Raw genomic sequence first — 144179 nt, 5'->3', positions numbered from 1 at the left:
TGTTCTTCTCATGGAATTGGCAGAGCACGTGGTTTTTAACAGATCGTATAGGTCGTCAAAGTTGTTCATTTTTTCAAGGTTGGCTTGGCTAGTCTTCACCTTGTGTCTGCTAGTATAAACTTAGGAATCAGCTTTTTAATGTCCAAAAATCTCCTGCTTGGGTTTATTTAAATTTTATTGACTCTATATATTAGTATTGAGATATTCAGTAGATGAACATAGTATATTTTTCCTCTTATGTCTTCATTAATTTCTGTAAGTACTACTTAGTAGTTTTAGAATATTGAATAATTATTTAATATTTCTAATTATTTTATATTTATATTATTTAATACTTATATTAAATTATACTATATTTATATTATATTATAGTTATATTATTTAATATTTCTAATATTTTGTTAATTGTATATAAAAATGATTTCTCTATTTTGGAACAAACTAATTTTTAGAGTATGCATCTACTTGCAAACAACTATATCATCTTCTAATAATTACCCTTTAATTTCTTTCTCTCCATTTATTTTATCTTTTATTTTTCCCTCTTGCTGTTTTACATTGGTTAAGACCTCTGCTGTAATGATTAATAGAAGTATAAATGGCAGGTTCCATTCTCTTGTTTCAAGTCTCTAGGGGAAAAGATTCAATTAATCAAAATTAAGTATAATGTTTCTGGTAGATTTTTTGGAAATGTTTTATTGTAACCAAATGTAAATATAAGATACACATGGTAGAGCATACAAAGATTAGGTATACATTATAAATTTTTACAAAGCGAACACATTTGTATAGCAACCTAATAATTCAAGGTATAGAATATTTCTAGATTCCCTAAAACTTCCTTCATGCTACTTTTTCTATCTTTACACCTCCCTAAATGGAAGAAATTTTTTGAGTTTTATCATGAAGTATTTATTTTGTGTTATACTGGCATGTATATACACAGAATCATCCGCTAAATATTCTTTTATTTTGGCTGGTTTTCTTAATATTATATCTGTCTAATCGCTTCTCAGCCTTTTGGCTAAGATCAAGTATAATATTATATCTGAGTCACCCATGTTGATGCATAACTCACATTTTATCCTCTTCCATCTTAGTATAGTTTTCCATAATATGAATAGATCATATTTTATCCATTCCACTGTTAATTTTAATAGTCATTTAGGTTATTTTCAATTTGACGCTAGAACAAGAACAAAATAAAATGCTGCTATAGGATTTCCAATTCTGGACAGATGAAGAAGACATACTTTTCCCTATGTTTCCTAGTAAGTACAACTAAAATCCCTGGACATTATATATGAGACAAATATAAGAAGACTCTGAACTCTGAAAGGTGAAGAGAGGAAGACAGGTTAATGATCTCATGATCCAAGGAACAATAAGTTCTGAGTTCCCTGGTATTTCTTTCTGTCTAGTATATCCCAGAGTTGAAAATGAAGAAAATGGCAACCTAGAAACACTTACTGCAGGCAAAGAAGCCCCAACAAATGTGTGCTCTCTAGCTAAAGATGAAGAAAGGGGTAGCCTAATAGGACAGAACATTTAAAGATTTAAAGGTTAAAGTTGCTCTATGTCATCATAATATTAAACATTTAGAACAGCAATAACCCAATTGTTTAAATTTTAATGAATCATTAGTGACTATGCTTGTTTGTAGTATACGATGATCATGTACATTATCAAATACAAATTGTGATCTCTCTGTGCACATCAGTGATCATATATTGTCATAAAAATGAAAAAAAATTTAATGATATTAAAAATACTGTTTTCACTGGGTACAGATTGATGATATCCTCAGTGTCTAGCAGGAGTACACTCTGAAATCTATGAAAAGCTAAGCCTCAGGGAAAAGATGGAGAAGATGATAATAACAGTGCAAAATATATTTAAATGGCATGAACAGCAAAGAGATGCCTACTGAGAGAAAAGCTGATATGTAACCGCAGTGCATTCTACATGCTCTTTTTGTGGACTTAAGCAAACGTTTCCCTCCTAGCATGCATGCAGGTTGATTACAGCAGTTTTTTATTCAGACATTGAGTTTTAGAAAAAATTATAGAAACTATTTTGATATTGAGAATTTCAATAGCAAGAAGTATATGTATTTTGGGAGAGTGATTTTATGATTATAATTTATTTCACCATCTTTGCCCAGAAGTATTAGTCATTCTTACATCCTAATTATGAACAACTGAAAAACGGTTACTTAAAAAGTTGATATAATTAAATACTCTTGTATTTCTGAGTCCCTAAGCCCTGGTTTGAATTCTCTGAATTAATGTTTGACCACATAACTCAAACCAATCATTTATAAGTGGATGCCCTAATGAATGCAATATGCTTATGGTATATAATTGAAAGAATTCTGAATCTAGAGTCAGAAAAATGGAATTCATTTTGTGACACAAGACTTCCAAATTTGCAAAAGTCTTTTAACATCTTGGAGCTTCTGTTTCTTTAATATTGACAAAGTCATTCCTGAAACTTACAGAATTTTCATGACAATGAAATGAAGTAGAAGTATATTAGAAAATTAGAAAACATTAGAAAATTAGATAAGTGTAGCATATTAATTAGAATAAAGATGATGTACTTCCAGTCATACATGAAGTGTGAACTTAATGTTTTTCTATGTTACTGACACAGCCACTTTTTGACTTGAGCCATAATGCATACCAGAGATGGAGACTGAATTTTAACTAATTTAGAAAAAAAATCATGCATTACCTATCAGGGGTCTTGTTGGATGACATAAGAGGTAGTGCATGTATTTTGCATGTGTTTATGAATTTGAACTCCAAAAGAGTCAAATATTGGAAAGTTAACATCTTAGCACTGTGTTAGGCAGAGTTGCATACAAAAAAGTATAATTTGAAAAATCAGAAGATTTTCTATTTTTATTTTTATATTAACCTCAATAATTCTGAATCACAAGATGTTCTCTGACTGAAATAAATACGGACAATGTTTAAATTAAAATCTAATCCCCTACCCACATACATATAAATCTTTTTAGAAGAGATAGAATACTCCTCATAATATTTTATTTTAGTTATGCTTTAGTTATTGAGGTTATCTTTTTAATGTTTTTCTTAAAGGGACAATAAAATTGTACTTGTATTATCTCATACACATGCTCAAAAAATGAAAATTATGGAAACTTCAGTCAGTCAACTATACCAGATATGACTTGTCATAGCCCTGAAATCTCTCATAAAATTTATCCTGAGCTAGCAACATGGAGATCATGTTTCAGTACCTGCAACTGATTTTAGAAGCCCATTCTCCTCTGGCTTTCAGCCTGATGACAGATATATAGAATCACATTTTTCAGGTATGGCTTTCAGAATGGAGCAAAAGACTCAAATCCATCTTCCTAACAGTTTCACTCTTAAATGAAAATGCCTCTACATTGAGATTCAGAAGTTTCATTATTACTCCTGGGTCAACAGAAGCACTAATGCATTGTACTAGAATTTTCTCTATTTCTTTTATCCAAAACAATCTCATCGTGCATTATGGTCCAGCACCATGCCTCTGTAGTTTAAAACCAACTTACAGTCTTATATATGAGAAACAAGCACACAAGTATTTTAATAACTGCTATCTACTGTAATGGTTGTTATTTAGATTGTTAGAGATCAAGTTATAATGGCTGTAGTTTTCATTTCAAGTAATGCTGATTTTGGCATTAATGAAATTTTTATATTTTATTATTTTTTTAAATATTGGGTGACATTTAGATTTTGATAACAATGCATTTATCATATTTAACTCATTTTGGAAAGAAAGTGGCAGGAGTCAAGAATAAATAGTTATGTTGCTAATCATAAATATTGTTTTCCAGGTATTTTTATTATCTCCTTACTCTCAGGCCTAGTGTAGAATTGTTTCATCAGCTCCCTTGTATTTGGATGTAGTTAAAAGATTTGTTTTGGCCCATGGTTTGTGAGCACAGAGTGGCACATGTAATTTTCAGGCTGGATACTGTAATTGTCAGTGTGAGACAGTCCAAAACTTTTTTTTCTTTTTGCCACTATACTTTCTCTATTAAGGAAGTGTGTATCAGAGTACCCAGAAGACACAAAACGACATGTAATATAACCAAGAAAGCAAACTCTGCTTTACAACAATAAGATTTTGGTATTGTTTATTATCTCAACATAACCTAGCCTATCTCAGCTGATTAATAGTAGAATTGTTGCACTGCCATAACAAACACACTCTACAATATATAGCATTGGCTTAGAGGTTGACAATGAGCAGTAAAGGATATTTTGGTTGGAAAACAGAAAGATAATTATCTGCGTTACGCAGTTATAAAAAATATTGGGTCAAAATGCCAAATTACACATGATAACATGGAAGCCATTTAATACAACCAGTGAACTTCTACCTTCAAGGGCAGAGATTGGAAAACAGAAAGTTAATTTTATGTATTGATTCCTATAGACTGCACCTGAAAAAAAATTGCAAGCTTTAGATGAGTTCTCCAGAACTCAATGAAGAAAAGAAGTTTCAATTTAAGAAGTGTAGAGGAAATAGAAGAAATCTAGACATTATGGGACGTTTCAAATTGGGAAGACAGAACAGCTTCCAACTTGTAAAACCTTTGACAGACATCAAACAGGGGAGATAACAGTCACTTATATTGTTGAAATCTCAGCATATACTAAGGGGGACTATGCATGAACAAATATGACCAAGATGGCCTTAATAGTCTCTTCAGCTTGACTAACCTATAGACAGGTTTATTCTTTTTTTTAAAGAGCTCTTACTTTAGAAAACTTGCAATTAAAAATTAATTCTTTGCTTCTTTGAGATGTATATCTTTTCTCAGCATCTTCCCAGTTTTAAAACCCAGGAATGTCTTTCTTAAAGAACCTGGAGCCATCCCTTTGAAATGTATTCATCCTCTTAAGTGATATACAATTTTGATTAGTTAATTATACCTCAAAGTTGGCAAAAAAGAAAGAACTATATGGCCCCATCTCCCGTATTTGTGGGACAAGAGGAGCCTCACTTTGGTAAGGACCAATTAGCAAACACAGAAGGCCTAATCACATGGACAAATTTCCCCACTAACATCCTCCAGAACTTTTTCACTAGCTCAAGACAGTGCTTAAAATCTCTCCTGGCTTTTGTTTCATCAGAGTTGAGTTTAATCTCTCTCCCCTACTGCAATCATCTTGAATAAAGTCTTCTTTGACTGTTTAAGTTGTCTGGCATATTTTTTCTTTGACAACTATACAGAATAACTGAAGAAAAGAATCTGAGAACTATGAGATGGAAGATAAAATTTAAATAATGAAAAAGATGTCAAGGAACACTTCAGAACTTATGCAGAAGAATTAATGGGCACTGAATCTATTTAACTTGACTTGTAGCATCAATCTTAAGAGAAAAGTGATGATACAGAAACTATTAAGAGTAACCAATCAACTCTTTGGATAGCTCTGGCTTAACCAAAATTATGGTTGGTGCATAGTCAATTACACCAATAATTATCAAATGCATCTGCACCATGATAAAAAGCTTTCTTTTGGAAATAGACATATTTCTTATAGTCCCATAAAATTTACAAATTTAAACAACAGGAAAGTAAACAAACTTCATTCTGCAATTTCTTCATTTGTTCTAAAAAAGAATTTTTCAAGGAGAGTTCTTCTGAATGTTAGGTTTCTAGGAGATATCCTTAGCTGTCATAGGTGATTCTGATGTGAAAAAAAACTGATATCTGGACTTCATGTGCTACATGATGCTAGTATAGTAACCATGCAGCCCTGCTTACAATTTTATTATGTTTCATCCTCATATGGTAGCGCACAGTAAGACCATGTTCTTGTATTTGAATCTGTTTTCATCTTTGACATGAAAAAGGGGAGACCACAAATAATGGGTGAGTGCTGAATTGCACAAAGGGGAAAATGGTAGGCTGATGACATAGATTCTCCCTCATAAATTGCCTCTTTCACCAGCCTCTTACACCCTCCTGAGAGACATACTCCAGCAAGCAATCTCTACTAGTGTAATAGAAAACTGGAGGAAACTTTTATTATAAAGAAGGAATATTTATGCATTTCAACTCAGCTCCTCCACTGTAACAGTGCTTTTTTACAGATGTGGCAAACCCTGGATTGGATAGGTTAGAAGTTATATTGTAATGTTGTTATGTTTTTTGTAATTTTTTCATTAACTTATTTTTCATTTCTATTATATATTATATGATATTGAAGTTTGTGTTTTATAAAGTATCCAACAATTCAATATGAAAATTTCTGAAGCAAATTTATGAGATGGAAGAGGAGAATTCTAATCCTAGAATTTGGACAATTCTAGTGAGGAGAATGATAGGTACATAATGAAGAATTAAAACTTACTAGTGTGTAAAATTAGGAAGAGTGAAATAGTAGAAAAAGTACAGTAAGATAAAAGGTTTCCTTTTTGAAACAATAAAATGAATCAATGTGTGAATAATATGTCACATATGCTGAAGAGGTTTTGTATATTAAACTGGAAAATAATAGGTCCTTTATCTGGGCTGATTAGTCAACAAATTTCACCAATATATTTTATGCTGTAACATTAATGGAATCTGTAAATGATTGTGAAATTAAAGAAAGTGTTTTCTGTTATAAAGAGCTGACTGAAATAAGCAAAGACCAAGATATATTTAAAGTTTTCTCTTTATATCAGAAAAGAAGTGTTCTAAGAGGAACTATGTTGACATTTATAGTGATGTTGCCCATCAATGGTTGTTTCCATGACAGATGTTGCCTCTATTGTAAAAAAAAAAAAAAAAAATTAGGAAATTCTGATGCATTCAGAACAAACTGTTTTCTTCACAGAGAAGTGTTGCTGCATAAATTCTTAGAGATAAAAAGAAAACATTCTGGAAGATGCTACAAAAATGATCATCTTCATTAAACCAAGATCTGTTTATTTGAAAGTGTTTAAAATTCTGTGTAAAAACCAAGAAAAAAAACCAATAAATTTCTTAGTACATAGAGAAATCCAGTGGCTTAACAGGAAAATCTCTCAAAAGGGTATATTTTAACAAAATAAGTGATTATGGGAGAACTTTTAGGGAAATGGTAGGCAAAAATGGAAAGGTAGAATAGATGAGAAATGAACCCTTTCTAGTCTAAGCTAGGGAGTTTGGAAGGTTGTTCATTACAACAGCATAATTTAGCTCACATGGATCTAAACATGATATAACAAGAAAAAAATTAGCAAATATGGCCAGATTATGTTTCTTTTTTTAATATTTTATTCTTTTTGCCAGATTATGTTTCTAGCAGAGTAGCCCAATGGAACATTCTTTCAAACACAGGATAATATATTATTTTAAATGACAAAAATGTTTGAATAAAACCAGGGTCTTTACAACTAGTGACACCTATAGTTATCAAGTTTATTCTTAAGAAATGTAACAACAAAAAGGAAAGGAGATTCTCATCAATGACCTTAAAATTACTTTGAAATTTCTCATATCATTCCATTTTTTTAATGTTTTGCTTTCGAGGTAAGGAAAATGCAATGAATTACAGAATGTATGTCATATTTTGAGCTACAGAAACAGTTTCAAATAAACATATATTTAGAACCAAAAGTCAGAGTGCTATCACCTAGCACAACTACTGTTTTAGAAATTTTTCCCCCAAGTTAAAAGCTACACATCTCTTTATTGAAATTCATAGGCATGCATGAAGGAAATATTGAGCCATAGATCATAACAGAAAAAGTAGAATTACAGAGAAGAAGGTGTGGTTACATTCAAACCCATCTGCATGGTTAGATATGTTACTTTCAAAAATCAAGTATTACCTCGCTGCGATTAGTTTCACAAAGCCATCATGCTTAGTAAAGCTTCGTAAGTTCTAAAATACAGCACACCATTAAAAAAAAAAAGGTGTGTTTTTCATTTCTCCCTACTTACCCAATAAAATTATACCCTCCTATATTCTTGGAGGGTATAATTTTAATTAAAAAATTAAATTGCATGTGTATGTAAGAGAATTCTGGGGTATTAAAGACTAACTATAGCCTTCATAGGAAGTGCTACATGTAAAGAGATTTAAAGGTATTCCCAACTACCCTGGTAACCTGAATAGAGACACTGCTGAGAAGATATGTCTCCAGTGCAATATATTGATAGACTGGTAATATAATGGTCACTTATTAATTTTTCTCATTGCTGCCTGTATCCAAATTTCTTTCTTTGTTTTGGGGAATGCTCCATTTCATTAAAAATGAATATTAAAAATCGTATACCTTGGAAAATTGAAGAAAAGTAGGCAAGGTATGGATCTTTTCACTGCAACTTCTGTGGGTGTTGGAGCATGGGAACATTATTTAGACTTGGCTAAGTGGATCCCCAACTGGGATTCTGTTAAGCAAGTGAAGCAAACTGATTTTTAAAACATGGTGGTGATGGTGATATTAGATTCTCATTGATGGTATTATCACCAAATAATAATGGTGAGGTCCTGTCCAAACTTTTTTTGCTACATATCCTCCTTTGGTTCCTTCTCAGCAGTGGGACCCAGTCCAGTTAACCAATCACTCCTTTTGCTAACAACTAAGAGATTCAAACAATACAGTATATATTTAAAACACCCTAAGAAAAACTAATGTTAGAGCTGTGTAAAACAAAAAGTAATTCAGAAAGACATAAAAGAGTAGATCTGAACGTTCACACAAGCAGAATTCCTTAACCTCACCAAATGGCTCTACAAAAATCTCTGATAACTAGTCTATAAAAGTGTAGTAAAAGTCTATAGTTTACTATATCACAGCTGTAATTATACACTAAGTCACATCCAGTTTTTTATACACCAGAGACCTACTGTTTAACTCCCACACAAAGACTGAAAAATCTTTAACTCCTTTCAGGATGCTAGCACATAATTCAGTTGGACTCTAGCTTGATTTTTTTATTTTTAGTTATTTGTTATATCAGGTAGTAAATTTTAAGTTACATGTAAATTACATGTTAAGATAATGCTAGTTGTTGTAACAAACAAACTCAAAAATCTAATATGACTCAAATATGATAGAGGTTTTCACACATATAAATTCTAAAATGTATGTTCCTGAAACACTCCAAAGAATGATTCAGGGAGCCAGACTCTTTCTTTCTTGGAGCTCTCTCTTTTTTGACACTAAGCCAGGAGAAGGAAAAAAGAATTATAAATTACTACATGTGAAAAGCTTTTATACTCAGTCCTGGAAATAGCATAGACTCATAGTCTACTGGCCAGATTTCAGTCATATGAAAATATCTAACTGCAAACAAGCTGGGAAGTATAGTTCAACTGTGTTCCCAGAAAGAAGGGAAAATTGGTTTGATGAATAGCCTGCCAGTGTACATCACATGATAATTCTATTTCAATCAATTATTCACCCTACAGTCAGAATGAGCATTGTAAAAATGCAAATCCGCACATGTAACTCTCTAAATTTAGAATCTTTACTGTCATTTCATTGTCTTCCACATAAAGTCTAAACTCAATAACATTATATAGGAATCCCTTTAAGGTCAAGAATCTTCTAAGTTCTTTAACCTCATTTCCTCTGCACACCAAACTCCAGGCATACTAAACTGATTGATTAATCCACAAATTTGCAGTCTACATCCTCAAATCTGGCCTCTTGCATATACTATTAGTTCTGTCTGAAGTGCCTTTACCCTTTATCTCGACTAACTAAAACTCCTATTTGTTCTTCATATAATAATTTAGAATCATTTAATATATCAAAAATGCAAAAATATAGCAAAAATGCTATATTTAATATAAATTAAATTTAATATAAATTAACTTTAATATAGCAAAAATGCCCTTCCTATGTGCTCCCATACAGTTGATGTTTACACTGTATCACACAACTTCCTGTGTAATGAGACAGAAGTAATTACTTTTAGAGTGTACCCCAGCTCTCTCTTCCTCCTGTCCACTAAAGAAGATTCTGGGTTTATGTCTTCACTTACTTTCCCTTTCTCTTCTTTACACCAACCAAGAATGGGTCTACAGACTTCTGAGAATAAAATCAGAAATTGAAAGTGTGCCAGTTAGGCAGATTCTCTCAAGAGTATCAGAGAGAAAGAAACATAATTTCATTACCCAAATACTGGTAGATGATAGGTAAAAGATGTGCCATGTAATGGTAACAACAAATGTGGAAAGGTAGCGAGGCTATAGTGGAGAGATGGCAATTGTGAACCAAATGAATGAGGCATGAGAAGCCCTAAAGAGATTCCGGTGTTAGAAAAGAAGAGATTGTTGTTACCCGTGTTCTTGGAGGTTTCTTCAAAGGTAGGAAGGGAAGTAAATATCAGAATTTATGTTAATATTATGCTCCTTTGGAAGGGAAACCCCTCTGCAACTTATCTACACGGGTCATGACTTCATTTGAGTTGGACTGGTTAACTTGTCTTTCCCATTAGACTCCTGGGTAGTTGAATTTGAGTGCGGTGCCTACTTGAAACTCATAAAGCTTCACTCAGATTCAAAATAACAGCCTTCTAAGGAAAGCTAATGTCATAGATAAAAGAAGAATTCAAATATAAACACAGTAGATTTAAAGCTAGGTAGAGATAGAACTACACATACAAAGAAAAATATACACATGGCTTATGTGGGAAGCTTATATTCCCTTCTCCCCATTTTCACAGAGGAGAGGGGTATTGATTGCACCCTTCCTCCAGAAGGCAGTATTGGAAGAATAGTGTAGTATTCTACTGGAATACTACTGGAAGAATAGAATAGTATTGGAAGAATGCCTCCAGTCTGGCCCTCTCTGCTCATGGCTTGCTCTTTGCCACAGAAGATTGCCACGTAACTGTCAAAGCTGACACAAGGTTCAGCTTGCTTAGCTCAACCATGTTTCAATACTCTTGAGAAATCTCTCTGCAAGTGATATGGTTTTCTTTCTGCCCTTATTCTCCATGAAGTAAGCACTGGAAAAGTTTCAGGAAGAAATTCTAAAATACCCTGCTGCTTATCCTGGGGGCATTAAGAAAAAAGAATAGAAAACTTATTTTTCTTTGGATTCAAGCAATCTTCTCTGATCTAGCTTTAAGTGTAATATAGCTAATTTGAGAGTATGTTTTTTCATTTTGATTAGAAATGGTGAGGTGCCATTTGTGATTAATTATCATCCTCAAACTTCCCTGCCCCCCCCCCACAATATTATAAATACAAAGCCAGAGTTTTAAATTATTAATTTATAATTGGGGAGGGACTTTCTACTTTGATCTGATTCTAAAGTTCTCCCCATTTCCAAATGATATTGAGTTAATTTTATAATACATTTCTAGTTGCTTAACATCTTTCATCTAAGAAACTCAAAATTTGTATGTAGAAAAAGTCTCTGCTTAATGCTGGGCTGATACATTGGACATGGCCTACTAGACTGAGGGAACAATGTGGCTGAATTGTAATTCTCATTCTTGCGGGTAAAGCTCCTCTCCATATTAATAGAATCTCTAGTAACAACTATTATTTGCAATGTTTTGTTGTAATAGATTATAACATAGATTATACTATGTTAATTATTATATGATTAATCTATGTAATAGATTATACTGTGTTAATTCTAGTCCCTAGCAATTTTGTGCATATGATAGTGAAGAATAAATGTTTTAAAAAATAATTAGCGTGACAGATTCAGTTTATAAAAGAAGGTAGCTCTTTTCCCTTCTTTCCTTGGAGACAACCACACCCCAAATCTAAAGAAGTTAAAGCATTAAAAATAGATCTTTCATCTCATGTATCATATAGAATGAGAAATTTGTTCAGCAACTCCTCACTTCTTTCCAATTTCTGATTTTTCTATCTAAGAATTGGAACAATATCTAGAGTGTGAATTGAAATAAAATTGAAAAAGAAACAAGTGCTTTCTCTTCCTATACTGAGGCTCACTTTTTTATATATATAATATAATCTATGTGATTTGCCCTAAACCCAAATTCAATATTCAAAAACTCAAGATTTATTGAGACAACTTATTAAATAGTTATGTTGATTAGCTAAAAAAGAAATGAGAGATATAACAACAATTATTAATGTTAACTACTGACTTGTCTAAAAAGCATTATGAGAAAATTACTACTTTGGCTTTAATCATATTATCAGAGCTTAATCTGAGACTATAATGATGAAATTATTTGATACTATTAGCTAATAAAAACAGAATTTCATATGTCTTTTTTTGTCAATAACCTCTCCAACATGAGATATTTGCAAATATTCCAAAATTGCTTATATTCCTAATACCCTCTAATATGGGTATGTTATATATGTGTCATACAATTATATAATATAATATAATATAAATTTTCTATTACATATATGTCTGGTAAAAGTTACATAGTGCCTCAATCTAGCTGTTTCCCCTCATTATAATAAAATTTAAGAAAGCATATGTTGGAGTAACTACCTTTTTTAACTGGCTGTAGTCTAACTTGTTTAATTTGTTAAATAAATTATTTCTGTATATATTATTATAGTATGCAACATTACCATAAATTTACCTAAAAGGATCATGGTATTTGAAATGTATTTTGTAGAGAATTTAATAATATATGCCATCCTACCCAAGTGCAGTCCGCTTTTAAAAAGGAGAACTACAAATTTTTAATCAATATCAAAGGGAAAACAACACCAGTGGTATTAGAATAGTGAAATATTCAATAAAATCCAAAGGTTAATTTTAAAAGAAAGATAAAATGAAAGTACCCTCTATTATTTAACTGTGATAACACTGCTAATGTAGAATGAAGCTGTTAACACAAATTTGAACACACCCTAGACTGATATTTGTTAGGAAATGAATAATGTACAAAATGAGAAAGTTTAAAGCTGCTTAATATTTTTAATATAATCTCCCATATATAAGAGCTACACCCAATATTTGAGAGGAAAGGTAATATTTTGGATTATGTCCAGGCTTTGGACACAGACAAGCCTGAGATTGAATGCTGGCTGTGCCATGTCACTTAGTTTTCAATTAACTCAACAAATATTTCCCAACCACCTGCTATAGATCATAAACCTATAATAGGTGTCAGTGAAATAATTGTGACCAAACCCAAGGAAAGTTTGTTATTTATACTCTCTAAATATCATTTCCTCATAAAAATAGTAATTAAAATAAAATATTATAATATTGAATACTTTAGGGGAAAATAATATAATAAAAATAGCTATAGCTTTCCATGACTACTATATTGACATGTACAAAATTTTGCAAGTAAAAATAATGCTTCAGAAGAGGATTTCACACATCCTAGATATCAAACACTTGCACAGAGTCAAAGGTAGATCATAAGTACACTGTGACAGCATCAGTTAACACGCTGTTAAAAATGACCAGTTAAAAGGGGATTGTGGTAAAAAAAATTAATTTGATTTGACAGTGATTTGACAGGTAGCAGAAAAAGTACTGGCTTACAATGTGTGTGAATGCACACACATATATATATATATATATATATATATATATATATATATATACACACACATATATATATTGTATGTATGTGTATCTGTGTATACACACATGTATACACATTGTATATAGATATAGAACAATTTTACTCCGTTTCTGTTGTTTGGCATGTGCATATTTGTTATGCATGCAAAGTCAGTAGATAATACCATCCTAAATCTCAGAGAAGTTAAGAAGTTTGACCAAGACTATCCAATACACATCTGGTAAATTGCAGATCCAGTAGTTGAACCTAAATCTAATCTGACTCAAAGGTCTTTGACATTTTCTACTATGCCACTCAAAACACTAATGAGAATTTTGGCATTGTTTGACTTTCAAACACTTGCTATCACATGGATACCACATTTTGGGATGGGCTCAAATGGCTGTAAATAAAGTAAGCAACTGGGAATTAGGAGGAGGATATAAGCAAAAGAGCAAATTGGAAAGAGGGTGTTGTGAATAATTTTATTTAAACTCTTTTCTTCTACTGCCAAACACTCCTATCACCAAGGAACTGTGCCACTAGAAGGCTGCCAAAGTTTTCTCCATCTTACCTTTTGCATATATCTCTGAGGTGCTTGTTACATCATATTTGCCTTTTCAAGATACTCTTTCAAATTCATGTTAAGCAGATATCAACTGTGTGAGTTGTTTTTGAGGAGGGAAACTGGTAAAAGACATTTTAATTCATTCAACAGATAAGAATCTAGTATGTACAAAGCACTGCAGTGCAACAGAGAACCATAGTCCAGAATTTAAAGTGTGTGGGATGTTAGATACTAAACAAGAAATTAAAAGTGAAGAACAATGCTATCTTATTATGGAGGAGCCAATTACCTCATTTCTTGGTCCTCAACCCACATCTCTGAGGCCATCAGCCCACACATTCTGATCAAAAACATTTTCAGAAACCATTTTTTTTTTTACAAAGAGAAGGCAAGAAAGAAACAGTACAAAATGTTAAACCCGGTTGCTATTAAATGTCAAAAATATGGATATAGTTCCACTAACTTTCTATATTTCCAAATATTGTTTTATAAGTATTATTTTTGCAATGGAAAAAAATAGTAAACCTGTCATTATGTTTTGCATTAACTGGTAATGAAAAAAAAATTCAGAGGCAAGAAATTGTTCTGTTGTACTCTACTAGCATCTATAAATTTCTGCTACTTTTGCAAGAAAATTGCTGCATATTCTAGTCTTGTCTATTAATAAACAATATGTGCCATGAACAGAGAGATTTAATCTAGACTAGGTGGAAAGGATTCCCAGAATAAAGAGAAAAGGTAACTAATAAGGGAGGACCATGGTGGAGGAAAGGAAGTCTTCAGACAAAAAAAAAAAAGTGTGTTCAAAGGCCCCATGCAAGGAGGAAGCATGGCTCTATTAAGGATCAATTCTCTGAGCCAGAAACACTGAGAATGAACATAAGTGTATGCACTTGCGGGAAAAGAAATAAGCTAGATTGTTCAGGGCCTTGAAGCCATGGTAAAGATTTGCTCTTAGAAGCAAAGGAAGTGAATTTAAGGGATTAAGATCGTATTAATATACTTTTGTTTTTAAAACACTACTCTGGCAAATAGTTTGGAGAAATTCATGGTGGACGTGATGGGATGGGATGCTTCTTAACTCTTTAGAGGTAAAATCATTTTGTGAGGTTTGAATTAAAGCAGTGAACATGGAAAAGGCTATGTGTATTTAAAATACGTATAGAAGGTATTATTGATAGGACAAGTTCATGGATTATGTAGAAAACAAGAAGGCAGTGTTGAGGGTGAGTCTTAGGTTTCTGCCTAAGATAACAGAATGATAAGGCCATGATCTGATATGGGAGTATGTTTAAAGTATCATGGGTTTGTATTTAGACATATCTGAGACCTCTGAGACAGAGTTTCAAATTTAGTTCCAGGGAGCAAACAATGAGATGGTGATTAGCATATAGATTTATGCCTGGGATGCACTTGGAATCATAACCTTTAGAAAGGTAGAAGGCAGGATTAGATACAAAGGAAAATTGGCCCATGGCAGTGCAATCTTAATGAAGGCCTCAGAACACACGATAGGGAACTTGAAGCTTGGATAAATCTTCAGAGTTTCCCTGTGATGTGGGGCAGTGAAAGGCCTTTATATCATTTCCACAGTCTTCCATGGCACTCTGTCATTTTACCTCAGTTACAGTTGGCCATTTTTTCCTCTGTTTCTACAGGCCATCTTGAACGTGTAGCACGTTTGCACCACCTCCCAAGATTCTTGCCATCGCATTAAATCTTTTTTTTTTTTTTTAAGGGAACGCTATTTATTTGTTTATTTATTTTGGCTGTGTTGGGTCTTCGTTTCTGTGCGAGGGCTTTCTCCAGTTGCAGTGAGTGGGGGCCACTCTTCATCGCGGTGCGCGGGCCTCTCACTGTCGCGGCCTCTCTTGTTTCAGAGCACAAGCTCCAGACGCGCAGGCTCAGTAGTTGTGGCTCACGGGCCCAGTTGCTCCGCGGCACGTGGGATCTTCCCAGACCAGGGCTCGAACCCGTGTCCCCTGCATTGGCAGGCAGATTCTCAACCAGTGCGCCACCAGGGAAGCCCCACATTAAATCTTGAATCCTAGGGAGTGCTCCCACATTAATAAATCTTTCCCTAACAACCTTCTCTCCTGTTCTCATTTGATCTCACATCCTCAGACTCTAGTCCCACGGGTACTCACTGGGCCCTTCCTGGTACATGTTGTTTAGGTACTATAACTCTTTTGGTATATAGTCCTCTTTCTTCTCTTTTGGGTTTAGTATGCCCTTGGATGGTTTATGACACCCACATGGTCTTAGTTATTGGAAGTCACTGCATCATATTCAAGCAAGGGGTGGGTGTACTGCTAGTCTTTAAGAGGGAAGAGGGGACATCTTCCTCTGGATCAGAGGGTTCAGGGGAATTTGGGAATTCAGGATTTTCAGATGCATCAACCTAGATATTCTCATCCCATATGTCAGGGTCACAGTTTTTCCATTCTAGGGCCCTAATTATGGCATAGCAACCTAGCATTAGTTACAAGTTTAACTTTCGTTGAATTTCTCTGTATTTTTGGTTATGATTAAGTCCCAAACTTTGTTTTCAGCTTTCTTTACCTTCAGGCTGCAAGAGATGATAGCCTCTTCACAAGCTACCAAGGAGGCCTCTGCTTTCACACTTGGTTTTTAATTGCTGATTAATCACTCTCACCCTTTATCTTTTTCCAAAGCCTCAGATATCAGTCAAACTAAGTAACAAACACCAAATTCTTCTCCCTCTTAAGTATTATTGCTTTGATATTTTGCAAACACTTGCTACATCAAGCAGCTAGTGGCTTCTCCTCCAACAGAACATCATCCTAGTTCATCAGTAGGGAATGTTTTAGAAATTGCTCACATTTTGTGCCAGAGACTAAGCTTGCCCAAGCCAGTAACTGTATCTTCACTGCCAGCTGGGTAAGGTGGGATGTAGCTTCAGCATCTGATCTTAGTATCTGTTTTGTTGGGCCACACCTGGTACCAATTGCCACAGATCGTGCTTCACTGGAAGCAAGCTCTGTGATGTAGGACCATCACTGGAAGATAAACAAAAGAAGCAGAATTGGGCAGAGAGAAAAGTTGCCTTGGGATGTAGTCTCAGCAGAAAATCTCAGCCAACTCCTCTGATGCTGGATAGACTTTCACAGTTATCCCCATATAGGGTGAGAGTGCTGGGCCTTTATGCCCTCATTCAACAAGTTATTTCATGTGAGCTACCCTGGGTGGAGGGAATGGTCTTGGGAGTGATGACTCATTTCAGCTGAATCTAATTCTTGAAAGGACTGACAGCTGAGGGTTGTTTGCCGCTAGGCTTCCTGGGAGCTAGATAAATAAGTCTCTCCTTCCTGACGAGGTATCTGGCAGAAGATTAGCGTGCCGTTTCCAACAGGTACGCCGAGTGGGACACGACAACTGGCTATTTGTATTTGGAATATCAGGAGGAGGATCTGTGCTGGAGGTCAGTGTAAATGAATTATCTGTGTACATATGATCAGTAAAGCTATGACCTGGTTACAGCTATTTCGGGAAGGAGTATACTCTGAGAAAGAAAGGGTCTCACACTAGGACTCAGGGAATCCCAACAAATCAAGGAGGACATTTTGCAAAGGAGAGCAAGAGGGAGATTCGAAGAGAGAAGTTTAAAATTATTCTACTTGAATTCAGATTTTTCTTTTGAATATTAGATCTCCATTTCCTTGATACTATTTTTGTTCTTGAATTATGTGGGTGGGAACTTTAATTTGGGGTTCATGGAACTTTAGGAACAGAAAAATAAAGAAATGCTATATTTACCTCAGAGGGGAGTAAGGTTTCATTTGAAAGAACATAAGTTTAAAAGGTAGAATGATCACATAAATAGAGGATTAGTGTAGTGCCTTTCAGTGACGGGTCTAGAATGAGTCCAGAAGATCTTAATATGAATAGGTAAGAAAAGCAACAACAACAAAAAAAGAGGATTAATATTAATATGAAATGGTTTATATTGTTGCTTGAAATAAACATTCTTAAAATTATGTATGACTACAACCCTGACAAACTCATTTTGAATCTTTTCCCAGTATCTTTAGAACAAATGGATTCAGGTCTTAGGGAATTCAGAGAGAACTAGAATCACTGTTGTTTCTTCTTCAAATTTCAGTGAAAATATGAATGAATTACATTTTAAAGCAAATGAATGTATTCTTATTTCAAAACCTAATGTAGCTAGTTTTAGAATTATGGGAGGGATATGTTTACCAGATGGATGGGATAAAATTTTGATGGTCAATGTAGAGGATTTTTTGCATTATTTGCTGTCTATGTCATATCTTACATACAGTATCTTAGATAAAGAAATTTTTAACTTTAATTTTGGTACATATCTTTTATATATAAATATGACTTTTATCTTTTTATTTAGAGATAATTATAGTTTAACATGTAGTTTTATAAAATAGAGCTGCTATACTTTTTACACAGTTTTTCTCAATTGTAATCTATTACATAGCTATAGTACAATAGCACAATTAGGAAATTGACATCAATACAACCCACTCACCTTATTCAGATTTCACCAGTATCACTTGCACGTGTGTGTGTCCGTGTGTGCGTGCATATGCTTGTGCATGCATGTGCTTGTGCATGCATGCATGCATTTCGTTCTATGCAATTTTATAATGTGTTTTTTAACATGAAACTGTATTTATACAAGTATGTATAAATGGAATTTGTATCTTGACCTTTGAAGTTCAGTTGAATATATTTATTTTTGAAGAAAAAAAACTCTGTAAATTTGATGTAATCCTATGATTATAAAAAGTAATTTATAGAGGACATATCTAGGAAAAAGGGAAAATATCAATTTATGCTATGTAGAGATATTGTTCCAGGATGACTCTCTTCAACTTTTTATGAGACATCTATGCAAAATAATTAATGCCTATATTTTAGTATCATTTTAACTTTTATTATTTTAGTAATTGCTAGTAGGGAAAGATGCCCTGATATTTTAGCTTTCCAAGTCTTATATTGCTGTTTAGATGAGGAGAATGTATAAATCCATTCTAGATGGTTTAGATAGGAATCTTACTTATTTTGTTTTCTCAGGACACAGTTCTCACTACAAATTCTGAAGGACAGAAATAAACTACCTACTTATGTGTGTATATGTATACATGTAAGTATATACAACACATACGTATATACATTCATATGCACGTGTACATACATGCACACAATTGTTAATTAACAATTGTTAGTTAATAAATAACTATTTGTTAATTAATAAAACAATAAATTGTTTCTTCTATTTCAAATGAAAGTCACTGTATATATGTGAGTACAGTGCATAATTTTCTGCTGAGAGTGCAAAATATATATGTGAGGACATAGATCTCCTCAAGAATTAATGTTCTAATGTGATAATAATAGGACACATGCTGAGGCTCATTACTTAGATTCTAATTAACTACATTCAAGTTACCAAAATATTTCACATGTATTTCACAATACATTCTCCTTTCTTTTTTCATATATAACCAGTACTTTTCTTGTACTTAATTCCTTGGACAAAGAAGTTTCTTAGACCAAAGTGAGTCTTGTATATTTTAAATCAACAAAAATATGGAACTTCAATTATTGAGAGCTTAGTCTGTATTTAGAGACTTACATCAAAACATTTCACCATCTTACTGTTTTCTAAACCATAAGTAAAAACCAAATACACTTTTGTGCATATCTTGCCTACCATCTAAAATTATAAGGCAAGAAGTAGAGAACCATAATACTGTTTCTAGTGAGTGTGTTCAGGACTTAAAAACTAAATAAACTATAGAGTGACAATAAATTAATAATACTAGTCTAAATTCTTCTGAATTCATAAGTAGATTAAAGTTAAAATTTTTAAAAAATAAAACCCTTAACTGCATTTGATCTAAAATTCTCTTTATTTGATACATTTGGAAAATATTTATAGTATTTTGTGTTCAATATTTCTAATAGTGTTGTATAATTTTGACATGGTAAACAGTTTATTGTATCTTTGAGATGAGAAGGAAAAGGAAAACATTCAGGAGGTTATTATTTTACCTTTCTTTTTGAACTGGTGTAGATAAACATTATTGTCATCAGAAATCCAAAAACATTTCTTGTATTGAGAATTTTCATATAGTATCTGGATATCACCATAAGGAGATTGTGCATAACTTTAAATTATTTCCCATCTTATATAACTTTGCACATTGCTTAAAATATCCAATAGGATATTTTTAATGTAGTCCATAAAATTCTTTAATAAATAGATGAATGGTTAGATTGATAAACATTTGTATCAATCTAATGGCTACCATTCATGTTTACGCAATCTCCTTTCCCATATATTTGGGCTCTGTTTTATGTCAGTGAAGAAAAATCGTATGCAGAACTACAGCTTCATAACAACTAAATATATTGATGTGTTTTTCTGCATTATTGACATTATACTTGTTTATACGTTGTTAGTAATTATGTGTTGCTTACAGAGGAGATTATATAGGATATAAATATAGATTTCATTCAAAATTCATAGGGAAAAGCCATATGATTCAAGAGGAAAAGCAATCTAGACATTACCACTGAGTTATGAAAATGCTTTACAAATAAGATTCTAAAAAATACCACAAAAATATAATATAAGCCAGAAGAACAATCTTATTTACTATTACTTAAATTGTTTTTCATAATGCTGATAAAATGTTTGCTGAGTTTTAATTAACTTACTGGAGTAAAAATGTTCTCTTAAAAAACAAAAACATGTAACAGGACTGAGTCTCTTGTCCTACTGATTTTTGCGAAGGAGTGAATGCTTTTGCTATTGCTGGGCTGAAGCTAAAAGTAGATCTGAAAATGGTGTAAAATTCCACTGTTCATTTGAATGAAGTCTGAGTTTTCATTTTAGTAACTGCAAGTTGAGCAAAAGGAATACTATTAAGAAAATCATGATATTATTAGTTTTTTGTTTAATTTATATGTTCTCATACTCTTGCTGATTAACTGAAGAGTAATAGCTGTCAGGAAAAAAGTGTAAAACTGAGCACAAACTAAATGTGTTTAACTGTTTGAATTCTGGTGAATTCATATTAGCATATTTTATTTTGACATATAGAAATGCTTCCATAAACAGTATAGCATTGCTTATAATTTAATTCTTATGAGAACTGCATGAATATATAATACTGGAAACTATATTTTTCCTTTTCACTATTAATTGTACCAGCCAATTCTCTTTCACTGTAGGTTTCTTTTTTTTTTTTTTTTTTTGGAGGCGGGAGGTTGAAGGGGGAAGATTCCCAGTACTCAAGCAACTTAATTAAAATTATTTAAATTTAATAGAGTCTTAAATGGAAATATATTTCCTAGATGAAGCAAGCAAGGATGAAAACAGCCTGAGACCTTGGGCTTCTTGAGGGCTGGAAACATAAATATCTTACATAGTTACATGGTAACTTATATCAGTCATGGTACCTGAGATACAGTCGATGTTTAATAAATATTTATATAATTGAATTTTAAGAGTTCAGGGAACAGAAGTGTGAAATTAACATTTGTGTATACCATAATATGACCTGAACAAAAACATTGTCACCAAAAGATAATGAATCTACAATCTTGGTAGTATATTTTCTGCCTAATTCGAAAATTCTTTAGTGCTCTGACTGATACAACCATCAGTAACAACAGACTGTCTTTTGTAATCTATGAAGATAGATAAGATCTATCATAATCAGTATACTTATACGACTTTAAAGAAATTAAAGAATTGCTGAAAATTTAAAGACAGTGTTGAAAAAATGTAAAAAAAATTCCTAATAACTTGCCTAGTCTCTCAGTGCAACAATGAGTTGTCCTAAAATGGTGATAGCAAAGAAATGAACACACAAGTCAACAAAAACACTTCAGAGATACTTCAAGAAAATAATATGTTGTTGTTAAACATATTCTGTAAACTCAAAGAAATTTTATTTAAAACTATGAGAGATAAGATGGAGAATCTAAATGTTAATGCTAGAAAATTAGATGACATCTCAGTAATAACAAGGTTATTTTGGGGCAAGACTAGAAAGACAAAATCTTGGACCAAGAAAGAAAATGTGGCAATATTTTATGATTAACTATTATTAATCTGATAATGTGCTAGCTGTTTCAACATACATTACCTCATCCCCATACCTAATAATGTCAGAACAGTATTGACACGCTAATTCTAGATGGAAAAATAAGATTTGAGAGTTAATACTTGCTGAAGATCACGTGGCTAGTGAGTGGTAGAGCCATGATTTTCATTCAGGTTTTTCTTTCAGACTCCAAATTTATAACCTTGTACCATGAAGATAACTTAAACTTCAGATAGGCCAAAGAAGAGAGGTAGAGAAAATGTGAATATGTTCCAGGAATGTAAGTTTCATGAGTTACACACATACTTATCATTTCTGGTGCTCTGCATTCCTTGTGTAGATTGAGCTTTTTAATCTGGTGTTATAGTACTTATACCTGAAGGAATTCCTTTAAAATTTCTTGTTTTTTAGAATTTCTGAAGTTCTGCTGGTGATAAATTCTAGCTTGTGTATGTCTGAAAACATCTTTATTTCACCTTTTTCTTTTTTGGTGGTTTGTTCTAGCTGCAGATTGCAGTCAGCTGTGGGGTTCTAGATAAGCATCTTATACTCAAAGGTGCAGAGGTCTGGGATGGCTGCCTCTGTGGGTCCTGGTTTCCAGCAAGGGAGATGGGGAGGGAGAAGGGAGGGACTCAGGTGGCTGGCAAAAGTAAACGCAAATACCTGTGGGGTGAAAAATGGTGAAATCTGCAGGGAGTCTGGGATGCCAGTGCTGGCTGTTGGTGTCTTCAGTGCCAGAAGCTGCTGGAGTTGTCTGCAGAGTAGATGCCTGAGAACTGTGGTCATTCCTGCTGCTTGGCTGATACTGGTAGCCCCCACTTTTCTTCCTTACTCCTAGCCGTCTCTGTATGTCTCAGTTTTGCTGGTCTGTGGGTAGGGTAAAATTCAAGTAAGGTGAGGGGAGCTTTTCCTAGCTAGTCTCCTTTTGGCTCTGAGTAATGCTGGCATGGGTGACGGGATGATGCAGGCAAATTAAAGGTATTCTTCACTTTTTTAGGTGGTTATTCTCAAGTTGTTTTGTTCCACAGCGTTGCTGAAGTTTGCTAAGTAGATTCCAGAGCTATCAAAGAACTGTTTTATGTTCATGGTTGGCTGTCAATTGTTGATCTCTGTGTGGGGATGGAGGCTGGGGTCTACTACTCCACTGTCTTAGTAATGTCAATCTTTGTTTCCTTTATAAGCACCTTCCTTCCCACCTTCCTTCCATCCCCAATCCTTCAAAAATCTTGACAACCGCTAATCTGTTCTCAAGCTCTATAATTTTGTCACTTCAAGAATGTCACAAATGAAATCATAAATATGTAATATTTTGAGGTTTTTTTCATTCAGCATAATTCCTTTGAAATTCATCTAAGTTGTTGAGTACATCAATAGTTTGTTCCTTTCTATTGCTGAGTAATACAGATTACTACAATTTGTTTAACCATCCCTTATTGAATGATGTATATGGTGTTTGTGGCTATTCTGAGTAAAGCTTCTACAAACATTTGTGCACAGGTTTTTGTGTGAACATGAGTTTTCATTTCTCTGAGGTATATGGCCAAAACGGAATTGCTGGGCTGTATGTTAATTGTGTGCTTGGTTTTATGAGAAGCTGCCTGTCTTCCAGAGTGTCTGTGACATTTTTACCTTTCCACCAGCAATGTTTGAGTGATTCAGTTTCTTCATATACTTGCCAGCATTTGGTATTGTCACTATTTTTTATTTTAGCCATTCTGATAGGTGTAAACTGATGGATGCCTCATTGTGCTTTTATTTTTCATATCTCTAATGGCTAATTATATTGAACTTTTTTTTCATGTGTTTATTTGCCATGTGTATACACTTGCAGGAAATATTGGTAAATGACCTTTGCTTATTTTCTCAATTATTTTATTATTCATTTTCTATTTGTTTCCTGTGTTTCTCATTCTTCTGGTTCTCTTTCTTATGAATTACACAAGCATGTTTTAGGATTCATGATGATTGATTTGTGGTATTTTAAAATTATGATATTGCTCTGTAGAGTTTTCCTAGTGGGGATACACACACACACACACACACACACACTTATGACAGTCTACTGCTATAAGTTTACCACTTCCAGTGAATTGTAAAAATCTTATTTTGGTCCCTTTATATTTGTCACCTTTTAAAGATCATTGCTTTGAGTGTCAGTTATTATTTTAATTTTAATTTGTATTATTAAGTATTTAGATACTTGATGGAAATATAGTCTATTACATTTACTCATATTTATGCTCTTTCCATTATTCATTCTTTCTGATCCTTTAAGAGTTCATCTTTTTTTTTTTTTTAAAAGAGAAGTCAATGCCTGGCTTCAAATCTTCAAAGGACAGGCTGACTCTCTTTTTTTTTTTTTTTAATGAGGATCTTGAATCAGATGTGTATGTTTTGATTGATTGATTGATTGATTGATTTTGGCTGTGTTGGGTCTTCGTTTCTGTGCGAGGGCTTTCTCCAGTTGTGGCAAGCGGGGGCCACCCTTCATCGCGATGCGCGGGCCTCTCACCGTCGCGGCCTCTCTCATTGCGGAGCACAGGCTCCAGACGCGCAGGCTCAGCAGTTGTGGCTCACGGGCCCAGCCGCTCCGCGGCATGTGGGATCTTCCCAGGCCAGGGCTCGAACCCGTGTCCCCTGCATTAGCAGGCGGACTCTCAACCACTGCGCCACCAGGGAAGCCCCAAGAGTTCATCTTTTATCATTTTGTTTCTGTTTGAAGAACTTCTTTAGCCATTCTTCAACAGTAGGTTTTTTAGCTTCCTTCATCTGAGAATGAATTTATTATTTTTTTTAGAGATTGAATATCCAAACAACAGTCACACCATATTTTAAAATAGTACCCTACCTGCAACCTGCAGTAACGAGTCCAGGAAGCCAAACCACAACCTCTGTAGCAGATAGCCCCAGTCAGGACTTGATCAGTAACTGACAGCTTATTTTTTTGTCCCTGCTTCCAATGTAGGATCAAGTAGTGAAAGCCAAATATGTTCCTCTAACTAATCCCTTAGGATACCCTGTTACTAGTTAGCTTGCTTCCAGTTTCTCCATGTCAACATCTTCCAATCAGGGCATACCTGAAGGCTTCCCTTTTTATCATTATGAAGTTTTTCATTTCCTCTGCTTGTCTTGGAGTCTCTGCCAAAGGTAACTGATGGTGTCTGACTTGCTTGCTGCAGCAAGCTCTGAACAAACAGCTTTGCTCATTCTCATTTGGATGGTCTTCATTTATTTAAACATCTCCATTCCTGAAAGACACAATTGGCAGTTCTCTTTTTTATTTCAGTAATTGAAAAATATTGTGCTACTTACTCCATGATTTCAGATAAGAAATTTTTTTGTAATTTGAACTAGGGATTCTCCTATAGGTAATGTCTTATTTTTCTGGCTGCTTTCAAGATTATTTTTAGTTTTCAGAAGTTTAATTTTGCTGTATCTCAGTATGGATTTATTTGGATTTATGCTATTTCTGGTATTTCTCAGTTTCTGGAATCTGTAGATTTATATATTTCACCAACTGTGAGAAGTTCAGCCATTATTTCAGCAGCTCTGTATTTCCTTTCCGAGATGCTGATGGTATGAATGTTGATTTTTACTGTCCTATAAGTTCTAGAGGATGTAGTTTTATAAATTCTACATTCTCTCTGATGTTTCATTTGGGTATATTCTATTTATCCATCCTAACTATATTATGTCATCTCTGTACTACTATTGAGCAAACCCAGTGAGGGTTTTTTTTTTTTTTTTCAGTTACAGTGTATTTCAGTTTTATAATTTCCTTTTTATTTTTGTTACTTCTGTGTCTTTGCTGAGATTTAAAATTTTTCTTTATTTGTTTCAAGAAATTGGCAATTTCTTGTTGAAATTTTGTTATCGTTGCTGCTTTAAAGCCCTTGTTGGATAATTCCACCATCTGATTATTCTTAATGTTGATATCAACTGTCTTTTCTCATTCCAGTTGTGATTTTTCTGTCTCTTGGAATGACAGGTATTTAAAAAAAATTTTCCTGTGTATTTTATCAGTTATGTTAGGAGACTCTGGATCTTATTTAAGTCTTCTGTTTCAACAGTCAAGTCAGCCTGTTTAGGTTTAGCATACAGGTCCTGGCATATTTTTACAAGGTATTTTCTGGTTTTAGTTTTGTATTTGTTTGCTTTTATTTAAATTGAAGTATAGTTGATTTACAGTGTTATATTAGTTTAAGATATACAACATAGTGATTCAATATTTTATATATTACACTCCATTTAAAGTTACTATAAAATATTGGTTATATTCCTTGTGATGTACATTATATCCTTGAATCTTAGTTATTTTATTCCTAGATTACCTTTCTCAATCTTGCTCCTCCCTTGATCCCTCTCCCCTCTGGCAACTACTAGTTTGTTCACTGTATATATCTGTGAGTCTGATTCTGTTTTGTTATAGTCATTTTTTCTTTTTTTAGAGTGCACATCTAAGTGAAAACATATAGTATTTGACTTTCTCTGTTTGACTTTCTTCATTAAGCATAATACCCTCCAGGTCCATCTATGTTGTTGGAAATGGCAGAATTTTGTGTGTGTGTGGTGTTTTCTACTTTTATGGATGAGTAATAGTCCACTTTGTGTGTGTGTGCGTCCACATTTCTTAAAGGTGCTGTCTTTTCCCCATTGTATATTCTTACCTCCTTTGTCATATATTAATTGGCCATATAAATGTGAGTTCATTTTTTGGGCTCCCTCTTCTGTTGCATTGATCTATGTGTCTGTTTTGTGCCAGTACCATACTGTTTTGATTACTGTAGCTTTGTATTATATTTTGAAATCAGGGAGCATTATACCTCCAGCTTTGTTTTTTTTCTCAGGATTGTTTTGGCAATTTGGCATCTTTCATGTTCCACGTAAACTTTAGAATTATTAGTTCTAGTTCTGTGAAGAATACCATTGTTATTTTGATAAGGATTGCATTGAATCTGTAGATTGCCATAGGTAGTATTGTCATTTTAACAATATAAATTCTTCCAATCCATGAACACATTATATCTTTCCATCTGTTTGTGTCTTTTTCAATTTCTTGCATCAGTGTCTTACAGTTTCCTAAGTACAGGTCTTTTAGCTCCTTAGATTTATTCCTAGATATTTTATTCCTTTTGATGCAATTGTAAATGGGATTGTTTTCTCAGTTTCTCTTTCTGCTAGTTTGTTGTTAGTGTGTAGAAATGCAACAGATTTCTGTGAATTAATTAATTTTTCCATCTTGCAACTTTACTGAATTCATCTATGAGGTCTAGTCATTTTTTTTGGTGGCAACTTTAGGATTTTCCACATATAGTATCATGTCATCTATAAATGCTGACAGTTTTACTTCTTCCTTTCAAATTTGGATTCCTTTTATTTCTTTTTCTTCTGCTTGCTGTGGCTAGGACTTCAATACTATGTTGAATATAGGTGGTGAAAGAGGCAGTCTTGACTTGTTCCTGATCTTAGAGGAAATGCTTTCAGCTTTTCACTGTTGAGTATGACATTAGCTGTGGGTTTGTCATGTATGGCATTTATTACATTAAAGTATGTCCTTCTATATAAGTTTTGATAGTTTTTATCATAAATGGATGTTGAATTTTATCAGTCTTTTTTTTTGCATCTATTGAGACAAACATATGCTATTTATTTTTCAATTTGTTGATGTAGCATATCACACTGAATTTGCAGATATTGAAAAATCCTTGAAGCCTTGGGATAAATCCCACTTGATTATGGTGTATGATCCTTTTAATGTATTGTTGAATTTGGTTTGCTAATATTTCATTGAGGGCTTTTGCATCTATGTTCATCTGTGATATTGGCCTGTAATTTTTTCTTGTGGTGGCTTTGGCTTTGGTATCAGGGTGATGCTGGCCTTATAGAATGAGCTCAGATTTCCTTCCTTTGCAATATTTTGGAATAGTTTGAGAAGGATACATGTTAATTCTTATCTAAATGATTGGTAGAATTAACGTGTGAAACCATCTGTTCCTGAACATTTTTCTTTGGGAGATTTTTTATTACCAATTCAATTTCGTTGTTGGTCATTGCTATTCATATTTTCTATTTTACCTTGGTTCAGTCTTGGGAGATTGTACATTCTATGAATTTGTCTCTTTCTTCTAACTTATCCACTTTATTGGCATATTATTTTTCATAGTAATCACTTATGATCCTGTGTATTTCTATGGTGTCAGTTGTAACTTCTCCTTTTATTGATTTTGTCTCTTTGTCTTGATTTTGGCTAAAGGTTTATCAATTTTGTTTGTCTTTTCAAAGAATCAACTCTTAGTTGGATTGATTTTTTTTTTTCTATGACTTTTAAAGTCTCTATTTCATTTATTTCTGCTCTGATCTTTATGATTCTTTTAAACTTTGCATGTTATTGTTGCTGTTCTTTTTCTAGTTCCTTTAGGTGTAAGGTTAAGTTGTTTATTTGAGGGGTTGTTTTTTCTTCTTGAGGTAGACATATCACTATAAGCTTCCCTCTTAGAACTGCTTTTGCTGTGTCCCATAGATTTTTGGATCAGTTTGTTTTCATTTTATTTGTCTCCAGGCTTTATAAATTTCTTCTTAGATTTCTTCGTGTTAAGTAGCATATTACTTAGCCTCTACATGTTTGTGTTTTTGCAGTTTTTTTTTTTTTAATTGTAGTTGATTTCTAGTCTCATTGTTTTGTGGTCAGAAAAGATGTTTGATGTGATTTCAATTTTGTTAAATATACTGAGATTTGTTTTGTGGCCCAACATGTGATCTATCCTGGAGAATATTTGATGTGCACTTGAAAAGAATATGTCTTTCGATGGAATGTCCTATATATATTTATTAGTTCTATTTGGTCTAAGGTGTCATGTAAGGCCAGTGTTTCCTTATTGATTTTTTTCTGGATGACCTATCCACTGATGTAAGTGGGGTGCTAAATTCTCCTAATGTTGGGTTACTGCCAATTTTCCCCTTAGCGTCTATTAGTTGTTTTACGTATTTAGTTGCTCCTATATTGGGTGCATATATATTTAGAATGGCTATACTTCTTGGATTGATTCCTTCATCATTATGTAATGTGCTTCATTGTATCTTGTTACAGTCTTTGTTTTAAAGTCTTTTTTGTCCAATACAACTATTGCTACCTTGACTTTATTTTCATTTCCTTTTTTCATCCTCTCACTATCATCAGTCTCTGTGTGTCTTTAGATCTGAAGTTAGTATCTTGTAGGAAATATACATGTGGGTCTTGTTTTTGTATCCATTCAGCCACTGTATGTCTTTTGATTGGAGCACTTTGTCCATTTACTTTTAATGTAATTATTGATAGGTATGTACTTATTGCCATTTTGTTAATTGTTTTGGGGTTGTTTTTGTAGTTGCTTTTGCTCCTTTGTTTTCTTTTGCTCTTTTCCCTTATCTGATGACTATCTTTGGTGTTATGTTCAGATTCCTTTCTCTCTTGTGTGTGTAACTATTATGAATTTTGGTTTGTGGTTACCATGAGGTTTATATATAACAATATATATATATATATATGATTATTTTAGAATGTTGACCTCTTACTTTCAAACACTTTTTATCAACCCTGCCATTTTTACCCCCCCCCCATGTTACTGTTTTTACATCGTATTTTACATCTTTTTGTTGTGTGTATCCGTAACTACTGATTTTGGATATAGATGATTTTACATTTTTGTCTTAACCTTTCTTCTAGCTTCACCAGTTTGCTATACCTGACCACAGTTCAGCTGGGAACTTGGAAACCAGTAAATTATATTTAAAAGCCATGCAGTACTTACTCCCACCTCCCTGGACAGCATATATAACTCATAATGGTGGTGTTCCTATCTCAGATCACACTCCTACATATGCTACCAAATAAATTCTACTTTAAACTTAAAATCTGCAGTAGAGTTTCCAGCAAAATTTTATCATCCAATAAAATCTTTAAACGTTAACATTAAAACCTATATGATCGTATCCAGCAATTGCATTGGAGAAAAAACCCCACAAAAATACTGCTTTTGGAAATTAATTCTTCGGCTTGTTGCCTAAGCCTTTGTTTTCTAATGAAATACCCCTATTTAAATAACACTATTCTTCTATGACATATTCATCTTTAAATTATGTTTTTATTGAGAGCTTTCAGTACCACGTTTTTGAGCTGTTGTCACACTTCATTTAAAATCATGCTCTCAGTAGCCTTAGGGAAGCACCATTTCCCACCATTCTAATTGACAAGGTTTTCTGAGAGTATATTTATGCATTAAACTGAACATCCCATTACACAGTTTAAATATGTTATTAAGAAATGTATATCCTTAATAAATGAAGTATAATATCTATGGAGAGGGTGGTAAAGAAGAAAGAAAACATTTCAAAAATTATTTGATATTTCCAAATCTTGCTGCTTCTATGTTTCTTAATGTTTTTAGTGGAAATATGACTAGAATATAGTAATAATATAGCTGTTGAGGGAGTCAAAAAGGGGGGAGGGAGAAGAAGAGAAGAAACATTTACCAAGGACTCATGTAATGGTAACAAAAACATAAAGGATGTTTTCATTCAATAGCCAGAGAATTTGCTCTGCCTGTGAAATTTATGTCAGTATATTATCTTTGTGATACAATTCTCTAAAATGCAAAGATAAGCGTAATCTATTTACTTTTGAAAATTTGAAGGAATTTAAGAATATAATGTCATTTGGAGATTTTGGAATTATTTAAAAGATTTGTTTACAATTAGTCTGCAATCGAAAGTGTCATATTGTGATGGGGTAAAGTAAAATAAAAAGCTGTCCATCTTAATGCCATTTACTATAGGAATCAATTGTTGACATCTAAAAATATCTCCCCCATGTCGCATTACTATGACGTCAGTTGGTATTACTGGAAAATGCTGATGCTGAGGTTTTAAGTGTGTTAGTAAGATGTAGCTTGTATTTACTCCCTTTTAAATATTCTTTCATGATATCTAAGTACTTTACAAAAAATGAAAATAGCAAGGTTCACTTCTTAAAGAGGAGCATTCAGGAATCTAAAACAAGTTGGAGCAGTGGTGTATAAAATGAATCAAAAGACATTTCTGGCCTCATAATTTACCAGAATCATTTACTTCTTGAATCCACTTAATGTTTCAGCCTAACCTATTGAATTACAAAGCCTTTAGAGGTTTCACAAGTTTTCTTGTTACTGCTGCTAAGTTCATAGTTCTTCAAAACTGGAAAAATATTGGAAAAGTTTTAAAACTATAAAAGCAAAATAATGTTTAGTGTATAAAAGTGTTTTCCGTTTGTTTCATGTCTCAAGCTTATATTTTAAAATTAATTTGGATACGTGTGGAAACAAATCTTTATGATCTGCACCTTAGGTATCTTTAGTTGAAGAACACATCTATACTTTTATGCAAATCTTAAGGAACTAAAGAAGTAAAAAAATCATTTATTTATAATTAATATATGTACCCAACATCAGATCACCCAAATATATAAAGCACATATTAACAAATCTAAAAGAATAAATTGACAGCAATACAATAATAGTAGAAAACTAAATACCCTACTTTCAAAAATGAATGGAACATCCAGACAGAAAATCCATAGAGAAACAGCAGACTTGAATAGCACTAAATAGACCTAACAAGCACAAACAGAACTTTCTACCTAACAACAGAATAACAGCCATTCTTTTAGATCATTCATGGAACATTCTCCAGGCTAGATCACATGTTAGGTCACAAAAAATGTCTTAACAAATTTATTAGAACATAAACTGATTGACATTTATCCACTTTAACACTCCGAGCCTAAAATTTACTTGTCCCAATTACCAACTTATTTTTGGAAGCATCAATTCAAAAATTTCAAAATTTATCAAATAAGGATGAAGAAATTAAACATAATTTGTATAATTTAGTGATTTTTAAATGAATGTTTCATAGAATACAGTAATACAACATCATATACAAGTACATACAAAAAATACAACGTTGAATACAAATACATGCAAAACATGCTAATGAATTTTTTGTCAGCATTAGGCATCCTGTGAAAATGCTATGCATTTCTACAAAATTGTTATTATTGCACTCATTATTTAGTACTTATATTTCACAGCAGGAAATAGATGTGCTCAGTATATGTCCAAATGATTATTGAATGTTATACCAAAAATTTGAATGCATTCTATTCTTACACATCTATATTTGGGGAATCCTATTCTTTCCTATCTGTATAACTAAGTGATGTCACTGTTATCACTGTAGATACCACTCTACAACTATTAGGGAAAGTTGTATGAGAATATATAATAGCTATAGCCAGGACTGAATCTGTCTTATAGGACATTTGTTGCAAATCCACAGAGAGACTAGTGACATAGCTCAGAATGTCACCAACAAAACTGCTAAATATTATAAATAAAAATTAAAAGGAGAGATAGAAAGGGGATGTAGTTCAAGGTACTAGTTCAACCAGCCAACTTTTTGTCTTAAAACTAGATAGGTTGCTCCTAAAGGAAGGAAAATACTGTATGAGAGCCACTGTACATAATATTTCATCTATCAGTTTGGTAATAATTATAAGTTTGTTGAGATTATAATCCTTTAAAGTTTGGGAAAATATGGAATAGTTTTCAAAGTAGAAAAGCAACATGTGGTATATTTTTTAAAAAATGGTTTCTGTTTTAATATCTGAATCCCAGATTTCAAAGTTAAATGGGATGCTCATAGAAACAAATATTTTATGCATCTGTGCCTTTAGATGATCTGACATCTCTGTTATTTAGGTTTCCTGAGAAAACTTAACATGATATAATGAGCCAGAACTAATTCCATAAACAAGATAAATTCTCTTGCTTAACCTGTATTATATATAACCACCAAAATTAATGTCATGACCTCATGCACTTCACAACTGTAATTTTTTCTTAAAAATAAATTTACGATATTTTAAGTAGATAGTGTAATATATCCAACATATCTAATAAAATATTATTTTAATGTGAACAGTCAATGGGTAATAAATATGATAGTCTTGTAAATACTTTAACTTCACTACCTTCCATCTATATGTAATAAAACATGAATTCCTAACAGCATCCAAAAATGTAAGCATATTTTGATAACTAGAGATTCTTAAGGTGGGTTCTTAAAATTCACAAGTATTTATATATAATTGATCCTTTTACATTTAACTCTATTACGGTATATTGTGTTATGGATACAGATGTTCAAACTGTTTTTAAAATTGTTCAAACACCATGGTAACCTAAAATATTTACCAATAAATGACTGTAAAGGCAAATTAGTCAAATCACTACACTTTAAATGTCAGTGAGCTGAAACCCAGAGAAGTTATGGGCCTTCCTCTGTAACACAGCTAGACAGTGGAATTCTAATACTGGAATACGGGTTTCCTGATGAGTAGGCCAGATCCTTTTAAATTATATGGTGCTCACAAATAGGGTTGCATGAAAGGTAATCTTTATTGACGAAATCCCCTATGTTGTGCATTTTAAAGTTACTTTTCTTTATATTTAGTAAGTTTTACTAAATCATGCTGATAGATGGATTTAAAAAATCCTTTCTCTTAATGGTGAAATTGTGCCTATTAATACAAAAATAAGGTGTGAAAAATCTCTTGATATGCTTTTACGAAGTAGGTATAATAACTGGAGATTTTTTGGAGGAAATTAAAAATTTCAAATACGACTTTAGCTGATCCAGGACTACTTAAATATTTTATTTCTTCTTTATTTCTGATGTGTTTTATTTTTCAAGTATTTTTAAAATCTAAGTGGCCAAATTCATGGCCATAAAGCTTTAATGTCTTTTAATGTCTGAAATATCTTAAATATCACCTTTTATTTTTCTTTATTAGTTTTGTTGTGTTTTTTAGCAATTTCATTTATTGATATCTACCAAAAAATTTATTTTAAAAAATCTTTCCCCATCTTTAATATAGTTAAAACTCTTAACTATGTTTATGTACTACTAGTTTATAAAGTCTTTGGCCAGTGGTGATAGTATTAAATGTATTCAATAGAAAAAAAAAATCTTTCCCCATATGACTTTATTTGTGAATGTTTTCATTTCTGGAAAAAAAAAATGTTTCATATAAAAGTGTTTGCGTGTTTTAAAATTTTAGAACTTAAAATGTGATTGCGCTTTTTTCTAATTTCTATTTTTTTTTTAAATTTTGTCAATTTAATCACTTTATTACTCCCCAAGCAAAATTTTAGGACCTGCAGAATTGCATCTTGAACTTTTCTGGTCTTTTTGGTTTCTATATTTTTGTTGAAAACTCAACCATCAGTTTTATTATTGCTTATATGAAAAGCATATGTCTCCCCCCCGCCATATTCCCTGATAACTTAGAAGATTTTTTAGGACACTTTTAGTGTATAATTATAATACAATGCCATCATGTTAGTACTATAAACACTGGAGCACATGCTATTTAATTATGCCAAGCATTAATGTGTATTTCTCTATATGCATAAAATATATTACCTTCTATAAATAATTACTTCAGATATATAATACTTCACATTATATTATGCTAACATTGTATATTAATTAATTTCTCTAATGCTTTTGCCATTTTCCACACTTTAATTGTTGGGTGTGTGTGTGTGATTAATTTGCTCAGAGTGCACTCTGTGGGTTTCTGTCTTCTATAAATTTTATAAAATTCTCAGGTACTCTTTTTAAAACAAATGTTTTTCCTCATTCTGTATATTTTTTCTTTCCAGCACACAAATTATGCACATTACAAACTTTGACAATATGCCACATGCCTTTCAATCTTTGCTGAGTTTTTCAGTCTTAACTCTTTGTGCTTAAATTTCAATTATTATGTATTAATCTGTTTTAATCCTATTTTTGCAATATCTAAGATTTAATTAAAACCACTCAATAAAATGGTAATTTTAGATACTGTTTTGCAATTCAAGAATACCAACTTTAGTTTTTATTCTAATTCTTTACTAAAATTCTTCATTTTTAACAATTTATTTTTCCTATATTTTATAGTTATTTTTAAATTTTCTTCCTATTTCTCAAACATGAAACAGTTAACATTCTACTTCTCTTAATTGTTGTTTCCCTTAGTTTGTTTGATTCTGATATTTAGCATGCCTAAGTCATTTTAACTGGATTTCTGACATTGTGAATGCATAAATTTAGGTGCTCTGGTAGATCTTAATTTTCTCCTAAGAGATTTTCTTTTTCATGGCTGGCTAATAAAGTAAAACTAGGTTTCTTTCTCCTTTTTGAGGGTTTTTTTTTTAATCGGTTATTAATTATGGATTTCCCCCTTTATTTTTAGGGTGTAGGAAAACCTTACTTTTTAATTACACTAAGTATCTGGAACCTGAATTAGAATACTATCTCTCTAGGACCAGACAGCTCTTTAAATATATGCATGGCATTTTAGCTGCCCACCTCCTTTTCTACAGGAGGCTCCTTGGCATTGCCCTCTGAACACCTGTAGGAGTTTGGACATTTTCGGACATTTTCAGATGTATTAAATGACTTATGCATACTTTGAGGCTCCCACAAAGCGGCTCCTCATTCAAAGCCTCACCCTCCACATTTTACATCAACTTTCTCCTCTTATTCCTCATTCCAGTGGGTCTGTGTTTTCTGTTTGAGCTTTGTTCTCTGATGTTCCTATGAACTGACTCAATCATGCCTCCAAAAAAAGGGTGTCTATTCTTTCAAAAATCTTATATCCTTCAGTTGCTGCCTATTTTTTTGCTCCCTAGTGCCTTCATATACTTTTCTGTTTTTTTAATTTTTAGCTTTTATTTTTGCTTTTGGTAGAAAGCTTAATTCAAAATATAAGCTACCCCATGACCAGAACTGGAATTCCCCAGCAAACCTCACAGTTTATTGTATTAGTGTCCCACCCAAATAGGCAAAAACAATTGATACTCCCTAAATATGATGGAATGTAAAGAATTTTAGAAGACAGCTGTAAAATTTGTGAGGAACGGGACATGTTTGTATGACCAGAAACATCATTTCATGACAAGGCAAAAATAAAATTTTGAATTAAACTTTAACAATAATGCAATTAAATAAGCATCATTCCAGGGAGGAAAAACACTGAAATTCCTTAGATTATGTCCATCCTTTTTTTATTCAATAACAAAGGATATGTTGGGGGAGTTCATTGAAATGAATCTGACCTTGGAAGTTGATTTGTCCACATTTGTAGTTATCCAACTATAAGCATTTTAACCACTAGTTGATAATATCATAGAAAACCATCAAGTGTTAGCAGGTTTTATACGGTGTTCTTTAAGTAGAAATTCAAACATTTGCTGATTTTGCAACTAAAAGGAATATAATAGATTATACTTGTGTTTTTAGTACCTGGAAATCTTGAACATCACTTTGGATTAGAGATAATAGTAAGAATAAGGTAGACAGACTTCTAATCCAAACCTAGTAAAAGAATTATCAGAAGTAAATAGTAGGTCTTCTAAGAATAAATTAGTTTAAAACTAATCTCAGAATTCTCACATTTCCTTTTCTTATAATGTTATGTAAAAGGAAGGGGAAATGAAGGATGCTTTTATTTTGGGGCAAGTAAATTAGGTGATTAGGAAAGATGAAGTGTCGTTCTTAAAATATCAAATATTAAAAATTAGTTTTTTTATGATCTTACAAAATGTGTATGCAAAAGTTTTGATAAATGACAGAGTGAATTAGTTTTCATCTAATTTCACAGAACTTCTACAAGCAATAGTGTCTCATCTTGTTAAATATAACCAACAATATCCCTGCAATTGGGAAAGACTTAAATGATGCATGCAGTTGTGCATGAGGTTTGTCTTGACCCAAAATCTTTCTTTCTTGTACTTTAGCACTAGACTTCCTGCTATAAGATCTTCATGCAATTACAAAAGAAAAACAAAAAGGCTAATTTGTCTTCTGGTCCATAGTAAATGATTAATTAATTCTAATAAGATAACTGAATGTGTTATCAAATCCATGCCAACCCACACCAACATCAAAAGAAGAACCCACACTATAACCCATAAATGAAAGTGTTGCAAGGTTTTACTTTGTTTTAAAGTTAAAATTGTTTCAGTATTACTAAACTGCTCTCACTTCTCCTGTGTTCCCAAACTGAGAAAATGTGTCTTGTCATGCAGACCACTACTATCCACTCAGTAAAAGTAGGGAAGTAAAGATAAGAGTGTTTATCTCAAAAAAATTTTTCTTGTGTTTGATGTGGTAGGATTTTGATTTAGATGTAAGTCTATCTGAATCTAATACTTGGTTTCTTCTTAGGCTATTTAATAACCTGAGACTAAAGAAAAAATGACTATTAGAGAAAATATTATCTCAGTGTGTTCAGTATATTATGCTGTCTTTAGATAGCAGTGTGTATCTCTTCATAAGTGTGTGGGGGCAGGGAAAGTACAATTAACAGCATTAGCCATCTCTGTCAACTGAAATAAAAAGTCCTAAGTCACAAGGACTGTTTTCATTGATATCCACAATTGGTTAGAAGTATTACCCCAGTGCTCTGTATATTTTTAGTTTTCCTTTTCTTCTTTTCCTCTATTTAAACCAAGCATCGACAATTTTATGGGTAAAGGCAGAACATTATTACATTGAATTACATTATTTTAAAAATTCCATGTAATTGCAGATTGTACAATTTGCTAAAAAAGTATATAGCCCTTATTTAAAAAGTAGTTTTGATGTGTGCAACTATGATATAATATTTAATATAAAAGGAAAGTATCATTTTATACTTAAAATATTGTCCAGCTCTATGAATATGTAAATTATTTATCAACTAGCAAAAACACCTGTCTTACTTTCTTATGTACCACATATATCATTACAGACTGATTAATTTAAATATAACTTTGAATCTCAGGCTGTTTGGAATTTACTATATTTGTGTGAACAGGAGTTTGGGTGTGTCTGTATCTGTACTTACTTTTCTACCTATATGTGTCAACACATATAGTGCCTGTGAGGAGATAAATATACATACACATGCCATTAGGTTTTATAAAAATTTGCAAATGTATGATAGGAGATGCATGGGGCAAAACATAGATTTTTGGAATTAGATTACTTAAATTTAAATTGAAAAGTCATAATTCCATAATTTACCACTAATAAATTACTAGCAACTTATAATACTTAATACACCACTAAGTCATATCTTTAGAGTATTGCTTTGAAGATCAAATGAAATATTATATGCAAATTGCATTATGTATAAAATAAGATACTTTTATATCAAAGTTTCTGATGCTGGAAAATATTTATAACATTTAGTTTTGTTTTCCTCTCATTATGCTCTTTAACCCATTTCCTGACTTTGCAATTTTTCAGGGTAGAAGGCCAGCACAGCTATTTATTCTACATATATATATAGCAAAGTTATTCTCTAGCCAGCAGGCAAAAGGAGTTAGTGGCAGTTGGTGTCCAGGGAGTTTGTTATACCAGTGTTTTAAATGAGAAGGATTTCAGCTAGAAAGAATTGACATGCAATAAGAGTAAACATTTTCTTATATCCTTGCTGGCATGATGACAGAATGTTTCTAAAATTTTATTATGAGGGCTTATCTTATAAATCATTGCTGATATCTGAAGAAATAGCAAGTTAATGGTTTGAGTGGAAGCCATTGATTGAGGTAGGTAAATAGATAGATGATAGGTAGGTGGGTAGATACATACATACATAGAAAGAAAGTTTTATTAATATTTTCACTCCCGTTATCATAGTTTTTCCTTGCAGGCTGTTTGTAAGTAAACTATTTGCAAGAACAATTCTCATTTTCCAGATGGGAAAATAAAGGCATTTAGAATTGTACGTGACATTCCCAGAACTTCATTACAATGAAGTTGCAACAAATTTTCTTAATCAGGTAAAATAGTATTTCTGTTCAAAATAAAGCAAAAGGTTTTTTGTTTTTTATAACCCAGAATGAAGCATTTCACAGTTTCCCAAAAGGCAGTCTAAAGAATGAAAGTTTTATATTAAGATATCATGCCAGTAAATACAAAAGATCCAGCCTCTCGCTCCTATTCTTTGCCCCTCAGAACATACCAAGCAGCCTCTGGCACAGTAGGTGAGTCGCTGTTACAGGTAAGTCAAACCAGACTCCAATTTACAGTCTCATCTAAAGAGTGGGCATCTGGATCAAAACCAAACACTAAGAAGAGAAAATCCAATAGGAAAATGCCTTCATTCAACAATGCTAAAAAGACTACTTTATCTAAGGTTTCTGATAATAGCTTTTCTGAAATGTTGGCTAAGCTTAACTAAGTCATGTCATAACAAAGGCAGCTGATGTAATTGTTGAAGTCAGAATAAATAAACAAAATATTATCAAATCATGTTTTTATTAGGAAAATAAAGTTACGCTTCCCTAATCACCTCACTTTCTGCCCATTCGTATGTGCTCCTTTTACGATTGGTGCAACCATTTAAAAGTTAATGGGTGCAGTGTTAGCTACCTGCTGCTTCCACGTATTCCTGAGCTAACATAGACAATTTACACTCCTAAATAACATAAGATTCAGGGCCTGGAAGGTCCATGTTCAAATCACAGGAGCAGGAAAAATGTAGTGTATTAATATTTTTAAAAGTGCTTTAAGTCATACTATGATTAGTTAACAGAGGCAGTTACTGTGTAATGAAGGGGGAAATTACTTGTATGGAATTAGTTGATATTTTTTCTAATTATAGCACTGCAGGTGTTTACGTCTACAGATTGCATTGGTAAAGTAATTAGATCCAGCAAGTGTGTGAATTACATTCAGTTAAATTAGTTTACCACAAGATAGGAATTTAATGAAGTGGAAATGTATCTTTCCAGATTATGCACTAGTCATCAGAGGTTGCAGTGACCATTTACTATGATGTTAGGAAATAACAAGTTCAAATTAGGTAGCAGAATTGCCTTAGGACAAACTTCATTCTTGAAGAGGATTTTATTTTTCTTTTGGGAAATATAAGTCAAATGATGGATGGTGCAAATTCTAATTTTCCTCTACCACCCAGTCACTTAATCTGATGATCTTTTTCTCAACACCTGTTGAGTGTATTCAGACACATGTTGACCCTCTATGTGTTCAAGTAAAATACTCAAAACCATTATTTTCTTGATCCAGTTACTTTAGCCACAAAGGAAATTTAGTCAGTTGCCCTAGAAGTGAAAACAAGATACAAAATGACTTCAGTAAGACTGGCCCACAACACGGACTTCTTTAACAATCAGTCCACTCTAATTATATGAAGTAAAAGCAGGTTATATTTTTCCCTTCTGTAGTGTAAATGTAGCACATATATCCATCATGCTTCCATTTTTCCCCGCCTATCAGGAAAACCAGATCTAAATTTCATACTTACTTAAAGTTCCCTTATCATCATTTCTCCAACAAATATAGATCATACATCAAGATCCACGCATTAAGAAAAGCTAAAATTAACACAAAAATGAACATGTAGACACTGCATTCAAAGTCTAAATTTGTGAGTAGACATAGTATTCTGCTTCCTACCATCCCCAAACCCCAATTTTTTTAATTTAGATTTTGCCTTTTACTCCTTATTCAATGGTTTTAGGATATGAGTCTGTGCATTTTATTACTCACCTCCTTATAGTCTAAGCATGTGGATTATAACTAATTTTTTTACCTCTGTGTGCATGTGTGTTTTGTAAAACATCCAAATCCTAATCCAATAAGGGAAAAATAGAACATAAGTAAATCATATTTGTTGTTTGATATGAGATGCTTTTACAAAATTTTTTTTCTTAATTGAAATGGCTATATTATCTTGAATGTCCTCATGCAAAGATCGATAATATAGGAAAGCTACCAATTAAATGATGCTAAACAAAGCTGCGGGTTACACGTTGTCAGACATTTCATTAACCTTAAAGGAGTGTTAAGTCTCCAGTAAAATCAGAACGGAAACGTAGAAGAAATATGCTCATTAGGACTGCATAATGCTCACACTTGAAAAGCCTACATGAGGTGAATTTTCTCATATTTATAAGATGCTTAAAGGGACCACTGAGAAAGGGATTTCTCCTAAATAGTAAGATCAATTAGAAATGGCTTGGTTCAAGGCTAAAACTCATTAGAGCATGAGCTATTTCTATTTTTTGCTGGTGTTTTCTAGAGGATTTTTTGCTACCTCACTAACACTATGAACTTGAATAAGACCAATTATGGATGTAAAGCTACCATAAAAATAACTTATTAACAATATGCATGGGATCATGCATCTGTATATGTTATTTACTTTAAAAAGTGCTTTGACAATCATTCTCATTCTGTCTACTCAGCAACTCTTGGAGGTAACTGGGGTTATATTTTAATATTAGAAATAAAGAAGAAAAAAAAAAGAAAAAAGAAATAAAGAAAATTGCAAAGTGATTGAATGACATATCTAAGGTAATGAGATATTGGAGGTTGAACTGCAATAAAATCTCATTTGTTTTCAGTTCTAAATCAATGAATTTCTTGGCAAAGAATACATACATTCTAACAAGACAAAAAAATTCTGTTTTCAAAGTTTTTAAAAATGTCTGTTTCTCTCTATGCAAATGTTAAAAATAAAAAAAAAACATACAAAACAAAAAACTGGGAATTGAGAATCTAAGAAAAATTCTAATTCTTATTTCTGCAACTGTTATTAATCATAGTCTGATAAATTTCTTTTACAATTTCTCCATTTTTATTGCCTCATTTTTATTTATTAAGTAGACTTGAAAGGAAAGCATGTAACAATATTACCTTATAGTATTATACTGCTTTAAGCATGGGAAAAGTGATCATTCCCCTATGTACATAATTCTTTGAATGTAGACCATCTTTACCTTTAAAAAAAATAAAGTTCTCATTTATGGTTTCTCACAATTACAATGCCTTCTTATTGGTAAGGCTGATAGCAGTCAACTAACATCTACATGTACACTAAATAAACAAATATGAATTAAGCAATCCCCATAATATTCCTTGCTCCATGTCATTTTTAAACTAAACTTACCCATAGATACCTCCCATTCTTGAGGTCAGGGACTGAGTAGGGCAATAGAGAGAGAAGCCAGACACAATGCTCTGAAAAAAATCATGATAGTTACAATAAAATTAGGATGATAGATTGAGTATATATCAGAAATAATTCTAGGACATTTTCATAATTCATCTCTATCACAGTCGTGCTTCAACTAATTTATAGTTAATGAAATACTTGCAAACTAGTTAATGAAATACTTTCTGTTTTAAAAGAAATTCTGAGAAAAATAAGACATTTTTCAAACACTGTTAAATGAGACATGCATTTCTAAATGTAATAGATGGGCAATAAATCCTGGTGTTTGTCTTCTGCATAGATTGACAATCATGAGAGAAGATTCAAGCAAAAAAATTTTTTTATAGTTCTTGAGACAGAATTCTGCATGTTATTGCTACTCTAGTACCTTCAATTGCACAAAATTGCCTATTCATATATGCAAACAATCACCATAAACTTTTTTTTTAAAAAGGACTATTTTTTAGAGCTTTTTTAGGTTCACAGCAAAATTGACTGGCAGGTAGCTTTCCCATATACCCTCTGCCTCCACACATGCATAACCTCCACCATTATCAACATCCCTTATCAGTGGTATATTTGTCGATATTGAAACTACATTGCACATCATTATCACCCAGAGCCTTGGTTGACATTAGGATTCATTCTTGGTGTTATATATTCCATGGGTTTGGACAAACGTATAATGACATATATCCACCATTACAATACCTTACAGAGAGTTTAACTGACCTAAAAATTATCTGTATTAGCTTATTCATCCTTCCCTACTTCCAAACCCTAGGAACCACTGATCTTTTTATTATCTTCATAGTTTTGCCTTTTCCAGAATGGCATATAGTTGGAATCATATGGTATATAGCCATTTCAGACTGGTTTCTTTCACTACCTAATATGCATTTAAGGTTCTTCCATGTCTTTTCATGGCTTGATAGAATATTATTCAGTGGTTAAAATGATAAGCTGTTTATTACCTACCGAAAGACATCTTGGTGACTTCCAAGTTTTGGCAATTTTGTATAAAGCTGCAATAGACATTCATGTGCAGGTTTTTGTATGGACATATACTTTCAACCCCTTGGTGTAAATACAAAGGAGTGCAATTGTGGGATCTCAAGAGAATGTTTTGTTTTTTTAAAAAGCTGCCAAACTCTCTTCCAAAGTGACTGTAGCATTCTGCATGCCCACGAGTAGTGAGTTAGAGTTTTCATTGCTCCATATCCTTGTCAGCATTTGATGGTGTTAGTATTCTGGATTTTGGCCATTGTCATAGTTGTGTAGAGTGGTATCTCGTTGTTTTAATTTGCCTTTCCCTGATGACATACGCTGTGGAACATCTTTTCATATGCTTGTTTGCCATCTGTATGTCTTTGGTGAGGTGTCTGTTCAGGTGTTTGGCTCATCCTTTAATTGGGGTGTTTGTTTTCTAATCACTGAGCTTTAAACATTATTTTGGTATACTTTGAATAACAGATGTTTATCAGATGTGTATCTTGCTAATATTTTCCCCAAGTCTGTGACTTGTCTTTTGATTCTTTGGACAGTGTTTTATGCAGAGCAGAAATTTTTATTTTAATGAATCCCAACTTTCAGTTCTTTCATGGAATGGACTCAATTCATTTTTGTTAACACTTGGGAAAGGTATAAACTCTGTGTCTAGAATCATTCTTTACTTTGTGGTTGTCCAGTTTTTCTAGCACCATTTGTTGAAAAGACTATATTTGCTCCATTTTATTGCTTTTGTTTCTTTGTCACAGATTAGTTGACTACCATTATGTTGTACGCCTTAAACTTACACAGTGTTATATGTCAATTATATCGCAATAAAACTGGAAGGAAAAAAACCCTTAAAAAATGAGTAGACAGTACTTAGGTGGATCTATTCCTGCTCTTTATTCCGCTTCATTCATTTCTTTGTTCTTTCAACAATAGCAAACTGTCTTGATCACTGCAGTTTTATAGTAAGTTTTGAAATTGAGCAGTCTCAGTCCTCCAATTTTATTCTCCTGTTTCAGTATTGTGTTGATTATTAAGACTTTTTAACCTCTCCATATAAATGTTAGACTCAGTTTGTTGCTTTCCATGAAGTAACTTGCTGGGAATTTGGTTGGATTGAATCCATTGATAAAGCTGGGAGGAACCGATATCTTGATAATAACGAGTCTTCCTATCCATGAACATAGAATATGTCTCTATTTATTTAGCTCTTATTTATTTCAACAGATTTTGTAGTTCTTCTCATATAGATCTTGTACATATTGATTTATGCCTAAGTACTTTTTTTGTAGGGGGTGCCAATTTAAATGACATTGCATTTTTAATTTCAAATTCCAGTTGATCATTGATAGTATGAAGAAAAGTGAATGAATTATGTGTATTAAGTTTGTATCCTTCAAACGTGCTATAATCATGTATTAGTCCCAGTAGTTTCTTTGTTGATTCTTACAGATATTCTACATAAGTGAACATGTTATCTGTCAACAAAAAGCGTTTTATTTCTTCCTTCACAATATCTGTATCTTTCATTTCTTATTATTACATTATCTAAGACTCCAGTATGATGATGAAAAGCAGTTTCCTTGCCTTGTTCCCAAAGTTAGTAGGAAATTTTGAGCTTATCACCATTAACTATGATGTTAGCTGAAGGATTTTTGTAAATATTCTAAATATGCAAGTTTAGAAAGTTCTCCTCTGTTCCTAGTTTATTGAGAATTTGTATTATGCACGAGTGTTGGATTTTGTCAAATGCTTTTTCTGTATCTATAGATATCATCATGTGCTTTTCCTTCTTTAGCCTATTGCTTCATTGATTTTTCTCGATTGATTTTTTATTTTCAATTTCATTGATTTCTGCTCTAATCTTATAATTTATTTCTTGTTCTTACTTTGGATTTAATTTGCTCTTCTTTTTCTAAGATGAAGCTTAGATGATCGATTTTTAGATCATTCCTCTTATCTCATATACACATTCAATGTTGTAAATAGCCCTCTAAGCACTGCTTTTACTGTATTCTACAAATTGTGATAAGTTGTGTTTTCATTTTTATTTAGTTCAAAAAATTTTAATTTCTCTTGATATTTCTTCTTCAACCCATGTGTTATTTAGAAGTGTGTTGTGTAATCTTCAAGTATTTTCAGATTTTCAATGTATCTTTTTGTTACTGATCTAGTTTACTTTCATGGTTGTCTAAGAGCAGACATTGTATGATTTCTTTTAGATGTGTTAAGGTGTGTTTTATGGCTCATAATTTCTCTGTCTTGGCTAATGTTCCGTGTGAACTTGAGAAGAATGCGTATTCTACTGTTGGATAAAGTAGTCTGTTGATGTCCATTATATCCAGTTGATTGATGGTGTTATTTATTTCAACTATGTCCTTACTGATATTCTGCCTGCTGGATGTGTCCATTTCTAATAGAGTGGTGTTAAGTGTCCACTGTAATAGTAGGTTCATCTATTTATCCCCTAAGTTCTATACGCCAAGTTTTTGCCTCACATATTTTGACACACTGTTGTTTGGAGCATATAAAAAAATGGGTGCCCCATTTTTTCCCTGGTAAATTTCCTTTCTTAGAAATTGGCTCTATCTGAGATTAATATAGCTACTCCCACTTTCTTTTGATTAGTGTTAAAACAGTCTATCTTTCTCTTTCCACGTATTTTAATCTTTGTCTTTATAATGTTTTTTTGTGTGTGTGTGTGTGGACAACATGTATTTGTGTCTTGTATTTAGATCCACTCTAACAATCTTTTAACTCGTGCATATAGATCATTGATGTTCAAAGTAATTATTGATTTAATTGGATTAATATCTACAATATTTGTTAGTTTCTTTATTTGTTGCCTTTGATCTTTGTTCCTATATTTGTTTTCCAATTTTCTTCTGCTTTTGTTGTTATAATTGAGCATTTAGTATGATTCCATTATCTCTCATTTCATTTTTTTCATTTCTTAGCATATATGTTTATATATACATGTATACATATATATACATATATATATATTTACTTTTTTAGTGGTTGCCCTGGAGTTAGCAGCATACATTTACAACTTTTTTGACTCCAATTTCATATAGCTCTATACCATTTCACTAGTAGTACAAGTACCTTATAGTATCAGAATAATCCAAATTCTTCATCTCATCCCTTGTGTCATTGGTATAACTAATTTCACTTATTCATACTTATTCATAAGCACACACAAACACATTATGCATAATCATACATAATTGAATATATTATCACTATTATTTTGAGTAAACTATTGTCTGTTAGATAAGTTAAGAATAAAAATAAAAGTTTTTATTTTACTTTCAGTTATTCATTTTTTTTCATGCTCTTCCTTTCTTTATGTATATTCTGTCTGACCTTTATTGTTCTTCTTCTTTCTGAACAACTTTTAACATTTCTTACAAGGCTTTATTTCTCCTTTACTATTTTTTTTTTTTTAATTTTTATTTTTGGCTGCGCTGGGTCTTTGTTGCTGCACGCAGGCTTTCTCTAGTTGCAGTGAGCAGAGGCTACTCTTTGTTGTGGTGCACGGGCTTCTCATTGTGGTGGCTTCTCTTGTTGCAGAGCATGGCCTCTAGGCTTGTGGGCTTCAGTAGTTGTAGCATGCGGCCTCAGTAGTTATGGCTCACAGGCTCTAGAGCACAGGCGCTCAGTAGTTGTGGCACACGGGCTTAGTTGCTCCGCGGCATGTGGGATCTTCCCGGACCAGGGCTTGAACCCGCGTCCCCTGCAATGGCAGGCAGATTCTTAAAGAGTACGCCACCAGCAAAGTCCCTCTCCTTCATTTTTGAAGGATAATTTTGTAGGGTACAGAATTCTACACTTTTTTTTTTTTTTTTCTCTCTCAGTTCTTTAAATATTTTGTTCAATTCTCTTATTGCTTGCATGGTTTCTGAGGAGAAGTCAGATATAATTCTTACCTTCCTGACTTTATAAGGTTTCCCTCCACCCCTGGCATCTCTTCAGGGTTTTTTCTTTATATTAGATTTTCTATACTTTGAAAATTATATGACTAGATGTAGGGTTTAGGGTTTTTTTTATTTGTCTGTTTGTTTTGCATGTCTCTTGCTTGACGTTCTCTGAACTTCCTGTGTCTGCATTTGGTGTCTGACATTAATTTTGGGAAGTTTAAGTGATTATAGTTTCAGATATTTCTATTTGTTTGTTTTGTTTTTTGTTTGTTTGTTTGTTTGGCTGCACCATGCGGCTTGCAGTATCTTAGTTCCCCGACCAGGGATCGAGCCAGCAGTGAAAGCACTGAGTCCTGACCACCAGACAGCCAGGAAGTCCCTTAAGTATTTCTTTTTTTGTTCTTTCTCTCTTCTCCTAGGATTCCTTTTATTTGTATGTTACACCATTTGTAGTGTCCCATTTTTCTTGGATATGCTGTTCTCCTTTTTCAATAGCTTTTGTTTTTTCAGTTTTTAAGGTTTCAATTGAGTTATGCTCAAGGTCAGAGATACTTACATCAGCTGTGTCCAGTCTAATAATAAGCCCAGCAAAGACATTTGTCATTTTTGTTACAGGGTTACAGTGTTTTTAATCTCTAGCATTTCATTTTGGTTCTTTCTTAGGATTACCATCTCTCTCATTAGAGGCCTTTGCTATTAATTATATCCCCACAATGTCTGGGACCTAATGCTTGCTCAGTCTCCTCAAATTGTGGTTTTGCCTTTTGGTATGGCTTGTAATTATTTCTTGATAGCTAGACATGACGTATCACATAAAAGTAACTACTGTAATGTGGTGATGAGCTGTCAGAGTGGGAAATACTCTATTATCCTGTGATTAGGTCTCAGTCTTTTAGTGAATCTGTGCTATGGACTGTAAGCTTCACATGTGCTTATGAGGTCTTTCCTTCAGTAGGACAGGATGGTTAGAGGGGGCTGAAGTTGAGTATTTCCTTTTTTCTATGTGGAAGGTTACCTATCTGTAGTTGGATATCTCCCTTCCCCTGGATTAGTTAGGATCTGATAATACCTCAGTGGGTTAGGCACCAGTTAATTAGTTTCTCCTGAAGGCTGAATTTATTAAGAACAGAATGCTCTGGAGTATTTCAAACTGTTCCCTTTCCCCTCTGTACACTGGAAGCATGAGATGATTTTTCTCATATATTGACTGTGGGAACCTGGTTAGAGCTATCTAAAGTAAAACTCACCAAAGTGTGGAGAGTGCCCAGTGACTTGGTTCTGCTGAATTTTTTAACTCTTAGAGCAGTCCACTCTGAGCCTCCAGCAATTTGTCAATTGCAGTTCTGGTTTCCCTACCCCACACTGATTATGGCATGTTTCTTCTCTGGTAAGTTGTGATTCTCTGTATTTACCTGTCTCTCCAATTTTGTGGGTAGTTGTTTGCCCTGTGACCTCACATCTCTTATGAATCTAAGAACAATTGTTGATGTTCTCTTTGTTCAGCTTCTTATTTGTTGTTAGGGTAGCTTGGCAACTTCTAAGCCTCTTACAGGCCTGGTTAATAAACTTTTTAAATTATTAAATTTTATTAAAATATGCATATAAATAACAATGGGGGCCAAAGAGGACCAAAGCTCAGAATTCTGATTTCTCTCCTTATTCAGCATTTTGAATATGTTTGAGAAATGCATATAATTTGAGAGGTAGGAAATAATTTCAAAGTAGTACAGGACCATAGTCATACGTTTTATTTCCCTTCATGTTTCAGCTGTAACATACTAGTATCCAAAATAGAGAGTTTAAGAATTTCTGGGAAATACTTATATATTAAAATGAGCCTCTTACACACATACACGTAAGAAAAGGCAAATTTTGTAGAAATGTAAACACTGTCAAAATCTTAGTAAAAAGTAGAAAGCCTTTTGTGAAGTTTAAGTTCCCATTTTACCTTATTAAAAGTAACTGATACTCTTAAAGACCAATGGAGATTACCAGAGTAGCAACAGAGGAGAATTGAACCACTGAAATGGGAACTTTGAATAAATGCTTTCCTCTTCTAAAACCAACTAAGATTTTTATGCAAATAGGCTAATAGGAAAAAGATACTAGAAGAATGTGTTCAGAGTTGGAAGGACTACTGATATTTCTCCATATTCAAGCTTAAACAACAAGAGAGGAAATTTTCTATTAAGACTCCATCTTCTTAACACATCCAAAGGAGAAGGGTGTGTAACCTCAACCTGATTGATCTTTAGTAAAATGTGATCATCTTTTACTAATTAGTTTCAAAGAAGGATCCAGGACATCTTTTTTCCACCTCCTTAACTCAAGTATAATATTCTCTCTATCTTGCTCTCTGCTCCTGGACTAGAAATAAATTTCCTCTGTCTTTATTAATCAATATTTCAGAGGCAAGGGGTGGCAAATTTGATAATTCAAAGGCAAGATTTATGTTGAGGATTTAGGCAAAGTAAAAGGCTTAATCTGCCTCATCCAGCTGAGCTTTCAGCAGCGCCTCTTCATTTGAGGTTGCATGGTTTTTAAATTAATTAATAAAGTTGTTAATTGTATCCAGACTAATTATACATGTTTCATTAGCAAAAATTTTGAGTGGTCCAGAGGTGACTTTTCAGAACACCTGATATTTATAGTTGGGAGGACTCTAAGAAAATGATACATCAAATTTGCTTTAATCTTTTAAGAAAATAGTCAAATATATATTTATTGCAGTTGTTAGTTGTAATTAGATTTTTATCTAAATATAATATGGAGGATATGGCATATCATTCCATGTGTTTTTCAATGCAAAGTTGATATTTATGGCTTAAATAGAACAATTTTAGCAATTTAATTAAAAAATTAGACTTAAGTTTGAGTTTTATATTTCTTCCTCCTTTATGCTTACAAGTTTCTTGGTATTTCTAGTGGAATTTTAATTTTACACACCTGTTAATCAGTATTTGTCTTAATACACACTATGTCTCCACTTTATTCTGATTGCCTTTAAATAGGATGCATATAAGAAATGTCAAATATGCCTTCAGATATATCTCCAGATATTTCGTGTTCTTTTAAATTCCTGAAGTGATATTTCCCTTTTATGTCACAGTTCAAATGGTTTCAGAGCACAGTTGAAGAACAGAGATGCTTTTAGTCTTAAAGTCACCATTACAGTCCCACAAAAAATCATGTAAACTATTTCTCATTCTAAATATTCATGATAGTATGTCACTGACATGAAAATTATTATTCACAAGTTTCTTTATACCTGATGAATTTTATTGTTAAAAATGATGAACACAATAGACTTTATCAAACTAAAATAACTTAAGATGAGGAAATTCAAAAAATAGTCCACACATAGTCGTATAATACCCAAGAAATTTTTTAAAGTTTTCAAGTTACAGGAAAGATGAAATATGAGAGAAGGAGGTAGAAAATGAATATATCATGTCTATTAGAGTTAATTAAGAACAAGTGCTACATCAAAGGTGTGGTATAACTGTTCCTATGTTTTCTTCCCCCCAAAATTAATGAGTATTTTTCACTGAGCCAGAGAGGCCTGAGCTAACAATATTGTCTTGAGTTTTGTTGTAAATTACTTAAAATGCCATTAAGAAATATTCACACAAAAATAGAGAAAATGCATAGGCACAATTAAATTCACAGAGAATAAAACCACTGAAATAAAGCCAGGCATGAGTTTTTTGTTTTTTTTTTTTTTTTTAATATTGTATCTTAAATTGAAAAAACCTTGAGATTTGTGCTTAAATGATGAAAGCTGAATCAATGCTGATAGCCAACTGAGAAAAATAAGTGGCGATAACTTACTGATGATTCTATAAGGCAGGAGGAAACTCCCATATTTTAAAAAGTGTTGAAGTTTTTGCTTTCTGAGTGTTAACCTGCAAAAGAGATGCAAAGCCACCTTAGAAGAAGGGGAAACTTTTAAATAGTCCCAAATTGATCATAATCACTGAAACAAAGAGAAACAAAATTTATCAGAGAAAGAACTTGGGAGAAACAGAACATCAGACCCTAGTTCTGCAGGATCTATAGCTCCATTGCACAGATTTTCCCTACTTGAGAAGAGTAGACTTCATATATGGGGCAGATTATCTGTATTATGTAATGGCCTTGTCTGCTGTCTTGACTGGCTTCTATTAAAAATACAGTTAACCCTTGAACAATGTGGGGGTTAAGGGCACTGACCCTCCACAAAGTTGAAAATCTGTATATAATTTATAGTTGGCCCTTTGACTGCATAGTTCTTCCGCATTTGAGGTTCTGCATCCTAAACTCAACCAACCACAGATTGTGTAATAATGTAGTATTCAATAGTGAAAAAAAAATCTGCTTATACGTGGACCCGTGCAGTTTAAACTTGTGTTGTTCAAGGGTCAACTGTGTAATTCACCAAATTTCTTTTTTAGCTAACAAAAGCAAGTCTCCCATGATCTGATCAGCATCAGTGTACATACAAGAACAACTGCTGACATTTTTTTTCCAGTCTAATGACTTTTTTCTTTCCCAAGCTTTACTGAGATATAATTGACATACAACATTGTGTAAGTTTAACATATACAACTTGATGATTTGACAGACATGCATGTTGCAAAATTATTACCACATTAAGGTTAGTTAACACTTCCATCACTTCACATAATTATCATTTTTCCTTTCCCATGTTAGGGAAGTTTTCGATTATAATCTCTTCAAATATTTTCTCTGGTCCTTTCTCTCTCTCTTCTCCTTCTGGGACCCCTATAATGCGAATGTTGTTGCGTTTAATGTTGTCCCAGAGGTCTCTTAGGCTGTCTTCATTTCTTTTTATTCTTTTTTCTTTAGTCTGTTCCGCAGCAGTGAATTCCACCATTCTGTCTTCCAGGTCACTTATCCGTTCTTCTGCCTCAGTTATTCTGCTATTGATTCCTTCTAGTGTAGTTTTCATTTCAGTTATTGTATTGGTCATCTCTGTTTGTTTGTTCTTTAATTCTTCTAGGTCTTTGTTAATCATTTCTTGCATCTTCTCAATCTTTGCCTCCATTCTTATTCCGAGGTCCTGGATCATCTTCACTATCATTATTCTGAATTCTTTTTCTGGAAGGTTGCCTATCTCCACTTCATTTAGTTGTTTTTCTGGGGTTTTTTCTTGTTCCTTCATCTGGTACATAGCCCTCTGCCTTTTCATCTTCTCTGTCTTTCTGTAACTGTGGTTTTTGGTCCACAGGCTGCAGGATTGTAGTTTTTCTTGCTTCTGTTGTCTGCCCTCTGGTGGTTGAGGCTATCTAAGAGGCTTGATGGGAGGCTCTGGTGGTGGGTAGAGATGACTGTTGCTGTGGCGGTCAGAGCTCAGTAAAACCTTAATCCACTTGACTGTTGATGGGTGGGGCTGGGTTCCCTCCCTGTTGCTGTGGCGATCAGAGCCCAGTAAAACCTTAATCCACTTGACTGTTGATGGGTGGGGCTGGGTTCCCTCCCTGTTGGTTGTTTTGCCTGAGGCAACCCAACACTGGAGCCTACCCGTGCTCTTTGGTGGGGTTAATGGCAGACTCTGGGAGGGCTCACGCCAAGGAGAACTTCCCAGGACCTCTGCTGCCAGTGTCCTTATCCCCACGGTGAAACAGAGCCACCACTCGCCTCTGCAGGAGACCCCCCCAACACCAGCAGGTACGTCTGGTTCAGTCTCCCCCAGGGTCACTGCTCCTTCCCCTGGGTCCCGATGCACACATTACTTTGTGTGTGCCCTCCAAGAGTGGGGTCTCTGTTTCCCCCAGTCCTGTCACAGTCCTGCAATCAATTCCCACTAGACTTCAAAGTCTGATTCTCTAGGAATTCCTCCTCCCTTTGCCGGACCCCCAGGTTGGGAAGCCTGACGTGGGGCTCAGAACCTTCACTCCAGTGGGTGGACTTCTGTGGTATAAGTGTTCGCCAGTCTGTGAGTCACCCACCCAGCAGTTATGGGATTTGATTTTACTCTGATTGCGCCCCTCCTACCGTCTCACTGTGGCTTCTCCTCTGTCCTTGGACGTGGGGTGTCCTCCTTGGTGAAGTCCAGGGTCTTCCTGTCAATGATTGTCCAGCAGCCAGTTGTGATTCTGGTGCTCTCGCAAGAGGGAGTGAGAGCACGTCCTTCTACTCCGCCATCTTGGTTAATCTCAATTATCATTTTTTGATAGCAAATATTTAAGATCTACTTTCTTAGCAACTTTCAAATATATAATACAGCATTGTTAACTATCTTGACCATAAAAAAAAAAGGGGAAGCATACAAACTTGTGAAAAAATCAAACAACTTAGGATATCCATGGAGGTAAGCTGAGGTAACAGAAGATGAGATCTTCACAAGTTATGGTGTCTTGTTTATAATTGTAATGAGGAAATATTGATAATGTTTGACTATCACAAAGCAACAAAGATGTACATCTCATAATTGATGTAGATTTATGTTTCCTCACATTACTTCAATTTAACTTTTATTGTGCCAAAATTATAGAGACATGTTAAGTTTTACCATTGCTCTTGCTTCCCTCCTATATACACCTATATCCCAAAGGTTGACTTTTAACCACTTCTTTTGGTATATATCTCTTTATCACTAGATAACATGTTTATAACTTTACTACTCTATATTTTAGATTTAGGCATTATCTAGGCACTTGCCACTGCTAAAGATGAAAATAAAACTCTCTTTATTAACTAAAACTCAACATATATATACAACTGCCATCCTGTTAAAATAATTATGAATGAAACCATAATATGCACAACTGAACCATATGGTATACTTCTTTGCACAGATAAAGGAATATCTGTGAATCAGCTATACATATACATATATCCCCAAATCTCTACCCTTTTGCATCTCCCTCCCACCCTCCCTATCCCACTCTCTAGGTTGACGCAAAGCACCAGGCTGATCTTCCTGTGCCATGCTGCTTCTTCCCACTAGCAATCTATTTTACATTTGGTAGTGTATATATTGTCAATGCTACTCTCACTTCACCCCAGCTTCCCCTGTGTCTTCAAGTCCATTCTCTATGTCTGTGTCTTTATTCCTGCCCTGCCACTAGGTTCATCAGTACCATTTTTTTGTATTCCATATATATGCGTTAGCATATGATATTTGTTTTTCTCTTTCTGACTTACTTCACTCTGTATGACAGACCCTAGGTCCATCCACTTCACTACAAATAACTCAATTTCATTTCTTTTTATGGCTGAGTAATATTCCATTGTATATACGTGCCACATCTTCTTATCCATTCATCTGTTGATGGACATTTAGGTTGCTTCCATGTCCCAGCTATTGTAAATAGTGCTGCAAAGAACATTGTGGTACATGTCTCTTTAACTTTGTTAAATCATACAAGAGTAATACTTTTATTAATTCAAATCATACTAGAGCAATAATTTTATCTAGTTAGCACAAATATAAAATTTATGTATTTTTGATACAATATATTTTTGACCAAAGCTTGATAAAATAACTGATGAGACTTTTCCATCAAATGTTATAAATTTAAACGCTACTAAATTTTACATCTGTCACTCTTTGTGACCTATGAAATTATCTGAAAAAAATTTTAACTGATTTTGAAACAGCAAAACCCAAAAGTTCTTATTCTTCATAAGTAAAAACTTATGTATTTGTAGGAGAATTTGTCTCCTTCTCAAGACAATTATCTGTTCTTAGTCTCTGATACAGTAGTTCTCTTTCTCATTTCCTTTTTCAGAGTTTTTCCAAAGACTTTTCTAAAATATACATATATATATATATTTTTCCCCCTTGTTTTGTTATTGAGCATAATAGTTTTCCCCATTTTAAAAAATGTTTTTGGTATTACTTTTTCAACATTTTGCTTCTGCAGCATAAACTCAACATATAGTATTTAATGTAAGCATAATCTTATTAATGGTGATAGGAAGGTTACTTGCATAGTTATTTTTCAGTTTTCAACAAGACAAGAGTTATAGGTACAATTTGTAATTTAATTTAGTTAAGTAACTTGGTTACATTCTTGTTCATTTACAGTGGGTTTGACTGTCTTAAGATAATTTTGTTGGTTCTATAATGAGATTATAAAAGTTAATAGTTCTTCCTAGCTGTCCAATCATTATAGCTGTAGAAAGTAGAGTCCTCTATATATTGCTTTATTCCTATTGTTTTTATGGTTATTTTTATGGTGACTTACACTTACATTTTATTCTATTTTGTCTGACATTAAATTTGCTACATTAGCCTTATTTTGTATTTAGCTACTTAACTGATTTTCATCTATTTTCAATTTCTATATTTTTCAGATTTTAAAGCTATTGTTTATTTAATAGCAGTCTTCAATGTGCCATGTTTAAAAACAGAGTTAAGATGTGTATATATATTTATTCCACCAAACAGCTGAAATAAGTTTATAATCATTTATTGAAGTAAATACGTAAAGAAACTGCATATATCATAACTGTAAACTTGATGAATTGTCACTAACCAAACACACTCGTGCAACCAGCACCCAGGTTAAGACATCAGATATTATCAGCTACAGAAACGTAACTCATGTTCCTTCTAGTCAAGACCAGCCCTTCCTCAAGGGCAACCACTACCTCAACTTGTAATAGCATAGATTTCTCTTGCCATATTTAGTATTTTTAATCAATAGAATCGTATAGTGTATACTCTTATCTTGGCTTCTGTTAATAAATATGAACTTTGTGAGATGCATCCATGTTATGGACTGTATGTATATCCCGAAAGTCATATGTTGAAACCTTAAATCACAATGTGACTGTATTTGGAATTAGGTCCTTTAGGAGATAATTAAGGTTTATCCGATCGTAAAGGAGGGGCTCTTACCTGATAGGATTACTGTTCTTATAAAAAGAGAAACCATTGTGCTTGCTCTGTCTCTGAGACCTAAGGACACAGCAAGAAGGCAGCCCTCTGTAAGTGAAGTAGCGCACTCTGACTAGAAACTGAACCCTGCCAAGAACTTTGGTCTTGGACTTGCCAGGCACCAGAATTATAAGTAATTTTTGTTGTTTAAGAAATGACACTGTCTGAGGTGTTTTGTTTGTTTGTTTTTTAATGGCAGCCTGAGCAGATGAAAACAATCCACGTTGTTATGTAGATTTAAAGATTGTTATTCCTGTAGATTATTCCACTGTGAATATGCCACAACTTATCCATTCGCTTGTTGAAGAGCATATCCGTAGTTTCCAGATTTTGGTAATTATGAAGCATGATTCTATGAACATTCTTGTACATATGTATTAGTGAAATACTACTCCATTGTCTCATAGCATTTACTTTCCCAGTGTAAAATAAATTTGATTGTGGCTCCAATTATGCAATTACTGACACTGATGCATAGAAAGCATCTATAAACTCCCAAGAAACTTTTGAAGGAAATAAAGTGCAATCCATAATTGCCACACTGAAAATTCTAATCCTGTTGTGTCAATTTCATATTTCACTGAGATAGGTTACTTCAAGATTTATTTTTAGATATGGTCAGGATTTTTATTTGTATTGTTTTAAATAAAATTAAGGGGTTTGTAGTTTTTACCATCATGTTTGCATTCCTAAAAAGGCTGTTATTTAATATTTACAATATTATGAAGTTTACATACAAAGGATACTATCGTATAATTTGAGTTCCTTTTTCTTATATTTTTAGATGCATTCATACTGATACTCATTTCATTTTATTTTGATTTTGATAGCTTAGAATGTATCTAACAATTATGCCTCCTTTCTACCCTTAATAACTATTAGGTTTTTTCCGTTTCTTGTTATTACAAAAAATCCCATTAGAAATAAGGGAGGCTTAGGATATGAATAGGATAAACTATTATCCTATCCCAAGCAGTTTTCCAGAGCAGTTGGCCCTAAAATTATCACTGGATGAACTTTGATTGCCCTCCAATCTTGCCAAATGTTAATATATATTGAAATTTACATACCTATAAGAAATTAAATATTTAACCTTGTGTTTTTAGTTTGCATTTTCCTGACTTGCTAATAACTTTGGTAAATTTTTGTTTTTTGAATACTCCTGTTTCCAAAGCCTTTCATGAATTTAGCCTTTTTTTTTCTAATGTAATATTTGTCATCTTAATGTTTTGTTGGAGTTCACTGTATTTTCTGGACACTAATTTTTTGCTAGTTAAATGTGTAGGAAAATCATCCCAATATGTAGCTTATGTTTTTTCCCTCTTTTTAAAATTTTAAATGAACATACATAAATCTATTATCTTTTCTTCAAAGTCACAAATATAATTCCTTATATTCTCTTCCAACAATTAAAGGACTAATTTCATCTTTCAACTTTTTATCTACTTGAAATACATAAATGCACATGCTTCTGTTTTGCCTGTTTTGATTTATATATCTTAGATATATATCATAGCATATTAATTGCCATAGCTTTGAATATGTCATTACATCTGGACAGGTAGATTTACTCTCCGCATATTCTATAAGACCAAGAAAAAGTTGAAACTTATATTGAAATTTAATTGAATCTATAGATATTTTACTAGTAGATAATATTTTATAGTGTTAACTTTTTAATCCAAGAACATTATTTTTATATTCCATTTATTTTTATAGTCTTTAGAATATTTTCATTCTTTTATGACTTCTCCATGAAAAGTTTATATAATATTTATTGCTAACTTTCTGTACATTTTCTTTATTTTCTTATTCTCTGGCTTAATATATTAATGCTGATAATTTGTCAATTTCTCCTTATATTTCTATAAATTTTTCATTGTATTTCAGGTTCTAATGGCATACTATTTTGAAATAGTCAAATCTTTTTTTTTTTTAACATCTTTATTGGGGTATACTGGCTTTACAATGGTGTGTTAGTCTCTGCTTTATAAAAAATTGAATCAGCCATACATACACATATACCCCCATATCTCCTCCCTCTTGCGATACCCTCCCACACTCCCTATCCCACCAGTCTAGGTGGTCACAGAGCACCGAGCTGATCTCCCTGTGCTATGTGGCTGCTTCCCACTAGCTATCTATTTTACATTTGGTAGTGTATATATGTCCATGCCACTCTCTCACTTTGTCCCAGCTTATCCTTCCTGCTCCCCGTGTCCACAAGTCCATTCTCTATGTCTGCATCTTTATTCCTGTCCTGCCCTTAGGTTCTTCATAACCAATTTTTTTTTTTTTTAGATTCCATATATATGTGTTAGCATATGGTATTTGTCCTTCTCTTTCCGACTTACTTCATTCTGTATGACAGACTCTAGGTCCATCCACCTCACTATGAATAACTCAGTTTCTTTTCTTTTTATGGCTGAGTAATATTCCATTGTATATATGTGCCACACCTTTTTTATCCATTCATCTGTCGATGGACACTTAGGTTGCTTCCATGTCCTGGCTATTGTAAACAGTGCTGCAGTGAACATTGTGGTACATGACTCTTTTTGAATTATGGTTTTCTCAGGGTATATACCCAGTAGTGGGATTGCTGGGTCATATGGTAGTTCTATTTTTACTTTTTTAAGGAACTTCCATACTGTTCTCCATAGTGGCTGTATCAATTTACATTCCCACCAACAGTGCAAGAGGATTCCCTTTTCTCCACACCCTCTCCAGCATTTATTGTTTGTAGATTTTTTGATGATGGGCATTCTGACTGGTGTGTGGTGATGCCTCATTGTAGTTTTGATTTGCATTCCTCTAATGATTAGTGATGTTGAGCATCCTTTCATGTGTTTGTTGGCAATCTGTATATTTTCTTTGGAGAAATTTTGGATTGGGTTGTTTCCTTTTTTGCTATTGAACTGCATGAGCTGCTTGTAAATATTGAAGATAAATCCTTTGTCAGTTGCTTCATTTGCAAATATTTTCTCCCATTCTGAGGGTTTTCTTTTCATCTTATTTATGGTTTCCTTTGCTGTGCAAAAGCTTTTAAGTTTCATTAGGTCCCATTTGTTTATGTTTGTTTTTATTTCCATTTCTCTAGGAGGTGGGTCAAAAAGGATCTTGCTGTGATTTATGTCATAGAATGTTCTGCCTATGTTTTCCTCTAAGAGTTTTATAGTGTCTGGCCTTACATTTATGTCTTTAATCCATTTTGAGTTTATTTTTGTATATGGTGTTAGGGACTGTTCTAATTTCATTCTTTTACATATAGCTGTCCAGTTTTCCCAGCACCACTTATTGAAGAGGCTGTCTTTTCTCCATTGAATATTTTGGCCTCCTTTATCAAAGGTAAGGTGACCATATGTGCGTGGGTTTATCTCTGGGCTTTCTATCCTGTTCCATTGATCTATATTTCTATTTTTGTGACAATACCATACTGTCTTGATTACTGTAGCTTTGTTGTATAGCCTGAAGTCAGGGAGCCTGATTCCTCTAGCTCCGTTTTTCTTTCTCAATTGTACATCAAGTTGATTGTGGAGATTTAATCTGCTGCTCCTGCGGCTGCTGGGAGAGTTTTCCCTTTCTCTTCTTTGTTCGCACAGCTCCTGGGGTTCAGCTTTGGTTTTGGCCCCACCTCTGCCTGTAGGTCGCCTGAGGGCGTCTTGTTCTTTGCTCAGACAGGACGGGTTAAAGGAGCAGCTGATTAGGGGGCTCTGGGTCACTCAGGCAGGGGGGAGGGAGGGGTACAGAATGTCAGGTGAGCCTGTGGTGGCAGAGGCTGGCGTGACGTTGCAACAGTCTGAGGTGTGCCATGTGTTCTCCCAGGGAAGTTATCCCTGGATCACAGGACCCTGGAAGTGGCGGGCTGCACAGGTTCCTGAGAGGGGAGGTGTGGATGGTGACCTATGCTTGCACACAGGCTTCTTGATGGCTGCAGCAGCAGCCTTAGCATTTCATGCCCGTCTCTGTTGTCTGCACTGATAGCTGCAGCTCGCGCCCATCTCTGGAGCTTGTTTAGGTGGTTCTCTGAATCCCCTCTCCTCATGCACCCCGAAACAATGGTCTCTTTCCTCTTAGACAGGTCCAGACTTTATCCAGAACTCCCTCCTGGCTAGCTGTGGCTCACTAGCCCCCTTCAGGCTGTGTTCATGTAGCCAACCCCAGTCCTCTCCCTGGGATCTGACCTCCGAAGCCCAAGTCTCAGCTCCTAGCCCCCACCTGGCTCAGTGTGTGTGAGTGCTTTGCCCTTTGCACCCCTGTTGCTGCGTTCTCCTCTGTGGCTCCGAAGCTTCCCCATCTCTGCCAGTGAAGGGGCTTCCTAGTGTGTGGAAACTTTTCCTCCTTCACAGCTCCCTCCCAGTGGTGCAGGTTCCATCCCTATTCTTTTATCTCTGTTTTTCCTTTTTTCTTTTGCCCTACCCAGGTACGTGGGGAGTTTCTTGCCTTTCGGGAAGTCTGAGGTCTTCTGCCAGTGTTTAATAGGTGTTCTTTAGGAGTTGTTCCACCAGTAGATGTATTTCTGATGTATTTGTGGGGAGGAAGGTGATCTCCACGTCTTACTCTTCCGCCATCTTGAAGGTCTCCGAAATGGTCAAATCTTCTGATTTCACAGAAACTTTTTTATTACATGGTAATCATCTTTTTCAAAGTTTTGTTTTTGTTTTTGTTTTTGCCTTAAAGCATATTTGACTGATAGTAATATAATTGTATCTGATTTGTATTAGTTGCTTTTTGGGATGGTATGTCTTTATACACCATTTATCTTTTAATTTTTTTAGGTTTTTTATGTTTAGGTGTATTTCTTGTATATATAATTTTTATAGTTAAATTTAGGGCTTATATCTCTTACAGTTTTATCTCTTATGTTTTAGATGTAGCTCATGTTCAAAAAGCAAAATTTAAGTGAGTAAATTTGAAGAGCTAATTTGCTTTATTAGGCAATTCATGAATCCAGCAGTATCCCATCTAGCATCTAGAAGGGTGCTCTGAGGGGCTTTACTAAATAAAAGATTTTTATAGCAAGGAGGTGGGGCAAGAAGTTATTAGCAAAAAAAAATAAAGGGTTATTTTGTGTCAGGACAACTTCTTCTGAGGGAGAAAGGAACTGGCATGGGTTTTATCAGGCAGATTACCTTACTAGTCCAACTCAGGAAATTTCAGATTGTTTAAAGATCACATTCCTGACAAGTGAAGTGAATCAGAGAGAGACAAATAATATATCGTTTATATGTGGAATCTAAAAAACTGGTACAAATGAACCTATTTACAAAACAGAAATAGAGTCACAGATGTACAAAACAAACTTATGGTTAGCAAGGGGGAAAGTGGGGGGTGGGATAAATTGGGAGATTGGGACTGACATATACACACTACTATATATATAATAGGTAACTAATAAGAACTTACTGTACAGCACAGGGAACTCTACTCAATACTCTGTAGTGACCTATATGGGAATAGAATCTAAAAAAGAGTGGATATATGTATATGTATAACTGATTCATTGTGCTGTACAGCAGAAACTAACACAACATTGTAAATCAACTACAATAAAAGTTACTTAAAAAAAAACACAAAGATCACATTCCTGAGAGGGGCTGAAAACTGCAATTAAGTTTGTGTTTGCTGCTCTGGTGGCCAATTTGGATCTGTTATTTCTTTTCTTAACACTCACATCAAGCAAAATTATCTGATATATTAACCAGCTTTTTTGAAACTTTATTTTATAGAACAGTTTTAGGTTTACCATAAAACAAAGGGAACATACAGAGATTTCCCATATACTCTCTACCTCCACATTGGCAGAGACACTCCAGTTATCAAAATCACTCACCAGAATGACACATTTTTCACCAAGGATGAACTGATATTAACACATCACAATCACCCTAAGTCCATAGTTTACCTAAAAGTGTACTGTTGTGGTACATTCAATGAGTTTGGACAAAAGTGCAATGGCATATATCCATCATTATATATCATATAGAGGATTTTTACTACTCTAATCTTCTCTGCTTTGCCAAATCATTTATTCCTCTTCCCCCATCCCTGGTAACCACTGGTCATTTTATAGTTTTGCCTTTTCCAGAATGTTATGTAGTTGAAATCATATAACATGTAACCTTTTAAGATTTGTTTCTTTCACTTATTAATAAGCATTTACGGTTCCTCCATGTCTTTTCACGGCTCGATAGCCCCTTACTTTTTAGCACTGAATAAGATTCCATTGTATAGATATACCGCAGTTTATCCATACACCTAGAGAAGCACATCTTGGCTGCTTCACAGTTTTGGCAATTATCAAAAAAGCTGTTTATAAACATCCTTGTGCAGGCATGGACATAACTCCTTTGTGTAAATACCAAAGGGAACCACTGCTATATCATATGGTAAATGTATGTTTACTTACACGTTTTTTGTGGTTTTGTGGGAAACCACCAAACTATCTTGCAAAGTGGCTGTACCATTTTGCATTCCCATCAGCGATGAATGAATGTTCCAATTATTTCACATCCTCACCAGCCTTTGGTGTTGCCATTGTTCCAGATTTTGGTCATTCTAATTGTTATATAATGGTGTCTCATGGTTGTCTTAATTTATATTTCCAGATGTCATAGGTGCAGCATCTTATCCTATTTTATTTGACAAGTGCATATATTCTTGGGTGAGTAGTTTGTTAGGTCTTTGGCCCATTTTTTAGTCAGGTTGCTTTCTTTCTTTTTTTTTTTTTTTAAAGGAATTCCTTTATTTTTATTATTTATTTATTTATTTATTTATTTTTGGCTGTGTTGGGTCTTCGTTTCTGTGCAAGGGCTTTCTCTAGTTGTGGCGAGCGGGGGCCACTCTTCATCGTGGTGCGTGGGCCTCTCACTATCGCGGCCTCTCCCGTTGCAGAGCACAGGCTCCAGACGCGCAGGCTCAGTAGCTGTGGCTCACGGGCCTAGTTGCTCCGTGGCATGTGGGATCTTCCCAGACCAGGGCTCGAACCCGTGTCCCCTGCATTGGCAGGCAGATTCTCAACCACTGTGCCACCAGGGAAGCCCCAGGTTGCTTTCTTATTATTGAGAGCTTTAAGAGTTCTTTGTATATTTTGGATAATAGTCCTTTATCAGATATGTCTTTGCAAATATTTTCTCCCATTCTGTGTCTTGTCTTCTCATTCTTTTGTCTTTTGCAGAGAAGAAGCCTTTAATTATAATGAAGTCGAGCTTATCAGTATTTCCTCCATGGATTATGTCTTTGGTGGTATATCTAAAACGCTGTCCTCATACTCAGTCATATAATTTTCTCTTATGTTATCATCTAGAAGTCTGTAGTTTCTAGTTTTAAATTTATGTTCTATTATGAGTTAATTTTTGAAAGGTGGAAGGTCTATGTCTAAATTCTTCTTCATTTCTTTTCACATGTGGATATTCAGTTGTTCCATTTGTTGAAGAGACTATCTTTTCTGCTATGGATTGCCTTTACTCACTTGTCAAAGATCACCTGACTATATTTTTGTGAGTCTATTTGCAGGCTATCTATTCCATTTATTGATCTATTTGTCTATTCATTTGTCAATACTGTACAGTCTTGATTAACTTTTTACTAAGTCTTAACATTGGGTAGTGTCATTCTTCCAATTTTGTTCTATTCCTTCAATATTGTGTTAGCTATTCTGGGTCTTTTGCCTCTCCATATAAACTTTAGAAACAGTTTGTTGATGTCCATGTAGTAACATGCAGTAATTTTGATTGGGATTGCAATGATCTATACATCAGTTTGGAAAGAATTGACATCTTGACAATATTGGGTCTTCGTATTTATAAACATAGAATATCTCTCCATCAATTTGTTCTTTGATTTCATTCATCACAGTTTTACAGTTTCCTTCATATAGAACTTGTACATATTTTGTTAGTTTTATCCCTAAGTATGTTATTTTTGGTTGTTGATGTAAAAAGATTTGTTTGTTTGCAGTTTCAAATTCTACTTGTTCACTGTTGGTTTATAGGAAAGCAATTGACTTTTGTATATTAAGCTTCTACTCTGCAACCTTGTTATAGTCACTCATTAATTCTGAGAGTTTCTTTATCAGTTCTTTCATGCTTTTTATATAGACAATCAAGTCACCTACGAACAAGACAGTTTTATGTCTTCCTTCTCAATCTATGTACCTTTTTGTTCTTCTTTTCTTGCCATATTGTATTGTAAAGGACTTCCAGTATGATGTTGAAAAGGAGTGATGAGAGAAGGGATCCTTGTCTTGTAACTGATCTTAGTGGATAAGCTTTGGGTTTCTCACCATTAAGTAATGTTAGCTATAGGTTTTTTGAGGACAGTCTTTATCAAGTTGTGAATATTCCATGCTATTTTTATTTCTCTGATAGTTTTTATTATGAATTTTATTATTTGATTTTTGTCAAATGCTTTTTCTACATTTACTAATTTAATCATGTGATTTTTCTATTCTGTTGTGTGATGGATTACATTAATTTATTTTCAAATGTTGAACCAGCCTTGCATACCTGGGATAAATCCCAGTTGGTTTTGGTGTATAATACTTTTTATCTTTTTTTAGATTTGAACTGCTAATATTTTGTTGCCATCTATGTTCATGAGAGATAATGGTCTATAGTTACATTTTCTGTAATGTGTGTGTGTGTGTGTGTGTGTGTGTGTGTGTGTGTGTATTAGAATAATCCTGGCCTCATTGAATGAAATAGGAAGTATTCTACTTGCTTCTATCTTCTGAAAGAGATTGTAGAGAATTTGTATAATTTCTTCCTTAAAATTTTGTTAGAATTCACCAGTGAACCCATCTGGGCCTGGTGCTTTCTGTTTTGGAAAGTTGTTTTTGATTCAATTTCTTCAGTAGATAGTAGACTGCAGTTCAGATTGCCTATTCTGTGAGTTTTAGCAGATTGTGTTTTTCAAGGACTTGGTCCATTTCATTTAGGTTATCAAATTGGTGAGCATAGAGTTGTTCATAGATTATCATTTTATTCATTATGGTACCTATAATCATTTCCCCTTTTTCATTTCTCATTTTAGTACAATAATTTGAATCTTTTATTTTTTATTTTTTAGTTATTCTGTCTATAGGGTTATTCATTTAACTTATCTCTTTAAAGAACAAGCATTTGCTTCATTGATATTTCTCTTTTGATTCCCCATTTTCAATTTTATTGCTTTCTGTTCTACTTCTATTATGAATTTTCTTGTGCTTACTTTGGATTTAATTTATTTTTCTCTTTCTAGTTCTAAGGTGAAAATTTTGATTACTAATGTTGTATCTTTCTTTTTTTCTGATATATTCACTCAGTGCTATAAATTTTCCTGTAAGCACTGTTTTTGCTGTATTCTATAAATTTTGATAAACTGTATATTTATTTTCTTTTAGTTCAATATATTTTAAAATTTCTCTTGAGATTTCTTCTTTGACACATGTTATTTAGAAGTGTGTTGTTTACTCTCCATGTATTTGGGGATTTTCCAGTTATCTTTCTGTTATTGCTTTCTACTTTAATTCCATGGTTGTCTGAGAGCAGGCAATGTATTATTTCTATTCTTTCAAATGTGTTAAGGTGTGTTTCATGGTGCAACCAATGTATTATTTCTATTCATCCAAATGTGTTAAGGTGTGTCTATGTTGATTAATGCTGCATGTGACTTGAGGAATGTGTATTCTACTGTTGTTGGAGGAAGCAGTCTATAGATATTCATTATATCTAGTTGATTGATGGTGGTGCTGTTCAACAATATCCTTATTGATTTTCTGCCTGCTGGATCTGACCATTTATGAGAGAGGGCTTTTAAATTCTCCAACTACTAGAGTTGATTTGCCTATTTCTCCTTGTAATTCTATCAGTTTTTGCCTCACATAGATTTTTGCTGTTCTTATGCACATACACATTAAGGGTTGCCATTTCTTGGAGAATTGACTCCTTTTTCATTATGTAATGCCCCTCTTTGCCTCTGAAAATTATATATCTACTACTGCTGTTTTTTTTAATTAGTAGGGTATATTTTCTCCATCCTTTTACTTTAATCTTTTACTGTTGTTATATTTAAAGTGAGTTTCTTTTAGACAACATATAGTTGGGTCATTTTTTGATGTACTCTGACAATCTTAGTCTTTAAATTGGTGCACTTAGACAATTGACATTCAAAGAATATTGATATAGTTGGAGTAATATTTACCCTATTTGTTATTTGGGGTTTTTTTTGTTTGTTTGTTAACACTTGTTACTTGTTTCTATTTTTGTCTTCCACTATTTTTCCATATTTTGTTTTTTTAAAATTAGTATTATATATGATTCCATTTTCTCTCCTTTCTTAGCATACCAATTATACTTCTTTATATACTTTTCTTAGTGGTTGCCCTAAGTTTGCAATATACATTTATAACTAAACCAAGACCACTTCAAAATAGCACTGTACCCTCAAAGGTAGTGTGAGCAACTTATAATAACGAACTTTCCTAATTCCTTCCTTTTTTCCCTTGTGTCATTGCTCTTATTCATTTATCTTATTATAAGTATACATAAATATATATATAATATATACATAAGCATACGTAAGCATATGCATTATTTCTGTTATTGAACAAGCTATTATCTGTGAGATCAATTAAGAATAAGAAAAATTAAAGTTTTTAAAATTTTTTACATATTCCTTCTTCAATATTCTTCCTTTTTTATGTAGATCCAAATTTTTAACCTCTAATATAGTCCTTCTCTTTAAAGAATATTTTTTTAACATCCCTTGCAAGGCAGGTCAACTAGCAACACAGTCCCTCAATTTTTGTTTGAGAAAGTATTTATTTCTCCTTCACTTTTGAAGGATAATTTCACAGTGTACAGAATTCTACATTATGGTCTTTAAATATTGTTGTTGCTCATGTCTTTCCTAAGCCATCTTTTTCTTCTTGAGTCCATTTTCTTGCCAAATAGAATCCACCTGAATAGCATTACTTGCCACCCATTTCTTTATGAGACCTAAGTCTTTCCATAATCTCACTCCTAAGCCTTCAAGCTTGTATCATCTCCAGAGTGGTCACCTGTTCATGGATGTTTCACACAAATACACAAAATAATATTTATCATCTACCTATAGCTCTGTCACCTGTGTCTACACTATTGTGCTCTGACCCCATGAATGACACCAAAATCCAGTCATCTATGCCATCCTTTATAGTTACATCACTTGTGCTGTCACTGGCACTAACTTAGTTCCTGTCACATTAACTCTTTCTAATTACCATACCAGCCTTAATAGTGGTCTTTCTTCCCCTGTTTTGACCAATGCAAAAATTCCTGAAACAGGAGTTAAAGTGAACTTTTAAAATGCCAATCTAATAAAGTGGATATTAGAATAGTAGTGATATTTTAAAAAGAAACAACAATTATTTGTGCTCTTTGTATAATACAGGTGATAAGGTGTTTTATATTAAAAATAATTTTAGGGAGTGCTACTATAAAGAATATATAAAATGTCAATAGAACAGAAATGGGGGGATAGGAAAATATACCACATTTAAGTTATACTTCTTTATAGACTATTTTGAAAAAGCACCATGATTTATATTTTTTTGCATTTCAGAGCAGAGTTTGGTTAAAGGGCATGGATTTTGGAACCATACTACCTGTATTTGTTATGATTGTAACTTATGTTACCATAGAAATCACTTTAACTACTTAGAACTTAATTTCTTTCTTTTTTTTTTTATTGATTGATTGATTGATTGCTATGTTGGGTCTTCGTTTCTGTGCTAGGGCTTTCTCTAGTTGCGGCAAGAGGGGGCCACTCTTCATCGCGGTGCGCGGGCCTCTCACTATCGTGGCCTGTCTTGTTGTGGAGCACACGCTCCAGACGCGCAGGCTCAGTAGTTGTGGCTCACGGGCCTAGTTGCTCCGTGGCATGTGGGATCTTCCCAGACCAGGGCTCGAACCCGTGTCCTTTGCATTAGCAGGCAGATTCTCAACCACTGTGCCACCAGGGAAGCCCAGAACTTAATTTCTTTATCTGCTATAAAAAGTAAAAATATATAAGAAAACTAATCTCAAGAGGGTCGATGATAAAAAATGCTATCTAACTCCTAGACTCACCTTGAGTTTTTGAAAGTTTAATGGATTAATCGACTCACAACGCTTAGAATAGATGTTGGCATATTGAAGTACTTAGTGTTAGATGACATTATTATTATTGTTGTTATTAAATTATTGAATTAAAGAAAATTGTATTTTATTTTTATTCTCTCAATTTACCCTGAATTAGTAAAAAATTAATGTGAGGGAAAGTCAGTTTATAAACATATTACCTCACACACCAATATGCTCCACCAATTTGAGCATTTAACATAAGTTTTTATAAAAAATAATAGTAAAGCATCAATTTGAATGTAGGATTTTGACCATATTATGTCATAGTACCTGAAATTCTACAATTAAAGATTTTATTTTAGATTTTGAAAAGTTTTGCTTTCAACATTATATTTAAAAATAAATGTCACTAGTAAAATCAATACCCTAATTTAAATAACCTTTACATTAAAATTCTTATATGATAATAGCTTTAGTCATTTTCTAATACAATTTTTTATATAAAAGATATCCTTCCATTTCCTGTATGTAGAGGAAACTATGAAGAGGGCAAAAAACCTACAATCCACTAAGACATTATTGTTTTGTTTGCTATATCTACAAAAGATTTTACAGTAAATGATTCATTATTATATTTTTTTTCTAGAAACAGGCTTCCTCATTAAAACAAACAAAGACTTTAGTAAACTGAAATAACATTGCTAGTGGCAGTGTTAAGTTTAAAATTTTAGTTTTTCCATGATATGATAAAATAAAAAGAGGTGTGAGATCACATTTTTGAATTTATAATTTACTATATATTATAGGGCATGTATTGATATTTAAATTCAGAAAATTTGAAAGGTAAAACTAAAAATTTCTGGTATCCCAATGCTCAGATGTAATCTTTTGATTTTCTTAATATACAAAGTAATATATACACATCTTTTAAAATTCAAAGCAGAAGAGACATGCTTAGAATGAAAAAAAAAAATCTTCTTCCCTCCAACATCCTCTCCTCATATATAAGCCTGTTAAGTTTCCTGTATTAATTCTTTAAAAATATTTTAGTGCTTATGTCAATATTTTAATGCTTATGTCAATATTGTCACTTACTGATATTATTTTCTATATCAAAATAATTATATTTACCTCATGCTTTTAAAAAACCACTTTATTATGTTGTATGAACGCATCATAACCTTTTAAACCAGTGCACTATAAAATCAAGTCATCTCCATTACAAGTTTATATTTAACATTTTGATGACATATTTTCAACAAAAGGAAACCTTCCACAGTAAGAATGATATTGTAATTTTCTTATGCTTATTATTTTGAGATTATTTCATAATAGACTAAACATAATTGGATTAATTGGATTATAATTTAGAGAAACAGTTAGCAAATCATATAACCTCTGTTGTACAAGTATGAAACAATATTTTTTTAGCCTTTTCTACCCTGAGATTTATAATTTAGAAATCCGATGGATTATGAGCACAAGTGTGTGAACATTTCTCACTCCATGTTTTACTAACACAATATGAATGAAAAACAAAATGGGCACCACTTTTAACAGATTCTCCACTTTCACATCTAAGTTCTTGATCTCCTGTCACTAAGAGGAGCCAAGGTCAAAGAGATCAACAGTGGTTCACCTTGGATACAAACCTGACCATCAAAATGCAAGCTGTTATACAATGCTGGACATTTGTCACAGGCTGGTGAACATGTGTCCCACATTCACATTTGTGCATGCAAAGCATATTAGAATTGGAGAAATTTAATAAATTGATATGCTGAAGAGCAAAATTATGGTAATTAGTGTAAGTGGGAGAGTTACTCATTTAGCAAAGAATTTGAGATATCAGTGATCCAGATGATAGAGATGGGATATCAGCACACTCATTTTCAGAATTATAATTTTAATAAAATGAATTAATAAATGCCTCAGCTTATTCTCAAGCAACATTTTAAGATCGTTCTTTTTTTCTGCAACTGAGGGTAAAATTGCCAAATAGAAAAAAAAAAAAAAAATTAAAGCCTCATCAGGAAATTGTTTGATTCAGTAATGTATAGTTCCCTGTGATGGGGAAAATGGTAATGCAGTCATTCTGAGTGTTGAAGTAGATGAACTGGAAAGGGAGTACTAAAATTTGTATCAGTATAATTGGTATTGACTTTAACATATGAAAGAAGTAAACTCAGAAATCAGAGCATAAGCACAGAACATTCTGGGAGCCTTTTATTTTCCAAGTATCTGTAATGTAAATAATGTCTTTTCATTTTCTTAACTGGCAAAAGGTGCTTTTTTGCAAAACTCTTTTGCAAATAAAATTGTCTATGCTTTCACCTGAATATTAATGAACAAAACAATTTTTAAAAGTGGGAAAAAAATCAATGAATATATAGTATAAATAATGTTAAAGTTTAGAGTTGATAATTAGGAAAAAATGTGGTTTTCATTTATCTTCATATAAAACAAATATTTTCAAGCATTGGTTATTATTGTATTTTGATATATATTACTTTTGTTTCTCAAATTTTACTAACCATTTAATGTAATTGTTTCATCTTATAATATGGAATGTATTTTAGGAACAGCAAAGTTCTTATTAATATATAACTGGATCAGCTAGTAGTAAGCATTGGAAAGGCAGCAGCTGCTCTCATTTTTACAAACAACTTCTTATTTAAGATTTAGTTTAAAGTGAACTAATACATATTTTTAGGAAAATGGGAAATTTGGAAGAGAGTTCAAATTACCTGTTTTTTAAAATCTCATCAAATCGGGCTTCCCTGGTGGCGCAGTGGTTGAGAATCTGCCTGTCAATGCAGGGGACACGGGTTCGAGCCCTGGTCTGGGAAGATCCCACATGCCGCGGAGCAACTGGGCCCGTGAGCCACAACTACTGAGCCTGCGCGTCTGGAGCCTGTGCTCCGCAACAAGAGAGGCCGCGATAGTGAGAGGCCCGCGCACCGCGATGAAGAGTGGCCCCCGCTTGCCGCAACCAGAGAAAGCTAGAGAAACGAAGACCCAACACAGCCAAAAATAAAAATAAATAAATAAATTTAAAAAAACAAAAACAAACAAACAAAAAAACTCCTTTAAAGAAGAAGAGGGGGCATTTAGACATTAAAAAAAAAAAATCTCATCAAATCCTTGAGAATGTATTCAGTATCTTCTTGTATAAGAAATTCTCATTTAAAAGTTACTTGACTTGGAGTCCAAAGAGTTGTGTTTGTTGTACAATATATTTTACAGGCTGATGGTATTTTGCCATCAGGGTGAACATCCCTAATTCTAAATATTCCTGATACTAAATTTTAAGAAAACCTAAGCAACTGGTTATATTCATATTATTACAGATTTTCTCTTATTCATGTTTTAATTATGTCCTGTACATGTAAGTTTTAAGTCAAATTGAAAAACAGCTATATAATACAAGAACTGGGAACAGAAGCTTCATCAACTAATTGAGAAAAAACTTAGAGCTTCATATGCTCAGCTATGTTTAAGTAAGCCAATTACAGCCAAATTGAAAGCATTTTAAATGTATGCTATAACGTCAAAAGACCATGTGCAGAAGTAATGTTTATATTAAAATCTGAGATTTGTTCAGTGTTTAAATTTAATGAACTGCAGAACTACAAGGTGGAAGCAAATCTGTGCTTTCAGCAAATTTTATGTCAAATTGATCTTCTTGTCTCATACTTTGCTTTTGTCAATATAACTAGAGCATTTACTGTAAACTCATTCTAAACTTCTGCAGCTGAAGAAGAGAAATATGTTAAAAAGATTTATTGTTTTTTCCTGTCCATTTGGTGCTTAACTCTAGATTGTTTACAAGTTTAATTCTTGCTTCTCTCACTACAAATGGGTCATCTTTTCCACCCAGTTGCAACTACATTGACTAATAATGATCCTGTTCAATCTATTAAATAGAGTTTTTCTCTTACCAAAGCTTCAGTACACAGGATTAAATCTTACAAATCTCTATTTGCAATGGACCTTTCTCAGAAACAAAGAGTAATTTTAATATGAGTAAATATTGCAGTGTTTGAAGCTGGCTAAGAGTTAATAGTTTCTCCAGTGCTCAGTATTTATTTTTCTATGTTTAACTCTGGTGAAATCACTTACCCTTCAAAACATAAGAAGCTTTCTCTGGTATCATATCAAAATTCCTCAGTGTTACTTCCAAGAATCAACTTTTAATCTCTCCACATACTATGTTTCTCATGATATCCAAAATTATTTTTGTATAGACTATGGTCCTTAGAGATGCATCAATTACCCAGTATTGTTATCTTTACAAATAAACTTTCTCCCTTTCCACTGTGCAGCTTTTGAAATATCCTTGTCACTTCTTTCTTCCTTTTTAAACTCCACTCAACTTTCTTCCTCTAGTGGCTCTTTCACACCTCAGGTCTTTCCTGACACCCATAATTATCTTTTTCTCAATTTAAATTTAACTTCTGTATAATATATTATTCCATGATATGCTAATACTTCCCAACCACCTAAATTAGACCCTTTGTCTCCTATAATTTTTTCATGTTTTGAAACCTTGGAGGTACTCCATAAATGTATTTGTGGAATAGAGATATGAATTAATTAATTTGAAATTCTTCCTTAATTTATTTGAGACAAAGAGTATCTCTGTGGTACTTACTTTTAGAAATCAAAGAATGGTAAATCTCGTATTTTTAGGACCTCTCAACTATGAGGTTCAGTCTCTTTTCATAGCAAATAGAACTTATTCTTACATGTTAGTTAACATTCATTTAAAAAGTGTTTATTTTGCCAACAGTTCCAGGTTTGGGGAATATAAAGAATAATAAAATATTCCCTGAGAAGAAGATTATAGAAAATAGAATAATTTAGAAAGTAAAAAGACAAATACAAAAAAATTTATCATTTTATAATTAAGCACATTGTGCTCCCTTGGTATATAGAAATTAAAACTAACCGAAACGAGTTTTGTTGCAGACAGAGACAGGGGAATATAAGTTTCCAGGCTATAGGGAGCATAAAAAAGACATAAATAAGAGTTTCAGTGTCATCCTTTATGAAAATACATATATTCAATGCTAAGAAGCAAAGTAGATATGTATCTATCCATGCATATAAATGTACGTATGTATGCATATAAAATAGATGATATAATCAAGTTTCTAACCAAATATATGTAATACAATATCATTCATCTTAAAAAGATATCAAATATCTGAGACTTTTAAATAATTTTCAAGAGATAATGCTGGGGGATAGCTTCAAGATGATGGAGGAGTAAGAAGTGGAGATCACCTTTCTCCCAACAAATACATCAAAAATACATCTACATGTGGAACAACTCCTACAGAACACGTACTGAACGCTGGCAGAAGACCTCAGACTTCCCAAAAGGCAAGAAATTTCCCACGTACCTGGGTAGGGCAAAAGAAAAAAGAAAAAACAGAGACAAAAGAATAGGGACAGGACCTGCACCAGTGGGAGGGAGCTGCGAAGGAGGAAAGGTTTCCACACACTAGGAAGCCCCTTCACTGGTGGAGACGGGGGGGGGGGGGGGTGGCAAGCTTCGGAGCCATGGAGGAGAGCACAGCAACAGGGGTGCAGAGCACAAAGCAGAGAGAGTCCCACACAGAGGATCACTGCCGACCAGCACTCACCAGCCCGAGAGGATTGTCTGCTCACCGGCAGGGGCGGGTGGGGGCTGGGAGCTGAGGCTCAGGCTTCGGAGGTCGGATCCCAGGGAAAGGACTGGGGTTGCCTGCGTGAACACAGCCTGATGGACGCTAGTGCACCACAGCTGGCTGGGAGGGAGTCTGGGAAAAAGTCTGAAACTGCCTAAGAGGCAAGAGACCAATGCTTCAGGGTGTGTGAGGAGACGGGATTCAGAGCACCACCTAAACGAGCTCCAGCGATGGGTGTGAGCCACGGCTATCAGCACAGACACCAGAAACGGGCATGAAATGGTATGGCTGTTGCTGCAGCCATCAAGAAGCCTGTGTGCGAACACAGGTCACTATACACGTCTCCCCTCCCGGGAGCCTGTGCAGCCCGCCACTGCCAGGGCCCCATGATCCAGGGACAACTTACCCCGGGAGAACACACGGAGTGCCTCAGGCTGTTGCAATCTCATGCCACCGCAGGCTCACCCCGCATTCCGTACCCCTCTCTCCCCACAGACTGAGTGAGCCAGAGCCCCCTAATCAGCTGCTACTTTAACCCTGTCCTGTCTGGGCAGGAACAGACGCCCTCAGGTGACCTACATGCAGAGGTGGGGCCAAATCCAAAGCTGAACCCCAGGACTTGTGTGAACAAAGAAGAGAAAGGAAAATTTCTCCCAGCAGCCTCAGGAGCAGTGGATTAAATCTCCACAATCAATTTGATGTACCCTGCATCTGTGCAATACCTGAACAGACAACAAATCATCCCAAAATTGAGTCGGTGGACATTGGGAGCAACTGTAGACTTGGGGTTTTCTCTCTGCATCTAATTTGTTTCTGGTTTTAGGTTTATGTAAGTTTAGTATTTAGAGCTTATTATCACTGGTAGATTTGTTTATTGATTTGGTTGCTCTCTATTTTTTTTTTAACATCTTTATTGGAGTATAATTGCTTTACAATGGTGTCTTAGTTTCTGTTTTATAACAAAGTGAATCAGGTTTACGTATATATATATCCCCACAACTCCACCCTCTTGTGTCTCCCTCCCACCCTCCCTATCCCACCAATCTAGGTGGTCACAAAGCACCAAGCTGATCTCCCTGTGCTATGTGGCTGCTTCCCACTAGCTATCTATTTTACAGTTGGTAGTATATATAAGTCCATGCCACTCTCTCACTTCGTCCCAGCTTACCATTCCCCCTCCCCATGTCCCCATGTCCATTTGCAACATCTGTGTCTTTATTCCTGTCCTGACCCTATGTTCTTCAGAACCATTTTATTTTTAAGATCCATATGTATGTGTTAGTATACGATTTTTATTTTTCTCTTTCTGACTTACTTCATTCTGTATGACAGTCTCTAGGTCCATCCACCTCACTACAAATAACTCAATTTCATTTCTTTCTATGGATGACTAGTATTCCATTGTATATATGTGCCACACCTTCTTTATCCATTCATCTGTTGATGGACACTTAGGTTGCTTCCATGTCCTAGCTATTGTAAAGAGCTGCAATGAACACTGTGGTACATGACTCTTTTTGAATTATGGTTTTCTCAGGGTATATGCCCAGTAGTGGGATTGCTGGGTCATATGGTAGTTCTAGTTTTAGTTTTTTAAGGAACCTCCATACTGTTCTCCATAGTGGCTGTATCAATTTACATTCCCACCAGCAGTGCAAGAGGATTCCCTTTTCTCCACACCCTCTCCAGCATTTGTTTGTAGATTTTTTGATGATGGCCATTCTGACTGGTGTGAGGTGATACCTCATTGTAGTTTTCATTTGCATTTCTCTAATGATTAGTGATGTTGAGCATTCTTTCATATGTTTGTTAGCAATCTGTATATCTTCTTTAGAGAAATGTCTATTTAGGTCTTCTGCCCATTTTTGAATTGCATTGTTTGTTTTTTTGATATTGAGCTGCCTGAGCTGCTTGTAAATTTTGGAGATTAATCCTTTGTCAGCTGATTCATTTACAAATATTTTCTTCCATTCTGAGGGTTGTCTTTTCACCTTGTTTATGGTTTCCTTTGTCTTGCAAAAGCTTTTAAGTTTCAATAGGTCCTGTTTGTTTAATTTTATTTATATTTCCATTTCTCCAGGAGGTGGGTCAAAAAGGATCTTGCTGTGATTTATGTCCTAGAGTGTTCTGCCTATGTTTTCCTCTAAGAGTTTTATAGTGTCTGGCCCTACATTTAGGTCTTTAATCCGTTTTGAGTTTATTTTTGTGTATGGTGTTAGGGAGTGTCCTAATTTCATTCTTTTCCCTGTAGGTGTCAAGTTTTCCCAGCACCACTTATTGAAGAGGCTTTCGTTTCTCCATTGTATATTGTTGCTTCCTTTATCAAAAATAAGGTGACCATATGTGTGTGGGTTTTTCTCTGGGCTTTCTATCCTGTTCCATTGACCTATATTTCTGGTTTTGTGACAGTACCATACTGTCTTGATTACTGTAGCTTTGTAGTATAGTCTGAAGTCTGGGAAGCTGATTCCTCCAGCTCCGTTTTCCTTTCTCAAGATTGCTTTGGCTATTCGGGGTCTTTTGTGTTTCCATACAAATTGTGAATTTTTTTGTTCTAGTTCTGTGATAAATGCCTTTCATAGTTTGATAGGAATTGCATTGAATCTGTAGATTGTTTTGGGTACTATAGTCATGTTCACAATGTTGATTCTTCTAATCCAAGAACATGATATATCTCTCCATCATGTTTGTATCATCTTGAATTTCTTTCATCAGTGTCTTATAGTTTTCTGCATACAGGTCTTTTGTCTCCTTAGGAAGGTTTATTCCTAGGTATTTTATTCTTTTTGTTGCAATGTTAAATGGGAGTGTTTCCTTACTTTCTCTTTCAGATTTTTCTTAATTAGTATATAGGAATGCCAGAGATTTCAGTGCATTAATTTTGTATCCTGCTACTTTACCAAATTCATTGATTAGCTCTTGTAGTTTTCTGGTAGCAACTTTAGGATTCCCTATGTATAGTATCATGTCATCTGCAAACAGTGACAGCTTTACTTCTTCTTTTCTGATTTGGATTCCTTTTATTTCTTTTTCTTCTCTGATTGCTGTGGCTAAAACTTCCAAAACTATGTTGAATAATGGTGCTGAGAGTGGGCAACCTTGTCTTGTTCCTGATCTTAGTGGAAATGGTTTCAGCTTTTTGCCATTGAGAACGATGTTGGCTGTCAGTTTTTCATATATGGCCTTTATTATGTTGAGTTAAGTTCCCTCTATGCCTACCTTCTGGAGAGTTTTTATCATGAATGGTGTTGAATTTTGTCGAAAGCTTTTCCTGCATCTATTGAGATGATCATATGGTTTTTCTCCTTCAATTTCTTAATATGGTTTATCACATTGATTCATTTGCATATATTGAAGAATCCATGCATTCCTGGGATAAACCCCACTTGCGTTTTGTGCTTTGTGTCCACCCAGAGGTGTGGGATAGAGAGGGTGGGAGGGAGAAGCAAGAGGGAGGAGATATGGGATATATGTATATGTATGTCTGATTCACTTTGTTATACAGCAAAAACTAACACACCATTGTAAAGCAATTATACTCCAGTAAAGATGCTTAAAAACAAAAGAGATTATCCTGGGATATAAACTACTATATGTAAATATATAAGCAATAAGGATATATTTTACAAAATAGTAAATTATAGCCATTATTTTGTAGTAACTTGTAATGCAGTTCAATCTATTAAAAAAAAAAGAAAGAAAACTGAATCACAATGCTGGATGAGGGTATTAAGTAGATGTATTTTTGAATTGCTTTTAATTAGATATACTTACATTTGAGGATATTTAATTTTCTTTACTGACCCTTTTTTTTATTATAAAATTACCTTCTTTCTGTCTGTTAATACTTCTCAATTTGACTTCTAACTTGTAATTAATAAAGCCACACCAACTTTCTATACTTTTTCTTCCAATGTTTTACTTTCAATGTGCTAGTGTCTTTATACTTAAAATTCATTTCTTTTAAAGAGCTTACAGTTTCACCTTGCTCTTTTAATCCTGCTAGGTTATCTTTGCTTGTAATTGGAGGTTTTACTTCACTTATATTTAACATAATTCTTGGTACGTTTGGTTTTATGTTTGCCATTATGTTACATACTTTCCATTTTTTCTCTCTTCTTTCTTTTCTGTCTTCTTTAAAATCAAAGAAATTTTGTTGTTATGCCATTCTCTCTCCTCTGTTGACATTTCAACTATCCTGCTTTTTGTTATTTTTAGGGATTTCTTTAGGGAAAAAAATAGGCCATCTTAATTTATCAGTCTTTAGCTTGAATTGATACTTACCACTTTATTTATAATGTATGAATCTTACAACAATCATTTAAAATAAAAAGTTCTTTTCTTGATATCAAATATTTTACAAACATACTTGTTATAAAGCCTCACAGATTCCCTTAAAATCTCATGTAGTGCAGGTCTGGCATATCTTGTTTAATTGCACTTCACAAATTGTGCTTTTTACAAGCCTGCATATAACAAGTCTATCGGTGCCATTTTTCCAGCAGCATTTGCTGACTTCATGTTTCTTTGTCATATTTTGAAAGTTCCCATAATATTTCAAACTTTTTTCATTATTACCATATTTGTTATAGTTATCTATGATCATTGATCTTTAACGTTAACTATTGAGACTTGTTGAAGGCGCAGATGATCATTAACATTTTTTAGCAATAAAGTATTTTTAAATGAAGGTTTGTATATTAATTTTTTAGACATAATGCTATTGCACATATAATAGTCTACATAATAGACTACAGTGTAGTATAAACATAACTTTTATATGCACTGGGAAACCAAAAACTTCGTGTGACTCCTTTTTTGAGATATTCACTTTAATTTGGTGTTGTCTGGAACCGAACCTGCAATATCTCCAAGGTTTATGTGTACTAGAGACAAATTATCTCTGCTTACATGTGAAAAACCTATACTTCAACTTTACTGTTGAGAACTTTTACTACAAAATTAAATTTGCAGAAATAATGTGGAGAGTAGAAGCAGATTCCATAAACTCTGCACCCAGTTTCCCTTATATTTAAAATCGTAACATTTGTATGATACACTTGTTAGAATTAAAAACCAGTATTGATTATTAAGTAAAGTCTATGTATTATTCAGATTTTCTTAACATGCACTTAATGTCCTTTCTCAGTTCCGGGATCTCATCCAAAATAGCATACTGAATTTAATCATCATGTATCCTTAGGCAACTCCAGGCTGTAACAGTTGCCCAGACATTTCTTGTTTTCAGTGAACTTGAAAGTCTCAGAATACTGGTCAAATATTTTGTAGAAAGTCTCTCAATTATAACTGAATATTTTTCTCATTTTTAGACTGGTGTTATACAAGAAAGACCACTGAGGTAAAAGTGTCATTTTCAACACATCATATCAAGAGAACACACCACCAAGGTAAGTAATGACTGCTGATGTTGATTGTAATCACCTGCCTGAGTTAGTGTTTGTCAGCTTCCTCTACTTTAAAGTTGTTCTTTATCACCATTTTTCAGTACTGTACTATCTGAAAGGAGTTCACTATCTACAGTCCATACCTAAACAGTGGGGAGTTAGGCTTTACCTCTGTGGTACTGGATTATCTACATAAATTATTTGGAATCTTTATTCATGGGACATAAGTCTCTTACCCCTGCCCCATTTATTAATTTAATCATCTAATTGTATCAGTATGGATTCATGGATACTTATTTTATACTTTGGTTAGTATCCAGTACTATTTTATTGATTTTATGGTTCAAAATATTCCATTTTTTTGCCATTGGAAACTCTTTCAGTTGGCTTCTGTAATCCTATTTACTTACCCCTTCCCATTATTGTGTGTGTTTTGGGAGGAGTTGTTTTGTTTTTTAGCACTCTCTTACTTTCTGGTGCTACAGGATGATTCAGGAACATCTGGTAGACTTCCTATTCAGGCCTAGAATCAGCCACTTCTCCAGGAGCTCAGTTTCATTTTATTGGAGGATGATATTTGGAACCAAGATCTGGGTGCTAGATGTGCTTGTCATTTCTGTAGTATCATTGTTTCTAGGGCATCTTGGCTGATAGAGCAAAGAAATATATGTGTGTATACTAACCCATAAATATACATATATCTATAAATATTTCTCTATACTAAGCTAGAGATGATTCATAATGGTATCTCCAATTCTAATTCCCTACTGTGTGGATCATTCTAGCCTCTCCCCCTTGCTTGTGTGTGAACTCCCATTCTAAAAGTGATACAGTGGTATCAAAAATTTTAACCTATGTCCCCATAGGCAAGAAAAGTAATCAACTACAATTCAATTCTTATGAACAGTTTCTTTTGCCTTTATTCTTGCTAACCTAAGTAACTTTGAAAGTGAATGGAACATGCAATTTCTCCCCCACCCACCTCAGTGAGAGTGTTTCATACATTTATAATATAGTTAAATTGTTTTTGTAATAGCTCACATTCCTTCATGGGACCTCCCAACATCCTAAATGATTTTTGTTTGTTTCATACATAAAGTTCAGTCTTTGTGTTGTAAATTCTATGGATTTTGATGAATTCATAGTGTAATGTATCAACCATTACAGTATCATACAGAATAGTTTTACCACCCTAAAAAATGTCCTATGTTTTACATATTCAATCCTATTCATCCCACTCCCAATACACCTGGAAACTATTGATCATTTGTTGTTGCTGTAGCTGTGCCGTTTCCAGAATGTTATATAATTGGGATCATACAGTAGGTAGATTTTTTAGACTGGCTTATTTTGCTCATCAGTATGCATTTTTAACTCATCAGTGGCTTTGCATGGCTTGATATTTCCATGGCATCCCTTTTTATTGCTGAATAGTATTCCATTGGATAGATTAAAACATTGTTAGTTTATCCATTTCACCTATTGGAGGTCCTCTTAGTTGCTTCCGTTGCTTCTAGTTTTTTAGTGATTCCAAAGCTGCTGTAAACATTTGTTTGCAGGTTTTTGTATGGACATAAGTTTTCATATAAGTTGGGTAAATACCTAGGAGTGATACTGTTTTATCATATGGGAGACTATATTTACCTATTAAGAAACTGCCAAACTGTTTTCCAAAGTACCTGTACCATTTTACATTCTCAGCAGAAATGAATGAGAATTTTTGTTGCTTCTCATCCATACCAGCTGTTGGTATTATTAGTATTCTGGATTTTAGCCATTCTAATAGATGTATAGTGATATTTCACTGTTGCTTTAATTTAAAATTTCCTTATGCCATATGTTGTTGAGTATCATTTTATATGCTTTCTGGCATATGCTGTAAATGTTTTATACATTATGGTGAGATATCTGTTCTGATAATTGGTCCGTATTTTTTATTGTGCAATTATTTAAAAATTTTTATTGGAGTATAGTTGATTTACAATGTTGTGTTAGTTTTAGGTGTATAGCAAAGTGAATCAGTTATATATGTACATATAACCACTCTTATTTTTTTAGATTCTTTGTCCATATTTTAATTGGATTGTTTTTATTGTTGAGTTTTGAATTCTCTGTATAGTTGTATGTATTTTGCAAATGTTGTCTCTACATAAGTGGCTTCTCTTTCAAGTTTCTTGATACTGTTTTCACAGAGCAGAAGTTTTCAATTTTAATTAAGCTCAAATTGTCATTTTTTCTTTCATGTTTTGTAGTTTGGTGTTGAGTTAAATAATGAAATCTTAGATACAAAATCACACAGATTGTCTCCTATGTTTTCTTCCAGAATTTTTTGTTTTTGTTGTATATTAGAGTCTATGAACCATTTTGAGTAAACTTTTGTAAAAGTGTAGGGTCAGTGTCTATGTCATTTTATTTTTCCTTTTGTACCTTTGGGTTTGTGTCTGTTTTTTTTTGGTTTGTTTGTTTTATTTCGTTGCATATGCACATCCTTGTTCCAGCACCATTTATTGAAAAGTCTATCATTTCTACTTTGTATTGTCTTTGTTCCTTTGTCAAAGATCTGTTCACTGTGTTTGTGTGTCTTTTTCTGACATCTCTATTCTGTTCCATTGACCTATGGGTCTATTCTTTCACCAGTACCATAATGTTTTCATGATTTCCTACATAGATAATCATGTCATGTGCAAATGAAGACAGACTTATCTTTTTTCATATCCATATGTGCTATATTTTCTGTTCTTGTTTTATTGCACAAATAGAAAATCCAGTGTGTTATTGAATAGGATTATTCAATAGAGATAATTGCCTACTTTCTGACCTTAAGATAAAAATGTCCAGTTTCTTACCATTAAGTATACTGTTAGCTGTAGGTTTTTGGTGACATACTTTATCAAGTTGAGGAAGTTCTTTATTTCTAGTTTGCTGAGAATTTTAATGAAGAATGAGTGTTGGAATTTGTTAAATGCTTTTTATGCCTGAATTGATAGGATCATATGATTTTTCTTCCTTATCCCATAATGTGGTGAATTATACTGATTTTTAAATATTGAACCACCCTTACATACCTGGAAGAAATCTCACTTGATTGAGATGTATAATTTTTTAATATATTATTGGATTGGATTTGTTAATACTTTGTGAGGATTTTTGAGTATAAGTTTATGAGAGATACTGGTCTGTAGTATGCTTTTTTTCAATGTCTTTATCAAGTTTTGGTATTTGGAGTAATGTTAAACTCACAAAATGAGCTTGGAAGTGGAAACTATTACCTCTGCTTCTGTGTTCTGGAAGATAATAATGGCTTTATTTTTGAAGGTTATTAATAATTGACTTTATGTAATTGATAAAGGTCTAGTCTTATTGTGCATTTCTCCTAATTTGAGTGCTGGTAGTTTGTGTCTTTCAATGAATAGATCCAAATTAAGTTAATTTGATTTAAGTTACCAAATATGTGGGCATGGAGTTGTTAATAGTAAGTTTTTATTATACTTTTAGTGCCCATGGGATCACTATTGATAACCCTTCTTTTATTTCTGATAATGGTTATTTGTATTTCCTGTATTTCTTTCTTAATTAACCTGGCTGAGTTTATCAATTTTATTGATCTTTTTAAAGAAACAGCTTTGATTTTGTTCATTATGCCAATTTTTTTGGTTTTAATTTCGTTGGTTTTTGCTCCAATTTTTATTTCCTTCTACTTGTTTAGATTTAAATTGCTATTATTTCCCTAGTTTCCTAAAGTAGAATCTTAATTATTGATGATAGATATTTTTAAAATATATTCATTCAATGCTATAAATTTCCCTCTAAGCATTGCTTTTACTACATTGCACAAATTTTTATAAGTTGTATATTCATTATACTTCAAAATATTTTTATTTTTCTTAAAATTTCTTCTTTAAACCATACATCATAACAAGTATATTGCCTAATTTCCACATATTTGAGGATTTTCCAACTATCTGTTCTTGATTCTAGTTGAATTCAACTGTGACCTGAGAAAAGATTTGATAATCTTTTCTATTCTTTAATATTTCTTTAAAAGAAATTTCTATTCTTTTAAATTTGTTGCAGTGTGTTGTGTGGCCCAAATATGGTCTATCTTGATGAATGTTACATGGGCTTTAGAAGAATGTGTGTTCTGCAAGCCTTTTGGAGTATTCTGTAAATATCTATTGAATCATTTTTAAAATGCTGTTCCAGCCAAATACATCCTAAGTAAGTCTATAACTGCTTGATTTATCAATTATTGAAATTGGAGTATTAAAATTTCCAACTATAATAGTGGATGTGTCTATTTCTTGCTGTAGTTCTAGCAGTTTTGCCTCATGAACTTTGAAGTTCTTTTGTTAGGTGCATATGCATTTAGGATTGTTGTGGCTTCTTGGAGCATTAACCCCTTTATCATTATGTAATTTTTCATGTTAATCCCCATAATTGTCCGTGTTCTGAAGTCAGATTTGTCTGAATGTTGTACAGCTACTTCAGCTTTTCTTTGATTAGTATAAGCATTGTACATCTTTCTCAATTCTTTTAATATGTGAGTCTTTATAGAGTCCTTAAAATTGAAGTGGGTTTCTTTAGACAACAGATATAGTTGGGTCTTGATTTTCATATTCTCTGACAATCTCTGTATTTAATCAGTTTATCTAGATCATTCACACTTAAAGTGATAATTGCTGTAGTTGGATTAATGTCTGCCATGCTTATAACTGCTTTATCTTTGTTAACTTACTCCTAGTTTCTTTTGTTTCTACTTTTTCTACTTTCTTTGGTTTTTAATTGAATATTTTATGATTTCATTTATTTCTTTTTTGAGCATATCAATTATATAGTATTTTTAGCTGTTGATTTAGATTTTGCAATATATATTTTAACTATTTTTAAGTCTGTCTTAAAATAACACAATACTACTTCACATGTCCCTAGTAACATTGCATCATTCATTTCATTTAGTCACAAGTTATGAATACCCAATATATTTTTATTACTACCTAAACAGATAGTTATTTTAGATAAATATAAGAATAGAGAAATAAAATATTTATCTTCATTTATTAATTTTCCAGTGCTATTTCTTTCTTTATGTAGATACAAATTTCTGATCTATATCATTTTCTTTCTCCATGGGAATTTTAAAAAGAAACCATTTCTTTCTGGACAGGTCTGCTAGCCTTGAATATCCTTTTTTGTTTGTTTTTTCCTGAGAAAGGATTTATTTATCTTTCATTTTTGAAAAATAATTTTTCTGGACATAGAGTTCTAAATTGGTGGATGTTTTTCTTTCAGCACTTTAAATATTTTACTCTACTTTCTTCTTGATTGTGTGATTTTGACATAAAGTTGGTTGCGATTCTTTTCCTTTTTTTCTGTATAGGTAGGGTGGTTTTTGTTACCTGTTCAACTTCTTTCAAGACTTTCCCTTTGTCTTTGGTTTTCTGCATTTTGATCATGATATGCCTAATGCAGAATTTTTTGGTACTTATTCTGCCTGATATTCTTTGTAGAACTGTAGTTTGATACTTGTTGTTAACTTTGGAAAATACTTGCAGGACATTTGGTCCTGTCCAAAACATCCATTACATACACTTAACATTTAATCATATTTAGACCTGTCCAAAATGTCCATAAGACATTTGGTCTATGTGAAAAGTCCTTGATATTTGGTTCTGTTGGAATGAACCAAAAATGCTCATAGACATTTTAGATAGGATCAAACTTCAAGGACATTTTCACGTGGACAAATATCTTATGGACATTTTGGAAAGGACCAAATGTCTGCTAACCTTAGATAACTCTTTACAATTATTAGTTCTAGTATTTGTTCTGCTCTATTCTCTCTTCTGGACAGTGATGTTTATGTTAAGCTTTTGAAATGGCCCCTTAGTTTCTGGATGTTCTATCTGTTGTCTTTCTTTCAGTTTTTCTTTTTGTATTTCAGTTTGGGAAGTTTCTGTTAACCTATCTTCAAGCTCACTGATTCTTTCCTTGGACATGTCTACTTTATTTATAAATCCATCAAAGGCATTTTTCAAACTTTTTACAATGTTTTTTAAAAAATTAAAGTGTTTTAGATTTTTTTGAGTTTCTATCTTTTAGATTACCTATATATTATTGTACAGTGTACATCTTTTTTTAACATAAATGATATTTAAATTAGATTTGTGATAATAGTTTTATGTCATATTTCAGTCTGGTTCTCATGTTTGCTTTGCCTCATCTTGCCTTTTAGGATGGCTTATAATTGTTTTTGTTCAAAGCTGGACATGATTACTGAGTAACAGAGACTGAGGTATAATTAGGTCTTTATGTAACTCTAGTTAGGAGTTGGGCTATTTTGTAATGTTAGCTATGAGAGCCAGAGACTTCAAATTCATCTAGTTTTTTTGGTTTTTGTCTCCCCTGTTAACTTTGGACTTCCCTAAATACTTATCCTCCAAGTGGATCTGTGTTTCATAGCTCTTTGGTCTGTAGTCCACTGTTATTACACTGGAGTCTTGCTGGTTTGGTGGTAAGGTGTGGGGGCAGGGAAGCGTTCTAAAATATTTTGATTAAATTTCATTATTTTAATGAGTCTATGTGTCCTTGGCTGTAACCTTAACAAGTGTTTCTTAGTTTTCCACTCACAAGACTACACTGAGCTAGAATGGGAGAAATGCCGTGTCCCCAGGTGGAATAAGGCTCTGGAGATTACACCTTTGTTATGAAGAAGGTGCTTGGAGTATATTTCACAAGTACTATTAGTCCCCTTCCTGTATCAGAGCCATAAGGGAATCTTTCTTGAATTGTTACCATGATAATCTTTGCTTTGTAGCAGAGAAAGGTCAGTATGCCGATGACTTTCCTCCCTGGTACTCACCAGTTACCTTATACTAACTTAGAGTCTTCTAGTGCTTCTAGGGATCTTCAGATTTTCCTTTTCCCCTTCAAATCTTGGCAAGCCCTGCAGACTTGCACCATGGGGGGGGGGCAGTAGTCTATCAAGTCTCCAGCCCTACATTATTGTTTCTCATGAGACCTTGGGGAAAAATAATAATAAGGTGCAGATTAACTTTGTAGTCAAGGTTTCCAGTGACTTTAAAATGTAATACTAGTTCTCTCTAAGATTAAAAAAAAAAAAAATTCATCTGTTTCTTCTTACTATCTTCCATGATGGACTCCTAATCATGTTCTGACAAAGGTGAATCTGTTTGTATGCCTAATCTCCACATAGATGTTTATCAACCTTTGGAATTCAGTTAGCATGCTTACCTTGTGACCTCAGATATCTGTTGGGCTCAAAACCAACGATTTAATAGACTAGCTTATTTTATTACTAGAATGGAAGACATTGTCTTGCAGCTTTTTATCCCTGAGAGAACAGGTGTTCCTGAATTTATATTTAAATAATACACTTTTCCGTATTTTGACTTCTGTTTGCTTTTATTTTCCTTGTTTCTGCACATAATCATATCCAAAATCAATGTATTGTATTAACTTATACAATCAGTTTGTACTAATTAGAAAATACCCTCAGTATATCTCTTCTAGAAGTCCTCAATTACTCATAGAATAATTATTTTAATATTACATTTTCGAGTCCCTTTAGAATTCTTTACTTTATCCCCCCTTTGGCAGGTTCTGGATGTATGTTTATTTATTTTAGAGAAAATGTCCCAGGAATTGTGTTAAATGCTATGAACATTTAACAAAATAGCACAAAATCCTTTTTCTCAAGGGGGTCTCAAATAAGTATAGGAGATAGACAGTTTCAAAACAATTTAACATATGTTAAAAGAGTGGCATGGACTTAGGAGCCCTATTTCTGTTTGAGGACATAAGGGAGCCCTAGACTGAAGAGATGATGCCTGAGCTCAGTTATGCTAGCATCTCTCAAGGGTTAGAATTCCAAAACTTTAAATTTTTAAATTTATACTACAATCACTGTCTAGCATACAAGATATACTTATTTGGATAATGGTTATTGGTTTATTTCATGCCTAATGTTATTCATCTTTATTAAGAACAATCATCCTACACTTAAAGATTAGTACATTATTCTTGTTGAACATAAATGCAAATACTTAGTTTGATAATCACCATTCCAACTACCTGCAAAACATCTGATAAGGTCATGAAACAATATTGAAAACAGTATCAATAAGCATTTGATTTATTTGAAATTAATAATAAACAGTTATTTGCTAATTTTTAAACTACAATTTAATAAGTCATAACATATGATACACCATTCTCACAGCCATTTCTAACCTTGACCTATAGCCTTGGTTTAATCCAAACTCCTTGGTTCTACCATATTACCTAATTCACTACAGCAGTGACAGCTGTTATTTTTCACTATATTGGAGATGAAACAATCACTTTGAGCCAGACAGGCTGTCACTTCTCATTATTCTTGGTTAGCATGATATGCCATACAAAATTAACCAACATATTATAGGAAATATCATAAGAGGTTTCATGGTAATAATCAATATAAATCTGGCATTTGATTCTGGAATCAATTACTGCCAAAGACATCTTAGACCCAGACTTCCAGCAAGGGAATCTGCTGAACTATAGTGAGTAAGTGTAAATAAAGAATGATAAGGCTTAAACTCTAGAGATGTCATAAAACCCTATGGTTATGTGCCTCAGAGTTTTAATCAATATGACTTTAAAAGAGTAGAAATGTCAGGAATATTCACACTTAACCATAAATGATGAAAATGTGAAAATGTGTTTGTAGTAACAACTCAGGGAAATCTAAAACTACTTGTGTAGAAGAAAAATAAATAATGCAGTCTAGTCTGTGCTAGTCTTTTCTATTCTCTTAACAGTGTCTTTCTCAAGCAAAACAAAAAAAATTAACAAAGTTAAATTTATCCAATTTTATTTTATTGATGGATTATACTGTAATGTTTTATGTAAGAAATCTAATACTAGATAATCTATAGATAATTAAATATCTGGTAAATAATAGATATTTATTAGATAATAGATTATGTAAGCTACCCAAAGTCATAAAGATTTCTCCTTATTTTTTCTTCTAGAACATTTATGGTTAAGTTTTCACATGTATTCCTGAAATCTATTTTGATTTACATTTTGTATTTGGCTCAAGTTGTGGATTGAAACTTACATTCCTATTTTCTGTATAGATTGAAACTTAGATTCCTTTTTCAGAATAGATTTACAATTTTTCTATCTCCATTTGGTATTAAAAAGAAAAAACCTTCTTGTTTACTCCATTGAATAGCCTTGTCACGCTGAAGAGAAGATTCAAAGTAGAAATGACAGACAGCCTCGCATCAAGTACACTTGCTCACAATTACACACCCTCAACAAGGCATTTATAGCCAACAATTATCCTGGGAGAGATTCCATAGAGAAACTTGCAAAAGAAATTGGGGTCTCAGAGTCAAGAGTTAAAGTTTGGTTTCAAAATCACAGATCTAGTTGCTGTATCCAAAGAAAAAAAGAAGCTAATGAGGGCTTAGAACAAAGACAAAACCAGGGACAAGATCTCTGCGATGAGAGCCTTGAAGGTATAGAAAGTACGTAGAATGGCACCAATCTCATTAGAGACAACTATCTTATTTCCCTGGAGTCAGAACAGGGTGAAAAGGGAGACAGATTCAGTGTATTTTATGTCATCAGCCTGGGATCCAAATTTTTCAGTCTTCCTGGGAACATACCCTGCTAAACATACCTTCAGCTTCTCTAGAGGCAGAGCCTTCTGGAGATGGTAAAAAGGACTTCAGGAGGCAGAGGCAGATTAAAAACACCACACAACCCTACTGACTGAGCCTGGCTCCAGAGTTCAGCAGGTCTTGAGGACAATGAAAATAAATGTATTAATATCAGTTTTCAGTCATCATAGTAATGACTGATTCAGGCAAAAATCATCAATACATGTGTGGTATTGTGACGTTTGATAAGAAATAAATATTGGTCTTCATCTTTTCTGGTACAGAACTCCTAAAGCCCTTGGGATTTTCTGTGATAAGAGCAATAAATGTGTTTTTTGTTATGTGAAAAAAAAAGTGTTCAAGGTCCACACACACACACACACACACACACGTATACACACACACACTCACATATATATTTTAGAATCAACTAGTCATTTGGTTAAAAAAACAAGCCTGCTGGGATTTTGACTGGAATTGCATTGAATGTGTAGATAAACCTGTAGACAAATTTAGGAAGAATTGGCATGTAAATGATAGTGAATTTTTTGATTGATGAAAATTTCTCTTAGCAATTTTTTTGTAGCTTTCAGTATACAAGTCTTTATACATCTTTAGTTTATACTTAAGTATTTCCGATTTTGATGACATTTTAAGTTTTCCCTTTGTAATTATTTTATATAGAAAATAATTGATGTGTATATATTGATCTTTTATTGTGCAACCTTGCTAAATTTATTGTTTATAGTAGCAGTCTTGTAGGATCTGTTATGTTTTCTACATAGATGATCTTGTGTTCTAGGAATAACATTTATGTCTTCCTTTCAAATCTGGACATTTTTATTTCTTTAATTTTCCCCATTTCATTGAATGGAACCTACAAGACATTGTTGAAGAGAAGTGATGAACATGGACATTCTTGTCTTGTACCTGATATCAGGGGAATTCCTTTAGTATTTCTCCATCAGATATGACGCCAGCTGTAGGGTTATTTGTAAATGTACTTTTATCACATTGATGGGGTTCCCTTCTACTTTGCGTTTTCTCTGATTTTTATCAGGAATGGATGTGGAATTTCACCAAATGCCTTTTCATCAATTAGTATGTGTTTCTTTTCTAGTTTGTTAATATGGTGAAATGCATTAGACAATTTGGAAAGTCAATTCAACCTTATATTTCTGGGAGAAACAAAACTTAGACATGATGTATTGTTGATTTCAGTTTGGTAAAACTTTGTTTAGAATTTTTACTTATATGTTCATGTTAATTTGGGACATTGGTCTGTAGTTTTATTTTAATGTCTTTCTCTGATATCAGTACAAAAGTGAGGTGAACTTCATAGAATGAACTAGGAAGTATTTCCTTACCTCTAATATTCAGGGAGATTCTCTGTAGATTTATTAGTGTTTCTCCCTTACATGTTTAGAAAAATTCTCCAGTGAAGCCATCAAGGCCTCAAACTATTTTGTTGGAAGCTTTATTTTGTTCTGTTTATAAGAAATATGATGTATTCAATAGTACTGAGCAATTCCTATTTCTTCTTGAATGAGCTTTGATGCTTTGTGTCTTTTAAGAAATCTATCTAGATTGTCAAACTTATTGGAATAGTTTGTATTATACCCTCTTAATATACTTTTAATATATAGAGAGTTTGTAGTGATGTCACTTGTCTCGTTCATGACATTCTAATTGGTGTCTTTATATCTTTTTTTGAATTATGGATTTAATTGATCTCCTGAAAAAAACATTTATATAATTTAATTTATCAATTTTTTGTTTTCTTTTTCTTCAATTTCTGCTCTGATCTTTCATTTTTTCCTACTTATATTGTTTTGCTTATTTTTTAAATTCTCAAGGTAGAGGCTGAGATCACTGTTCCTTTCTGAAACAGGGCTTATTGTTACAAATTATCTTCTAATAACTACCTTAGTAACATTTCACACATTTCAACATATTGTTTTTAGTTTCATTCTACTTAAAAATAATTTCCAGTTTCTTTTTTTTTATATACATCTTTATTGGAGTATAATTGCTTTACAATGTTGTGTTAGTTTTTGCTGTACCACAAAGTGAATCAGCTATATGCATACATGTATCCTCATATCCCCTTCCTCTTGAGCCTCCCTCCCACCCTCCTTATCCCACCCCTCTAGGTCGTCACAAAGCACAGAGCTGATCCTCCTGTGCTTTGCAGCAGCTTCCCACTAGCTATTTTACCTTTGGTAGTGTATATATGTCAGTGCTACTCTCTCACTACGTCCCAGGCTCCCCTTCCCCCACTGTGTCCTCAAGTCCATTCTCAATGTCTGCATCTTTATTACTGCCCTACCACTAGGTTCCTCAGTACCATTTTTCTAGATTCCATATATATGCTTTAGCATATGGTATTTGTTTTTCTCTTTCTGACTTACTGCACTCTGTATGACAGATTTTAGGTCCATCCACCTCACTACAAGTAACTCAATTTTGTTCCTTTTTATGGCTGAGTAATATTTTATTGTTTTAAACTTCTTCTATGATCCACATGTCACTTAGAATTGTATTATGTTTTCAAATATTTAGAAATATCCCAAATAGTTTTCTGATATTGATTACTTAAGGTTTAATTTTATTGTGGAAAATAGGGTGTGCATAATTTTAATCCTTTTATATATATATTAAGACATATTTTCTGCTGGTGTTGGGTTTGAGGTGGAGTGTGCAATAAATGTCAGTTGCACCAAGTTGGTTTCAAGTGTTGTTCAAGACTTCTATATATCCCTTACTGATATTTTTTCTAGTCTATCAACTATTGAGCTTTTTTTTTTAATCCCTGAGTATACTTGTAGAATTACCTATTTTTCTTTGCAGATATATCAGTTCTGTTTCATTTATTTTGAAGCTCAGTTATTATGTACATAATAATTGTAGACTTATATATCCCCACATATAAATTGTTGCCTTAGTCAATGAGTAAATTTTATCCTTGGTAATAGTATTTGCTCTAAAACCTATTTTGTCTGATGTTAATATAGCCACCTTAGATTTTAATTTAGTGTTAGCATGACAAACCCTCTTCCATTAAAAAAAAAAAATCTATCAATGACTTTAATGTGAGTTTCTCTTAATGAGTATAGAGATGATCTTGCTTTTATATTTATTATCAAAGTCTTTGCCTTTAAATGGGGTGTTTTAAACCTTTATATTTAATATTATCATTGAAATAGTTGGATTTAAATCTATGTTCTTGCTATTTGGTTTTCACTTGTCAAATCTTTCTTTCCTTTTCCCTCTCCTTCTGACTTCTTTTCTATAAATTGCTTAATTTTTATATTTTCATTTCCTTTCCTTTTTGACTTACTAGCATTTATCTCTAATATTATATTGTGATACTTTGGTGGTTGCTTCAGGGTTTGCCATATATCTTCAACTTACCACAGTCTGCCTTCATATGATATACTTCATCCATAGGACAATAAACTTCTTGCTGGCTTTTTGCTATTATAGTCATTCATTACATTTCTACATATATAATAAATCATACAGTTCATTATCTTTTTTCCCATTAAATCTTTGATTATCTTTTAAAGAAATTTCAATAATATGGGGAAAAACTCCACATTTTCTCAGTATTTGTGATGTTCTTCATTCCTTTTCCTTGTCCCACATTTCTATTTGGTATCATTTTCCTTTGGCTTAATGACTAGCTTTATCATTTCTTTTAGTGCAGTATGGCTGAGGATGGACATTGTCAGATTTTGTGTGTCTAAAAAGATTATTTCTCCTTCCATTATTTTTGAAAGATATTTCTTGCTTAATAAAGATCTCTAGGTTGACATAGTTTTAGGGTTTAAATGCATTGCTTTGCTATCTTCTAACGAAAAACCCACTGTATTTCTTACATTAACATAGAAAAGATTTAAATTGTCTTTTTGTTTATGGGCTTATTTTAAGATTTTCTCTCTTTTTAAAATATACAATACAGTATTACTGTTAACTTTTATTTACTATAGTCACCATGTTGTACATTACATTCCCATGACTTATTTAGATTATAAGTGGAAGTTTGTACCTTTTGACTTCTTCACCCATTTGGCCCACTCCCCACCCTCCTGTTTCTGGAAACCACCAATCTGTTTTCTCTTGCTATGAGCTCATTTTATTTTGTTTGTTTTAGATATTACATATACATGAGATCATATGTTATTTATTGTTCTCCCTGACTTCTTTCACTCAGCATAATGTCCTCAAGGTCCATCCATTTTGTCAAAAATGGCAAGATTTCATTCTTTTTTATGGCTAGATAATCCATTGTACAGCACATTTTTTTATTCCTTTATCTATCAATGGAAACTTAGGTTTTTTCCATATCTTATATATTGTAAATAATGCTGCAATGAACATGGGAGTGCATATATGTTTTCAAGTTAGTGTTTTTATTTTCTTCAGATAACTACCCCAAAATGGAATTGCTAGATCATATGGTAGTTCTATTTTTAACTTTTGGGGAACCTCTATACTGTTTCCCATTGTAGCTGCACCAATATACATCGCCACCAACAGTGCACTAGGGTTCCCTTTTCTCCACATCCCCACCAACAGTTATCTCCTGTCTTTTTGATAATAGCCATTCTGACATGTGTGAGGTGATATCTCATTGTGGTTTTGATTTGCATTTTCCTGATGTTTAGTGATACTGAGCACCTATTCATGTACCTTTTGGTCATCTGTATGTCTTCTTTGGAAAAATAACTATTCAGATATTTTGCTCATTTTTAATTGGATAGATTTTTTGTTCTTTATTTTTTTGTTTGTTTTTGCTATTGAGTTGTATGAGTTTTTCATATTTTGGATATTAACCCCTTATCAGATATATGATTTACAAATATTTTCTCCCATTCAGTATGATGTCTTTTCATTTTTGTTGATGGTTTCCTTTGCTGTGAGGATTTTTAGTAGGTTGTAGTTCACTTGTTTATTTTTATGTTTGTTGCCTTTGCTTTTGATGTGAGTTCCAAAAAAATCATTGCCGAGAGTGATGTCAATTTGCTTACTGCCTGTTTTTCTTCTAGAAGTTTTATAGTTTCAGGTCTTGTGTTCAACTCTTTAATCCATTTTGAATTAATTTTTGTGCATTGTTAATTTTGTACATTTTTTGTTAATTTTGTATAAGATAGCAGTCCAATTTTGGTTTTTTTTTAAATGTGGCTGTCCACTTTTCCCAGAACCATTTATTGAAGGGACCGTACTTAGCCCATTGCATATTCTTGGCTCCTTTGTTGTAAATTAATTGACCATGTAAGTGTGGGTTTATTTCTGAACTCTATTCTGTTCCATTGGTCTATTTGTCTGTTTTTATGCCAATACAATACTGTTTTAATTACTGTATCTTGTGATACAGTTTTAAGTCAGGGAGGATGATGCCTCTAGCTTTGTTTCTTCAAAGTTTGCTCTGGCTATTCTGGGTCTTTTATGGTCCTATGTAAATTCTTGAATTGTTTGTTTTATTTCTGTAAAAATGCCATTGGAATTTTGATAGGGATTTCATTGACTCTGTAAATTGTGTTGGGTAGTATGGACATTTTAACGATATTAATTTTCTAATCCATGAGCAAAGAATATCTTTCCATTTATTTTTGTCTTCTTCAGTTTCTTTCAACAATATCTTATAGTCTTAAATACAACATACTGAAACTTACAGGATGCAGCAAAAGCAGTTCTAAGAGGAATGTTCATAGAGGTATATGCCTACCTCAGGAAGCAAGGAAAATCTCAAATAAACATCCTGACTTTACACCTCAAGGAACTAGAAAAAGAAAAACAAATGAGGCCCAAGTTAGTGAAAAGAAGGAAATAACAAAGATCAGAGCAGAAATAAACTGAAACCAAAAAGACAATAGAAAAGATCAATGAAACCAAGAGCTGGTTTTTTGAAAAGATAAACAGAATCGACAAACCTTCAGCTAGACTCACCAAGAAAAACAGAGAGAGGACTCAAATAAATAAAATCAGAAATGAAAGAGGAGACATTACAAATTATACCACAGAAATACAAAGGATCATAAGGGTCTACTGTGAACAATTATACACCAACTAGTTGGACAACCTAGAAGAAATGGATAAATACTTAGAAACATACAACCTTCCAAGATTCCTCTTCTGTGAATCAAGATAGCAGAATACAAGGACATGGAACTCACCTCCTCCTACAAATACATCAAAAATACATCTACATGTGGAACAATTCTCACACTATACCTACTGAACACTGGCAGAAGATCTCATACAACCAAAGCTGCAAGAAAGTCCACCACATAATCAGGTAGGATGAAAGAAAAATAAAAAGGAATCTGATGGGACCTGTGCTCCTAGGAGGGAGCTGTAAAAGAGGAAATGCTCCCTAACCCTGAGAACCTCCTTCAATGGCTGAAAGATCAGCTGGGACAGATAGGGAGCTCCAGAGGCTCAGAGGAGAATGCAACATCTGGCTGTTGGCAGGCAGAACAGAAAGAGACCAGCACAGATGCTACTGGCCACCTCACTGCAGTCCCCAGCTCGAGAAATGTGTGTGTGCTTCAACAGACAGATCTGGGGGGAGGACTGGGGCTGGCTGCATGAACATAGCCTGAAGGGGCTGGAGTGTGGTCTGAGCTGCAAACAGGGAAGAACCCAGGTCCACCATGGAAGCCCCATTGTGAACACAAGCATGAAGGGAGAGGTAGGGTCCTGCAATAGTAGCCTCATTCTCAAAGTGCTCACAGTAGGCCCAACTCTGCCTCTACAAGCTCAGGTTGCCCACATGCAAAGAAGGGGCCGAAATCTGAGCCAATCCCCAGGGACCATGGGGTTTTGGAAACAGGGCTGAAATCTAAGCCATGTCCTGGTGGCTTTGAAGGATTTATGCCACAGGCACCTTGTAAGCCCAATGCCTGTGTGATGTCTGAGCAGATTACTGGTGCTCTTTTGGCTGGGACTGGGACAGGTCCAGCATTAGTAGCTGTGGATCTTGCATGTGGAGGTGGGGCTGGGGTCTGGGCTGACTCCATAGCTTCCATGGTGGGTCCAGGTGTGCGACTACAGTGGTCCCAATGCCTGACTTCATCAGCAGATCTGTGTGGTGGCTTTGGGAGCACAGTGACAGATGGACATCCAGGATGATTGCATGCATTCCCACAGCTGAGGCAGAGCTGAGGACAGTGCCAATAATAGTGTACTTTGTGAGCACACACAATGGGTGATGGGCAACAACACAGAGTGCACTTCCCAGTGGAAAGCTCCTGTGGAGGAATACTCAGTGGCTCTTCTCCCAACAGAAGTGCTCCAGTCCCACCTAACTCACACTGCAGCTCAGGAACTGATCTGGGGGTTTCTACTCCAACAACTGGGGAGCAGACCCTGACCTCAACAGGGATGTGACAACCACAGAGCAAAGAGGAGGTCACACTCAACATCTAATGCAGGCTCTGGTCACCACAGTAATCACAAACCCTATCAAGGGGATAGCAATCAGCACACACTAAGCTAAGACATGGCAGGTATCTATACTAAAAACAGCCCTCGAGTCAAAAATATTGGACTCAACGTAGGCTACACAAGGATGCTCCCACATAAAAACACTCCTTCAAGACCACAGTAGATGACTGTTTCTCCTAAATTCATAGAATCAGAGAAATATAAATAAAATGAAGGAGAAACCTAATTAAAAGAACAAGAGAAATCTACTGAGAGAACAAACAATGAAACAGACCTCCCCAGTCTACCCAATCCTGAGTTCAAAAAGAAGGTAATAAAAATACTGAAGGAATAAAGAAAGACTATCAATACAAAGGCAGATCAGTGTAACACGGAAGTAGAAACTATAAAGAAGAGCCAGTTAAAATTAGAAAACTCATTTGCCGAGATGAAAGCTGAGCTAAAGGCAATAAACAAATAATGCAGAACAAATAAGTGATCTGGAAGATAGAATAAAGAAATCACCCAATCAGAACAGCAGACAGAAAGACAAATTAAAAAAAAAAAAAAGAAAGCAATATAAGAGACCTATGGGATAATATGAAGTGAGCCAATCTATGCGTAATAGGGATCCCAGAAGGAGAAGAAAGAGAAAAGGGGAACAAAAATGCATCTGAAGAAATTATGACTTTAAATTGCCCAAATCCAGGTACAGGAAGCAGAGAGGGTCCCAAATAAGATGAACCCAAACAGAACTACACCAAGACATTTTTATAAGTAAAATGGCAAAAGTTAAAGAGAAGGTTCTAATAGCAGCAAGAGAAAAGCAAAGAGTTAGTTACAAGGGCATCCCCATAGGCTATCAGCTGATATCTCTACGGAAATGTTGCAGGCCAGAAGGGAGTGGCAATATGCATTCAAAGTCCTAAAAAGAAAAAATATGCAACCTAGGATACTCTACCCAGCAAGATTATCATTTAGATTAGAAGGAGAGATAAAGAATCCCTCAGACAAGCAAAAACTAAAAGAATACAGCAATACTAAACTTATCATAAAAGAGATATTGAAAGGTCTTCTCTAAATAGAAAAAAAGCAATAATGTATAGGAAAGAGAAAATCACAATTGAAAAGAAAATCACTTAAATAAGGAGTACATAGATTAAAAAAAGATTGTGAAAGCAAAAATAACTACAACAAACAGTAAAAGAATAAACATGAAGATGTAAAAGAGGACATCAAAATCATAAAATGGGAGGGTGTAAAAATATAGATTTAAAAAAAAATGTGTTTGAGCCTATATGACTACCAGTCTAGAGCAAGCAGATGTAGTAATGAGTTAACATCCTTGAAAAACAGTGTAACCACAAATCAAAAACATACAATAGGTTCACAAAAACCAAAAAGAAGAGAACTCAAGCATAGTACAAAAGAAAATCATCAAACCACAAAAGGAAAGAAGAAAGGAACAAAGAAGGAATACAAAATCATCTGGAAAATAAGATTTCAAATGGCAATAAATTCACGTCTAGCAATAATTGCCTTAAATGCCAATGGACTATATTCTGTGATCTAAAGACATATAATAGCATATTGGACGGTTAAAATAAGAGCCTAGAATATGCTGCCTACAAGAGACACACTTTAGCTTAACGGACACACAAAGATTAAAAGGGAGGGGATGGAAAAAAATGTTACATGCAAACAGAAATGACAAGAAAGTGGGGGTAGCAATACTCAGATCAGACAAAATAGACTTTAGAACAAAGACATAAAGAAAGATAAAGGACATTATATAATGATAAAAGGACCAATACAAGAAGAGGATATTATATTCATTAACATATATGCACCCAATATAGAAGCATCTAAATACAATAAAATACTAATGGATATAAATGGAGAAATTGGTGGCAATACAGTAATAATAGGAGACTTAGACACCCCACTCACATCAATGGACAGATATTCCAGATAGAAAATCAATATGGCAACAGAGATCCTAAATGACACAATAGAAAGTTAATTGATAGTTTCAGGATATTACAACCAAAAGAACCCAGAATATACATTCTTTTTAAGTGCACACAGAACACTTTCTAGGATAGACCAAGTATGAGGACACAAAACAAGCCTCAACAAATTTAAGAGGATAGAAATTATTTCAACTATCTTTTCTGGACAAAATGGAATGAAACTAAAGACCAACCAAAAGAAATGAAAGAAACGGAAATGAGATTAAAAAAGGTTATATGGAGACTAAACCACATGCTACTAAAAATCCAATGGGTCAATGATGAAATCAAAGAGAAAATTAAAAAATACCTTGAGATAAATGACAATGAAAACACAACCATAGAAAATCTGAGACACAGCAAAAGAAGTTTTAAGAGGGAAATTCATAGAGATACAGGCCTTCCTCAAAAAAGCAAGAAAAATTTCAAACAACCTAACCTACCACCTAAAAGAATTAGAAAAAGAAGAACAAACATCACCTAAAGCCTGCAGAAGGAAGGAAATAATATCAGAGAGGAAATAAATAAAATGTAGATAAAAAGCAATAGAAAAAAATCTATAAAACCAAGAGCTGATTTTTTGAAAGGGTAAATAAAATTGACAAACCTCTGGCCTGGCTCACCAAGAAGAAAAGAGAGATAACATAAATAAAGTAAAAAATAAAAGAAGGAGAAATAACCAATACTGCAGAAATACAAAAAAACAAAACAAAACAAAACAAACAAGAATACAATTAGATGCCAACAAATTGGACAACCTAAAAGAAATGGACAAGTCTCTAGAAACATATAACTAACTCACCAAAACTGAATCAAGAAGAAATAGATAATTTGAACAGACTGAACACAAGCAGTGAAATAGAATGTATTAAAAAAAAAAAAAAAAAAGACTGTAAACAAATTTCAGGAGCAAAAGACTTCACTGGGGAATTCTACCAAACATACATAGAAGATATTATACCGATCCTTCTCAAACTCTTTCAAAAGATTGAAGAGGAGGAGGGAACACTCCCAGAGTCATTCTATGAAGCCACCATAATCCAAATATCAAAACCAGACAAAACAATACCAAAAATATAGATGCAAAAATTCTTTTTTTCTCTGTAATTATTTTCTTTTTATTGGAGTATAGTTGCTTTACAATGTTGTGTTAGTTTCTGCTGTACAACAAAGTAAATCAAGTATGTATACATATATCCCCTCCCTCTTGAACCCCTCTCCCACTCTCCCCCTCCATCCCACCCATTTAGGTCAACACAGAGCACAAAGTTGAGCTCCCTATGCTATACAGCATGTTCCCACTAGCTATCTATTTTACACATGGTAGTATATATATGTCAATCCTAATCTCCCAGTTTGTCCCACCCTCCCCTTCCCACCCTGTGTCCACATGTCCATTCTCTGCATCTGCCTCTGTTCCTGCCCTGCAAATGGGACCTAATTAAGCTTACAAGCCTTTGCAGAGCAAAGGAAACCATAAACAAGACAAAAAGACAATGCTCAGAATGGGAGAAAATATTTGCAAATGAAGCAACTGACAAATGATTAATCTCCAAAATATATGAACAGCTCATGCAGCTCAATATCAAAAAAACAAACAATCCAATCAAAAATTCTTAACAAAATATTATCAAACTGAATCCAACAACACATAAAAATATGTCATACACCATAATCAAGTTAAATTTATCCCAGGGTCACAAAGATGGTTCAACATATGCAAATCAATGTGATATACCATGTCAACAAAAAAATGAGAAAAAAAAAAAACTCATGATTATCTCAATAGATGCAGAAAAAGCATTTGATAGAATTCAATATCTATTCATGATAAAAGCTCTTACCAAAGTGGGTATAGAGGGAACACATCTCAACATAGTAAAAGCCATTTATGACAAACCCACAGCCAACATGATACCCAATGGTGAAAAGCTGAAAGCCTTCCTGCTAAAATCTGGAATAAGACAAGGATTGCCCACTCTAACCAATTCTATTCAACATAGTATTGGATGTCCTAGCCACAGCAGTCAAACAAGAAAAAGAAATAAAAGGTGTCCAAATTAGAAGGGAAGAGGTAAAATAGTCATCATATGCAGGTGACATGATACTCTATATAGAAAATGCTAAAGACTCCACACAAAAACTACTAGAACTTATAAATGAATTCAGCAAGATAGCAGGATACATGTAACATACAGAAATCTGTTGCATACCTTTATACTAACAAGGAAATATCAGAAAGGGAGAGTAAAAAGAAAATCCCTTTTAAAATCACATCAAAAAGAATAAAATAATAAAATAATTAGGAATAAACCTGAACAAGGAATTGAAAGACTTCTATGCTGAGAACCATAAAACATTGATAAGTGAAACTGAAATGATTTAAAGAAATGGAAAGATAGCCCATGCTCTTGGATTGGAAGAATTAATATTATTAAAATGGCCATACTTCCCAAAGTAACCTACAGATTTAATGAGATCCCTATCAAATTACCCATGAGATTTTTCACAGAACTAGAAGAAATAATCCTAAAATTTATATGCAACCATAAAAGAACCAGAATTTCCAAAGCAATCCTGAGGAAAAAGAATAAAGCTGGAAGCATAACCTTCCTAGACTTCAGACAATACTACAAAGCTACAATAATAAAAACATAATAGTATTGGCACAAAAACAGACATATGGATTAATGGAACAGAATAGAGAGCCCAGAAATAAATCACACACCTATGGTCAATTAATCTTGGACAAAGGAGGAGAGAATATACAGTGGAGAAAAGACAATCTCTTCTACAAGTGGTGATGAGAAAGCTAGACAGCCACATGTAAATCAATGAACTTAGAACACTCCCTCACACCATACACAAAAATAAACTCAAAATGGCTTAATGACTTAAATATAAGACATGACACCACAAAACTCCTAGAAGACAACATAGGCAATATGATTTATTCTCTGACATAAATTGTAGCAATGTTTTCTTAGCTCAGTCTCCCAAGGCAATAGAAATAAATGGAAAAATAAACAAATGGGACCTAATCAAACTTATAAGCTTTTGCACAGCAAATGAAACCCTAAACAAAACGAAAAAACAACCTATGGGCTGGGAGAAAATATTTGCAAATGATGCGACCAATAAGGATTTAATTTCCAATATATACAAACAGCTCATCCAACTCAATAATCAAAAAACAAATAACCCAATCAAAAAATGGCAGAAGACCTAAGTAGACATTTCTCCAAAGAAGACATACAGATGGACAAGAGGCACATGAAAATATGCTCAACATCACTGATTATTAGAGAAATGCTGATCAAAACTACAAAGAAGTTATCACATCACACCAGTCAGAATGGCCATCATTAAAAAGTCTACAAATAAATGCTGGAGAAGGTGTGGAGAAAAGGAAACCCTCATAAACTGTTGGTGGCAATGTAAACTGGTTCAGCCACTATGGAAAACAGTATACAAGTTCCTTAAAAAACTAAAAATAGAGTTTCCATATGATCCAACAATCCCACTCCTGGTCATATATCCAGAGAAAACTCGTAATTTGAAAGGATATGCGCACCTCAATATTCATAGCAACACTATTTACAATAGGCAAGACATGGAAGCAACCTAAATGTCCATCAACAGATGAATGGATAAAGAAGACCTGGTGTGTCTATACACACACACACACACACACACACACACACACACACACACACACACACACACAATGGAATATTACTGAGCCATAAAAAAGAATGAAATAATGCCATTTGCAGCAACTTGGATGGACCTAGAGATTGTCATACCGGGTGAAATAAGTCAGACACAGAAAGACAAACATCATATGATATCACTTGTATGTGGAATCTAAAATATGATATAAATTAACTTATATACAAAACAGAAATAGACTCACAGACATAGAAAACAAACTTATGGTTACCAAAGGAGATAGGGGGGTTGGAGGGATAAGTTAGGAGTTGGGATTAGCAGATATAAACTACTATATATAAAATAGATAAACAACAAGATCCTACTGTATAGCACAGAGAATTATGTTCAATATCTTATAATAGTCTATAATGGAAAAGAATATGAAAAAGAAATATATGTGTGTGTGTGTGTGTATGTGTATGTGTGTGTATATATATGTATAACTGAATCACTTTGCTGTGTACCCAGAACTAACTCAACATTGTAAATCAACTATACTTCACTAAAAAATATGAAAGTTAAAAAAAAAAAGAAAATCTAAACAGACTGATTACTAGTATAGGAAACTGAGTCAGTAATCAAACTCTCCCAACAAACAAAAGTCCAGAACCAGACAACTTCACTGATTAATTCTACCATACATTCATAGAATTAATATCAATCCTTCTTAAACTTTTCCAAAAATAGAACTGGAGGGAACACTTCCAAACTCACTTTATGAGGCCAGCATTACCCTGATACCAACACCAGACAAGGATGCCACAAGAAAAGTACACACCTGATGAACATATATGCAAATATCATCAGCAAAACATTAGTAAACCAAATTCAACAAAACGTTGAAAGGATCATATACCATGATCAAGTGGGATTTATTTCAGGGATGCAAAGATAGTTCAACATATCCACATATCGGTGTGATACACTGGGATAACAAAATTTTTAAAAACCATATGATCACCTGAATAGCTGCAGAAAAATCATTTCACAAAATTCAACATTCATTTATGATAAAAACTCGATTCAAAGTGGGTATAGAGGGAACATAACCTCAACATAATAAAGGCTAAATATGACAAGCTCACAGCTAACATCATTCTCAAGATGAAAAACTGAGGCTTTTCATCAAAGATCGGGAACAAAACAAGGATGCTCACTCCTGACACTTTTATTCAACATAATATTGGAAGGTCTAGTTAGAGCAATTAGGCCAGAAAAAGAAATAAAAGGCATCCAAATTGCCAAGGAAAACGTATAACTGTCAATACTTGCAGATGACATATTATGTATAGAAAACCCTAGACTCCACAAAATGCTATTATAACTAATAAATTCAGTAAAGGGGTAGGATACAAAATCAGTGTGTAAAATTCATATGCTACTAATGAACGCTCAGGAAGAGAAATTAAGAAAACAGTCCTAAAAATACATTTAACCAGGGATGTTAAAGTACTGAAAATTGAAAACTATCAGATTTTCTCTTCATTACTGATTTTAACTAATTGAATTATGATATGCCTTTTAGGGGTTTTTTGTATGTGTGTGTGCTTGTGATTCATTTAGTTTTTCAGTCTGTAGCTTTTTACTTTTCATAAAATTTGGAAAAAAATTAGTCATTCATCATTTATTTAAACACTTTTCTGCATCTGCCCAACTTTCAGTTCTCTTTTTTTTTCCAGTTTTTTTCCCTCTGTGCTTCATTTTGGGTAGTTTCTCTTCCACTGCCTTCAAGTCACTGATATTTCCTTATGAAATATTTAATCAGCATTAACCCCAATTAGAGCATTTTTTAATCTCAGACATTATAATTTTAATCTCTAAAAGCTTGAGTCTTAATCCATAATTACCATGTCTCTGTTTAACATGTGCAATCTTTCCTCTAACTTTTCAACATGGAAACAGTTTTAACAACTACTTTAGTGTCAGTGTCTACTAATTCTCATATGTTCACATCTGAGTCATTTTAAAATAATGGATTTTTTTCACTTTGTTTTATGAGTTTGTTGTCCTGCTTTTATGGTGTCTGGTAAGTTTTGTTTGTTTTTCTAGGTTTTTTTTTTTTAGCTGTCAGGGGTTGTGAATTTTACTTTGTTAGATTGTGATTTTTATTGCATTTGTTTAAATATTTTGGAGATTTGTTCTGGGACATGTTTGAGTAAATGGAAAATGCCCTGATCCTTTACCCTCTTGCTTTTAAACAGTTTTAGGTTAGACCAGAGCAGTGTTTGGTCTAGGGCTAATTTTTCTCCACTATTTAACTAAACTCTTCTGAATACTTTACCCAATGTTAACAAACTGTGAGGAGGGTTTCTACTCTGGCTAGTGGGAAGAGCACGCAATAACTTCCTTTGGTCAACTCAAGGAGTTTTAGTTTTCCCTCTAATTATCTGTTTGTTTGTTTGTTTTCCTCCTAGCCTTGAGTCGTTGCCTGACACATATATATGAGCTGATCAAGTATTCAGCTAAATACTAAAAAGGGAACCTTCAAAGCTATCCAGAGCTCTCTCTCTCTGCAGTTCTCTCCCTGCCAATACTCCACTTCTAGCTGCTTTAGCCTTCATAAAAGCCCAGCTCTATTTCACAACTCATGCAGACTGCTGAGCTTGCCTGTGTTTGTCCTTCTGTACGATAATCAGAAAACATTCTATAGGCAAGATGTGAATATTATTGCATTAATCTCTTTTGTGTGCGTTTTTTTTAACCTCTCAAGGATTATAGTCCTTTCTTGTCTGATATAAAACTTGAGACCATTAATGCATATACCGTGTCCATTTTTTAAAAAATGTTTTTCATGCTGAAAGGCATTGTTTCTGTTCAGGTTTTAGGCTCTGGTACTCCATCTTGGTCTGATATTCCCCCTTATTTCATTTTTCCTTTTCCTACCATCCTAGATTAACCTGACCCCTGTCTATTTTGAAAACATAAAAATTGTATCCTATCCTTATTAGGTAGGATAAATTACCTAATTCTTTCTTGCATTGATAATTTTAAAAGCTAAGGCAACCCTGCTGTGTCAGCCATCCAACGATGGATCAGTCTATGATATCTCACGTGGCAATCTTCTTCAGTGTTATTAAAGGATGCTGAAGATTTGCTTTGTCATGGTAAAAACTGTTGTTTGTGGGCAGATTATTTAAAAATACAGTAAATACATGTATGTCTATGTGTGTGTGCACATACGTGTGTGTACATGTATCCATGTCAAAATATTGGGACATCTGTATTAGCTGTATGTTGTGCTTTGGGGAGACTTTCTTATGATTTGATGAGATATAAATTATTATAAGAGTTTCAGCAGGAGTCAGCAAACTATTTTTCTAAGTTTCATGTAGTAAATATTTTAGGCTTTGAGGGTTGTATCATCTCTGTGACTACTCAACTCCTCTGTTATAGTGAGAAAACAGCCACAAATAATACAAAGGAATGGGGATGGCTGTAGGCCAGTAGACTTTATTTATAGAAAACAACTGATGGACCACATTTGGCCTGTGGGTCATAGTTTGCTGGTACTTAATCTAGAGAATGTCTTGAATATTTATGGTAGACAGAATAACTTTTGTGGCCCCTTTAGATAGTAAATATTTTGGAAGTTTAAATTCATATAGGGACATATTATCTTAAAATGTCCTTCAAAATAATTTTAGGTTCTTTGAGAGCAGGAAAAAAGGGTCATATTTGAGCCATATTAATTCCATACGTGAGACCTTTGGACAATTACAAGGAAATTGTTTCCTTTAAAGAACAAAGGCCAATTGACAATTTTAAATTAGTTTTTTTGTGCAGTTTCTTGCTCTTTCTGACAGATCCTGTGTGATGCTACTGCTAAAAACTGTCCTATCTGCTTCCTTCCTTGTTTGTTCTCTTTCAACTGTATTTTCCTGGCATGTAAAGATAAGGTTTAGGAGATTTCTGACACGTAATTCCTGACAAGTTGGGTAAACACACTTACAAAATTTATTGAAACTTTTTAGAATATCTTGGGTATTTTCTTTAATACCTTTAAGTCTTGTTGGTGCCAGAATTAAAACCTGATATGTATCAGTTAGATAGGATATCAGAATAAGCATTTTAAAGAACTTACTGAAATTTATGTGGTATTTATATGTGTGAATATTCTTATTGGTCAATTTCCTTAGTTCCTAAGCAGGAATTATTCCTTTTACCAACTTTCTTTGGTTCTGCCCAGTGTGTTACTGTTTGTGGGTGGGAGAATCAGTGATAGTAAGACAAATATTGTAAAGCATTACTATAGCATTCTTCAGAGAAATGAACTGACCTTTCTCCCTGAATCCACTTCCTAAGCCTGTGATGCCATCACAGGTGTATATCATTGTTGCAACCTGCTAGACCTCATTGCCATGGGAAAAAAACAAATAAAAAATAAATGATTCAAAAATAGCAAAGTTGCAAATTTTAATAAATTATTGTTGACTAATATGCCAAAAAGAATACATGGAAATCTAATAGGTTATTTTTTACCTTATTTTAAAATTGATGATACTTGAATTCTCTATCACTTCACTCATTTTCTGTCATAAGTCTTACTGCCAGTTGGTAAACCAGACACTGGACTGGGCAGGAAGAATGCAACCAATCATATTCCCTGTACTTTTGACAAGCGAACTGAAGATTAAAATGTAGACTACTATGTGCTATGATAGAGGAATACTCAGAATACTATGGAACCATAGAAAAGGGGTTAAGCAAATCAGATTGAAGCATCAGAAAAAGACTGAGCGGTTTCCTTGTCTGAATTTTGAAAGAAAATAATGTGCTATGCAAACCAAGATAAACTTGAGGCAGGACAGAAAGTATTTCACGTCAAAGGGCCCAAATATAACAGTGAACGTGATCCATTGGGGTACTAAAAGTAATTGGGTATGGTTGTAGCATAGAATGTAAGAGTAGTACTGATGAGAGGTAGCTCTGGAGAAGTAGAAGAAAATCTTGAATGCTTTACACAGGGGTTTAAAAGTATTCAGTAAAGATATGCAAAACCTTGAATAAATTTACATAAACTGCTATGAATAATTTTGTTCTTTTAGAATATTTTCTTGGAATTTTTGAAAACTGAACTTGAAAGGTGAGGGTCTTATTAGAAGGATATTTCAGCAATACAAGCAAGATATGTTGACTATATTCCCTGTGTTGACTATATTCCCTGTGTTGTACAATATGTCCTTGTAGCTTATTGACTGTATTCATAACAGTTTGTACCTCTTAACCCCCTACCCCTATCTTGCCCCTCCTCCTTTCCCTATCCCACTGGAAACCACAAGGTTGTTCTCTTTATCTGTAGTCTGTTTTCTTTTTGTTATGTTCACTAGTCTTTTTATTTTTTAGATTCCACATGTAAGTGATTTCATACGATAGTTTTCTTTCTCTATCTGACTTACTTCACTTAGCATAATACCCTCAAAGTCCATCCATGTTGTTATAAATGGTAAAATTCCATTCTTCTTTATGGCTGAGTAGTATTCCATATATATATATATATATATATATATATATATATATATATATATATATATATATATATATATATATACAAACACGCACACACACACACACGCACACACACACTCAGTGGAATATACCACATCTTTATCCATTAATCTGTTACTGGACACTTAGGTTCTTGACAATTGTAAGTAATGCTATAAACATTGGTGTGCATGTATCTTTTAGAATTAGTGTTTTTGTTTTATTCGGATATATACTCGGGAGTGGAGTTGCTGGATCACATGGTAGTTCTACTTTTAGATTTTTGAGAAACCACCATTCTGTTTTCCACAGTGGCTGTACCAATATGCATTCCCAACAATAGTATATGAGGGTTCCCTTTTCTTCACAACCTTGCCAACATTAGATATTTGTGGTCTTTTTGATGATAGCCATTCTGACAGGGGTGAGGTGATATCTCAGTGTTGTTTTAATTTGCATTTTTCTGATGATTAACATAGTTGAACATTTTTCCATGTGCCTGTTGGCCATCTGTATGTCTTCATTGGAAAAATGTCTACTCAGATCTTCTGCCCTTTTATAGTCAGGTTGTTTTTTTTTTTTTTTTTTTTTTTTTTGGCTGTGTTGGGTCTTCGTTTCTGTGCAAGGGCCTTCTCCAGTTGCAGTGAGCGGGGGCCACTCTTCATCGCGGTGTGTGGGCCTCTCACCGCCGTGGCCTCTCCCGTTGTGGAGCACAGGCTCCAGACACACAGGCTCAGTAGTTGTGGCTCACGGGCCTAGTTGCTCCGTGGCATTTGGGATCCTCCCAGACCAGGGCCCGAACCCATGTCCCCCGCATTGGCAGGCAGATTCTCAACCACTGCACCACCAGGGAAGCCCTGTTTGTTTTTTTGATGTTGAGTTGTATAAGCCTTTATGTATTTTGGATGTTAACCCCTTTTTGCTACAATTCATGTCAAAGAGTGTTTTGCCTATGTTTTCTTCTAGGAGTTTTATGTTTTCTCATCTTACATTTAGGTATTTAATCCATTTGGTGTTTATTTTTGAATATGGTCTAAGATGTTCTACTTCCATTCTTTCACATGTACCTCTTTAGTTTCAGCAGCACCACATATTGAGGAGACTGTTTTTTCTCCATCGTGTATTCTTGCCTCCTTTGTCATAGATTAATTGACCATATAAGTATGTTGGTTTATTCTGGGCTCTCTATTCTGTTCCATTGATCTCTGTGTCTGTTTTTGTGCCAGTACCATACTGTTTTGATTACTTAGTTTTGTACTATAGTCTGAAAACAGGGAGAATGATTTCTTCAGCCCTGTTCTTCTTTCTCAAGGTTGTTTTGGCTATTCAGGATCTTTTGTGTTTCCATACAAATTAAAAATTTTTTTGTTCTAGTTGTGTGAAAAATGCCATAGGTAATTTGTTAGGGATTGCATTGAATATGTAGATTGTCCTGGATAGTCTGGTCATTTTAACAATATAAATTCTTCCAGTTCATGAACACAATATATCTTTCCATCTGTTTGTTTCATCTTTAATTTCTTTCATTAATGTCTTATAGTTTTCTGAGTACAGGTCTTTTATGTCTTTACTTAGGTTTATTCGTAGGTATTCTTCTTGATTCAATGGTAAATGGGAGTGTTTCCTTAATTTCTCTTTCTGATACTTCATTGTTAGTGTATAGAAATGCAACAGATTTCTGTATATTAATTTCATATCCTGCAACTTTACCAAATTCATTAATGAACTCTAGTAGTTCTCTGTTGGTGTCTTTAGGATTTTCTATGTACAGTATCATGTCATCTGCAGACAGTGACTGTTTTACTTCTTCCTTTCCAATTTGGATTTATTTTATTTCTTTTTTTCCTCTGATTACTGTGGCTAGGACTTCCAATACTGTGTTTAATAAAAGTGGTGAGAGTAGGCATCCTTGTCTTATTCCTGATCTTAGAGGAAATGCTTTCAACTTTTCACTATTGAGTATGATTTTAGCTATGGTTTTGCGATGTATGTCCTTTATTATGTTGAGGTATGTTCTCTATATGCCCATTTTGTGGATAGGTTTTATCGTAATTGGATGTTGAATTTTGTCAAAAGGTTTTTCTGCATCTACTGAGATGATCATATGATTTTCATTCTTCTATTTGATAATGCAGTGTATCACATTGATTTTTGTAGATACTGAAAAATCCTTGCATCTCTGGGGTAAAACCCACTTGATCATGGTGTATGATCTTTTAAATGTAACATTGGATTGGTTTACTAACATTTTGTTCAGGATGTTTGCATTTATGTTCATCTGTGATACTAGCCTGTAAATTTGTGTGTGTGTGTGTGTGTGATAATCTTTGTCTGGTTTGGTATCAGGGTGATGCTGGCCTCATAGAATGAGTTTGGAAGCATTCCTTCCTCTACAGTTTTTTGGAATAGTTTGAGAAGGTAAGATGTTAACACTTCTCTAAATGTTTGGTTTGGTAGAATTCACCTGTGAAGCCATCTGGTCCTGTCCTGGGTTTTAGTTTCATGGAAGTTTTTAAATTGCTGATTCAATTTCATTACTGGTAATATGTCTGTTAATATTTTCTCTTTTTTCCTGGTTCACTCTTAGCAGATTGTATGTTTCTAAGAATTTGTCCATTTCTTCTAGGTTGTCCACTTTATTGCCTTATAGTTGTTGGCAAATTTTATTTTTTAAGAAGTATTTGCTTACTATGGGCCAATATCTATTATATGTGCTTTTTGAATATTAACTCAATTTTAAGTGCATTGAGTTTGATATGCACATGATACAATAATGATTAAGTGCTAATAAAAGTATGTGTATGTTTATTTGTTTGAATATATAAATTTTACAGTCTTCAGGCTATAGGTTTTTAAAATTTATTTTATTTTTTTAATTAGAAAATTATTTTTTATTTTTTATTTTTAATTGGAGTTTAAGTTGCTTTACAATATTGTGTCAGGCTATAGTTTGTATGTAAATATTTCAAAGGGAGCAAGGACATGTGGAAAAGAGATTATTTGTAGCTTCTCTTGAGAAATTGGCTGGGGAATAAGATCACTGAAAGAAAAGAAATGGAGAAGCCAAAATGTAATTTTTTGGAAGCCATATAAAGAAAAAGAGTAATGAATGAGAGACAGAGTATAATAGTCTCACCTCTGGCCAGCTTTAGGTAGTAATGAGCCATATTTTCTATTGGCCTTAGCAAGAAAGTCATCTAGATCATTGGTTGGGTGGTGGGAGCAGAAACCCATTTGCAGAGATTTGAAGTAGGAAGGAGACTGTAGTTAGGTACATGAGCTGGGTCTGCAAAAACTGATATGACATGAGAAAAGGAAGAGAGAGGCTGCTGAGTAGAAGTGGATTGGCAAGTTTCTTGGAGGAAGAGTGACAAGAATAGGATAACAGACATAGTGCAGAATACTAAAAAGTTACAACCCGAAGTTCAGAGATAAAATATTTCAAGTGTGGGACAGCTGTATGTAAATCAATGAAGTTAGAACACTCCCTAACACCATAAACAAAAATAAATTCAAAATGGCTTAATGACTTAAATATAAGACATGACACCATAAAACTCCTAGAAGAGAACATAGGCAAAAGACTCTTTGATATAAATTGTAGCAATGTTTCCTTAGGTTAGTCTCCCAAGGCATAAGATATTAAAGCAAAAATAAACAAATGGGGCCTAATCAAACTTGTAAGTTTTTCACAGCAAAGGAAACCGTGAACAAAATGAAAAGACAACCTACAGACTGGGAGAAAATAGTTGCAAATGTTGCAACCAACAAGGGCTTAATGTGCAAAATACACAAACAGCTCATACAGCTCAGTAACACAGAAAAAATAAACAACCCAATCAAAAAGTGGGCAGAAAACCTAAATAGTCATTTCTCCAAAGAAGACATATATATGGCCGACAGGCACATGAAAAATGTTCCACGTTGCTAAGTATTAGAAAATGCAAGTCAAAACTACAATGAGGTATCACATCACACTGGTCAGAATGGCCATCATCCAAAGGTCTACAAATAATAAATGCTGGAGAGGGTGTAGAGAAAAGGGAACCCTCCTACACTGTTGGTGGGAATGTAAATCGGTACAGCCTTTATGGAGAACAATATGGAGGTTTCTTAAAAAACTAAAAAGAGAGTTTCTGTGTGATCCAGCAATCCCGCTCCTGGGCATATATCCAGAAAAGACAAAAACTCTAATTCGAGAAGATATATGCATCCCAATGTTCATAGCAGCACTATTTATGATAGCAAAGACATGGAAGCAACCTAAATGTCCATCAACAGATGATTGGATAAAGAAGATGTGGTAAATATCTATATATCTAGATATCTAGATATCTAGATATATATATAGATAGATACAATGGAATATTACTGAGCCTAAAAAAGAATGAAATAATGACATTTGCAGCAACATGGGTGAACCTAGAGATTATCATACTAAGTGAAATCAGACAGAGAAAGACAAATATTACATGATATCACTCATATGTGGAATTTAAAAAATAGTACAAATGAACTTATATACAAAATAGAAACAGGCTAACAGACATAGGAAACAAACTCATGGTTACCAAAGGGGAAGGGATAAATTAGGAGTATGGTATTAACAAATACACACTACCAAAAATAAAATAGATAAACAACAAGGATTTACTGTATAGCACAGGGAACTATATTCACTATCTTGTTATCACCTATAATTGAAAAGAACTCACTTTGCTGGATACTTTGCTGTACACCTGAAACAGTTACAATATTGTAAGTCAGCTGTACTTCAATAAAAAACATATTTCAAGTGTGTTCAGGGTACAGGATTTAGTTTTCTAAAACAGAGGATAACATTATGCATGCTTCCCCAACAGAATATTGCAAATAATGGGTTACTTAGGGTAGGCAGGTGTAATGAATTGTTCTTCTGAGTGTCCTTTAAATGGGACAAATGAGTCTCATGAATCAAGCATGGTAGAATTTGCTTATGTCTGAATTACTTTGACTTTTCTAGAATTTTATTACTTGCAAAATTTGAAAAGGATTTTTTAAACAGGAGGAATGCTGATATTTCTGTGTTTAACTTGTCTATGAGTGTTTAGTGAGGAGGAGAGTTATATTTAATTTTTACAACAGTAAAAATTAATTGGTATATAAATATGAAGTCAAATTTAGATAAAAATATCTATAGGGCCAGAAAGTACCAAAATTTTCTTTCACCCATCATAGTTTCTCTGTGTTTAAATATAATTAGCAATGTGTTTTATGCACTTGGGTATAGCTAACTGCATTTCATAATTACACTCAAGTCCCCAATGTAGGTTTTTCCTAAGCAAGAAGGAAAAACTATTGGTTTTCCTTTCCATGTTTTTATATCACAGAGAGTAGGGAAAGAAAGACCAATAAATCACTACAGCCTTTATGTATATAATATATATATATATGTATATATGTATATATAAATAAATATTCAGCCAGCTGTCAGAGCCCATGCAGCTGAGAACCACAAATGAGCTGACCTGACCTACTTGTGGTTTGGTGCAGTTTCCCCTTTTCCATCTCAGTCAATTATACCTTTAGAGACAACTCAGATTTGTTTATTAAAAAAAAGAAAAAGAAAATCCTCTATTTTTTTCTCAGTAATTTTGATAACCTTATATTTCTTGTGATTCTCCTTGTTTTTTTAATATAAAACTATTTTCTTCCTTTGAGGAAATTTTCTTTTAAGCTTTAACAATTTTTTTCATTTATAACTACTGCATTTTCTGTGTCAGAAAAGAAAAGTCATTCAAATTGGGGAAATGGCAGTCAAGTCTCTGCCAAGTTTATCAATGTCATTTTGTTCCCAGGAGAGATGATTTTCTCTCATTTCACAAATGTCACATAGATACCAGAGAATAAGCTTATACAAGTTGAAAAATAGAAAGCTTGTGAGGGTCAGAACAAGGGACATAGACTCGGGCTAGTGTTTTAGTCTTTATGTGCTTCTGCATAACTATCTATAAAATGGGTATTATGATTGTGCCTGTCTCACATTTGTACCAAAGGAATTAATAAGCTATTTCTTATGAAATTATTTGAGGTTCCCACAGTAAACATCTAATAAGTTATATGGAATATATATAAAATAATATATGACTATGAAGCTATATATATATATATGTGATATATTATTTCACAGTATCAGAGCAAAACATTTTTAGGTATTTATAAAATGTGTAATTTCACAGAGAGGACAGTTTCTAACATGGCCCATCTGTGCTTAGCACAGTGCTGTGCAGAGAGTAGATAATAAAGAAAAAAAGTAGGAAGCATGTAAAATGACAATTGTTAGATATATTTACTACTATTAATTTTCCTGTGCTCAGCAATACCTTAAAAAAATCAGAATATTTCTATAGTAGTCAGGATAGAGTTAGCTATATCCCCAATATAGCTAGCTAAATCCCCAAATCTTTATGGATTAAGAATACAAGCTTTTATTGTTCCTTCATTTAAAGTCAAGTGCATCCAAACCTGCCATCCTCTTTTGAAACTGACCGAGTTTGAACACATCGGTCTGTAACCTGTTATGAACAGTGAAAAAAAATAATTAAAGTCACTTTTATTTACTAAATGTAATTGAGACAGGATGTAATACATCTTGTCTAGCTTCTAATCTTGAGAATCAAAGACATGAGCCTACTGAGATGCAAGGTGCTTCAAAAAGGCAGCTTTGGGGCTTCCATGGTGGTGCAGTGGTTAAGAATCAACCTGCCAGTGCAGGGGACATGGGTTCAAGCCCTGGTCCAGGAAGATCCCACATGCTGGGGAGCAACTAAGCCCGCGCACCACAACTACTGAGCCTGTGCACTACAGCCCGCAAGCCACAACTGCTGAGCCCACATGCCACAACTATGGAAGCTCATGCTCCTAGAGCCCGTGCTCTGCAACAAGAGAGGCCACTGCAATGAGAAGCCTGCGCACCACAATGAAGAGTAGCCAGCACTCACTGCCACTACAGAAAGCCCATGCACAGCAATGAAGACCCAATGCAACCAAAAATAAATAAATAAATAAAAGGCAGCTTTGCTCTATACTTAGGAAAATGAAGTTATTTAGTAAACTCATAGCATTGTTATAATTCCTCTTAGAAGTATAATTCTCAAAACTAAAGTTTCACAAAGAGACATTATCTAAAATGAACTGGTAGACACATACACAGAACCACACACACAACCACATACACACATAGATATACAGGTTGGTATTTTAATAATTTGAGGCACATTAACCCTTAATTCCTGAAATATTTTTTAATTGCAAACATAACTAAAAAAAACTTCTTTAATGCTATGAGATTAGAAATCAATTACAGGAAAAACACCGTAAAAAACACAAATGCATAGAGGCTAAACAGTGCACTGCTAAATAACCAAGAGATCACTGAAGAAATCAAAGAAGAAATTAAAAAATACCTAGAAACAAATGGCAATGAAAACACGATGATCCAAAACCTATGGGACACAGCAAAAGTTGTTCTAAGAGGGAAGTTACAGCAATTCAAGCTAACCTCGAGAAAAAATAAAAATCTCAAATAAACAATCTAACCTTACAGCTAAAGCAACTAGAGAAAGAAGAAAAAAAAAAACTCAAAGGTAGTAGAAGGAAAGAAATCATAAACATCAGAGCAGAAATAATGAAAAGGAAATGAAGAAAACAATAGTAAAGATCAATAAAACTAAAAGTTGGTTCTTTGAGAAGATAAACAAAATTGATAAACCTTTAGCCAGACTCGTCAAGAAAAAAAGGGAGAGGACTCAAATCAATAAAATTAGAAATGAAAAAGGAGAAATTACAACTGACACTGCAGAAATACAAAGGATCATAAGAGACTACTACAAGCAACTATATGCCAATAAAATGGACAACCTGGATGAAATGGGCAAATTCTCGGAAAGGTACAACTTTCTAAGACTGAACCAGGAAGAATTAGAATATAGAAACCGACCAATCACAAGTAATGAAATTGATACTGTAATTAAAAATTTTCCAGCAAACAAAAGTCCAGTACCAGATGGCTTCACAGGCGAATTCTATCAAACATTTAGAGAATAGTTAACACCTATCCTTCTCAAACTCTTCCAAAATATTGCAGAGGGAGGAACACTCCCCAACTCATTCTACGAGGCCACCATCACCCTGATACCAAAATCAGATGAAGATGTCACAAAAAAAGAATATTACAGACCAATATCACTGATGAACATAGACACAAAAATCCTCAACAAAATACTAGCAAACAGAATCCAACAGCACATTAAAAAGATCATACACCATGATCAAGTGGGATTTATCCCAGGGATGCAAGGATTCTTCAATATGCAAAACAATGTGATACACCATATTAACTAATTTAAGAATAAAAACCATATGATATCTCAGTAGATGAAGAAAAAGCTTTTGACACAATTCAACATCCATTTATGATCAAAACTCTCCAGAAAGTGGGCATTGAAGGAACCTAACTCAACATAATAAAGGCAATATATGACAAACCCACAGCAAATATCATTTGCAATTGTGAAAAACTGAAAGCATTTCCTCTAAGATCAGGAACAAGACAAGGATGTCCACTCTCACCACTGTTATTCAACATAGTATTGGAAGTCCTAGGCATGGCAATCAGAGAATTTAAAAAAATAAAAGAATACAAATTGAAAAAGAAGAAGTAAAACTGTCACTGTTTGCAGATGACATGATACTATACATAGAAAATCCTACAGATGCCACCAGAAAACTAATAGAGCTCATCAATGAATTTGGTAAATTTGCAGGATACAAAATTAACGCACAGAAATCTCTTGCATTCCTATACACTGACAACAAAAGATCAGAAAGAGAAACCAAGGAAATAATCCCATATACCATCACATCAAAAAGAATAAAATGCCTAGGAAAAAAAACCTACCTAAGGAGGCAAAAAAACCTGTACTCAGAAAACTATAAAACACTGATGAAAGAAATCAAAGATTACACAAACAGATGGAGAGGTATACCATGCTCCTGTATTGGAAGAATAAATACTGTGAAAATGAGTATACTACCCAAAGCAATCTACAGATTCAATGCAATCCCTACCAAATTATCAATGGCATTTTTCGTAGTATTAGAACAAAAAATTATACAATGTGTATGGAAACACAAAAGACCCCGAAAGATTGCCAAAGCAATCTTGAGAAAGAAAAATGGAGCTGGAGGAATCAGGCTCCCCGATTTCAGACTATACTACAAAGCTACAATAATCAAGACAATATGGTATTGACACAAAAACAGAAATATAGATCAATGGTACAAGATAGAAAGCCCAGAGGTAAACCCATGAACCTAGGATCACCCAGTCTATGACAAAGGAGGCAAGAAAGTGCAATGGAGACAAGACAGCCTCTTCAATAAATGGTGCTGGGAAAACTGGACAACTACATGTAAAACAATGAAATTAGAACACTCCATAACACCATACACAAAAATAAACTCAAAATGGATTACCAATCTAAATGTAAGACCAGACACAAAAATACTCTTAGAAGATAACATGGAAAACCCCTCTTTGACATAAATCACAGCAAGACCTTTTATGACCCAGCTCCTAGAGTAATGAAAATAAAAATGAAAATAAGAGAATGGGACCTAATGAAACTTAAAAGCTTTTGCACAGCAAAGGAAACCATAAACAAGATGAAAAGACAACCCACAGAATGGGAGAAAATATTTGCAAATGAAGCAATGGACAAAGGATTAATCTCCAAAATATACAAACAGTTCATGCAGCTCAATATCAAAAAAACAAACAACCCAATTAAAAAAATGGATGGAAGACCTAAATAGACATTTCAGCAAAGAAGACATACAGATGGCCAAGAGGCACATGAAAAGATGCTCAACAGAACTAATTAATAGAGAAATGCAAATCATAACTGTAATGAGATATCACCTCACACTAGTCAGAATGGCCATCATCAAAAAATCTACAAACAATAAATGCTAGAGAGGATCCAGGGTAAAGGGAGCCCTCTTGCACTGTTGGTGGGAATGTAAATTGATACAGCCACTGTGGAGAATAGTAGGGAGGTTCCTTAAAAAACCAAAAATAGAACTACCATATGACCCAGCAATCCCACTACTGGGCATATACCCTGAGAAAACCTTAATTCAAAAAGACACAGGTACCCCAATATTCATTTTAGCACTATTTACAATATCCAGGGCATGGAAACATCCTAAATGTCCATTGACAGATGAATGGATAAAGAAGATGTGGTACATATATACAATGGAATATTACTCAGCCATAGAAAGAAATGAAATTGAGTCATTTGTTGAGATGTGGATGGACCTTGAGTCTGTCATACAGAGTGAAGTAAGTCAGAAAGAGCAAAACAAATATCGTATATTAATGCATATATGTGGAATGTAGAAAAATGGTACAGATGAACTTATTTGCAGGGCAGGAATAGAAAGGCAGACGTCGAGAACAGACATGTGGACACAGTGGGGGGAGGGGAGGGTGGGATGAATTGGGAAATTAGGTGTGACATAAATACACTACCATGTGTAAAATAGATAGCTAGTGGGAACATGCTGTATAGCACAGGAAGCTCAGCTCGGTGCTCTGGGATGACCTAGAAGGGTTTGATGAGGGGGTGAGGGAGGTCCAAGAGGAAGGGGATATATGTATACATATAGCTGATTCACTTCATTGTACAGCAGAAACTCACACAACATTGTAAATCAATTATACTCCAATTTAAAAAAAAAAGAAACCTTTAGTACTCTGAGCCATGACTTATACCTACATTAGTGATTTAAATTTAATTCAACTGTCAAGGGATATATTTCCTTTGTGTTAAAAGTATTTATCTCTATATCCTTCTAATTTTTTGTTTTTTTCCACAAAGTTTGGAAGCTTAGAAACTCCATTTCTAAGAGTTGTGTTCATCAGAGTTCTCTAAGTGATTTATGGTCTGTCCTTGAGAAGCATTAGTTTGAGATTTGGAAGGGGAATTGGAATCTTTTTCACTCTTTGATCAGCAGTGATGGCAGATATGTGGGTTTCTCAGGGTCACACTTTACAGAGTCCTTTGTCCCTTTGTCATCCACTTTACAGTGAGACACAGTAAGCAAAGTATGCAGAAGTTTCTTGAATGTTCCTGATATAGAAGCATCAAAAACTCTTTTGAAGAAATGTAACTGTGATAGTCAGTATAATGACTACCTCTGCGCGCGCGCGCGCACACACACACACACACACACACACACGTTCATACCTTAATTCCCAGAATCTGTATGTTATTTTACATGACAAAAGGGACTCTTCAATTGTGATTAAGATTAAGGAAATTAAGATGAGAAACAATCCTGGAATATCCAGGTAGGCTCAATCTAATCCCACTGGTCCTTAAAAGCTGTGAACCTTTCTGGTGTGGTCAAAGGGAGATGTAAATATGGGGGGGAAAAAATCAGAGATACAATACTAATGGCTTTGAAGACAGAGGAAGGGAGCCAGGAGCCAAGATGTGCAGACAGCGTCTAGAAGCTAGAAAAGGCAAACAGTCTCTCCTAGAGTCTCCAGAAATGAATGCAGCCTTGCTGACATTATAGCCTGATGCAACCTGTTGTGGTCTTCAGACTTTCAGAACTGTAAAACAACAAATTTTTATTTTTAACCCACAATTTATAGTAATTTATTATAGCAGCAATAGGAAACTAATAGAGGTAATTTCCTACATCCTAGATAAAAATAGATATTATCAATTTTTTTAGGAATAAAAAAATTATGTAGTGCTGTTTGAATATTCACTTTAATTGTGTCTAAATTTGAGTCTGCATTCATATTTGAGTGGATATTCTGCTATTTAGTAATTTTTCATATTTTATAATCTTCCCACATCTGTCAACATGCCAACATATGTGTATGGGAGCAGTGGATGAGTGAGGTCTTCATAAAAGAAGAATCGAGGCAAAAACAGTGTTTTTCTTTTCTCTGGCCTGTTTCACTTCAGTCAAGAGGGTTCCATCATTTCTAGTAGACAGACTATCCTCTCCTTTCTTAAGTACGTGGATCCTCATTTCTCCAAATATTCAAAGCTAGATCCTTCATTCACTACTTATACTAGCTGAATGTAAGGAAGTTTCTGCCAATTTAGCAGCAGAATTAATATTAATAAATTGTATCATCAAATAAATCACCTTTTCCATGTAACAGTTTAATAAACTGCCAGCAGGCCAATTAGCATTTACTCATAGCTGACTTGTTCTTGAATACCCTTTTATTTCCAAGTCACTTGAAAAGACAAGATGTTTTTGTTAGTTAATGTCCAGTTTAATTAGCTTCCATTGAAATATTGATTTTACATTAAAAAGATAAATGCTAAAGTATTGGCAGCTGAATGTTGTTTTTATAAAAAACTGACGGTTTACAGATAGAAAAGACGTTGTGTTGTCATTGCTCTGTCACTTTTGTGCAATTTAAATATGTACATTATTCTCTATATACAGCAGTACTTAGAGTAGCGCTCCTGAACTTTTAATATCTTGGTTGAAGAGGCCAGGTCAAAATCTCTACATCTGGATTAAATAAACATGCAACCCTACCCATTTATACATCAGGAATATCACATACATGTTTTTTCTCTAAGGAAATCTATACTTGGAAAACTTACAGGACTTGTTTATGGTGTAGCAGCAACTTCCCTTGAACTTGTTGAACTCTATCTGGTAACTGCAAGTATATTTTAATCTTGGCTTTAATAATGGCTGTGGTGATGCCCCAAAAAAGCAAAAGATGATTGAGGCAATGCCTTTGATAAGTTTCATTCTGTTATTTTCCTTGTATGTGTGTGTGTATGTCTATGTAGATATGTGCATATGTTTTCCTCTGTGGAGAAGTGGTTATGAATGAAAATTTTACGTTATTTTATTGAAATTAGATTATTATCTTACTGGGATATTTAGTGAATAAAACAAAAATTAAGTTATTAAAAAAGTCTACTAACAATATAGGTATTGAGTGCTTATAATCTTTGTTTCTTAGAAAATGTGACATGGAGAATGGAAATTTTCATGCTCAGAACCCTGTATTATGCTATTTTTAAATTAATATCTTATGATAGTGTTGTAATAAACATTTTTTAATAATTATTTTAACATCTTTATTGGAGTATAGTTGCTTTACAATTGTGTGTTAGTTTCTGCTTTATGACAAATTGAATCAGCTATACATATCCCTATATCCCCATATCTCCTCCCTCTTGCGTCTCAGTCCCACCCTCCCTATCCCACCCCTCTAGGTGGTCACAAAGCACTGAGCTGATCTCCCTGTGCTATGCGGCTGCTTCCCACTAGCTATCTATTTTACATTTGGTAGTATATATAAGTCCATGCCACTCTCTCACTTTGTCCCAGCTTACCCTTCCCCCTCCCCGTGTCCTCAAGTCCATTCTCAACGTCTGCATCTTTATTCCTGTCCTGACCCTAGGTTCTTCATAACCACTTTTTTTTTTTTTAGATTCCATATATATGTGTTAGCATATGGTATTTGTTTTTCTCTTTCTGACTTACTTCACTCTGTAGGACAGACTCTAGGTCCATCCACCTCCCTACAAATAACTCAATTTTGTTTCTTTTTATGGCTGAGTAATATTCCATTGTATATATGTGCCACATCTTCTTTATCCATTCATCTGTCGATGGACACTTAGGTTGCTTCCATGTCCTGGCTACTGTAAATAGAGCTGCAATGAACATTGTGGTACATGACTGTTTTTAAATTAGGGTTTTCTCAGGGTATATGCCCAGTAGTGGGATTACTGGGTTATATGGTAGTTCTATTTTTAATCTTTTAAGGAACCTCCATACTGTTCTCCATAGTGGCTGTATCAATTTACATTCCCACCAACAGTGCAAGAGGATTCCCTTTCCTCCACACCCTCTCCAGCGTTTATTGTTTGTAGATTTTTTGATGATGGCCATTCTGACTGGTGTGAGGTGATACCTCATTGTAGTTTTGATTTGCATTTCTCTAATGATGAGTAATGTTGAGCATTCTTTCATGTGTTTGTTGGCAATCTGTATATCTTCTTTGGAGAAATATCTATTTAGGTCGTCTGCCCATTTTGCGATTGGGTTGTTTGTTTTTTTGATATTGAGCTGCATGAGCTGCTTGTAAATTTTGGAGATTAATCCTTTGTCAGTTGCTTCATTTGCAAATATTTTCTCCCACTCTGAGGGTTGTCTTTTTGTCTTGTTTATGGTTACCTTTGCTGTACAAAAGCTTTTAAGTTTCCTTAGGTCCCATTTGTTTATTTTTGTTTTTATTTCCATTTCTCTAGGAGGTGGGTCAAAAAGGATCTTGCTGTGATTTATGCCATAGAGTGTTCTGCCTAAGGCCAGACACTATAAGCATTTTTCTGAGTCAAACTGTCCTGGGTATTTGGACATGATGGAAGATGGTTGCCTAAATGACATCTCCAGAGTCATCTTTGATCTTTTGCTCCATAAATCTACCTGCTTGTGAGAAATCTCTTCTTGGCTGAATGACAGGCATTTTAATTGTACTTAGAGTCACCATATTGTTCCCATGTTACAAACAACTTACTTGCTTCTGTTCCCTATCACAGTGAATAGCACCATCAGAAGATGGCATCAGTTTTAACACACTCTCTACCTCATCTTTCTCCATCCCTACTGTGATCCTTGGAAGCCCTGCCAATTTTGTGCCAAGCTTGTATAGGGTAAACTTCTTCCAATTCTATCCAAAAGCCTAGATTCTGCCTTCCTAAATGCAGTGGTCGATGGTTCTCTAAGACATCTTCCAAACCTCCTCAGGATTATTCCTTGAAGCAGGGTGTGGATTCCAATCATTTCCAAGACTTACAGAGTGCTGGCCCATTCCAATCCTTGGAAATCTCCCCAAGTTGCTTGCCTGATTCTCAAAGGCAATGCCTTTTTAGAATACCTAACACATCTCCTCCACTCAGTTCAAGCTTTTGGGAAAAGTCTATTCTTTCAGATTATGTTTGCTTCCCATGGTCCCTTCTTAGGACTTATCCCAATGCCACTACAATCCTTAAGGCAGACAATCAAAAGTGTTACTTACAGTAAGATAAAAAGAAAAGAATTGAGAGGAAAATATGAAATTTAATATCTCAAAATATGCTTGGCTGCAAGTATGTGTGACTTTGTTTATTGCATGTAGTTTTTAAATTTTTATTTTATATATAGTAGTGTGTATATGTTAATCCCAACCTCCTAATTTATCCCTCTCCCCCTTTCCCATTTGGTCAGTTTGTTTTCTATGGCTGTGGATCTATTTCTGTTCTGTAAATAAGTTCATTTATATCTTTTTTTTTAGATTCCACATATAAGCAACATAATATGATATTTCTCTGTCTGGCTTGCTTCACTTACAATGATAATCTCTAGGTCCATCTATGTTGTTGCAAATGGCATTATTTCATTCTTTTTTTATGGTTCAGTAATAGTTCATTGTGTGTATATGTATGTGTGTGTGTGTGTGTATATATATATATATGTATATATATATATACACACACACACACACCACATCTTCTTTATCCATTCATTTGTCAGTGAACATTTTATTTACTTCCATCTCTTGGCTATTGTAAATAGTGCTCCTATGAACACTGGGTGAATGTATGTTTTTTAATTTTAATTTTATTAGAGTGTAGTTGATTTACAATGTTGTGTTAATTTCAGGTATACAGCAAAGTGATTCAGTTATATACATATACATATATTAATTCTTTTTTAGACTTTTGTCTCATATAGTTTATCACAAAATATTGGGTAGAGTTCCCTGTCCTATACAGTAGGTCCTTGTTGGTTATCCTATATATAGTAGTGTGTGTATGTTCATCCCAAGCTCCTGATTTATCCCTCCCTACCACATTTCTCCTTTGGTAACCCTAAGTTTGTTTTTGATATCTGTAACTTTGTTTCTGTTTTGTAAATGAGTTCATTTGTATCATTTTTTAAATTAGATTCCACATATGAGTGATATCATATGATATTTGCCTTTCTCTGACTTACTTCATTTAGTATGATAATCTCTAGGCCCATTAATGTTGCTGCAAATGGCATTATTTCATTCTTTTTTATGGCTGAGTAGTATTCCATTGTGTATATATACCACATGTTCTTTATCCATTCATCTGTCAATGGACATTTAGGTTGCTTCCATGTCTTGGCTATTGTAAATAGTGCTGCAATGAACATTGGGGTGCATGTATCCTTTTGTATTATGATTTTCTCTGGATATATGCCCAGGATTGCTGGATCATATGGTAGTTCTCTTTTTAGTTTTTTAGGAACCTCCATACTGTTCTCCATAGTGGTTGTACCAATTTACATTCCCACCAACAGTGTAGGAGGATTCCCTTTTCTCCACACCCTCTCCAGCATTTATTGTTTGTAGACTTTTTGATGATGGACATTCTGACAGGTGTGAGGTCATTGCAGTTTTGATTTGCATTTCTCTGGTGATTAATGATGTTCAGCATCTTTTTCATGTGCTTTTTGGCCATCTGTATGTCTTCTATGGAGAAATGTAAATTTAGATCTTCTGCCTATTTTTTGATTGGGTTGTTTGTTTGATATTGAGCTGTATGAGCTGTTTGTATATTTTGGAAATTAAGCCCTTGTCGGTTGCATTGTTTGCAAATATTTTCTCCCATTCTGTAGGTTGTCTTTTGGGGTTGTTTATGGTCTCCTTTGCTGTGCAAAAGCTTTTAAGTTTGATTGGATCCCAGTTTTTTTTGTTTGTTTTTTTTTAACATCTTTATTGAAGTATAATTGCTTTACAATGGTGTGTTAGTTTCTGCTTTAAAACAAAGTGAATCAGTTATACATATACATATGTTCCCATATCTCTTCCCTCTTGCGTCTCCCTCCCTCCCACCCTCCCTATCCCACCCCTCTAGGTGGTCACAAAGCACCGAGCTGATCTCCCTGTGCTATGCGGCTGCTTCCCACTAGCTATCTATTTTACATTTGGTAGTGTATATATGTCCATGACACTCTCTCACCCTGTCACATCTCACCCCTCCCCCTCCCCATATCCTCAAGTCCATTCTCAGTTTTTAATTGCTGTTTTTATTTCCATTACTCTAGGAGACAGAGCCAGAAAGACAGTGCTGTGATTTATGTCAAAGAGTGTTCTGCCTATGTTTTACTCTAGGAGTTTTATAGTGTCCTTCCTTACATTTAGGTCTTCAATCCATTTTGAGTTTATTTTTGTATATGGTGTTAGAGAATGTTCTATGTCATTCTTTTACATATAGGTGTCCAGTTTTCCCAGCACCGCTTATTGAAGAGACTGTCTTTTCTCCATTGTATATCCTTGCCTTCTTTGTTGTAGATTAATTGACCATAAGTGCATGAGCTTATTTGGCTTTCTATCCTGTTCCGTGGATCTATATTTCTGTTTTTGTGCCAGTTCTACACTGTTTTGATGACTGTAGCTTTGTAGTATATTCTGAAGTCAGGGAGCCTGATTCCTCCAGCTCTGTTCTTCTTTCTCAAGATTGCTTTGGCTATTCAGGGTCTTTTGTTTTTCCATTCAAATTAAAAATTTGTTTTGTTTTTATTCTGTGAAAAATGCTGTTGGTAATTTGATAGGGATTGCATTGAATCTGTAGATTCCCTTAGGTAGTATAGTCATTTTAACAATATTGATTCTTCCAATCCAAGAACACAGTATATTTTTCTATCTGTTTGTGTTATCTTCAATTTCTTTCATCAGTTTCTTATAGTTTTCTTAGTATAGATCTTTGCCTCCTTAGGTAGGTTTATTCCTAGGTATTTTAGTCTTTTTCATGTGATGGTTAATGGGAAGTTTTCCTTAGTTTCTCTTTCTGGACTTTTATTGTTAGTGTATAGATATGCAACATATTTCTGTGTAATATTTTTCTATCCTGCAACATGACTGAATTCGTTGATGAGCTTTAGTAGTTTTCTGGTAGCATCTTTAGGATTTTCTATGTATAGTATCATGTCACCTGCAAACAGTGACAGTTTTATTTTTTCTTTTACAATTTGGATTTGTTTTATTTCTTTTTCTTTTCTGATTGCTGTGGCTAGGACTTCCAAAACTATTTTGAATAAAAGTGGAGAGAGTAGGCATCCTTGTCTTGTTCCTGATTTTAGAGGAAAAAAAAATTACAGAGGAAGGAACACTTCAGAACTCATTCTGTGAGGCCACCATCACCGTGACACCAAAACCAGACAAAGGTACCACAAAAAAAGAAAATTATAGGCCAATATCACAGAAGACCATAGATACAAAATTCTCAGCAAAATACTAGCAAACCAAATTCAACAATACATTAAAAGGATCATACACTATGATCAAGTGGAATTTATCCCAGGGATACAAGGATTTTTCAATATCTGCAAATTAATCAGCGTAATACACCACATTAACAAATTGAAGAATAAAAACCGTATGATCACTATGATCTCATTAAAACTATACGGCTTTTTATGATCTCACTTGATGCAGAAAAAGCTTTTGATAAAATTCAACATCCATTTATAATAAAAACCCTCCAGAAAGTGGGCACAGAGGGAACATACCTCAACATAATAAAGGCCATATATGACAAACACACAGCTAACATAATACTCAATTGTGAAAAGCCGAAAATAGTTCCTCTAAGATCAGGAATTAGAGAAGGATGCCCACTCTGCGTGTGTGTGTGTGTTTTTAAATATATTGTACTTCCTCTAGTTGTGGGTAGATTTAATGTAAGATGGCAATAAGTTGATCATTTTTTTCTTAAAACAAATGGTAAAAAGAGGGTTTTTTGGGTCTCTCCGAAGTTTATTACTGATCTGTAGAACTATCCAATAACAATTTTATATCAAATGTAAGGTATAGATATATAGATGTAGATATAAAATACATATATATATTCGGTTATCAGAATGGGTAATTTTTTTAACCCATGGACCCTAGAAGGTCTATGAATATGATTTATGGGATCGATTAGCTCCTTGATATGGTATATGGTATACAGAAAATTGTGTATTTCAATTCTTCTATGTCTAGTGACTGTAGTTCTAATCAAATTTTCAAATGGCCCATGATCCTCATAAAAGCCTTGAGAAAAAGTGTTTGACTTTCTCACATTACCTGGATTATATATGCCAGGGTATCCAAGAAAGTAACTATGTCATTCCTTCTAGGAGTGAAATGAGGAGGGAATAAGTTTAGGATTTTTTAAACAAGAAATGGAGCAAATGGTGTGCTTTATGAAAGCTGAGATTAATGCAAACAGATTGATTGTGTTTTTCATTAAACTAATGAGAAAGCTAAAAAGCTCCTCAAAGAACTGAAAGTGTCCAGTTTGTCTGAGTACCAGAAAGGCAGAGATAAATTGGATAGAAAACACCACAATCTCTTTCATATTCCAGCTTATTTTAGGCCCCAAAATGATTTACATTTACTTCTCTGTGGACTAAAACTTGTTTGGGTCAGTCTGAAGTCAAGTACCAATGGTGGCATACCCTAAAGGATAGATACTGGAAAGTTATCCATGGAAATGTCTTTACACAGTTCTGTTCCATGCAGTGTTTTCACTTTAAATAATAACTGTATTAAACCTCTTTCACATCAAGCCACTTATACTTTTAATAGAAATATATCCTGGTTCTATCTGAGTATTTGATTTCTGTTAATATTTTTATTTTATGTCCTGTTATCATATTAACATCACATACAATCCTTACATTTTGAAACATTTCCCTCAGAGGTCAAAGTATAAGCAACCTGAAATATCTGAGTGCATATGCATACTCATATTATGAGTTTTGAATAACATAAAATATACCTAGTTAACAGTTACCTGAATTAACACTAGAGAGTTTGAATCAGTAAAAGGGAAAGATTGGAATTATCAAGAGAACATAGAGGTTAACAAAGTGTTTCCCATTAGTCTCATGATGCTTGACATAAATACGATAGTGAGGAAACAGATTCAGTCTCCTGTGGGTATGAAGCACTGCCAGAAGGTGCTATTCAGTGCCAAGGTAGTTATAGTATCTGATACCTTGATCATTGAGCATATTGCCTCCAGTTTATTCCTATGATAATGGGACTTTTTTTTAAAAGTTGGAAGAAAGTATCAAAGATACAAAATATCCTGAACCCCCGGGAGGAGAGAAATAACTTCAGTAGGGAAAAATAGAAAATGAAGAGTACATGAAAAGTTAAGGTTGAACTCAATAACTGATAAATCCATCCGTGCCTAAGATGAAGGGTTTTACTTTGTGTCTAGTCATATAAATACATATATATAACTATCAGAAGGAGTTTTTGGCTGATACACCCTAGAAAGTGTGTGTGTGTGTAATTCTGTTTTGTTTTGGTTTTTGGATGATGGTGACATTTTCTTGTGTTAGTAATAACATTGTTTAACATAAGTTTTATGTATATATGTAAAAGTATATACATATATTTTAAAAGATAAAAATATGTATGTGTGTATACATATGTAGTTGATATATATGTAACATATACATGAATTATTTGTCTGTAAACTACTTCTATTTGGGTCATCCTACTAGTTTGATTTAGCTGTCAGCTTCATTTGATCTGTAACTTTTTTTTTTTTTTCTGGAAAATCTTCACTTCCTGCCCCAAGCACCTCATGAAAATTTAGCACATTATTTTGACATTGTTGATGATGCAAGGTGAAAACATTTGTTAGAAACACTATTGTTGTCTCTGGGGAATACTTAGTTTTGGGGAATAAACTGAACCCCAAATTAATATGTATTAATTAGCAGGGCTTTATTTTAGCAAGTTTTTTGTATATGTCATTTTCTTCATAAGCATATTCTTTTTAAATTTCTTCTTTTCTCTTCTTCCTCTCTCCATCAATTGATCTATTTCTTTCATTTTTAGCATCATGAGTAGATAGTACCATATAGAATAAGACCTGAAACCATCCTACTCTTTTTCAAATGAATGACATCACTGATGATCCCAAGCAATAATCCATATGTGGAAACACTGTCAGTATCAATGAGTGGAATAGGTTGACTGAAAGATAGTGAGATCAGAACTAAGGAATCTGTTTTCTAATATGTGCAAATCTGGTCAAGATGATAAAATTAAATTTCCTATTTACAGGTATGTCATGGCATCCATAGATAAGCATCTTGGTCAAAGGTTTCATTTCCTTTCTACCATTTATTAACCTCTCACCTTTTTCATGCCCAAAGCAGAGCTTTACAAATCTTTTCAACCTGTACCCTCACTGAGAACTGCCAAAATGTTCAGTCTACTAGAATCACTTGTTATGGCGTTGGCCTGCAATGACTAATACCTCTTATAGACACTTTGTTTTTCAATGTGACTTCTTTGTTTCTCTCCTCAATATTTGGAGTACCTTTTCTGCTCCTTGTATCTAGTTTGCTCATGTGAATTTCTTTGACCATTACAACATGGTTGTAAGTGATATTGTGTCACTTCTGAGTTAAGGCCTTAGAGGCTTTGCGAATTCTGCTTTGACCCTCTTGGAACCCAGTTGCCATGTGAGCTAGCATGTGGAGAGGCATAACTAGGTGTCCCAGCCAAAAGTTCCTCACAACATCCATACTTGTGAAGGAGATGGCATGTGATCAGCCATCACAGTGAACCTGCCAGCAGCAGGCGTGGGCCCTACTGACCCCAGGGGAAGCAGGAAAGAGACATCTAGTTGAGAATTGCCCAAATATTAAAACTACAGATTTGTGAGGAAATGAACAGAGATGAAATTTTTGGGTGATTTTTTAAGTATGTATATTAAACATTATATATTTGAGGTGATTTTATATATATAGATAGAGAGAGAGAGAGAGAGAGAGAGATTTGATACCTTCACACATTGAGTGAGACAGAGAAAGAATGGAGATTCCTTCTAAAATTTGTTGTATGAATACATAATTATTTTAATGTATTTAGGATAATTCTTCCCTTAGTATATAATTAAAAATAGCACACCATTAGATAATTCATATGTAATAGCTGTTGAATTTGCATTGTTAATAATATTGTTAAACATAGAGTTCAAAATTAGTGCTGTGTAAATAAAATGTGATTTATCAACACTTATGGATATTATATTGCCTATGGTACATGTTAACTTTTTTTCATGAGCAATACTGAGTGGATTCACATATGGATGATTCCTGGAGGGTCATTATATTTTTTTTCTGACTTGGATTATTATTTAATTTTATTTTGAATGTTTACCATATAGAATGTTGTAATTTTAGTAGTTATTTCATCAATTTTTGATTGAATATTTCCAATTTTTAAAGTAACTTTATTTTGAGAGCAGCTTTAGTTTCTAGCAAAATTGAATAGAATGCTGACAGATTTCACATATACCCCCTGCCCCTAAACTGCATAGCCCCCACAATTATCAGTATCCCTCATGGTACATTTGTTACAGTTGATGGACCTACACTGACACATCATTATCCCCCAAAGTCCATAGTTCATATTAGGTTTCACTCTTGGTGGTGTACCTTCTGTGGATTTGGACAAATGTATTGACATGTATCTGCCATCATAGTTTTAGACAGAATAGTTTTGCTGTGATAAAAAGCCTTTGTGTTCTTTCTATTAACTTCTCCCTTCACATTATACACTGGAAGCCACTAGTCTTTTTATTTTCTCCGTAGTTTTGCTTTGCTGAAATGTCATCTAGTTGAAATCATACAGTATGTAGCCTTTTCAGATTGCTTCTTTCACTTAGTCATAATCATTTAAGGTTCCTCCACGTCTTTTCATAGCTTGATAGCTCATTTCTTTTTAGCACTGAATAATATTCCATTGTATGGATATACCACAATTTATATATCAGCCTTATTGAAGATCATTTTGTTTGCTTCCAAGTTTTGGCAATTTTGAATAAAGCTGCAATAAACACATATGAGTAGGTTTTTGTGTGGACATAAGTTTTCAACTCCTTGGGTAAATACTAAGGAGCCTCATTGCTGGATCATGTGGTAAGAACATGATTACCTTTGTAAGAAACTTCCAAAGTGTCCTCCTCCAAAGTGGCCATCCCATTTTGCATTCCCACCAGCAATGAATCAGAGTTCTGCTGCTCCACATTCATGACAGATTTGGTAGTGTCAGTGTTCTGGATTTTGGCCTTTCTAATAGGTGTGTAGTGGTATCTCACTGGTTTAATTTGCATTTACCTAGTAACAAATGATGTGGAAAATCTTTTCATGTACTTATTTGTCACCTGTATATCTTCTATGGTGAAGTGTCTATAAAGGTATTAGGCTCTTTCTTTAACTGGGCTGTTTTCTTATTGTTGACTCTGAAATGTTCTTTGTATATTTTAGGTAACAGTCTTTCATCAGATGTACTGTTATTTTTAAAATATATTTTCCCAGTTTGTGGCTTTTCTTCTCATTCTCTTGCAATTGTCTATTGCAAATCAGAAATTTCTAATTTAATGAAGTCTAGCTTAGCAACTATTTCTTTAATGTATCATGCCTTTGGTATTGAATCTAAAAGGTCATTACCAAACCCCAAGTTATGTAGATTTTCTCATACGTTATCTTCTAGGAATATTATAGTTTTATGTTTTTCATTGCGGTCTGAGATTCACTTTGAATTGTTCTGATGGTTGTAAGTTCTGGTATAGATTCTTTTTTTTTTTTTTTTTTTTTTGCATGTGGGTATCCAGTTGTTCCAGCACTATTTGTTCAAAAGACTATCTTTTTCCATTGTATTGTCTTTATCCTTTGTCAAAGATCAGTTAACTGTATTTCTGAGGGTCTATTTCTGAGCTCTCCACTCTCTTCTATTGATCTATTTATCTATTTTTTGGCCAACACCACATCATATTGACTATTATAGCTTTCTAGTTAGTCTTGAAGCCAGGTAGTTCTTTGACTTTATTCTTCTGCTTCAATATTGTGTTGCCTGTTCTGGTATTTTGCCTCTCTGTTTATACCTTAGCATTAATTTGTTGATATCCACAAATTTAACTTGCTGGGATTTTGATTGAGAGTGCATTGAATCTATAAATCAAGTTGAGAAGAACTGACATCCTGACAATATTGTTATCCTGTGCATAGACATGGAATATTTCTCCATATACTTCTCATTTAAATTCTTTCATCAGAGTATTATAGTTTTTCTCGTACACATTTTCTTATACACATTTTCTTAGATTAATACTAAGAATTTCATTTTTTAGGGTGCTAATGTAAATGGCATTATGTTTTTAATTTCAATTCTACCTGTTCACTGATAGTCCCCTCCTTTAAGAGTAGGAAAGGACCTCAAGAGGTTATCCAGGCCAATGTTCATGCTGTATAGACCAGGAAATTGAGGTCCAGCAAAGGGAAGGTGCCTCATCAAAGCTTGACTTGAGAGCAGGAGCTGGGAAAACAGGGCCTGCGTCTCTCTTTCTATCTATACACACACACACACACACACACACACACACACACACACACACACACACACACGGTATTTGCACTACCAATGAAGTGATACAATGTTACATATATATATACTTTTTATCAGTTTTATGAGAAAATATAAATTTCTATATTTAATATGTATTTCTATATATCAAATAACACTTTATTATATAAATATTTATATATTTTCATCAGAAAATATGCTTATATATTTACATGCACATAGATATTATTGCACCACTTCATAGGTAGTAAAAGTACCTTATAATAACAAAATAATCCTAACTCCTCTCTCTCTCCTTCCTGTACCATATTTTATTGCTGTCATTTATTTCATTTTATATAACCATATATATATATATTCAGCTTTTTATATTTTGTTAGGATGGAATGGAGACTTCCAAACTCCTTACATGCCAGACTGGAAACCAGAAGTGTTTTCATATACTTTTACTACTTGCAAACCTCAGTACCGTATGAATAACTAAATGTTCATAACTGTTTGCTTCAAGCCATGTTTTTTATATTGATACATTTAAGCTAGCTGAAAATAGTGTCAATATAAAGTATGAGGTGTGAAAAATACTATTTTCTCCCAAATTATAACAAGGTTTCTTAGTGGCTTCTACCGAATAACTTACCTCTTTTCTCTACTAATTTTAAATGCTACTTTTGCTGTTGGGGAAGAATTTTTTCTAGGTGCCCAATCTTCTACTTTTATCAATTTGACTTTTTTTTGCATAAGTAATACATTGTAATAATTACAGCAGGTTTATACTATATTTCTTGACTAATAGGTCACAGCCCTCCTTTTTCTGGTCAAAATGCATCCGGATATTCTTGCCTGTTTTTTCAGAAAAGCATGAAAATTTTCAAATGTCTCCTCTATCCTCCCAACGGCTCCCCACAGTTTTGCCTGAAAGTATAAGAAAAATTACATTAAGCCTATACATTCATTTAGAAAAGAACAGATTAAAAAAAAATAATATCAGGAACAATATATGCTTTCACTTCAAAATTCATTTGTTATATGTTCTAGTAAATTTCTGTCAAATAATTATCAAATTTATTGTTTCTTATTTGTATAAGTGTTTACATTAATAAACACATGCATATATATATATATATATATATATATATATATATATATATATATATATATATAATTTGTCCATAATTTTAAGTGGGACAACCATTGGTTTAATTATCATCAATATATGATCTAGTCTTCACATATTAAAATTCAGTTATGTGAAATTTAGTAGTTTGTTCAATTCCATTGCCTTAATATATAGTCATTTTCACTAAAAATTGAAGGAAGTAGATATACATAATGCAATCTTCTATGTTCCTTATATTCCTTCTTAAACTTTAAATGAGAACAATCTGTATTATTTGTTAAGATTTGAGAGTTACTCAAAGAGCACTTCAGAGACTACTAATATAGTATATATCTCCTCTAGTAAATAAATATATATCATATAAAAACATTACTAACAGTTTATAATTTTACATACTATAAAACTCATATAAATTCAGAACCTTAGTAGTTTGGATGAACTCAATCCCAACATCTGAGCTAATGTCAGAAGGTAAATATTCTAATACCTGACTTTTAAATTGCCTACTGTTAATCACATCAGAACATTTCATAGAAAACTATATGAACTATGTCAACTATTTGTCTTCAGTAGAGTTATACTTATTACTAGGCTGCTCATTCTCTGAATTTTGGGGTAACTTGGCATTCTTTGCTTAACACTTGCTATAGAGCAGCTCACATCTTGGCACCACCATATAAACTGTTCATTTTCTCAAACCTATGAAATATAAGTTGGTACTGTTTACGCCCAGCCTCACACAACCACCAGGAGGGTTTGAAAGCCAGTAAGAATAATTAATTACAGAATTCTGTTGAATATAGTCATCTAATCCAACATTGCTATTTTACATCTGGATACAGTGTAGAAGAGGCTATAAAGTTTGCTTATGACTAGGTGACAAAAAGCAGAGTGCCATTATGGAGACAGTTATAGGCAATGGGTCCACTTGAGTTTGAATTAAGATGCAGACAATTAGTAGCTATAAACACAGGAAAATTTATTTTATTCCTGTTGCCTCAGTTTGCTCATTTAAGATATAGGAAATATAATATGTACCTTTCTTTCTTATTTTAAAGATTATGAAACATAATGTAAGTAAAGCGTTCAGTAGATACTCAGGAAGTCTAAGCTCAGAGTAACATTAGGAATACATAGTAGAAGGACTCTGGTCTGTGAATGAAATGAATGAAATTTCCTTAAATATATTTAACTCTTTAATCAGATAAAATACTATTTGAAATATACATACCACACATGCATATAAAAGAAACAAAATTTGTAAGTCTTCTCACTATCTGACCACATTAGTAAGACTATTCTGGATTCACTCTTTTTTAATTGGGGTAAAATTCACATAACATAAAATTAACCATTTTAAAATGTACAATTCTCTGGCATTTAATGTATTCATTACATTGTAAAATGATCACCTCTATCTAGGTCCGAAACATTTTCATCACCCCAAATGAAAACTCCTTACCCATCAAGTGGTCCACTCTTTATTCATTTTTCTCCCAATCCCTGTAAACTACTAATCTGCTTTAAGTCTATATGGATTTACACATTCTGGATATTTCATATGAATGGCATCATGCAATATGTGATTTTTTTTTCTGTTTGCCTTTTTTCACTTAGCGTAAAGTTTTCAAGTTTCATTCACATTATAGCATGTATCAGTATTTCATTTATTACTGGCTGAATAAGATCCTATAATAAAGGTATGTAACATTTTTCCTTTCATCATTTGATGGACATTTGAGTGTTTTCCATATTGTGCTATTGTGAATAGTGCTAATATAAACATCTGTATACAAGTTTATGTTTGACTATCTTTTAAAAATTATATTAGATAGATACCTGAGGAAGAATTTTTGGATATTGTAGTAATTTTTGTTTAAATTATTTTTAAAAAATCACAAACCTGATTTCTACAGAAGCTTTGCCATTTTATATTCCCACCAGCAATCTACAAGTGTTCTAATTTCTCCTTATCAAGACTTGTTTTTTTTTTTTCCCTGTCAGGGTTTTTGATTATAGCCATCCTACTGAGTATGAAGTGATATATCTCATTGTTGTCTGGATTTGTATTTTTCAAATGAAGAGCTGTGTTTAGGATCTTTTCACGTGCTTGTTGGACATTTGTATACCTTCTTTGGAAAGATGCCTATTCAAGCCTTTTCTCCTTTGTTTATTTGGGTTCATTTTGTTGCCAAATGGAAGAGTTCTTTATAAAGTCTAGGTACTAGACCATTGTCAGGTACAAGATTTGCAGTATTTTCTACCATTTTATAGATTGTTTTTTCATTCTCTTCATGATGTACTTTGAAGACCAAAAAAATTTAATTTTGATGAAATCCAGTTTACCTCTTTTTCTGACATACCTAAGAAACCGTTGCCAAATCCAACGTCCTAAAGAATTATCACTATGTTTTCTAAGAAGTTTACACTTTCAGCTCTCTTACATTCAGGTCTTGGATACATTTTTAGTTGATTTTTGTATGTGATGTGAGATACTTCATTCTTTTGCATGTGTATATATAGTTTCCCCAGCAATATTTGCATCACTCTGATAAATAGTAACGTTGAGCACATTTTTATGCCTGTTGGCCGTTTGTATTGCTCCATTTGAGAAATGTCTCTTTAGTTCTTCCCCCTTCTGCCAACTCTTTCTCTTTTTAAAAAGTTTAGGTATAATTAACATAAAACATTATATTAGTTTCAGGTATAAAACACAATGATTTGATGTGTGTATACACTATAAAATCATCACAAGAAATCTAGTCAGCATGTCACCTTACATGGTTTTAACAATATTTTTTCTTGTGTTGAGAACCCTTCAGATTTACTATCTTAGCAATTGTAAAAAAAGCAGTACGGTGTTATTAACTATAGTCACCATGCTATAGTTTATATCCCCATGACTTACTTATTTTAAAACTGGAAGTTTGTATCTTTTGACCTTCTTCCCCTATTCCTCTCCCCCCACAACCAGCCTCTGGCAAAAAACCTGTTCTCTGTATCTATGAGGTTGGTTATTTTCTGTGTTTGTGCTGTAGATTCCACATATAAGTGAGATCCTACAGTATTTGTCCTTCTGTCTGACTTATTTTACTTAGGGTAATGCCCTTAAGGTCCATCCATGTTGTCACAAATGGCAAGATTTCATTCCTTTTTATGGCTGAATGGTATTACAAGATTTTTAAAATCCATTCATCTATTAATGGACACTTAGATTGTTTCCATATCTTGTATGTTGTAAATAATGCTGCAATGAACATAGGGGTTTGTATATCTTTAAGAATTTGTGTTTTCATTTTCTTCAGATAAATACCCGGAGGTGGAATTGCTGGATCATATTGTTAATATTTTGAGGAACCTTGATACTGTTTTCTATATTGGCTGTACCAATTTACATTCCCACCAACAGTGCATAAGCCTTCCCTTTTCTCCACATCTTTGCCAATACTTGTTATCTCTTGTTTTTTTGATAATAGCCATTCCAGCAGGTGTGTGGTGATAGTTCCTTGTGGTTTTGATCTGCATTTCCCTAATGATTAGTGATGCTGAGTATCTTTTCATGTACTTGTTGGCCATATGTATGTCTTCTTTAAAAAAATGTCTATTCAAATTCTCTGCCCATTTTTTAATCAGACTGTTTATTTGCTCTTGAGTCTTATGAGTTCTTTAGATAGTTTGATATTAACCCATATGAGATATGTGATTTGCAGATATTTTTTCCTGTTCATTTTGTTTATGGATTCCTTGGCTGGGCAGAAGATTTTTAGTTTTATGTAGTCCCACTTGTTTATTTTTCCTTTAGGTTTTGGTGTCAGATTAAAAAAAAAATCTTTGTCAAGGAGTTTACCATCTGTCTTTTCTTCTAGGAGTTTCATGACTTCAGGCCTTACATTCAAGTCTTTAATGTAAAGACTTCAATTCCTCAGGCTTTGCTCTTCTTTCTCAAGATTGTTCAGCAATTCTATGTCTCCTATGGTTACATAAATATTTTAGAATTGTTTTTTCTATTTCTGTGAAGAATGCCATAGGAGTTCGGATAGATCTTACACTGAATCCATAGGCAGCTTTGGGTAATATGGACATTTTAACAATATTAAATCTTCTGATCTGTGAATGAGGGATGTCTTTCCACTTGTTAATGTCTTCTTCACTTTCTTTCAACAAAATCTTGCACATTTTGTTGGACAAATCTTTTATTTCCTTGGTTAAATTTATTCCTGGGTATTTTGCTTTTTGACACTATTGTAAACTGGAGAGTTTTCTTTATTTCTTTTTCAGATATTTCATTCTTAGCATATGAAAATGCAACTGATTTCTGTATGTTGCTTTTATATCCTGCAACTTTACTGAATTAGTTGATCTAACCATTTTTTGTGGGGTCTTTAGGGTTTTCTATGTATGATAACATGTCATCTGCAAATGGTGACAGTTTTACTTCTTCCTTTCCAATTTGGATGCCTTTTATTTATTTTTCTTGCCTACTTGCTCTGGCTAGAACTTCCAATAGTGTGTTGAATAAAAGTGGCAAGAGTGAGCATCCTTGTCTTGTTTCTGATCCTTTAGGAAAAGCTTTCATCTTTTCACCTTTGAGTATGATATTAGCTGTGGGCTTGTCATATTTAGCCTCTATTATGATGAGGTACTTTCCCTCCATACCGATTTTGTTGAGAGGTTTTTTTTTTATTGTTATCATAAATGGATGCCATATTTTGTCAAGTGCCTTTTCTGCATTTATTGAGATGATCATATAATTCTTACCCTTCATTTTGTAAATGTGGTATATCATGTTGATCAATTTGTGGGTTAAAACTATCTTCCAATCTCTGGAATAAATCCCACTTAATCATGGTGTATGATCCTTTAAATGTATTGTTGAATTCAGTTTGTTAATATTTTATTGAGAATTTTTGCCTCTATATTCATCTGGGATATTGACCTGTATTTTTCTTTTCTTGTGGCATCGTTGTCTGGCGTTAGTATCAGGGTAACATTCTATTCTATTTTTTGGAAGAGTTTAAGAAAGATTGTATTAATTCCTTTTTAAATGTTTAAATGTTTAAATTCCATGTTTGGTGGAATTCACCAGTGAAGCCATCTGGTCCTGGGCTTCTATTTGTTGGGATGTTTTTGATTATTGATTCAATCTCTTTACTAGTAATCTGTCTGTTCAGATTTTCTATTTCTTTATGATTCAATCTTGGAAGTTTGTATGTTTCTAGAAATTTATTCAATTCTTCTAAGTTGTCCAATATTTAGCTGTAAAATTGTTCATAGTAGTGTCATGACCTTTTGTATTTCTGTGGTATCAGTTAGAACCTCTCTTCTTACATTTAAAAAAAATTTATTTTTATACAGTTTTTAAAGGTTACACTCAGTTTAAAGTTATTACAAAATGTTGGCTATATCCCCCATGTTGTGCAATGCATTCTTGCAGCCTGTTTTACACCTAGTAATTTGTACCTCCCACTCTCCTACCTTGTATTGCCCACCCCCACCACTGGTAACCACTAGTTTGTCCTCTATATCTTGGCAATTATAAATAATGCTGCTATGAACATGTGGGTGCATGCGTCTTTTCAAATTAGTGTTCTTTTATATATATATATATATATATATACACACACACACACACACACACACACACACACACACACACACACACACACACACATATATATATATATACCAAGGATTGGAATTGCTGGGTCATACAGTAGTTCTATTTTTAGTTTTTTAAAGAAAACTCCATACTGTTTTCCACAGTGGCTACACCAATTTAAATTCCCACCAGCAGTGTACCAGGTTGCTTTTTCTCCACATCCTTGCCAACATTTGTTATTTGTGTTTTTTGTTGATCACCATTCTGACAGGTTTTAGGTGATATCTAATTGTGGTTTTGATTTGCATTTCCCTGATGATTAGTGATGCTCAGCATTTTTCATGTGCCTGTTGGCCATCTGCTTATCCTCTTTGGAAAAATGTCTGTTAAGTTATTCTGCCCATTTGTAATTAGGCTGGTTTTTTTTTGTTTTTTGTTTTTTGATGCTAAATTGTATGAGCTGTAGATATATGTTGGATATTAATTCTTTATGGGTCATATCATTTGCAAATATTTTCTCCCATTCCCTAGGTTGTCTTTTCATTTTGTCGATGGTTTCCTTTGCTGTGCAAAAGTTTTTAAGTTTAATTAGGTCCCACTTGTTTATATTTTGTGTATATTTCCTTTGTTTTAGGAGACGTATCCAAAAAAATATTGCTGCAATTTATGTCACAGAGGGTTCTGCTTATGATTTCCTCTAGGAGTTTTATAGTATCTGGTCTTACATTTAGGTCTTTAATATATTTTTAATTTATTTTGTATATGATGTTAGAGAATGTTCTAATTTCATTCTCTTTACATATAGCTGTCCAGTTCTTATTTTATTTGAGGATTCTCTTTTCTTGGTAATCTTGATAAGTCTTGATAAAAGTTTGTCAATTTGCTTAACTTTTCAAAGAACAGATTCATAGTTTCATCGTTCCTGTTGTCTTTTTAGTCTATATTTCCTTTATTTCTGTTCTGATCTTTATTATTTCCTATCTTCTAGTAACTTTGAGCTTCACTGTTTTCTTTTTCTAGTTTTTTGAGGTGTAAATTTAGGTTGTTTCTTGTTTCTTGAGGTAGGTATTTATTGCTATGCTCATGCCTCTTAGAACTGTTTTTCCTGCATCCTATAAATTTTGATATGTCATATTTCCATTTTCACTTCTCTCAAAGTATTTTTTAATTTCTCTTCTGATTTCTTCTTTGAACCATTTTTGTTTTTCAAAAGCATGTCATTTAATATCCACATATTTGTAACTACATATTTGTAAATTTTCCAGTTTTTTTCCTTATAAATTGATTTCTAGTTTCATACCATTGTGGCCAGAGACATGCTTGATATGATTTAGTCCTCTTAAGTGTATTAAGACTTGTTTTGTGGCCTAACATATTATAACCTGTAGAATGTTCCATGTGCACTTGAGAAGAATGTGCATTCTGCTGATTTTAGGCAAAATGTTTTGTGTATATCTGTTAACCTATCTTGTGTAATGTGTCATTTAAGGGCAAAGTTGCCTTATTAAGTTTCTGTCCAGATGATCTATTCATTGATGTAAGTGGAGTATTAAAGTCCCCTATTACTGTTTTCCTGTCCATTTCTCCCTTTAAGTCTCTTAATATTTGCTTTATATGTTTAGGTGCTCCTTTGTTGTGTACATAAATATTTACAAATGTTATATCCTCTCATTAGATTTACCTTTTTATTATTATGTACTGTCCTTCTTTGTCTATTACATTTTTGTTTTAAGCATATTTTGTATTATATAAGTATTGCTACCCCAGCTATACCCCAGTTTCCATTTGCATGTAATATGTTTTTCCATCCCTTCATTTTCAGTCTTTGCATGTCCTTATAGCTGAAGTTAGTCTCTTGTAGGCAACATATAGATGGGTCTTGTTTACGTATCCATTTAGGCACTTTGTGTCTTTGGTTAGAGAATTTAGTCCATTTACATTTAAAGCAATTATTGATAGGTATATAGTTGTTGCCATTTTGTTAATTGTTTTTAGGCTGCTTGGAGTTCTTCCATGTTTGAGTCTTCTTTTCTAGCTCTCTTTCTTAGTCATTTGATGTCTGTTTTAGTGACTCACTTATATTCCTTTATCTTTTGTGTATCTACTCTAGGACTTTGTTTCGTAGATACAATGAGTCTTCATATAACAACTTTTATCTATAGCAGTCTATTTTAACTTGATAACATCTAAAGTTTGATCCCATTCTAATGTTCAATATTTTTACTCTCCCTCCTTCATGTTTTATATTTTTGATGTCACATTTTACATCTATTTATATCGTGTTTCCCTTAATTAATTTTTACAGTTGTAGCTATTTTTACTATTTTTTTGTGTTTAACCTTTACACCAGCTTTATTAGTGATAAATCCACTATCTTTACTATATATTTACCTTTCTAGTGAGATTTATTCTTTTATATGTTTTCTTCTTACTAATTAGCACCTTTCTTTTCAGCTTAAATAAGTTCTTTAATATTCCTTGTAAGGCTGGGTTAGTGATAATCAGCTGTTTAGCTTTTACTTATCTGAAAAACTCTTTACCCCTCCTTCAATTCTCAATAATGATTTGATTTTTTCTCCCCAGCACTTTAACTGTATTGTACCAATCTATACTGGCCTGCAAAGTTTCTGCTGAAAAATCTGCTTATAATTTTATGGGGGTTCCCTTATATGTAACAAATTGTTTTTCTCTTGCTTCTTTTAAGATTCTCTCCTTGTCTTTACTTTTTGGCTTTTTAATTATAATGTGTCTTGGAGTGGATCTCTTTGGGTTCATCTTGTCAGAAACTCTCTGGGCTTCCTGGTTCTGGATGTCTATTTTCTTCCCCAGGTTAGGAAAGTCTTCAGCCATTATTTCTTCAAATAATTTTTCTGCTCCTTTCTCTTCTCCTTCTGGGACCCCTATAATGCAAATGTTATTCCACTTGGTGTTGTCTCATAATTCCTTTAAGCTTTCTTCACTTTTTTCTTTTTTCTTTTTTTTTTCTATTTTCTTCTCTGTTAGATGAGTACCACTGCCTTGTCTTGAAGTTCATTGATCCTTTCATCTGCTTCATCTAGACTGACACTGAACCCCTCTACTATGTTTTTCAGTTTAGTTATTGTATTTGTCAGCTCTGTGACTTCTGTTTAGTACTTTCTTTTTTTTATATATATATTTTCTCTCTTTGTTGAAGTTCTCAGAGTGTTCATTCTCCTAAGTTCAGTGAGTATCTTTATGATCATTGCTTTGAACTCTTCATCAGGTAAATTACTTATCTCTGTTCCATTAAGGGTTTTTTTCCCCTGAGGTTTATGTTTCTCTTTTTTTTTTTTTTTGGATCATATCCCTTTGTGTCTTCATTTTGCTTGACTCTCTGTGTTTGTTACTATGTATTAGATAAAACAACTTTCCCAGTCTTGAGGAAGTGGCCTTGTGTAGAAGATGAACCTTGTCATTCAGCCCTGCCCTAGTTCTTGGTTGTCTCTCAAGCCTTTGAGACTGTTCCAGCACCCTATTATGTTTTAATAGCTCTCAGTTGTTGAGAGTGTGCCAAGACCTGTCAGTATTCCAAAAGGGAGGATCTTAGTTGGCACCTAGATTTAGGCTGATTGGAAGCCAGACCTTTAGTCAGTAGCTTTTAAAGTATGCAAATACATACAATTCTATGGGGCTGCAAGCATAAGCGGTCACAGGAGCCAGGCAATCTAGAGGTTTCCCCTAGGTGGCAGTCACAAATGAATAGGATCTCTACTCAATTGGATAAACTCTTTTCTAGGAGATATCAGAGGGAGATCCCAAAGATGGCATCTGCTTTGCCATTCCCTGAGAGCAGCTTCATAGTCCCCTAAGTGTGTGCCAAACCTGAAGCTTGCCCCTGGGGCCAAAGCTCCAGAACTAAGAAATAAGCCTCTTTCCCAGAAATAATGGGGGTGTGTTTCAGTCTGTTGTCTGTGTAGTGCTTTGGGGGTAGTACCTGGCTAAAAACTGTCTCCAATTGTTACAGTTTTACAGGACACAGAAACAAAAGCCACTGTGGCCACCAGAACCAGGTGGTCAAAGGGCATCCCCTGAATGGCAGCCATGAAAACTATGACACCTGATGTAAATACCAGGACAGCAGATGCATGTAAGAGCTCCCCTCTGGGAGATGCTGCTGTTCTACAGTGCAGCAGAGGGAGAGCTCCATGATAGCACCTGCCTTCTGAGGTCTCTAGAAGGGATTATAGTCAGTCCTTAGTTACATATTTAATTAGAAGCCTGTCCCTCAGGCTGCATCTATGATTAGCTAATAGACCTCCTTCACAGAGAGTCTAAGCTTCTGGATCTGTTGCCTCTTGCTGCACCCTAGGGTTTGTAGCTGTTTAAGGACTCTTTTTTCATTGTTTACAGTCCTGTGGGACCTGTGAACATAAGCCCTGCTAGCCACCAGAGAGCCAGGCCATGTAGAGGTGTCCCAGGTGATTGCTGCAAAAATTGGGGCACCAGATAAGGTTACAAGTACCTTTCTGGGAGATTCTGTCTTGTCCATTGTGAGTCAAAAAGATACTTGGTATGCTTTCTGTCTTCTTAAATGTGTCGAGACATGTTTTGTAACCTAACAAAATATGATCTATCCTGAGAATGTTTTGTGTGCTTGAAAACAATGTGTATTCTGCTACTTTTGGACTGAAATTTCTGTATGTGTCTTCTAGGTCAATTTGCTCTATAATATTGTTCAAATCAGCTGTCTCTTTATTGATTTTTTTGCCTCCATGTTCTATGACTTATTTTAAGTGGTGTATTTATTCACTGACTATTATTGTACTGCTTTCTATTTCTCCCTTCACATCTTGAATATCTACTTTATATATTAAAGTACTTTTATATTGGGTGTGTGTACATTAATACTTGTTAAATTTCCAGTTTAATTGTCCAAATTTGTCATTATAAATAACCTTCTGTGATTATAGAGACAGTTTTGGACATAAAATCTATCTTATTGGATAGAAATGTAGTCACTGATGCTTCCTTTGTTTACCATTTGCATAGAATATCTTTTCCCATCTCTTTACTTTCAGCCTGTGTGTGTTTTAAGATAAAGTGAATATCTTATAGATAGTATATCCTTGAATTGTGTTTTTTGAACTATTAAGCAACTCTATGATTTCTGATGAGGGAGTTGAATCCACTTACATTTAAATTAATTATAGGAAGGACTTACTATTGCTATTTGGTTTATTGTTGTTTGTCTCTTTTGTAGTTGTTTTGTCCTCTTTTCATCTATTCCTGTCTTCCTTTGCTATTTGATGGTTTTTTGTAGTGATTTGTTTATTAATTTTTCTTTATCTTTTGTGCATCTATTACAGTATTTTGTCCTTTGTTACTAGCTCAAGGCTTCCATAAAATATCTTCAAGTTATAATCATCTATTTTAAGTTGATAGCATTTAACTTGTTTTCTTAATTGAAATATATTTGAAATACAGCA

This window comes from Balaenoptera acutorostrata, chromosome 6, assembly GCF_949987535.1.
Source record: "Balaenoptera acutorostrata chromosome 6, mBalAcu1.1, whole genome shotgun sequence".
NCBI lineage: Eukaryota > Metazoa > Chordata > Mammalia > Artiodactyla > Balaenopteridae > Balaenoptera > Balaenoptera acutorostrata.
This window is presented reverse-complemented; position numbering follows the sequence as displayed.